At 38.3% G+C, this 135,163-nt stretch overlaps 1 protein-coding gene across 1 annotated transcript; it reads left to right on the top strand.

The window, feature by feature from the left end:
- Positions 1–45,142: 45,142 nt before the first annotated feature.
- LOC122428206 (transmembrane protease serine 11F-like) lies at positions 45,143–134,568 on the top strand. Its single transcript, XM_043448044.1, has 11 exons — positions 45,143–45,273; positions 56,007–56,087; positions 94,344–94,495; positions 98,061–98,179; positions 111,726–111,790; positions 113,649–113,812; positions 116,326–116,364; positions 119,144–119,345; positions 122,745–123,004; positions 124,138–124,280; positions 131,211–134,568. Exons 2-11 carry the CDS (start codon positions 56,077–56,079, stop codon positions 131,367–131,369), a joined length of 1,314 nt encoding a protein of 437 aa, XP_043303979.1. The 5' UTR covers positions 45,143–45,273; positions 56,007–56,076; the 3' UTR covers positions 131,370–134,568.
- The last annotated feature ends 595 nt before the right edge of the window (positions 134,569–135,163 follow it).

The raw sequence follows: 135,163 nt of genomic DNA, 5'->3' as shown, positions 1-135,163 counted from the left end.
GCTTCGACATCAGTCCTTACAATGAACATTCAGGACTGATTTCCTTTAGGATGGACTGGTTGGATCTCCTTGCAATCCAAGGGACTCTCAAGAGTCTACTCCAATGCCATAGTTCAAAAGTATCAACTCTTTGGTGCTCAAGTTTTTTTATATTCCAACTCTCACATCCATACATGACTGCTGGAAAAATCATACCTTTGTCTAGACAGACCTTTGCTGGCAAAGCAATGTCTCTGCTTTTTAATATGCTATCTAGGTTGGTCATAACTTTCCTTCCAAGGAGTAAGCATCTTTTAATTTCATGGCTGCAGTCACCTTCTGCAGTGATTTTGGAGCCCCCCAAAATAAAGTCTGTCATTGTTTCCATTGTTTCCTCATCTATTTGACATGAAGTGATGGGACCAGATGCCATGATCTTAGTTTTCTGACTGTTGAGTTTTAAGCCAACTTTTTCACTCTCCTCTTTCACTTTCATCAAGAGGTTCTTTAGTTCTTCTTCACTTTCTGCCATATGGGTGGTGTCATCTGCATATCTGAGGTTATTGATATTTCTCCTGGCAATCTTAATTCCAGCTTGTGCTACATCCAGTCCAGCATTTCTCATGATGTACTCTGGAAATAAGTTAAATAAGAAGGGTGACAATATACAGCCTTAATGCATCCTTCCCCAATTTGGAACCAGTCTTTTGTTCCATGTCCGGATCTAACTATTGCTTCCTGACCTGCATATAGTTTTCTCAAGCGGTAGGTCAGGTGGTATGGTATTCCCATTTTTTGAAGAATTTTCCACAGTTTGTTGTTCCACAATCAAATGTTTTGGCGTAGTCAGTAAAGCAGAAGTAGATGTTTTTCTAGTACTCTTTCACTTTTTTGATGATCCAGCAGATGCTGGCAATTTGATCTGTGGTTCCTCTGCCTTTTCTAAATCCAGCTAAATTCCTGGTTCACATACTATTGTAGCCTGGCTTGGAGAATTTTGAGTGTTACTTTACTAGCATGTGAGATGAGTGCCATTGTGTAGTAGTTTGAACATTTTTTGGCATTGCCTTTCTTTAGGATTGGAATAAAAACTGACCTTTTCCAGTCCTATGGCCACTGTTGAATTTTCCAAATTTGCTGGCATATCAAGAGCAGTACTTTCACAGCATCATCTTCTAGGATTTGAAATAGCTCAACTGGAATTCCATCACCTCCACTAGCTTTGTTCGCAGTGATGCTTCCTAAGGTCCACTTGACTTCACATTCCAGGATGTCTGGCTCTAGGTGAGTGATCACACCATCGTGGTTATCTGGGTCCTGAATATCTTTTTCGTATAGTTCTTCTGTCTATTCGTGCCAGCTCTTCTTCATATCTTCTTCGTTAGTTCCATACAATTTCTGTCCTTTATTGTGCCCATCTTTGCATGAAATGTTCCCTTGATATCTCTTATTTTCTTGAGAGATCTCTAGTCTTTCCCATTCTATTGTTTTCCTCTATTTCTTTGCATTGATCACTGAGGAAGGTTTTCTTATCTCTCCTTGCTATTCTTTGGAACTCTGCATTCAAATGGATATATCTTTCCTTTTCTCCTTTACCTTTGGCATCTTTTCTTTTGTCAGCTATTTGTAAGGCTTCCTAGGGCAAACATTTTGCCTTTTTGCATTTCTTTCTCTTGGGGATGGTCCTGATCACTGTCTTCTGTACAATGTCACTAACCTCTGACCATAGTTCTTCAGGCACTCTACCAGATCTAATCCCTTGAATCTATTTGTCACTGCCACTGTGTAATCATAAATGATTTGATTTAGGTCATACCTGAATGGTCTAGTGCTTTCCCTAGTTTCTTCCATTTAAATCTGAATGTGGCAATAAGGAGTCCATGATCTGAGCCCGAGTCAGCTCCTGGTCTTATTTTTACTGACTGTATAGAGCTTCTCCATATTTCACTGCAAATAATATAATCAATCTGATTTCAGTATTGACCATCTGGTGACGTCCATACGTAGAGTCATCTCTTGTGTTGTTGGAAGAGGGTGTTTGCTGTGACCAATTGTGTTCTCTTGGCAAAACACTGTTAACCTTTTACCTGCCTCGTTTGGTACTCCAAGGCCAAACTTACCTGTTATTCTAGGTATCTCTTGACTTCCTACTTTTGCATTCCAGTCCCCTATAATGAAAAGGACACCTTTTTTTGGGTGTTAGTTCTAGAAGGTCTTGTAGGTCTTCTTAGAACCATTTCATTCATCTTCAGCTTCTTCAGCATTACTGGTCGGGGCATAGACTTGGATTACTGTAATATTGAATGGTTTGCCTTGGAAATGAACAGAGATCATTCTGTCATTTTTTGAGATTGCATCCACGTACTTCATTTTTGGATTCTTTTGTTGACTATGATGGCTACTCCATTTCTTCTAAGGGATTCTTGCCCACAGTAGTAGATATAATAGTTATCTGAGTTAAAATCACCTATTCCAATCGATTTTAGTTCACTGATTCCTAAAATGTCAATGTTCACTCTCGCCATCTCCTATTTGACCACTTCCAATTTGCCTTGATTCATGGACCGAATATTTCAGGTTCCTATGCAATATTGTTCTTTACAGCATTGGACTTTATTCCCATCACAAGTCACATCCACAACAGGATGTTGTTTTTGCTTTGGCTCGGTCTCCATCTTCTCTTGTGAGAACTCCAAAATTATAATTCACTGCTGAACTACCGCCAACAGGAGAATGTTGGATTCAACCAAAAAAATATACCCCATGTCCAAGGGCAAAGGAGAAGCCCCAGAGCATGATAGAAGGGGCAAAATCACATTTAGAATCAAACCCCATACATACCAGAGACGTTCCGAGGGCTCAAACAAATCTTATGTGCACCAGGACCCAGAGACTCCACAGAGACTGAGCCAGAACTGTGTCTGAGTGTCTCCTGCAGATGGACGGGTCAGCAGTGGACTGCTGCAGGGACAGGGCCTCTGGGTGCAGTAGACCTGGGTATGGCATAAGCCCTCTTGGAGGAGGTCCCCACTAACTCCACTGTAGAGCTACCAGAACTAACACAGGACTCTTGGAGGGCACAAACAAAACCTTATGTGCACCAGAACCCGGGACAAAGGAGCGGTGACCCCACCAGAGACTGACCCAGACTTGGCCATGAATGTCCAGGAGTCTCTGGTGGAGGCGTGGGTCAGCGGAGGCCTGCTGCAGGGTTGGGGGCATTGAGTGCAGCAGTGTGTGCATGGGAACTTTTGAAGGAGGTCACCATTATCTTTGTTACCTCCACCATAGTTTGGCCCCAGGTCAAACAACAGGGAGGGAACACAGCCCTGCCCATCAACAGAAAATTGGATTAAAGAGTTACTGAGCATGGCCCCACCCATCAGAACAAGACTCAGTTTCCCCCTCAGTCGGTCTCTCCCATCAGGAAGCTTCCATAAGTCTCTTATCCTCCTCCATCAGAGGACAGAGAGAATGAAAACCACGATCACAGAAAACTAACCAATCTGATGACATGGACCACAGTCTTGTCTAACTCAGTGAAACTATGAGCCATGCCACTTAAGGCCACCCAAGATAGATGAGTCATGGTGGAGAGTTCTGACAAAACGTGGTCCACTGGAGAAGGGAATGGGAAACCACTTCAGTATTCTTGCCTTAGAACCCCATGAATAGTATGAAAAGGCAAAAAGATAGGACACTGAAAGATGAACTCCTCAGGTCGGTAGGTGCCCAATATGCTACTGGAGATCAGTGTAGAAATAACTCCAGAAAGAATGAAGAGACGGATCTAAAGCAAAAACAACACCAGTTGAGGATATGACTGGTGATGGAAATAAAGCCGAACGCTGTAAAGAAGGGGCTCATAGCATGTAGTTAAAATATGGCTCATTGTGGTGACCTGACAAACAAGGGATGAAATCACAGTGGCCACATTGCCCTGTATCACCTTAAGGTGACATCCTGTTTTTCCCTGATGGGGCCACTTTCTTAAGACTACGTGACCACCCAACCATGAAACCCATTCATCTACATGACCATAAGACCCCAGCTGCTGGCTAAAGATAAACTGAGGCTCCCTCCCTCCAGAGCACAATTTCCCACCGATAGGGTATAAGAAGGACTGGCTGTGAAAAGAGAGCACTGGTTTCTCTCTAAAGCCAGTCACTTTCTTTCTTTCTTCTTTTCCTATAATAAATCTTTCTCTGTCTGAATTCCTGGCTCACTCTCTTTTACTCCGTGCTCGCCTTACGAAAGGGTTTTAGAGATCCTCGGGGGTCAACAGTCACACTTTCAAAACCACTAATTGTTCTCAAGGGTAGATTATATAACCAATATCCAAAATAATCTTAGCAATCCAGGTGGCTCAGTGGTAATGTAAGGTATAGTTCAGGGGAGGCAGAAAAGGAAAGACGACCTCAACAGAAGTAGGTTACCTTTATTCAGGCAAGGAGGGGCGACAGTCGGCCTGACGACCAGGCTGAGCGCCGAGAGGGATCAGGGAGGCTTCATACTTATAGGGAGGTTTGTGGAAGCGGTAAGGGAAACATTAATCAGGTGGGATATTTTGAGTATTCTTCTGTTGAGATGACATTTGTAGTTGGGCAGGGGGCAATAAGTCTTCTGGGCAGGTGTAGGGGGTGGAAGGTTTCTGGACAGGGGGTGATAAGTCCCAGATAGATGCAACCAGCCTGGAGCATCAGGGTGGAACTAAAGTTTTATTTTGTTTGCTCCGAAGTTAGATGATTCAGCAAGGGGCCTTTGAGACTGTTGTTTTCTTTTCTAGGCCCAAAAGACTCCTTCAGGTAAAGAATCCACCTGCCAATGTAGGAGACACAAGAGACTGGGGTTCAGTCTCTGGCTCAGTAAGATCCCCTGGAGTAGGAAATGGCAACCTACTCCAGTATTCTCGCCTGGAGAATTCCATGCACAGAAAGCCTGCTTGTTTAAAGTCCATGGGGTCGCAGAGTCTGACATGACTGAGCAACTGAGCACATACATGATGATTCCTAGTATGGTTTGATTCCACTACCTTGATTTGCTAAGGTACTAACAGTTTTAGCCACCACTGCTTCTGCACATTGGTGTGATTTCACAGACCTCTTGAAAGGATCTTAAGGATCGTCCAGGATCAACAGCCACGCTTTTAAAACCACTGTTTGTTCTCAAGGGCAATGTGCATAACCAATATCCAAAATAATCCTATCAACTATATATAACCAAAAATCACTAATCTATATACTCATAAATGACAGAAGCATGTGGAAGAGGCAAGAAACCAGAAAGAGTGATGAGGTCAATCAAAGATTTATCAGAGGAAGTGACTGTGAAATAAAGCCTTATAACATGCACTAGAAGAATCCAGGAAAAGACTTCCTGGTAAAGGGGTGGAGGTACTTGGGAATGGCATCCAAAATAGAGAAAACACATTGTCAAACACCATGACTGAACATAGCATCATGCATTAGTCAGGGTAGGTTAGAGTATACTGTGCTAATTCAGCTCAGTTCAGTCACTCAGTCGTGACCGACTCTTTCCGACCTTGTGAATCGCAGCACGCCAGGCCTCCCTGTCCATCACAAATACTGTGCTAACACACACCTAAATCTTCATAGTTTACCACATCCAAATTTATTTCTCCCTCAAAGACTATTATTGATACTGGCCAGGGTTCTTGGCCTTCCCCAATCAATAGACCTTAACTAGAGGCCAGACAAGAGATTCAGGCAAGGCTTTATTGGGGTCCCTGCTGTAGCAGAGGGGAGCGAGAACAAGTAACAGTTGCTCCTTGAGGAGGGGTGAAGGGTAGGTGAGGTTAGGGGTGTGTTCTGCAGGTCAGGACTGAGCGGTGACTTATGTGTTCTGCCCATCTCTCTGGTCCTGTTGAGTTCAGAGCTTGTTTGCAGTACTCTGTTTTTGCTCCAGGCTTTTCAAATGGACAGAGGAGCCATTTGAAGGACACTAAAGGTGTCAACTAAAAAGTAGAGTCACAAACCTGAAAGTAGTTATTTCATTTGGTGGGAATGTTTAGGACTCTGAGCCTGGGAGAGAGCATCTCAGTAGCTCTGAGAAAACAGCTCTAAGGAGACAGGAGGGAAAATCAGGCTATATACAAGCTATATACAAAAGGGAGCAGACAGTCTGAACATCAAATATCACGTATCAAGTTAAGGAATTTAGCCTTCTCTGTAAAGGAAGATGCAAGCCTCTGGGCTCACTGAATTCATTCCTTTCATATGCACCTCAGCTATCTGGGCCAGGCTGCTTCCTTGTTCACTTTGCTTCTTGCATTCCCCCAGCTCCTCAGCCATCACCGTGGGGAGTGACTCTCGGTGTGGGGAGGCTTCATTCACATTTGGAGGCCAGAAATTGCTGATGCTTGAGTCATTTCTTGTTTATTAATATGTCAGGAGATATTTTCATCTCACAAAGCCTACAGTCCATGGGGGTCACAAAAGAGTTGGACACAACTAATCACTCACTTCACAACACTTCAGAAGTGGCTGTTGGTTTTTTGTGGTTTTTTTTTTTTTTTTGTCTTTTTGTATCCTTTGGTCCAGAATTTGCCCCAGCTGCATATGCATGCAGTTATTTTTAGTCCCATATAGCTTCTTTGTACTTTGTTGCTCAAGGAGAGGCTTGTCCAGATGCAAGCCCTGCAGCACCGCTTCAAAGGGTCCCAGGTCCTAGTCTGTCTCACTGCCAGTAGGACAGCTCTCCAAGGCAGCTGGATCAGCAACTAAGGCTTCTTTTGTCTTGTGGGATTGTCACATGGACATGTGGGTTCCACAATCCATGACAGAGGAGGAGAACGCTGCTGATAACTCTGTTAGGGGAAGCACACTGATTGAAACCGCCCACCCTGGCCAGGCACCATAGTAACCATTTGTATGAGTTATTTTACGACAGGAGGTTCTGGTAAGGAACAGGGAACTAGTAAGCCTCTACCAACCAGAAGAGTTCGGGAAAGGTCAAAAGGAGACACCACCTGTCCGACCACCTCCCAGAATCCTCCTCTCTGGCATCCATCTTGGCTGAACAAGGCGTGCACCACCAGGAAAGACTCTTGAGTCAGAATGATTGGCTAAGGACAACCCGGAAACTAATCCCATCAACATAAAACCCAAGCTGTGATCCACGTGGCAGAGCAGTTCTCCTGGGTTCGCTTACCCTCCTGCTCTCCACCCGGGTGCCCTTTCCCAATAAAATCTCTTGCTTTGTCAGCACATGTGTCTCCTCCGACAATTCATTTCTGAGTGTTAGACAAGAGCCCAGTCTCAGGCCCTGGAAGGGGTCCCCTTTCCTGCAACAGGTCTACTAACAGAACCAAACATGAATCCACTAATGCTCCTAGACCACTAGCCATAACTCCTCAAACGGCCCCTTCTAACTTTAAGGGGGCTGAGAAATGTGAGAGAGAGCTTGGATATTTGGAGAGCCTTACACTTCTCTGGCTGAAACTAGTTCTTTAAAACAGACCCCTGGCACAGAGATAATTTCTAAGAGTAAAGAGTTAAGGGCTCTGTTAATCAACCAGAATAATGACTAGTAGGAAGATTCACACTGCACTTTCAGACCAAAAGTGAATAGAAGTCAAGGAGGAAAGATCAGAAAATAAGCAAGAGATTCTTTATGGTATAAAGAGCAAAATCTCAGTCTAGTATTGGAGAGCTAACTTTTTTCCTTTAAGTGGGTAAAAGAGGGAAAGGGAAACTGTTGGGGCCAGTGTGAGGAAAGCAGGAGAGACTCCATCTTGAGGCCTGTCATCCTTCTTAAAGACAGGATGTGAAGTGGGCCTGAACCCTGCCCAAGAGTGAGGAAACCATTGCTAGTGAAAACCAGGTCTCCTGGAGACTTCCCTCCCTACAGATGGCAAACAGAGACTGTAGTTGAGGTCAGGCTGCCCCAGTTAGATTAACCATGGAGACACCCTCCCTTGATATATAATCATTGTTGTTCCCCTCCTTTAACCTCAGATGTTTGTTCTCTTAGCACCTACTTGTTGTAAAGCTCAATCATATACAACAAAAAGGTTGCTAACATGTAACCAGCCTCGTAGTAGGGATATAAAACCGGGCCTCTCAGAAACATCAGGGTCCTTCTTGGGAACGGATTCCCCTTGGACCCGCTGGTGTAATAAACGGTACTCCACTGTCTTGAGTGCCCTCCAAGGTGTGGTTTGCGACTCCAGATTCCACAACAAAACAGGTACTATGTGGGGAGAAGTCTAGAATTACACAAATTTCTATCATAATGGGGGCTTTCCTGGGGACTCAGATAGTAAAGAATCTGTCTCCATTGCAGGAGACCCAGGTTCAATCCTTGGGTCTGGAAGATCCCCTGGAGGAGGAAATTGCAAACCCATGACAGTATTCTCACCTGGAGAATTCCATGGACAGAGGAGACTCTCAGGCTACAGTCCATGGAGTCACTAAGAGTTGGACACAACCGAGCAATTTTTTTTTTCTTTTTTTATATATAATAATGCTTAGGGGAAAAAAAAAGTTATACTAAACTACTATGTCTCTACTGTGTAAAACTTGCATAAAAAGTCTAAAAGGAAATATAGGATGATTTTAACAACTAATCCTGGTAATATTTATATTTTCCATAATGAGCATGGTTACTTTGTAACCAAAGGAAAAACTTAAGCTTCATTTAAAAATGCCAATCTAAATGATACATTATCTACAAATAATAAGTCTGATATTGAAATGTGACATTCGTTAATGTGGTGAACATGCTTTCCTCCACCTTAAACTGGGATGTGTGGCTTGATATAAAATTTGACTGAAAATTTTGCATCAAGTAGTCCCAGCAAATCATATGGCTGCATAACCACAAAGAACTGAAAAGTTCTAATTATGTTTCTTTAAACTCAAATGTGACATGTTTATATATGATATACATATTTATTACAACATACATTCTTGCTTTCCACAAGCATGCTACTGAAATTTACATTAATCCAATTTCTATAAACTGAATTACATTTTAAATTACCAAAATAGCTTGTACTTAAATAATGCATTACTTTGAATTATTTTTCTCTGTGTGTGTGTGTGTGTGTGTGTGTGTGTGTGTGTGTGTGTGTGTTTACCTCTGAAATCTTGGCTTTTTGTTTTTTGCAAGCAGGAGAGAACACCTATGTTTTATCATTTCTCCCAGCAGAGGGCAGTGCAATCCAAGCATCATGCTTCACAATTTTAAATGAAAGTCAGACTTGGCGTAGTTATCACTTGGCAATTCTTATGCATGGGCAAAGTATAGTCCCACTAGGAGATAAGAGAATAGACAAAGGAAAAAATTCCCTTTCAATCCTTATTTCAGGAATATAAATAAGGAATACAAGGAATATAAACTGAGATGATTTGTGCATATTCTTATCAACCTGTGCCAAGCATCAAGTGTATGGAGATGGTAACAGCTCAGAGGGCAAATAGCTTTTAATGTGGGTGTCTTCACAACTAGGGAAGGTTAAAAATGGTTCTGGGAAGAAGCACAGACTAAGTTCTATTTTTAAAATCTACTCCTGCAGAGGACAGTATAAAGTTTCAGGATAATTAAAAATATATTTATTAAGTAATGGATTCTGCTTTAAAAAAAAAAACAAAACATATTATCTAGTGAGGAGAAAGTATAAATACACAGCAAACTCAGATGCAAGATGGCATTTGTTATAATAGCTGCCTGTTTTATAACATCCAAACTCCATTTCTTATTTCTGGGCACCCCAGGGGCCCCTGAGAGAGAAGTCAGGGCACAGAGGTATGGGTTTACTCTTGAGCTTCATGCCCAGTGGACAGCAACCTTTGAGGAGGTCGCTCCAGACCTCTGCCTTGAGGGATTTGCAGATGTGACTGTAGCGACAGTGATGATTACTACAAATCTCCCGAGGCAGGGGCTTTGCTCTCCTCTGTTGCACCTGCCCAAGAGAATGTAGAAAGTGCAACATTCCTTCAGCCATTTCTCCCTGGCACCAGACAATGCCCAGCTGTGCTGGTTGGCCTGGCCGGCCAGGGAGCAGCCGATGGTAGGGTCCAACCCCACACCTGTGCACAGGAGGGGTCTGCTGGCCCCACTGCAGGTGGACCGCCAAGTATTTTCTGAATTTACGTATGCTCAGAACCATAAACATAGTTATTAAATCTGGTCAAGAAATACAAAATATGTTTGTTGCCTACAAACCTGGAGAGTATAAACTAAATATGTGAAATACTAGTGGACAAAGCGAGGCAGGACCAAGTTTGGAAAAGTACATTTTTTTTTTTTCTAGCAACACGACCTATTGCTAGAGAAGCTTTAGGGTAGTTTAGGCCTTGATGGAAAGGAAGGATTTAGACAGGAAGAAACTGTGGGGGAAAGGCTGGCGTTTTGAGTGAGGAGAATAATGAACTTGAACAAAATAATGAAGATGACACATTTGAGCACACTAGAAAAGAAATGCACATTATGGAGTACGAGGATGGGACCTGGCACAAGGGGTTAATCTAGAGACGTGCTTCTCACTTTGGAGCCCTAAAGGAAGGACTGGGGTGTGCAGTTATCATAAGAATCCTCAAATCTATTAGTGCTCCAAACAATACCTTGTGAATATATATTACTTCCCACTTCCAAATATGTATAGATGCTATTGAAATTTATAAAATGTAAATTTATTTAAAGGAGCTGTTGAATTAAAGCTGTTTTAACATTTCTCAAAGAATGCCATTCTTCAGGTCTCAACTTAAATCTCATATCCTCAAAGTTTTTTCCTCATTCTCCCACAAAATAGTGCCCATGACCTCTCCATTCTCCAGCTCCATTCTGCTTTAATTTGTTTCTTAGCACCAAAAACCAATCTGGAAGTATATTATGTGTCTATTCACTTACTCCCTGTCTCCTCTCTTTGACTGTAAGCTATGCTAAAGAAAGGGTTTTATTGCATTCACTACCAAAACACCAACACCTATAATAGTGTCTCTACACAATAGGCCTCCAGTAAATGTTTGCTGAATAAATGAACAAGTCTGTAAAATACTAGATCCAAATGCATGCTACAAGGCAAGAGAATTGATGAGGTTATAGGCTGTCATCTTTGTCCTCACAGTTAGTAATTTAAATTAAAATAACAGCAGAAGACTCTTCACTTCCTCTTTACAGTCATCATCATCTCTTTGCATAAAATGAGAATTTCTTATTAATATAAGAGATACCACAGAAGAGCTAGCCCAATTATGATGCACATAAGAGGGAAATGAGTCTTTGTTTTAAAAGGCTGCAGCTTAATCATGTGAAAGAACATTGCTTTTGAGATATAAGTAAATGACATAACCATTCATTTCAGTACTCAAATGATAGAGACATTAATCAGAGCTTCCCCTAAACTCAGACAGATTAAATCTCTACCATATTATTTAAAATTAGGTAATATATGTTGTCACTTGGATGCCTAGTCATTCATTCCTGAAACATTTTGAACTCCTGCAACCCCAGTTACTGTAGGAAAATGATCACGTCATGATATTGCTTAAAGGTGTGTTAAAAACAAGATCTGTGATTATACATTAAGCAAGCAAGTCATCAAAGGAAAAACTAAACATTTGACAAGAAATTTGGTGTGATGCAAAGTTCTCAGTAAATAATATTATGTCAGGACACATCTGAATTTTTAATATCAATGTTACATTATTGCTACCTAGACATGTTTATTCGTTTCCCTGACCTTTATTCTGACATATCAATTAGATTACCACTAATTATAGGACAAAAGTTGGTAACTCTATCATTTTATGTTATTGAGCTTCCTCTCCCAAGAATTTGACCAGGATGTTGTCTTCACTTCATTGTCTTCCTGTGAGAGGAGTGTGAAAATAGTGGTTATCCTGTGTTCTTCTCTACAGTCTGGTTGTTATTATTTAAACACATTACAGTAGCAAATTTACTCTGGCTGTTTGGCCATGAGTGAATAGAATGCATTAATATAAATCACAACGTGTTGCACTGTACTCAGTCACTCAGCCATGTCCAACTCTTTGTGACCCCATGCAGTGTAGCCCATCAGACTCCTGTCCATGGGATTCTCTAGGCAAGAATACTGGAGTTGGTTGCCATTTCCTCCTTCAAGGGCTCTTCCCAAGCCAGGGATCAAATCTGTGTCTCCTGCATCTCCTGCATTGCAGGTGAATTCTTAACTGATGATGCACTGGAGAAGCCCTATAAATCAAAATGATAAGCAAATAAACAACTACACACGGAATAACCTGTTTATCTATACACTCACCTATTACTCCCTCAGAGTTATTTCTGATATGTCCAACCCCAAAAAAGCCTAAACTCCACCTCTTGCAAATCAAGAATAAGAATTTTTACAGTGCTAATGACTTGAATAGTTGTATGAATAACTCTTTCCCCCACCAAATCATCTGTTAACCTATGAATTTATCATGGTTTTCCTAGTAGGACAGCCTCCTCTACATACTTGGAGCCCAATAGATACGATTTTTCCATTTCTCTTTTCTATCTCAATCAATTAGTTTTAGGCAAGAACACACAGATTCTGTATCTACAATGTAAAGCTATTGTTGATTGTTTTCTTTAAATAAGGTGAATAGAACTTGACCTCTAGGCAGAAAACCTAATCATAGGGGATCTTAGAATCACCAATGATCTTAGTCTCGATTTCCTTGAAAACAGAACCTGAAGCAAAAAAAATCCCCTTACTTTTACTTTTGGGCATGCAATTCTAGGAAAGAAACAATGAAGGAAAGGTGCCAATGAACAGGAAGCCATGGAAAGAAAGTGTAATTAGGTAGATTACCAGTCTGGCTAGAACTTTATATCAAGTAAATGTAGTATCTTCAGAAAGTCTACATGAGCTACTGTGTTGCTCCATAGTCTGACCAGGGAGCAAGAGGAAGAAGAGTTGATCTACCTTCTCCTGTCTGCCTTTGAACAAAGTTCATCATATAGTGAATCAATAGTGGCACACTTTCAGGTTGTACCACTCGATCCTTCCAGGACTCATGGGGAATCTTAAATAGCAAGACCGGAGTGATGGCATTCATAGCACCCGCCACAATACATGAGGGGAGCAAGTGAGTAGAAGCAAGTCAGTGATACTGCCTACCTGTCCATATTCAGTCTCACAGACTAAGCTGGGCAAGCCACTGCACCTTCTGTGTGTCTCACAGGTAAAAGAAGGGCCTGCGTGGAAAACACAAGGTGTAAAGAATGAGACAACATGTCAGTCTTGCTTGAGAATCCCATGAGGGGCTGGGAGCAGTTACTTCCACCGTACTGCCTGACCAAACATTGGATAAAAATTGAGTCTAGCCATAACCCAACAGAGGTGGAAAGGAGTGAATTCAGGATAGAGTATTATAGCCACTATAAGGAAAAAGCTATTTAAGGAAATTATGAGTCAAAACTATTTATGGAAATTAAGCTTGTAAAAGAAGTAGGGGAATAAGCCACTCTTAATTCTTACCTATTATTCTTACCTGTTCAAACTAAGTCCATTAAAGATATCCATTTTCATTCACTAAAGTCATAAAATGTTAATCAGAGCCAGTAGCACTCCAAAGACATACAGATGGCCAACAGGCATATGAAAAGATGCTCATCATCACTAATCAATAGAGAAATGCAAATCAAACCCACAATGAGATATCACCTCACACCTGTTGGAATAGTTATCATCAAAAAGAGAAGACAAATAATGAATGTTGGTAAGGATGTGAAGAAAGGAGAACCCTGTACACTGTTAGGAATGGAAATTGACGCAGCCACTGTGGTAAACAGTATGGAACTTCCTCAGAAAACTAAAAATAGAACTACCATATGATCCAGCAATTCCACTCCTAGGTATATATTCAGGAAAAAAAAAAAAAACATTAATTCAGAAGAATGCATGCATCCCAGTGCTTATAACAATGTTATTTATGATAGCCAAGATATGGAAGCAACTTAAGTGTCTGTCAACAGCTGAATGGACAAAGTAGATGTGGTATATATGTGTTCTCACTCACACACAAAGGAATACTACTCAGCTGTCAGGGAGCATTTTACAGGAGGCTTCCTGTGTGCTGTTTTGGATCTGTCAGGAATCCTTTGGTCCTTATTAATTCCTGAATATTCAGGAATTAAGAGGAGAGGCACGCTTTTCCCGGGGCTGAGGAATCCAGCCATGTCCTTTGTTAGTTTCTCATTATGGTGATAAGTACCCTCTTCTCTCTTTAATAGGGATCGCCTTGTGTTTTGTAAGTCTGGAATTTTAATCTTTATCTTTGCTGAGAATAACTACCTTGTAAGACAGTATATATGCCCGCACCATGTTGATTAAAGCACCTTTGCTCCATCAGAGCTTTGGTCCCCGTGTCTTCCTTTCTTTCTTTCTCTCTCTTACTTTCTTACCATCGACTCCAGACCACCAGGTTCCGGTCCATTAAAGGACCAACAAGTGGCGCCCAGAAACAGGGACTCTGGTACACGTTGCAAGATTCAGATGGAGTGACCCCAGAGGGCCTATTGAGGCTGGTAAGTACTAAGACCCGGGTCATTCAGCTAGAAAGCCCCCTCACTTTTCCACTTTACTTCGGTTCTTATTTAAAGTTCAGGGATTTCCTGTTTCAGGCCAGCGAATAGAGGCTTGCCTTCAGACAGTGGTTGAATGTAACCCTTGGTTCCCTAATGAAGGTAGTTCCGATAGATTTCTGGCCTCTATGGGCTCTCATTGAAGCTATGATTCTGCCGATTCTGCCACTTCAAGGTAATTCTAGCCCTCCTGATATTCGGCAACAGGCAGAACACTTATTACATGGATATGAATTAGACGATGATACCTTACAAAAGGCCTAATTAGAACAGCATAAGATATTTCAGAATTTTCCTACTAACCCTGCTCTGGTTGCTCCAAGCACTCCTCCCCTGCCAGCAGGCACAAATCCCAAAGTTTCTCCCTTGATAGAACCTAATGATTTTGGCAACAACTCCCCTTAAGACACATTTTAACATTAAAACCGACAACACCTTTCTGAATAACAATAATCTACCCCCTTTGCGACAGAGGCTCTCTGAATTGCTGGCTTTGCAATCACAAGTCTCTGAAGCCGATGGTTTTTCTGCCTTTCCAGTTTTAAGAAATGCTGACACTTAAGAGCAGATAATACCTCAATATGAAGGTATTAACTTTTTTCACATGCAACAAATGAAAAAGGCTGTAACTATGTATGGCCCACATTCGCCTTTTACTAGAGAGATTCTAAATGCTATGGCATCTTCTATTGGAACCTTTATTCCCTATGATTAGTGAATTTTAATAAAAGCTCTCCTTAAACCAGGAGAGTATCTTCAATGGACAAAGTGGTTTCAAGATATAGCCAGAGGTCAGGCTAACAGAAATGCTCGAGCTGGCGCTCCCCGAAATCAAAGTACTTTTGAGATGCTAACTGGCACTGGACAATTTGACGCTATAGAAGCTCAAATACGTGCCCTCCTTTGTTGCATGATCAATTAAAAACAGTGGCCCTTGAAGCTTGGGATCGAATTACTCCTCTAGGGAAGCCTACAGGTAGCTACATTAAAATATTGCAGGGACCTAATGAAACGTATGCTGATTTCTTAGCTAGATTAGAAACTGCTATTTCCTGTACAGTAATTGGAGAAGCTAAAAGGCAACTAGAAAATTTACTTGCTTATGAAAATGCAAATCAGGAATGTCAAAGGGCTATAGCCCCAACTCGTGAGACAGGGACTGTTTTTGATTATTTGAAGACTTGTCGGAATATAAGATCAGAAACTCAAAAGATGCAAATGCTAGCTAAAACAAGAAAGGGAAATGCCTTAAGAAAGGGAAATGAAAGATGCTTTACATTTTGAGATAAGAACCATTTAAAAAGAGACTGCCCTGAGAAAACTTAAAAAAAAACACCTCCAAAAATCTGCCCTCGCTGCTGTAGAGAAATGCATTGGGCCAAAGAGTGTAAATCTAAATTTGATATTGAATGGAAACCTATTCCAAGAAACTCCAAGCAGGAACCCGCCCCGTCTGCACCCCCCCCCCCCCACCACCAGGTCCCCTTCAACAAAAACCGGAGGCAAATTCCATCTTTTCCCTCAAGCCCTCAACATCTGGCTGTGCTGCCATTGATATACCAGCCCTAAATGACTTTCTCCTTTACCCTCAAGCAGTCCCCTCTAGAATACCTACCGGACTTTTTGGGCCCCTGCCACCACAAAACTTTGGTCTTTTACTTGGCCTATCTAGTTTGACTTAACAGGCAGGAAGGCCAGGGGTCTCCAAAAGAAAATAGGCTGCAAGTGTCAGACATTTTTAATCTCTCTTAAGCAGCATGAGGAAGCAAACTAGTGATATTTCTTTTTTTCCTTCTCTATACAAATTTAAAAGGAGGTTTCTTTTAAAATACTGTGTTGCCATAATGACACCTGGTTTCACTTAAAGTTAACTATTCTCTAACCCTGAGTTAACCAATGCATTTTTCTTATGGAAATGTTCGTCTTAAGCTATGTTAATGTGCTATACATTTACCCCAGACTCTTGTCTTAAAGTTGGTTCCACCTAATGGCTCAGAACCTACTTGACAAACCAGTATGTTATACTCAGATATTGTTCCCCAATCTATGTAAACAAACCTATTTGTATGGTAATCTGCCTTTCTTCAAGATTCATGTCAATCATTTTGTGGCCCGGGACAACTCACCTGGTGCCAAAGTTATCTCAAAATGCATGTTGTGGGTGAAGGGCCTGGTGCTATTCTCTGAGTTTTGAGACATTTCCTTTCTCTAGTTAGCAGACTGCTAGTTATATGACACCCAGCTAAAGACTAGCTGGGGGGCACTCTTTCTGCCCCCTTCTGACACCTATGTCAGAAGCTTTCTCTATCTCCTTTATACTTTAATAAAACTTTATTACATATAAATCTCAATTTGAGAACATATTACAAACTTCTACCGATTTCCAATTAGCTTTTCTAAAATATTTTGGAAATTTTTTCATTTCATTATCTCTCTGGTAACCTGTGGAATTTCTTCAAAAGCACTGAATTTATTATTTCTCGTATTTCTTTTCTATAGATGAGACTAAAAACGCCAAAACTTCATTCTGGTCTCTTAAAAAATATAAAGTATTTTATACTAAATTTCATTCTGCTCAAGAAAATAAATTATATGCTCTTATTCAAGTTATTTGCCTATATCCTTACCCCATTAATATAGTCTCTGATTCTATATATTGTTTTTGTATTAAAAAATATAGAAACCTCCATTGTAAACTCCTAGTTCTATTAAAAGACAATGGCCCTGCCTATATTTCTAGACACTTTAAACAATTTTTACAATCTTTTTCTATTAAACATATTACAGATATTCCTTATAATCCACAGACACAAGGCATAGTCAGACAAACACATCACACACTAAAGTTACAAATAAAAAAAATTAAAGAAGGGGGAATACACAGGTACACTACTGTAGGGTATAGTTCCAGCGAGGCAGAAAAGGAAAGACAACCTCAACAGGAGTAGGTTACCTTTTTTCAGGCAAGGAGGGGCGACAGTCAGCCTGACGACCAGGCTGAGTGCCGAGAGGGATCAGGGAGGCTTCATACTTATAGGGAGGTTTGTGGAAGCGATAAGGGAAACGTTAATCAGGCGGGATATTTTGAGTATTCTTTTGTTGAGATGACATTTGTAGTTGGGCAGGGGGTGATAAGTCTCCTGGGCAGGTGTAGCGGGTGGAAGGTTTCTGGACAGGGGTTGATAAGTCCCAGATAGATGCGACCGGCCTGGAGCATCAGGGTGGAACTAAAATTCTGTTTTGTTTTCTCTGAAGTTAGATGATTCAGCAAGGGGCCTTTGAGACTGTTGTTCTCTTTTCTAGGCCCAAAAGACTCCTTCATTCCAGACCCTGAAATCATTAAAAAAAAAAAAAAAATGGGAAAAAGGGCGCTATATCTCTCTGGCTACTTCCTGCTGGATAGGGGCGACGGTTTGGGGTCTGGAATGGAGGATAGTTCTAGGGCCCAGGGTCTCTTTTTTCTGAACTTGGGGTGAGGCTCTCGAGAAGAAGAATGGTCTTGACCTGATCTCGAGAGATGGCCCGAATCCGTTCTTGGAGAAACCTTTGAAAGAGATTAAAGAGACAAGGTCCAAATAAGAGGAATAGAATGATACGTACCAATGGTCCCGGGAAAGGGAGCAACCAAGAGAGGATCTGTTGGAACAGGTTTTGGGGAGTGTAAAGGTTTTGTAACTCTTTTCTGCGGTGTTCAATTCTGTCTCTAAGTTTTTTGACTCTGTCCTAGACTATGCCCGTCTCATTAACAAAATAGCAGCAGTCTTCTCCTAGGAAAAGGCAGGTCCCTCCCTTTTCTGCAATGAGAAGGTCCAGGGCTCGCCTAGTTTGTAGGGCCACAGAAGCTAATGAGTTAATTTGTCTTTGGATTGAAACGAAGGACTCCACTACCTGCTCCATGTCCTCATTAAGTTCTTGGGACAGCTTGGAGTAGAAATGGGCAGAGGTTGAGATGCCTCCAATCCCACTGCCTAGGGCTGCTGCTATACCAGTCCCAATCAGGAGGGGGGCTATGACCGCTCATCTTTTTCTATGAGAAAGCTTCCCTTGGGGGTAGACTATTTGTTCTACCTCTTTCTCTTTGAGGAATGTTAGGCCTGGGGTCAGGAAGACCAAGATGCAGGGTCCGGGGGGTCTAAGGGGAGGCATGAATATGCATAGGTCCCACAGAGAACGAAGATTCCTGGATTGGTGCAATTATTTGTGCTGTTCCAGAGAACCCAAGTGGAACAGAAGGAGGGAGCCGAGTTTGTAAGACCAGTGTAGTTGGGACTAAAGTAATTAATATAGGTTAGGTTTGAAGAGGCTGAGATAGGACATTGTCAGAGACTGGCCCAATGAGTTGTGTAGTTTTCTGTTGGGAATGGGAGATATCGTTGCCCTGTGACAGCCAGGTTGAGGGTAAGGGAATTGCTATGTGTGGTGAGGGAGACAGTCCTCACCACATAGACATGCATATCCAACACTGGGATGTCTGTTGTGTGTACTGGAAGAATTGGAAGGAAGAGTTGAGAAGGCTGGTAAGGTGTTGGTTGCCAGAGGGAGGTTTTAGGAGAGGCCGTAATTGGGAAAGGAGGTCTAGGTGTTTATAAGGCTCAGGGGTCACCTGTAACCAGGAAATTATATTCTTTATGACTTGTTCTTGTTTCTTTTCCCGATTTTGATTTAGTACTCCACCCCCATCTGAGTACCCCCAGTGGGTAAAGGGATAGAAACATATGTTTCTTCCATTTGGCTTATGGCAGGCACTCACAAAACTCCCTCTCTTTTGTACTTTGACAGTGAGTAGGGATTTGGGCTTCCCGCCCCCGAGGTACATGGTGCATGGTTTTGGAGCTGTATTATAACATGAGGAATGTACATAGGAATAAATGTCTGACCAGGGGCAGGGAGTGGCCAGAAGGCTGGGGAGTGCAGCAAGGATAAGGAGCAGAGGAGTCATGGGGCTGTTATTTAGGCAGTGCAGCGGAAATAACACCCTAGGAGCAGAACACAGCTAGCAACGTAGGCGATACCCACGGAAAGACGAAGGATAGGTGGCCAGTCCTGAGGGGAGACAGTTACTAGGCCTATAGCAAGGATCAAAATTAGGAGTGCAGTTATAGTTAGAGAAACAGGGAGAGGTCAGTCAGGGCGAGGGGCAGAAGGCCCCAAGTTGGTGGTTGTTTGAATCTGAGGAGGAACAGTGCTCATTAGGATGTAGAATGATGTAGAGAATGAGAGTAAAGAAATCAATTTCATCTGGAGTCAGGTTGTAGAAGCTTCCCTGGGGCCACAGTTGAGACACCAGTGTAGTCAGGTCTTTGAAGGAAGTTCCTGTTGGGGCGCTGATCCAGAGGTCTTGTAGTAGTTGGGTCAGGAACAGTTGTAGGTTGAAGAGAGTCCAGGTCATTCAGTGTCCTCTCGGATGGTTGACAGGGGTTGTCGCTGGGTGAATTTTAAGGAGGTGGGTCCTGTGAGGGAGACCTGATAGGTGTCATTTAAGGAGGGCAGCGCATTGGAGGTGACCCGTTTTAGGTGAGAGAGGTGTACCCAGGAAGTGACCTTCTCGAGTTTAGCTGCAGTTGGGGAAAGGAGGATGACTTTGAATGGTCCCTGCCACTTTGGGGTTAGGTCACCCTGGGGATTATCAGACAGATAGACCATGTCCCCAATTTGTAAAAGGGGCAGGGAGGCTTGGGGGTCAGGGGCAGGCAAATTGTGGTTGACGTATTTCCAGAGGGCATTGAGGAGTTGCGCCAGCAGAGGGGAGTGTAGGAAGCTTGGTATGGGAGGAGGTTCAGGGGGGAGTCCAGGAGGGAGCATGGGCCGTCCATACATCACCTCAAAGGGGCTCAGCCCCAGGGGCTTTCTGGGCAAAGCCCATATTCTGAGGAGAACAATTGGCAAAAGTTTAGTCCAGTCCAGATGTACCTCAAGGGTTAGTTTGGTAAGGGTTTCTTTGATTATTCTATTCATCCTTTCTACCTTTGCTGAGGACTGGGGACTGTATGGAATGTGAAATTTCCAGGGTATCTGTAAGAATTGGACAAGTTGTTGGGTGACCTTGGATGTAAATTCTGGGCCATTATCAGACTGTAGGGATGAAGGCAGGCCAAACCTGGGGATAATTTCTGTGAGGACGATTTGGGCCATGGTATGGGCTCTTTTGTTTGTAGTGGGAAATGCTTCTACCCATCCCGAAAAGGTGTCCACAAGGACTAGTAGGTATCTGACTCTCCGGACCCGGGGCATATGAGTAAAGTCTAACTGACAATCCTGTGCTGGGAGGCTGCCTCGCATTTGATGGGTTGGAAAGGATGTCGGTTTAAGGTTGGAATCGGGGTTAGTACGTTGACATGTTTGACAGGAGCGGGTAAGGTTATCTAAATATTGTTGGTCAGCATTGGATATGGGGAAGTGGTTATGGAGGAACTGCTGGAGTGTCTTGGATGAGGGATGAAAAAGTGAGTGTAGATAAGAGAGGATTTCTCTGGTGGTGGGAGGGTTGGGTGGAGTCAGGGCTAAGATGACAGGGGACTGGAGGGAAGGATGGGACAGTGCTATCTCCTTTGCCTTCTGGTCTGCAGCATTGTTGTAGGCTGATATTAGACTTCCCTTTCGATGTCCCCTACAGTGGAGGACGACGGCTTTGTTTGGTAAGAGTGCTGCCTCTACAAGTTTGTGGCTCAGGTCTGAATTAATAATGGGAGATCACTTTTGGGTTAGGAACCCTCTTTCTCTCCACATTAGGATGGTTGAGTGAAGTATGTTATAGGCATATTTGGAGTCTGTGTGGATGTTAACCCTTAGATTTTTAGCCAGAGTTAAAGCTCTGGTGAGAACTATCAGTTCTGTCTGTTGGGAGGTGGTGTGAGGTGGCAGCGGTGAAGCTTCAATTGTCTGGATTTTATGATTGTGATGAAGGTCCCCCTGGATGATGGCATATCCTGCTGCAAAGGGTGGGGATTTTTGAGAGCTGCCATCAACGAACCAGTGTGGGGTGTCTGGGTCTAGGATGGGCTGATCTGTTACATGTTGGAAGGGGTTTTGGGTAAGATCTACTGTTAGGCTGCAGCTATGTAAGAGGGAGTCTGTTGTAGAGGACATGGGTAATAAGCTGGCGGGGTTAAGGGGAGAGCAGGGGGAGAATGAGAGCTGAGGGTCGAGGAGAAAGGCATGTAGGACCTGTACCCTGGAAGGGGGAAGGGAGAGGAAAGCCAGATGTGATAGCAAGTGTCGGAAGGTGTGTGGAGAACAGACTGTTAAAGGGGCATGTCTAGAGAGTTTATTTGCTTCGGGTACGAGGGCTGCGATAGCATCCATGGCCTGTATGCAGGAAGGCCACCCCTTGGTCACCATGTCCAGCTGTTTTGATAGATAGGCTATGGGAGCCCAGGTGTCTCCAGCCTGCTGACATTGAAGCCCCAGGGCCTGTCCTTGGTTAGAATGTGCAAAGAGAAAGAATGGTCTGATGTGATCTGGCAGGTGGAGTGTTGGCACTCGGAGGAGGCTCTGGGTGAGCTGGCAAAGAGGATTGGCCAGCTAGGAGGGATTAAAGAGGGGCTCATCCAGACATCCTTTAGTTGCCTCATAGAGCAGCTTTGCAATGAGGGAGAAGTTGGGGATCCAGATACGGAAAAAATTTCGGAGGCCGAGGATAGATAGGAGTTCCCTTTCTGTTTTTGGAAGTGGACAGTTAATTAAGGCCTGGATTCTATCTGGGGGAATAGTCCTTTGTTGATGGGCTATAGAAAGTCCCAGGTAGGTGACTTTTGTCTGGACTATTTGGGTCTTAAATTGGGATACCCGATAACCCCAAGATCCCAGGGCCCCAAGGAGTTTGGCAGTATGTTGGAGGCAGAGTTTTCAGGTTGAGCTACAAAGGAGAAGGTCATCTACGTGATGAGGAGATGACTTTGAAGAGAGGACTCGGAGCTAGGTCGATGACTCGGGGGTAGGTCCTTTTGTAAAGCCTGTCCAAAAAAGTGGGGACTGTCTCTGAACCCCTGGGGGAGAACTATCCATGTTAGCTGTTGGGAAACGTGAGTCTCGGAGTCTTGCCAGGTGAAGGGGAAAAGGGGTTGGGAGAGGGGGTGGAGGGGGAAGGTGAAAAAAGCGTCTTTGAGATCTAATACTGTGAAGTGGGTTGCAGTTGGGGGTATGGTAGACAGAAGGGTGTAAGGGTTACAGACTACTGGGAATGTCAGCATAATAGCCTCATTGATTTTTTTCAGGTCCTGGACCAGTCTCCAAGAGTTTGGTCCCTTTCTTACTGCCAGAATAGGGATGTTGTGTGGTGAATGGGTAGGAATTAGGATAGAGGCTTGAAGAAGACGTTCTATGATAGGCTTAAGTCCCTTGTGGGCCTCCGGGGTGAGGGAGTACTGTTGTTGGGTGATTATAGTCGAGGAGTCTTTTAGGATAATGTGGACTGGGGCATGATGTTTGGCTATGGATGGGTGATCAGTGTCCCAGACTTGGGGGTCTAAGGCAGGTAGATCCAAGGGAAGGTCAGGGGTGAGGGATAGGGACTGTCCAGGTGCCATCTGCATGCAGAATATAGAGACTGTATCAAGGCGGGTATGGTAATAAAGACCCCCAATTTGGATAACAAATCTCTCCCTAGGAGTGCCATGGGGCACTGAGGCATTATGAGGAATGAGTGTATAAGGGTTGATTTTCCAAATTGACAGAGTGATGGAGGGCTGATTTTTGGCCTTAGGGGAACTCCAGAGACCCCCTTGATTGTGATTTCTGAGTCTTGAGTTAGGCCAGAGTAGGAAGTTAAGAAAGAGAAAGTGGCTCCAGTGTCTACTATAAAAGAGGTCTTTTTTCCGGCCACTACCCGGTCTACCCTAAGTTCCAAGCTTGTGTTCAGGACACGGGCCGGGGGGCTGGAACCCAGGCCCCGTCATTGGAACAACTCTCATAGAGTTGGGTTGGGGTTCTGGGGAAAAGTGGGGATCTCCTCAGATGCGCCAGGGCATCCCTGTGGACATTCCACTCTCCAGGTCCGGGAGGTGGGGACCTCCCCAGGGGTGCCAGGGCGTCCCTAGGGACAGTCCCTCTTCCAGTGTCCCCATTGGCCACAGGTTGGGCATGCTTTGGTGGGGGGCCGCAGGTTTGGGCATGCCTTTGCCCAGTGTCCTGACTGGTTGCATTGGAAGCAGGGTCCGGGGGGAGTCTTAAGCCCCGTTCTAGGATGACGTGGGCCAGGATGATCTCTTTCCTTAATTGCTGCTGCCAAAAGGTCATATTTAGCTTTTCTCTCACGTTCTTTTTCTCTCTTAGCCTCCTCCTCTCTATTATTGAACACCTTGAAGGCTACTTCTAGAAGGTCTCTTTAGGTGGTCTCAGGGCCCTTTTCTAGTTGTCGAAGCTTGCGTCTGATGTCGGGGCAGATTGGCTGATGAACTGAACGTGAAGGTAGAGTAATCCAGCAGGGGTAGTGATATCTAGGTTGGTATACTTTTGGACTGCCTCTGTGAGGCGTGCCAAGAATAAGGCTGGATTTTCGTCTGCCCCTTGGGTGATTTCCCTGACTTTATCATAACTGACATGGATATGAGTATTCTTCTGCATTCCTTCCAGAATGCAGGTGATCATATGATTGAGTCTCCTGATACCTGGGTCACCGAGCTGGTAAGTCCAGTGGGGATCTAACTGAGGCGCTGCCTCATCAGCAACTGGGCTGTCCTGGTCTTGGTTATGTAAATGATCAGCATGGGCTATTGCTGCTTGCCAGATATGGTCTTTTTCATCTGGGGTGAGAGTGGCATTTAGGATATAATATACGTCACTCCATGTGAGGTTATAGGCCTGGGAGAGTCTCAGGAATTCTTTTCTGTATCTCGTAGGATTTTCAGAAAATGATCTTAACTTTTCTTCTATCTGGCTCATATCTGACAATGAAAATGGCACATGGACTCAGGTGGGGCCCTCTGGTCCTGCCACCTCTCTTAGGGGAAACATGTGCTGGGTATGTGACCGTGTGGCAGGGGGGGAAGGAAGGGGTGAGGGGGAGTTGGGGAGATGGGGTAGCAGGGCTGAGGGGGAGTCAGGAGAGGTTTCGGTGCCAGTAGGTGAGTTGGATGAAGGGGAAGGAGGGGGTGGCAGGGTGGCGGGTAGGGAGGGGCCTCGTCCACGGGGTAAAACTCTGGGGGTGCGGAAGGTTGAGGAAGAAGAGCCCTTTTGCTTGGGAAGCAAGGTGCATAGAAGGACCTCATGGGTGGAGCAGGCCTGGCATAGGGAGGGCCTGCTCCGAAGGGCTCCAAAGGCTTGGGCATAGGGGATCTCCGACCACGTGCCATTCCATTTAAGGAAGTCAGTGAGATTTTGGAGAATGTTAAAGTCAAATGTGCCAGCAGTCTTGATTGTCTAATTGGTATTGAGGCCAAATCTGTGTACAGAGTTGCTTTAAGCGGTTAGCTTTGAGTTCAGTGAGTGAGAGTGGTTTGAGATTTTTGAGAACACAGGTCAGAGGGGAATCTTTTGGAACAGATTGGCCAGACCCCATAATTGAAAGGCAAGCAGAGGCTCCTATTGGGAACTCGAGTCGTCACCCGCAGTCACAACAGGAGTTACGAGAAGAGAGCTCTGTGTCGAGGTGAAGTGTCCCCCACCGTCGCCTACAGAGTGGCCCTGGGCCGGGAGTCCCTGGGACCCTGAGAGGACTGAATTCTAGGGCGCCTCTAGAACTCCATCCGGATCGGATCTTACCTTAATCTAGGGGCTGGCTTGAGTGTAGTGTTGCATATAGAGTGGTCGAATGGCAAGAGGTCCCTATTCTGGAGGTCGTCAGAGAGAGAGAGAAAAGGGGGTAAAGCCGAGGCCTGGGGATACGCAAATCATCAATAAAGCCTTAGCACAAGGCTTGCTCCGCTCATGAAGGCACTAGGCATCCCTGAGGGGAACTTAAGAGCCCTGGCAGAAAAGTGAGCTCGGAGGATGTTCGCGCTCCCTGACTCCAGGGAAAAGGGGAAAACAATGAGAGGGAGGGAGAGTGAGAGAGAGTGAGACGAGTGCCTCGCCCCCTCCCGGGTTTCAGCACCAAGAATGTAAGGCATAGTTCCAGCGAGGCAGAAAAGGAAAGACGACCTCAACAGAAGTAGGTTACCTTTATTCAGGCAAGGAGGGGCGACAGTCGGCCTGACGACCAGGCTGAGCACCGAGAGGGATCAGGGAGGCTTCACACTTATAGGGAGGTTTGTGGAAGCGATAAGGGAAATGTTAATCAGGCGGGACATTTTGAGTATTCTTTTGTTGAGATGACATTTGTAGTTGGGCAAGGGGTGATAAGTCTTCTGGGCAGGTGTAGGGGGTGCAAAGTTCCCAGACAGGGGGCGATAAGTATTCTGGGCAGGTGTAGGGGGTGGAAGGTTTCTGGACAGGGGTTGATAAGTCCCAGATAGATGCGACCAGCCTGGAGCATCAGGGTGGAACTAAAATTCTGTTTTGTTTTCTCTGAAGTTAGATGATTCAGCAAGGGGCTCTAAAAGAGAACAACAGTCTCAAAGGCTTGACCCCGCTCAAGCCAGATTAACAACTACTGTCTTCCTTATCTAAAGCAGACTTTACTAGATTCCAACATAAGATATTTTCTAAACCTATAACTATTGTTAGTACAGTTTTATTTGTTTTTAAAATTTTTAAACCTACCACAGGGAAATATTTAACAAGAGCAGAAAGACATTTCAAGGAATTGAAGGCCACTTCTCTTCCTCTGCCCATTTGGTACCAAGACGGGATCAGTAATCAATAGAAATCTGGGAAATTAATCTTATGGGAAAAGGGATATGCTTGTATTTCCCCAGATGGATCCAACAAAATTTTTCCTCATAAAATTCGACCCAAGGGGGCCCCTGACATTCAAAACAGAGATGAAACAACAAGAACCCCAGGAGGAAGAAATTCCAATATGGGCCATGGTGACTCTAAAGATCTCCAGAAAGCACCGCCCTTGGCGGCATCAACCCTATGACCTCCCCTCTTGGGGACAGATAAAAACCGTCACTAATAAAGTTAACAATCTGATTTCTCAACAGGAAATGCCTCAGAGTCCTGAAAACCTTCCTACCACTATGCTGACCTGCATGACCCCACTCAAGCCAGATTAACAAATCAGACTTAACTGGGCTTACTTACCCAACCCCTCTTTGTTACAGGTCATAAAGTGGACGGAGAAAAGACCGATCATATCAACCAATGACTCCACCCATATACCCCCTCCCTGGAACCCTCACGCCCTGGGGAAGAGGAAAAACTAATTAACATTTCTTTAGGCCTTCTACTGTGCCTGGGCCCAGGAAAATTACGCATAAACGTCGGCCGACAAACGGGCTTTCATCCTGCCTCCAAAAGAAGACTTTTAGACATTGCTGCCCTTTCTCTGTCTGTGAACCGTGTTTATTACTGAAACTTTAGGGAAAGAGTTAGGGAAAGAACAAAAAACATTGTGTAAGAGGTTACTAACACTATGTTGAAACATTACCATGACAAAGGACTTCTTAGCTGTCTTGACAGTGGAATGACACCCTCCTCCTCCTCCTCCTCGAATTGTCCTCGATAAACAAATTAGGCGTGAACTATGAGACATATAAAACATAAAAACTTGCTGCCAACACCAGAGAACTTGGGACTCAGACCAGACATTTCACAGGGACCAGTCGTGGTCATAGTAACTATTTCTTTTTGCTATAATCAGTCATATTTTATACAGGCCTGTGTCCCACTTCCTTTTGTTATGGCCATAGGAAATTTACAATTTAATAAGACTTTACATTCTGTAACTTGTATTAACTGCCAATTTTGTGTCACTCCTGTTCATTTCAATCATAGAACCTACAACTGGGAACAAATCAAATTTCATTTACATGATAATGACTCTCTGAATGTACAATTACTGCAAAAGAAAATCTTTGAAACTTTTTCTAAACATGTGCCCTCTCCACTAATTTGGAAACTTTAGCTGAACAAATTATCCAGGCTAGACCCATGAGGATGGTTTCAAAGTATTACCCACAGCATCGGGTCTGGAACAGTAACTTTGGTGATTTTCTTGATAATTGTATTTGTTGTTTATTGTCACCTGTCTATAAGGTTGGTTAATACTGACCAAACTCATTTGGTCAGGACCTTTTTTTTACAAATATAATAAAATAGGGGGAATTGCCAGGAAACATTTTACAGGAGGCTTCCTGTGTGCTGTTTTGGATCTGTCAGGAATCCTTTGGTCCTTATTAATTCCTGAATATTCAGGAATTAAGAGGAGAGGCACACCTTTCCAGGGGCTGAGGAATCCAGGCATGTCCTTTGTTAGTTTCTCATTATGGTGATAAGTACCCTCTTTTCTCTTTAATAGGGATCACCTTGTGTTTTGTAAGTCTGGAATTTTAATCTTTATCTTTGCTGAGAATAACTACCTTGTAAGACAGTATATATGCCCACACCATGTTGATTAAAGCACCTTTGCTCCATCAGAGCTTTGGTCCCCTTGTCTTTCTTTCTTTCCTTTCTTTCTTTCTCTCTCTTACTTCTTACCGTCGATTCCGGACCACCAGGTTCCGGTCCATTAAAGGACCAACACTCAGCCATAAAAATTGATGAAATTTTGCCATTGTAACAACATGGATGGACCTGAAGGGTATTATGCTTAATGAAATAAGTCAGAGAAAGACAAATACTACAGTATATCACTTCTATGCTAAACCTTAAAAAATAAAACAAACTAAGGAATATATCAGGAAAGAAACAGACTCACAGATATAGAGAACAAACTAGTGGTTACCAGTGAGGAGAAGGGAGAAGCGAGGGGCAGGATAGGAGTTTGAGAGGTACATGTCACTACATAGAAAATAAATGAACTACAAAGACATATTGTAAACCACAGGGAATATAGCTAACATTTTATAGTAACTATAAATCGAGCATAACCTTTAAAAGTTGTAAAAAAATAAATAAATAAATAAATAAAAGTTGTGAATCACTATGTTGTACACCTGAAACTTAAAGAACATTGTAAATCAACTGTATCTCAAGAAAAATAGAAGGGAGAAAATAGCAACTACACCATGGGAAATGTGAGGCCTTGTGAGGTAATAAAAAGAAAAGTACATGGAAATAAGAAAAGCCTGATTCCAGTCCCAATTCTATTATTCGTATTGTGAATTGAGCAGGTTACTCAGCTTCCGAGATCTCAGTTTGGTTTCCTGCTTTGTTCTTACACTTCACAGCAATGTGACGATTAAAGAAAACACAAGTATTTAAACGCTCATTACAGCAACAGGAAATCCACAAATCTTGTTTAAATTGGAAACTCTTCCTGAACTTTATTTCATCACATTTTTTCTTCTCCAATATTTCATTTTACATGCAAATATACTTGCCAGTATCTCTCATCATCTGTGTAACACCAACTTGTTGGATCTAAAAGTGATTTTGCATTGAATTAGTTAAAATCCAACTGGGGTGTTGCAAACATTCTCTGAAGAATGATTGTTCTCATGTATTAATATCTGGGCACTGACAATAACTCCTCAATAACTATACTTAACTGTTTATCGAGCACTTCTTATGCAGCAGGTGGTACCTAAGTGCTTAACATAGATAATCTCATTTAACTTCCTAGTAGTCCTGTGATATAAAAATTATGTAAATCAGCTATATAATGTGTAGGGCCTAGTGAAATGCCATGGAGAAAGAACTGGCAACCCACTCCAGTGTTCTTGCCTGGAGAATCCCAGGGACGGCGGAGCCTGGTGGGCTGCCGTCTGTAAGGTCGCACAGACTCGGACACGAATGAAGCGACTTAGCAGCAGCAGCAGCAGCAGTGAAATGCGAAAATTTGAGGCGCTTTAAGCTTTTCCCTCTGAAAAGATTTTATTATTTATTGATGGTGCATGAGTAACATTAAAAACTAATAAATTATAAACATATAATTATTGCTGTCACAATAAATAACAACACTATATATCATATCTTAGTTTAACATAAAACTTTGGGGTTTTTATGGAAATTTATTTGTTAGCTTAAGAAAATTTATACTTTTATCAACCTTGCTTTTCAATTGGTATTTTTAAAATTTATATCAATAACTCTTGGCAAGACCACATTATTTTTTCTTTTTTGAAATGTAAACATTTTAGTTAAAACTTTATTTTAAATAAACATAATTTTAGACAGTTTTAGGTTTACAGAAAAGTGCAGTGTTCATATGTCCCCAGAAAGTTCTCTTTATTGTTAGTATCTAACATTAATATGGTACCTTTGTTATCATTCAACCAATATTATTAAAATAAAACCCATTCTTTACTCATATTTCTTCAGTTTTTTTCCTAATGTCCTTTTCTGTTCTTGGAGCCCTTCCCAGCTAACATATTATATCAATATTTAGCTGTTATGTCTCCTTACGATCATTTTGTCTGTGACAGTTTCTCAAACTTATTTTGATGACCTTGATAATTTTGAAGAGGACTGGTCAGGTATTTTGTAGACTGTCCCTTAAATAGGGATATTTCTCTTGAGAAATATGATAAAACCATGGTATTTCTCATGCTTCTCATGATTAGACTGGGGTCACAGGTTTGAGGGAGGAAGACCACAGAGGTAAAATGTCCCTGTCATTGCATCATTATGATCTATTAACATGATTTATTGCTGTTGATGTTGACCTCATTCATCTGACTGAGGCAGTGTTTCTGTGGTTTCTCCACTGTAAAGTTACTCCTCCTCCTCCCCTTCCTGCACGGTGCTCCCTGGAAGGAAGCCACTATTTGCAGACCACCCTTAAGGAGTGGAGAGTTGTATTCCACTTCCTTGAGAATGGAGTAACTGCATAAATTATTTGGAATTCTTCAACCTAAGAGATTGGTCTCTTCTCCCTCACTTATTTTTTTCAAGCATTTACTTATATCAATATATACTCAAGGACATATATTTTGCAGTTGAGTTACAATCAAACACTTCGTTGCTCAAATTGGTCCAAAGTTAACCTTCAGAGCTCTTTTACTTGCCTCCTATGTCCAACCAGTTGCTATATCACTGTCATTTTGTTTGTTTGTTTGTTTTTTACCACTTTCTTTCTGGAGGTAAAAGGTACTATGGGCTCATCTTATGTATTTCCTGTCCCAGACCTAAAATCAGCCACTTCTTCATGGAGTCATGATGTCTTTTATTGAAGAATAATATTAGAACTCAAGATCTGGGAGCTAAGTTTGTTTGTAGCTACTGGGTTTCCTTGCTTCTAAATCCTCTCAGCTGAAAGAGGGAGGAAATATGTCTACGTATGTACACACATAGTTAATATATGTATGTATTGATAGATTTGTTATACACTATATGTACATATGTACAAGAATAGTAAATACACAGTCAATATATGTACATACATATATATATGTATGTATGTCCAGTGTATATATACATATCTATAAATATTTCCCTGTGTAACAATTTGTATCTATTTTAAACTAAATATCTCTAAATTTAATTCATTACCTCATGGATCATTTGGGTCTTAAAAATTTTGAGAATTTTTAATTTTGAGAAACTTCCTTTCACTGATGTAACTGCAACTAGACCTCTTAAAAGTATTTTATTTTGTTTTATTTATTGTTTTTGGCTGCACCGTGTGGCTTGTGGGATCCTAGTTTCCTGACCAGGGATTGAAACCAGACTCTCTACAGTAGAAGCATAGAGTCCTAACCACTGAACTACCAGGGAATTTCCTTAAGAGTATTCTATAGGAACTGACATTTGGGTAAATTTTTAATAAATTATTTAAAAATATAAGTTTCAGGACTTCTAGAGCTGATGATTCTTCCATAACTCTTTTTCTAAAAATATTCAACTATTCATAGAAATCAGTTCTGAATAAGTCTGAAATCCATTTTAAATTCAAATTTACATAATGGAATTTTAATGTTTCATCAGACATTTTGAATGCTTGCACTCCTTCTAACAAAGCTCAGGAGAGAAAGCTAATATTTGTGCAGACTTTGCAGGGAAAGCTCTAGAATAGAAGAATGAGCTAGAAGGGTCTTCTACCATCTGTCTCATCCCTGTGTCCATGTGGGGACCTTTCCTGGACCATGGTCACTGCCAACACTACAGCTACCTCTATTTCTGCTGCCACAATTTCCACTACCAATCTGAACCAAGGTCCTATTCTGGCAGCTTGCTCAGGTATGCACATATGTTCCAGGCAATATGACCCACTTGTCACCGACACTGCCCTTCGTGCCTTGGGACTTGAGTCTACAGTTGTGGCACTATGTTTGATCATGATCATAATCATAATCGTATTTGCTCACTGTTACCCAGTGTGCTGCCTCTCTCACGCATATGTCCACAGATAAAATTACTAAGAATTCTGAGATGGCTTAATAGAACATTAAACCAAGTGGGAGCCTTTCTGGTGGGAGATGTCCTTTAAGACTATAAAAATTGTGCTCTCATGAAGCAATTAGTAGAATAGGGATTCTTAGTAGCTTTACTAAAAAATTAGAAAACTAAGGTTTGAAAAGTCACCTGCCCAAGTTTATATAGCTAGAAAACTACAGAACTAGAGATTAAACCCAAATATATCTAATCCAAAAGTTAAATTCTTAGTTGTCATGTTGTGACATATAGAAAAACTCAATCCTTCTTCAATTAGTTGATCATAGAAAATGCTGATGGCTTATTCTGTTAAAGCAGTAGCACTCTTTCTATATGGTAATGTCTTATTACATGACAATACACCCCCAGAGAGGTATATTCACAGATCAGTCACCCTCTGTTCAATTTGAATTTCAGTAAACAACATTTAGTATAAATATATTTTCAAATATTGCTTATCCTTGCAAATAAATGGCTCAGCTGGATTTCAGACCTGGGCAGTGCAGTTGTGAAATGTGGGAAGATGTTAAATATTGCATAAAATATACTTAGACTAAAAAGTTATTTATTGTTTATGTGAATTTCAAATTTAACCAGGCACCCTGTATTTTATCTGGCAATTTAACTTCTTAGGCTCCATTGATAGATTAATGCTGATTCCCCTTCACCTTTTCCTAACCAGATCTAAATATAACCAATGGGGTGATTTTTTTTTTTTCAAATCTTTTGATCAGAGTTGGTAGCTCTTTATTACTCACAAAAACAAAACAAAATGCTTCAGGATTCAAACATATAATTTTTGCTCCTCTTCCAGCCCTGAGTTCTTGTTCTATCATACACACAAACACACACAAAGCCACACACTCAGGAACATTTCCCGTCTTCTCTACCACCTCACCATCTTCTCCTCTCTTCATCATAATGACCTACCATCTCCATTCTTGCAATCTATAGTATTTTTTTAAGGGAGTGAAGGAAACGGCATGAAAATGTCACATTAAGGAAGTAAAGGAGTTTGAATCAGAGTAACAGAGCCTGCTTTTCTTGTCCCCTTGTATCTGTGAGGTGTTTTTTCATTACCTTGTGAGTCATGGTCTTTCCCATGTTTTGTTGAATCACAGAGCCCTTGGGCATATATGCTCTGGTATCAGTTGTTTTACACGGACCAAAAACAAAAGGCAAAACAACAACTTTTCTTTCAGAGCTTAATAAGCTCTGAGCTGAATTCTCTATTCCTTTGCTGCTTTCTTCTTCACTTATCATTTTCACCTTTTTTTTTTTTTTTCAAGCCTTCAGCTGAAGGCTCAGACAATTGGTTAATTAAGATTGTGATTTGTGACTTACCCCAACTCTCCGAACTATTTGTCTTGATGGTATTTCCTTTTAAACTGGTCAACAGATCTTTGCCACTTGGATTTCTTCACTTTCTTCTCCTCAATCCCATCTTTCCGTGGTATTCCCTCTTCTTAGACAAAAGAGTCATTTGGATTTTCAAGAACTGTCCTTCAGAAAATATCTGGCAGGAGTCAACCATTTCCATTAGGAAGTCACCAGATAGAACTTGTAAGTCAGCCTAATTACTGTCTGGGATTTGACAGTTCTTACATCTGTGGAAGCAGAGGCACAGGTGGGAGAGATTAGCAGTGTGTGAAAACCACCTCTTCGCAGCCCTTGCTTAAATTTTGGAAAGGGAGCCTATAGAAAACTTTAGTACAGATGAGACCAACATCTATCAAGATGTCTCTTCAAAGTAATAGCTGACTTAGCACAATGGAAAAAGCAATCATTTATATGTTAAAATCTTGATTCTGCCACTTACTATCTGTGTGGCTTGGAGTTCATTAGCCTCTCTGAACATTGATTTCTTCACCTTTTACTAATAAGATAGTAATACACTTCAAAGTGCTCTTGTATAGATTAGAAATGATTTAACAAAGCCCATGACACATGATAGAAATTTAATAAATAGATTTTATCTTTATTGCTATAGTTTCCTAATTAGAAATTTAAGGTTAAAAGCCATTAAGATAATATATTTTTATGTAAGTGGAGCTACCATTGCATCTGTGAATTTTAACTGTTCTCGTGATTTGAATTTGTTCAATATAATTGGTCTATGAGGAAATGAGGGAAACAATGATGTGTCCTTTAACTATTCCAAAGGGCTATAGGCCATATATAGTTTCACTGCAAAAGAAGAATCTTCCAGTGTTACGTACAATACAATTAGGAAAAAAAACCCCAAAGGTATTATAAGTGTCAGTCTTGTTTTGTTTTCTCATTCAGATATTTGCTGTAGCCTAAGGTGCAAATTAAATAGATTCATTTTGTGACAGCTGTCTCATACCATAATTATTTAATGACAGTCTATGTGTACAATTTTTGAGTGTAGACTTATAATTTTATGAATCTAATAATGTACATTAGTGCTTTTAAGACATAAAAGCAAATGAAATTTTATGATTCAAGAAAAAATCCTGAGTGTTTCAGAAGCAAGCTCTTTATACAAGAACACTCTATTTCCAGTAAATTTCTTGATTGTAATTCCCTATGACTACAATGATGTGTCAAAGGGTAAATAATTACACTTACACATGGAAACCTAGACTCAAGGAGGTAAAAAAAAAAGTCCAGTTGAGGGTCTAGATGGAATGTGGCCAGCAAAAACAATGAAAACAAAACAAGTGGCTAGAAAATTTAGCGGTTTCCATACTTTATGAAAAGTAGAATCTCTAGAAGATTCAATTCAGCTACTATAAAAAGCACAGTATTGTGGGATGTGAAGGATAATAAAATACATATAATAAGTCAATATTTAATAAATTATGTTACAGTACTTTTTTCTTTGGCACATTTTTGTACATGAACAACTATCTTTGGAGTTGGTATTTTTACAATAAAAATTTTGTAAGAGAAAGATGCACTTTTTAAAATCCAAAGTGGGGTTTGCTTTTAGTTGAGAGAAAACAATAATTTTGAAAGCCAAGCTTTGTCAAGGAATAAAAACATTTTTCAAATGTTTTAGCTCCAATTACTTTTAGATCCAGTTCTGGATAAGATCATTAAATTCCCTCCACTGCATATAGAGAATATTTCTCTCTTCTTTAAACCAAACTTTGAGGATTATTTCCTCAGGAACGGAAGTTATGAAGCAAGGTGAGTCTACACTGGTGCAAAGGAGGAAGTGGTCACTCCATTCTTTCTACCTGGGTAAATTGTGTGTGGGGGTGAGGGTAGGGGATGTGTGCGGAGAAACAGCGCTGGGAAGAGTGGTTAGATACACATGTTCTCCTGTTTCCTCCTGAGGTAGAACTCCAAGATGAGTGGAGAAGCAAGTAAAAATAGAAATGGGTAAGTCCAGAAATGCTGGAACTGTGTGATAGCTAGGGAAAGCTATGAAGTTCTAGGAGAAGCCCTGTATGTGGTCTTACTGAGTTTGATAAAGGAGAGATGTTGCACATATGAGAGAGAAATGTTTAAGTATATAGATAAACCTGAGGCTTATTCTTCAAGGCCTACTCTACATACAAGGAAAAAGGCTATTTCCATGTACTTCAGTGATGACGTGTGGAGGTGCAGAGACCTGGACCCGAACTGGTCACAGAAGGAAAGGAGTTGGAGACTAGTTGGCCAGGATCAGACTACATTGCTGGGTGCGGTCATGCGATCCCGAAGATGAGCTGGGCAAGGAAGCCTCAGTATCAACTATGGACCAGATCAGAAAGGAGCAAGGATCAAGAGAACACCCCAGGAATCAGAGGTCTCCACTGCTCAGCTACCTTAGTCACAAGCACTATTTATTCATATATCAATATACTTGGAGAGGACCAGAGGAGGAGTAAGAAACCAAGAGAAAAATATAGTAAAAATGGACATTTACCTGAAGAACAACCTTTAAACCAACCTAATAGAAAGTGTAATTTTGAATTCAAGAAACCAATCTATTCCAGTTAGGGAGTAAAAAGTTGAAAGAATTTAAATGTAAAACATAGATATCTCAGTCCTGCTGCACACTGCCCAGGGTAAACAAGTGCCAGGGGAAAGATGGCATCTTTGGCAGAAAAAGAAAGGTGACCATATTTCTTTGCATATCTGAGTGTAGTGAGTAAATGTTGATCTCAATACATCTCCTAAAATAGAAAAATGAAGAATGGAGAAATTACCTAGAGCTGAGTCTCTCCTCCCACCTGCCATCTCTGTTCAATCATATTTATAACATATCCCCCAGTGATGGAGACCATGCAACATATTAAAAGAAATCAAGGGCAATGATAAACAGATCCACATAAACTTAACATTTCACAAGTATCATCTCTCCAGGAGAGGACTTCCTTGGTAGCTCAGCTGGTAAAGAATCCACTTGTAATTCAGGAGATCCCAGTCCGATTCCTGGGTCAGGAAGATCTGCTAGAGAAGGGATAGGCTACCCACTTGGCCTATCTTGGGCCAAGTATTCTTGGGCTTCCCTGGTGGTTCAGCTGGTGAAAAATCTAACTGCAATGCAGGAAATCTAAGTTTGATCCCTTGATTGGGAATATACCCTGGAGAAGAGAAAAGCTACCCACTCCAGTGTTCTGGCCTTGAGAATTCCTTGGACTGTATAGTCCATTGGGTTGCAAAGAGTCAAACAAGACTGAGAGACTTTCACTTTTTCTCAGTTAGAAATTCAATCAAATCATTTAATCATGAATGCAGAAATAGCAAACAGCAGAAAAGATCAGATCTAACAAAGCAAGCATTGAAAATATGAATTAATAAAGAGGAAACAGCAAACATTTGACCAATTCCTGACTTCTAATTTATTTTGATTTTACATGAATATAAAATAATGATAATAATAATATCACTTGATTGTCAATCATTTTCTTCATTAACTCAAAAGTCTTGAGACAGCCATTTTTACAAAAAAACTATTTCTTAAACAAGATATTTATATACTTAGAAAAGCCTAAATTAATCTGATTTAGACAAATTATCAAACATTTTAGAACCTATTTTATAGGCTATAAAATCGAAGTCACTAAAATATGGAAAATTCAAGATTTAAGAACGTAAGCAAAAATGAAACAAGATTTTCAAACTTGCAGGTACAAGTTCTAGAAATTTAATATAGTTATATCACTAAAATATGGAATAGATATTTATCTGTTGGTATGGGAATAACCAGAATTATCCAAGAATATTGAATTTAGTAGACACAAAATTGTACCAACTGCTGTTTAAAGTTAACTTAAAATGATACGATTTTAACAAACTCAGTCAAGTGAATTTCTTTCCCTGAACTTTAGATGATTATCTTTCCTTCTTTTCTGTTACAGAAAATAATGTGAAGGCTGTGGTTTTATTTCTGGTGTAATCTTCATTAGGATTTTCTTTTTCCTTTCTATTTAAAAAAAAATCATTTCAAAATTACAGAAACTTGCAAAAATATTACAAGAAATTTATGTTCTCTGTGCCATTTGTAACATGCAATCATCATGTCTAATCACTCCAACATAGGTACTACAGTGCATATTTCCTATAAACAAGGGCATTGTTCTAGTACAGTAAAATCTTCCCAGGCGGTCTTAGTGGTAAAGAACTCACCTAGCAATGCAGGAGATGTAGGAGATGTGGGTTCAATTCCTGGGTAGGGAAGATCCTTTGGAGTAGCCCGAAGGAGTAACCTACTGGAGTAACCCACTCCAGTATTCATGCCTGGAGAATCTGACAGAGGGGCCAGGCAGGCTGTGGTTCATACTGTCTCAAAGAGTTGGACATGACCAAAGTGACTTAGCAAAATCATCAAAATCAGGAAGCTAACATAAATACATTACTACATCTCAATCCAAATACTCTCTTCAAGTGTCATTAATTATCCCAACCATATTCATTATAGCCAAGGCACCCAGAATCACACACTACATTTTGTGGTTTAGATCCATTCAATCTAAAAGAGTTCTTAAGTCTTTCTTTGATTTTCGTTACTCTAATATTTTTGAAGACTATCAACTCAGTTCAGTTGCTGAGTTGTGTCTGTCTCTTTGTGACCCCATGAACTGCAGCACTCCAGGCCTCCCTGTCCATCACCAACTCTCGGAGCCTACCCAAACTCCTGTCCATCGAGTCAGTGATGCCATCCAATCATTTCATCCTGTCATCACCTTCTCCTTCTGCCTTCAATCTTTCCCAGCACCAGGGTCTTTTCTAATGAGTCAGTTCTTTGCATCAGGTGGCCAAAGTTTTGAAGCTTCAGCTTCAGCATCAGTCCTTCCAGTGAATATTCAGGACTGATTTCCTTAGGATTGACTGGTTTGATCTCCTTGCAGTTCAAGGGACTCTCAAGAGTCTTCTCCAATACCACAGTTCAAAAGCATCAATTCTTCAGTGCTCAGCTTTCTTTATAGTCCAACTCTCACATCCATACATGACTACTGGAAAAACCATATCTTTGACTAGATGGACCTTTGTCGGCAAAGTAATGTCTCTGCTTTTCAATTTGCTGTCTATGTTGGTCATAGCTTTCTTCTAAGAAACAAGTGTCTTTTAATTTCATGGCTGCAGTCACCATCTGCAGCGATTTTGGAGCCCAAGAAAATAAAATCTGTCACTGTTTCCATTGTTTCCCCATCTATTTGCCAGGAAGTGATGGGACCAGATGCTATGATCTTAGTGTTTTGAAAGTTGAGTTTTAAGCCAGCTTTTTCCACTCTTCTCTTTCACCATCATCGGTAGGCTCTTTAGTTCCTCTTTGCTTTCTGCCATAAGGGTGGTGTCATCTGCATTTCTGAGGTTATTCATGTTTCTCCCAGCAATCTTGATTCCAGCTTGTGCTTCATCCAGCCCAGAATTTTGCATGATGTACTCTGCATACAAGTTAAATAAGCAGGGTGACAATCTACAACCTTGCTGTACTCCTTTCCCAATTTGGAACCAGTTCATTGTTCTATGTCTGGTTCTAACTGTTGCTTCTTGACCTGCATGCAGATTTCTCAGCAGGCAGGTAAGGTGGTCTGGTATTCCCACCTCTTGAAGAATTTTCCATAGTTTGTTGTGATCCACTTAGTCAAAGGCTTTAACATAGTCAGTGAAGCAGAAGTAGATGTTTTTCTGGAACTCTCTTGCTTTTTCGATGATCCAAAGGATGTTGGCAATTTGATTTCTGGTTCCTCTTCCTTTTCCAAATCCAGCTTGAACATCTGGAAGTTCTTGGTTCATGTACTGTTGAAGCCTCACTTGGAGCAATCTGAGCATTACTTTGCTAGCATTGAGATGAGTGCAATTGTGCAGTAGTTTGAACATTCTTTGACAATGCCTTTCTTTGGGATTGGAATTAAAACTGACCTTTTCCAGTCCTGTGACCACTGCTGAGTTTTCCAAATTTGCTGGCATATTGAGTGCAGCACTTTAACAGCATCATCTTTTAGGATTTGAAATAGCTCAGCTGAAATTCCATCACTTTCTCTAACTTTGGTTTGTATCTTTTCTACAAACTCTCTTCAGGTGAGTTTTTACCTCTTTGGCAGAAATGTCATGGAAATGATGTTGTCGTGTATTTGTTATACCCTGTCAAATGGACCACAATTTTGATTTGCCCCATTTCTGGTCTCATTAATTTTCATCAATTAACTAAGAAGATGTCTTTCAGGCTTTTTCACTGTGATAATTTTTTAAAATCGTAGGTAATTTGTGGGTAATATGCCAAGTCTATGCAAATATTCTATTCTTCATCAACTTTCACTTACTGGATTTCTCATCCAATTTTTTTCTGCCTGAATCAGTCATTACTAACTTGATTGCCAAGAGATGATTTTTATATAATCCCATCATTCATTTCACATTCATTGTGGATATCCCACTGTAAGTCAAAACTATTTCTAATAAAGAAACATGAATGTAACATTCAGTTATTTATAAGTGTTGCTTTGTAGCTTCCTATTTTACTTAATGAATTATAATCTGTTACTATATCATTTATTTGGATGCAACAATTATCATAGATTGAACAGTGGGGTCCCCTTTACTCTGGCTTTAGTGTCTTTTTGGCAAGTTCTGATAATTGAGTACTTCCATAATTTCTATCAGGACAAAATGTTCCAAGCTCATCCTGTGCTTTTTGTGATCCAGTTGTTTCTCTAAAATCTCTGGTTACCATAATGGAGAATGATATTTAGAAACTAAGATCTGATTGCTAGATGTGACCATTGCTATTGGGTTATTGTTTCTACCAAGCTCTCCTAGTGGACAGAGCTAAAGAAGATATGTTTATCAGTAACTACTTAGGTAAGTGTATGTACATATTTACATCTATATTTCTTTATCATTGTAGTGAAAACTAAATTCATCACAATATCTCCAATTTCAACCCAAAGTTACAAGGTTCACTCAAGCTTTCTTTCTTTTAATATTGTAACTTCTTTCTCATTCTGTGAAAAACCTAGCTCCTCCTTTAGTCCTTGGTATATTTATTTGTTTCAGTTCAGTTCAGTCACTCAGTCGTGTCTGACTCTTTGCGACCCCACGAACCGCAGCACTTCAGGCCTCCCTGTCCATCACCAACTCCCGGAGTTCACCTAAACCCATGTCCATTGAGTCGGTGATGCCATCCAACCATCTCATCCTCTGTTGTCCCATTCTCCTCCTGCCCCCAATCCCTCCCAGCATCGGGGTCTTTTCAAATGAGTCAGCTCTTCGCATCAGGAGGCCAAAGCATTGGAGTTTCAACTTCAGCATCAGTCCTTCCAGTGAACACACAGGACTGATCTTTAGGATGGACCGGTTGGATCTCCTTGCAGTCCAAGGGACTCTCAAGAGTCTTCTCCAACACCACAGATCAAAAGCATCAATTCTTCAGCGCTCAGCTTTCTTTATAGTCCAACTCTCACATCCATACATGACCACTGGAAAAACCATAGCCTTGACTAGACGGACCTTTGTTGACAAAGTAATGTCTCTGCTTTTCAATATGCTGTCTAGTTTGGTTATAACTTTCTTTCCAAAGAGTAAGCATCTTTTAATTTCATGGCTGCAATCACCATCTGCAGTGATTTTGGAGCCCAGAAAAATAAAGTCAGTCAAGCTATTACTGAGTAATCAATTACCTGACTCCTGCCCATTCTGCTACTTCTATCTACCACTTCCCACTTCTGAGCTCCTATGTGAACATACTCTGCACAACTCCAGAGTTAAGCCAGCCTGCTGCCACTGGCACTTCCCTGTATGGATGCCCTCAGCCTAGGTGAGCTTTTTGTAACCTCCACATATAGACACCTACAGGCTTCCCTGGTGACTCAGCAGTAAATAATCCACCTGCAATTCGGGAGACTGCCTGCGATGCAGGAGAGGCAGATTTGACCCCTGGGTTGGAAACATCCCCTGGAGAAGGGAATTACTACCCACTCCATTATTCTTGCTTGGGAAATCCTATGGTTAGAGAAGGCTGGTGGGCTACTGTCCAAGGGGTCTCAAGAGTCCGATACCACTTAGCAACTAAACCACCACCACCATAGACACCTACCTCCCCCAGACCCATTTAAGTGATTTGGGACTGAATTATTAAAGGAAAAATGGAGAAAACAACCAAGGAAGGAAAGAGGAAAGCAAAGAAGTAAGGAAGGAAGGGAAAAGCACTTGCTTGATAGATTTTTAAATAAACATCGTGTTAACATTTAGAAAGACTTGAGGAAAGAATTTGTACTTCCCCCAGCAGCATATGAGAGGACCTTCTCTCCATATCTGTGCTGAGATATGATATTAAAGAGATTTTTAAATGCTCATTTAATGGATGCCCATGATACCTCTCTAAATCTAGAGTTCCCTGATCTCTACTGAGATTACAAATTTTCCCATGTTTATCGGTCACTTTTGTTCCTTTTTGGGGGTATTTTTAATTTACTAGAAAGTAACAATTCTTTATAGAAATTTTGCTCTAAAGCAAAGTAAAAAAAATGAGGCAGTGTCTTAACCGGGGTAGGGGGTCTTTCAAGGATTTTCTTTTTTTCTTAAAAATAGGCTTATCCAACATGGTTGTATGATAAAAACAACAATCCAGTACAAAGTAGAAAAATTGCTTGCAAGAGAGCAAGGTCATTAATTTGTATAGTGACATCTTTTGATATATTAGTGGAGATCAGTGTTAAGACCCAAGAACAAGAGCCTCAGATAAGAACAATTGATCCAAGATCAACAGAAAGGGGAAGAGGGCAGAATGGGTGGATTCAGATGGAGAGTCTGTTACTTGTAGATATTTATTAATAGCAATACCTGGAGATACCTCCAGGTATTCCCTTTTTGAGTACAAAAAAAATACTAAATGAGATAATGTTAAAATATTATTATTATAAAATATTTTTAAAGTGTATAGTAAATTATATTTGGCTTATTAAAAGTCACCTAGTTAGAGGTTCAAAATACAAATAGGCAATGTCCAGATCATATATAAAGATGCAACCCTTATCATTTGCCTTTGACAACCAGCCCACAAAGTCAAACTACTATCTGCAACAACCAGTCCAGAAGGCCAAACAACATGCAATCAGCCACAAATGACTTGATCTTGATTAATAACTGATAACTTTCCTAATATTTTCCCCCACTTCCAACTTAGGACCAACCAGAGAAAGTTAAATATGCATGCTTTATCCAATCAAATACAATGCTTCATTTCTAATTAACTTTCTTAGAGTTTTCCTATGCTAGCGGCCCCCAGTCAGGGTATATTTGAAACCTTCTTTTTTAATACTATAAAGCTTCACCCACTGTGCCTACCTTTGAGTCTTTGCCAAACACAAATGATGGTGGCTGACTCCCTGGCTGTATATAGCATGCTCTGAATAAATAGTCATTACTTGTTTTCACTTAGTTGGTTTTTGGTTCTATATTAGAGCTATATATATATGTGTAGTTTTTTCAATTGACAAAATATTATATAGTATATATAGTTCCAGCAGTAAGTTCCAGTGCTTTATTATCAAAGAATTGTTTAAGCATTGGCTACTAGGTAGAGCTAGAGCAAATGACTCAAAAATTATTTATTATAAATAGTGTTTATGTACAAGTCCATATGAATGAATAATTGATTAATCTATTACTCAAGAGACAACCCATATTTTCATTCTATTAACAAATTGATAAATTAATATATATATACATGAATATAATATATATATGTATAGTATATACAAAAAGAGAGTAGAAATAACAAGCTATAAATGCTAAGAAAAAGAAGTAAGCAGAGGTTGTGGATAGAAAGTGATGAGGTAACTAGTTTAGACAACATGGTCAGAGAAGTTTCTTTGATAAGGTAACATCAGAGCAGAGATGTAAAAGAAGTGTAAGAGCAAGACTTGGAAGTATTTGCAGCAAGAGTTTCAATGAGAGAGCAAATAGAAATTACAAAGACTAAAGGCAACATGTCTGGAACTGAGTGAAGATGACGCTGGAAATGCCGGAGAACAGGAAGAGCAAGACTATACATGATCTTGCCTGCTAAGATAAGACTTAATTTTGTTCTGACTGTGCCAAAAAGGAATTTGACGGTTTCATTCAAGACAGCAACATAACTTGATTGATATTTCAATAATGTTACTCTGATCATTGTATACAGAATAGACTGAGCAAGACTAATTATGGAAGCAGCGATGCCAGTTAGGAGGCAATGCAGTAATTCAGATGACTAGTCATTAGATCATGGATTATGGTGGTACTAGTAAAGATGATGACTAGTGGTCAGATTCGAATATACATTTTGAAGGTAGAAATGCTAGGATTTTCTAATGGATTGGATGTGGAGAAGAGTCTAGCATGAATTTAAGGTTTTTGTCATGACCAGCTGGGTGAAGAATGGTGCAGTTTGCTGCGATTTGAAAGTGCTGAAAGAAGCAGTTATAGGGCTAGGGAGAATTAATTGTTAAATTTGGTACATATTAAGCATAAGATGCTTATGTAAAATACAAGTGAGTATGTTGAGTGGAGATTTAGATATGCAAGTATGGAGTTCAGAGAGGAGATAACGACTGAAAATGGAAGTTTAGGACTCCTGGACATAAAGAGTGCATTTGAAACAAAGGAATTAGATGAGTCAGGCAAGTGTGATAGAGAAAATATCTGAAGGCTGAGCCCTGAAAACTTGCAAAATTTAGTAGCTGAGAAGAGGTAGAAGATTCAGCAAAAATTTTGAAGAATGAACATTTGTTAAGGAGTCCTTTTAGGCTTCCCTGGTGGCTCAGTAATGAAGAATCCACTTGCAGTGTAGGAGCCTGCCTGCAATGTAGGAGACACAGGTTCAATCCCTGGGTTGGGAGGATCCCCTGGAGAAGGAAGTGGCAACCCACTCCAGTATTCTTGCCTGGGAAATCCCTAGGACAGAGGAGCCTGGAGGGCTAGTGTCCATGGGGCTGAAAAAGTTGGACTCCATCACCACCCTCATATAACTCTTTGTTGACTTGTGTTTCAAGTATTAGATACAATCTACTGGCAAGGGTGCACTAACGTAGTATATAGTAATGTAGTATATTGTAGTTTAAACATATCTCCTTTGTTAATTAGCAATAATTTAAAGCCAAAATGTAGCTGCAAAACTATTTCCTTGGGGTATTAACTCAATAACCTTTTGAATTAGATGTTTTTATCAGACACTAAAAGTACTGTGAATAATTGATGTCATGATAATATCTGCTGAATCCTTCAATTGTTTAGTGACTAAAAGTGTATCTTGCAGTAGCAGGGACTGAATAAATATTAGTTTCATGCTGCAGTGTTTCATCAGCAGAAATTTAATGTACTAGCAAAGGATACTCTAAAATTATTACTGTAGATTATATTTTCCATTCAATTTCTTCAAGAGCACAAAGCAATATGAGTAAAAAAGTTATTTCTTGAAGTAAGGATTCTATACCCAAGTTCTTTCATCAACATTTTCACTTCTAAATTTACTATGAGACTTTGGGCAAGCTGCATCATCTTTGTAGAGAAGAGAGTAAGCATGATGTTTTCTTGCTACATGTTGGGAGCTGTAGGACCAGATGGGATCTGTGCTGTCCTCAGAGTTCCCTGGAAGAGAGCCAGGAATAATGACAGTGGTGATTATAGGTGTGTTAGAAAATGCCTCAGTTGACCTGTTGTTGTTTTTAACATCACCCTATGATTGGCTAAAGAAAGATGGCATGTGACTGACTTCAGATTATCATTTTGAAATCATGGTGCATGCCTGACTCAGGTTTAAAGACCCAAGTCCTGGTCAAGAAGAAGATGGTATTGTCTTTCATATATTTCAGATTTCAGAGGAAAGTTTCAAGAGTTTCATTCTAGGGCCATTTACAACAGCTGCCAGGCAAAGGAGAAGATGCAATCTAATGTCAGAACCACTTCGAGATCATAAATTACAAGGTATGGAAAACAATATTTATGAGATTAACACATATTTTAAAATCTATTTTCTTCCTTATACCGTGTTATAGTTTCCTATGGCATGATCTTCCCTAAATGTACGTCTATGTTTACATTTTCTATCTCCCTTGTTCAAATTTTATTTTCTCTACTTGAACCTTAAATGAATGATAAGGCATTTTCAATGTGCTGCTTAGAAGTAGATTTTTAGTCAATTAAAAGATACTTTTGGAAGGTTTAAAATGGTATTTGTTTGGCTTGAAAAGTCTAATTCAGTGTTTCTTAAAGTGGGTACCGTCGACTCTCAGATATCCTTGAGTCTTTCATGGGCTGGCGACATCAAAACTAAAGTATCATTTGTGGTTGCTCTGTGCTGACACTAGTACCGATAAAATCAAAGCAGTGATGTTTAAAATTGCTAGTACCTTAGTGTTAATCTTTTTCCTTTTATAGAGCTCTAAAAAAAAAAAATTTTTGTTTCATTTAAGAATGTTCTTGATGAAGCAATAAAAGTTAATTTTATTAAATCTTGCCCACTGAGTACATATTTTCTTTAATGTGCTAGGCAACAAAATGAAAACATGCATAAACACCTCTGCTGCATACTGAAGGATGGTGGTTGTCTTGAGGAAAGTTCTTGGACATTTGAGTCAAAAGCTGAAGTAGCTGCTGTTTATCACATAGTGCCATTTTTATTTTTACTTGAAACTGACAGACAATACCATGGTAATTTAGACTTAGTTCTTTTATAGACAGTTTATTGAAAACTAATAAAGTGAGTCGATCACTTCAGGAAAAATAACTAGTAATGTGTTGTTTGTGATAAAATTTAAACTCTGAAGTGAAGATGAGAATTTTGTAAAATGTACCTAATCCTTACAAATGGAGAGTTTTATAAAGAGGTTGGTGGTGATATTGCATAATGAAATATGTCAGCATTTGGGAGATCTGTATGACTGTGTGAACTAAGTAAACCTATACTTCATAAATAGCTAATGCATAATATTTTACAAAATCAGGCACATCAAAAGATTCCCTCACAAAGTGACATAGATTGAGAGATTTTAGCATAATTAAATGCAACAGTTTCATTGATATGGCTTCATATTGCAACAACTAGCCTCTAAGAATCTATTGCTTTTCAAGATTTTGTGTAGAATTAAAGAATACCCATAATAATTTGAAAAGGCCACCAAGATATTCTTTCTTTTCAACTACATCTCTGTGGGGACAGAATTTGCCTAAAATACTTTAACCAAAACAACCCATTGCAATGAAATGAGTTCAAAAGCAGATAGATATAAAATGAGAGTCACAATTTTTAAAATAGTTTGAAAAATAATGATGTTATTTTTAAATGGCTGACTATCTTCAATTTTAAATTAATAAATGTTTGGAATTTATTTGTTTTAATTCTAATACAGTAAATATTGATAGCCTATATAAACCATAGTTGTTTAGTGTTCTCAATAATTTTTAAGGATATGTAGGTTTCAGGAGAATAAAATATCTAAGTACCTTTCGTTTAATTCTTTGCAAGGGTGAAGTCAATCAGAACATAACTTTGTTATGATAGGGTGTTAATTTAATAGCCTTGAAGCTAGATTTTAAAAATATATAATCTCATAAAATGTCATCTGTTATTGTCTTATTTAGGGACTTAGTCCATCACATATTTAGCACAGTGATTATACATTTGATGATTGCATATCAGAAGCTTTAAAATGTTTAGCACTACTGTTCCAGGTGGTATTTTTTGTTTGTTTTAATGTCTATCTCCTGGTCCCAGCAAGTTAACACAATCACGTCCATAACCATACTGCTGCTGCCGTTGCTGCTGCTAAGTCGCTTCAGTCGTGTCCAACTCTGTGATACACCATAGACGGCAGCCCACCAGGCTCCCCCATCCCTGGGATTCTCCAGGCAAGAACACTGGAGTGGGTTGCATTTCCTTCTCCAATGCATGAAAGCGAAAAGTGAAAATGAAGCCGCTAGGTCGTGTCCTACTCTTTGCGACCCCATGGACTGCAGCCTACCAGGCTCCTCCGTCCATGGGATTTTCCAGGCGAGAGTACTGGAGTGGGGTGCCATAACCACACTGGGGATCTCTCTCTCTATATATATATATATTGATGATCAGAACTTTGTGAGACCCTACTACAAGTCATGTTAGGTTTGTCATAGATTACATGATTAAAATCATGGAAGTATAATTATTCTGGAACAGAAAAAGACATCAGAGATTATGTAGCACAAACTTTCTTTTGGCAGAGATGGAAGCAGAGGCATAGAGAGGGATAGGTAAAAAACAGGGTGGTGTGTGTGCTCAGCTGCTCAGTCATGTCCAACTCTTTGAGATCCCCTAGACTGTAGCCCACCAGGCTCCTGCGTCCATGGGATTCTCCAGGCAAGAATACTGGAGTGGGTTGCCAATGCCCTCCTCCAGGGGAACTTCCCAAACCAGGAATCAAACCCAGGTCTCCCTCATTGCAGGTGGATTTTTACCATCTGAGCCACTAAGGAAGCACAGGTTATTAAGTGACTAATTCTAAAACTGGAATCTGGTTTCCTAGTCAAATATTCTTTTAACTATATTGCTAATTATTTTCTCCAGTTCTCTACCTTCTGATGTGTGAGATCTTTGATCTTGAGTGAAAAATATTCAATTACAATGGCACAGCAGTTCCACAGACCTAAATGGCGCTCTTTGAAGTTTTAACCCATAACTTCAGTCCACTAGGAGGGCCTATATTTATTTATTTATTTTTTAATTGAAGGATAATTGCTTTATAGAATTTTGTTTTCTGTCAAACCTCAACGTGAATCAGCCTTAGGTATACATATATCCCCTCCCTTTTGAACCTCTCTCCCTCTCCATTCCACCCCTCCACCAACCTAGGTTGATACAGAGCCCCTGTCTGAGTTTCCTGAGCCATACAGCAAATATCCGTTGGCTATGTATTTTACATATGGAAATGTAAGTTTCCACGTTACTTTTTCCATACCTCTCACCCTCTCCTCTCCTCTCCCCATGTCCATAAGTCTGTTCTCTATGTCTGTTTCTCCACTGCTGCCCTGCAAATAAATTCTTCAGTGACATTTTTCTAGATTCTGTATATATGCATTAGAATATAATATTTATCTTTCTCTTTCTTACTCACTTCACTCTGTATAAGAGGTACTAGGTTCATCCACCTCATCAGAACTGACTCAAATGCATTCCTTTTTATGGCTAAGTAGTATTCCATTGTTTATATGACCCCAACTTCTTTATCCATTCATCTATCAATAGACATCTAGGTTGCTTCCATGTTCTAGCTCCTGCAAATAGTGTTGCAATGAACAATGGGATACATGTGTCTTTTTCAATTTTGGTTTCCTCAGGGTATATGCCTAGGAGTGGGATTGCTGTGTCATATGGTGGTTTTATTCCTAGTTTTTTAAGGAATTTCCATATTGTCTTCCATAGTGGCTCTATCAATTTTCTATGTTCCTTCTCTCATTTTCTTTCATCTTTTAATTGTTTCCTGCCCATTTTTAATCTTCTCTGCAGCTCCCCTTTCCATCCTCAAACCTCAAATGAATTAACAATTTTAAAGTGTTACACTTATTCAATAATTGTATGTTTCCAGTTTTCGTATATAAAAATCATCTTATCCTTATATAAATGTCTTTATCTTTTGTAACATTTTTGCACATATCTTTGCAGTATTTTTTATTCCTTTTAAAATGTGTATATAGCTTTCTCTACATGAGTCTTGTAATTTCTTAAGGATATTGCTAGCTATATTGTATAATTTTTTTGTTTTCTGAAAGAAATGACTTTATTATAATTTATAATTGGCTAAGATTATAAAGTTACTATGTTTGGTATATTTATGTCTTGAATCAAGCAACTTTGAAATCTTTTATTAGTTTAATAGTTTTTCATTTACTTAGTTTGCATTTTTTATGTAGGAATATTATTTTTACCTAACAGATTTTCAATAGTTACATGTCCTTTTACAATTTCATGCCACATCATATTATATCATGAACATACAGAAAACTGTTAATATTTATAGCCTTCATTTTAACAATGAGAAAAATCAACTCAGAGGAAATAATAACCTATGTGAATACTACTTTGTAAACAAAAAAAAAAGTATGCATGTTAATCTGTAATCAATCCCTACAGACTCTATTGAAATAGACTTAAGGTCATCTTCTCACTTGAAATAAAACAGCTGAAGGTTTACTCATGTAGAATTAGAATAAATCATCCTGTTTTAAACTTTTATCAATATATTTGACAAAATGTTAGCTATTTTTAATGAACTTCTGAAAATTGTAAAATAATGATTACAACCAGTCTCTATCTTAAACAAAACAGTGGACAAGGGAGAATAATTGGTAATATGTAAGATATGTCATTAAGCATGAATTTCTAATCTTGCAGTTAATGGGCCATCTAACTATAGCTTTCATGAGGACATCCTGACCAGTCAACATCACATAATGACTGCATTCCTGTATTGCAGGCATAAAGAAACTCTTACAGTAAGAAGTACTTGAATTATGCATAGATCAAGAGATAACTAAGAGATTAGTACACTCATTAGAGAGGAATGAACACATGCTTTAGAACGAGATGGATGTTAATGAACTTAAGTATTATGTGAATTTGGAATGGAATAAGAAACTGGCCAGAGTTGAATGAGAATAATTAGCACATTATTAGATGAGGAGTAAGTGGTGGCACAGATGGTAAAGAATTCTGTAATGCAGGAGACCAGGGTTTGATCCCTGGGTCAGAAAGATCCCCTGGAGAAGGGAATGGCTATCCACTCCAGTATTCTTGCCTGGAGAATTTCATGTACAAAGAAGCCTGGTGGGTTGTAGTCCATGGGGTCACAAAGAGTCTGACACAACTGAATGACTAGCTCACACTTTTTTTTTCAAAGTTGGGAGAGAAATTGCGAGATGATACTCAGATCAGACTTGAGACTTCAAAGAGGAAAGGCAAGGAGCCTTTGGGTGATAACCACCCCTCAGCCTGGATACTAGCTTAAACATACTATTATTTATGTTCAGTTCAGTTCAGTCACTCAGTCGTGCCTTTGCAACCCCATGGACTGCAGCACGCCAAGCCTCCCTGTCCATCACCAGCTCCCAGAGCTTGCTCAAATTCATGTCCATTGAGTCAGTGACACCATCCAGCCATCTCATCCTCTCTCGTCCCTTTCTCCTCCTGCCTTCAATCTTTCCCAGCATCAGGGTCTTTTTCAATGAGTCAGTTCTTTGCATCAGGTGACCAAAGTATTGGAGTTTCAGCTTCAGCATCAGTCCTTCCAATGAATATTCAGGACTGATCTCCTTTAGGGTGGACTGGTTGGATCTCCTTGCAGTCCAAGGGACTCTCAAGAGTCTTCGCCAACACCACAGTTCAAAAGCATCAGTTCTTTGGCACTCAGCTTTTTTTATAGTCCAACTCTCACATCCATATATAACTACTGGAAAAACCATATCTTTGACTAGATGGACCTTTGTCGGCAAAGTAATGTCTCTGCTTTTTAATATGCTGTCTATGTTGGTCATAGCTTTCCTTCCAAGGAGCAAATGTCTTTTAATTTCATGGCTGCAGTCACCATCTGCAGTAATTTTGGAGTCCAAGAAAAAAAAAAAATCTGTCACTGTTTCCATTGTTTCCCCATCTATTTGCCATGAAGTGATGGGACTAGATGCCATCATCTTAGCCTTTTGAAAGTTGAGTTTTAAGCCAGCTTTTTCCACTCTCCTCTTTCACTTTCATCAGGAGGCTCTTTAGTTTCTCTTTGCTTTCTGCCATAAGGGTGGTTTCATCTGCATATCTGAGGTTATTCTTATTTCTCCTGACAACCTTGATTCCAGCTTGTGCTTCATCAATCCTGGCATTTTACATGATGTACTCTGCATATAAGTTAAATAGACAAGGTGAAAATATACATCCTTGACATACTCTTTTCCCAATTTGGAACAATTTGTTGTTCCTTGTCCAGTTCTAACTGTTGCTTCTTGACCTGCATGCAGATTTCTCAGCAGGCAGATAAGGTGGTCTGGTATTTCCATCACTAAGAATTTTCCACGTTTTATTGTGATTCACACAGTCAAAAACTTTGGCATGGTCAATAAAGCAGAAGTAGATATTTTTCTGGAGTTCTCTTGTTTTTTCTATGGTCCAAAGGATGTTGGCAATTTGATCTCTGGTTCCTCTTCCTTTTCCAAGTCCAGCTTGAACATCTGGAAGTTCTTGGTTTATGTACTGTTGAAGGCTCAGTTGGAGTGTTTTGAGCCTTATTTTGCTAGATTGTGAGATGAGTGCAATTGTGTGGTAGTTTGAACATTCTTTAACACTGCCTTTCTTTGGGATTGAAATGAAAACTGTTCTTTTCCAGTCCTGTGGCCACTGCTGAGTTTTCCAAATTTGCTGGTGTAGCAAGGGCAGCACTTTAACAGTATCATCTTTTAGGATTTGAAATAGCTCAATTGGAATTCCATCACCTCCAATAGCTTTGTTCGTAATGATGTTTCCTAAGGCACACTTGACTTTGCATTCCAGGATGTCTGGCTCTATGTGAGTGATCATACCATCATGGTTATCTGAGTCATTAAGATCTTTTTTGTATAATTCTTCTGTGCATTCTTGCCACCTTTTCTCAATATCTTCTGTTTCTGTTAGCATTTCTGTCCTTTATTGTGCCCATCTTTTCATGAAATGTTCCCTTGATATCTCTAATTTTCTTAAAGAGATCTCTAGTCTTTCCCATTCTATTGTTTTCCTCTACTTCTTTGCATTGATCACTGAGGAAGGCTTTCTTATCTCTCCTTGCTCTTCTTTGGAACTCTGCATTCAGATAGGTATATATCTGCTTTTCTCTTTTGCCTTTGGCTTCTCTGCTTTTCTCAGCTATTTGTAAGGCTTCCTCAGACAACCATTTTGCCTCTTTATTTCTTTGATACTTGCTTTGATATACTATTTTTTCCGTAGTGTAACCCTGCTAGCCAAAGAAAATAAATCAGTTTCTTAAATTCTATTTTTACCCCTAAATAGCAGCAGTCTAGTTTATTTCCAATTTTGTGCTATATCTAGTTCACAGAACCTGTGGAGACTACTTAATTCATTCTAGAACAGTTTCTTGGAGGTTCTAATTTGGATGGCTGAGGATCAAATTAAAGAGATAGTTTTCAAAATCAGTGCCATTCTCTGTTAGTAGTAAAGATGTCCATTTAGTGAAACATATATGTGTATCTATGTGGGAACTTTGCTGTGATAGGAAATGTATTGTTGCTCTGAAACATAGTAAAATTATGCGTAAGAAGGTGCACTAAGATGTATCGGGATCCTCATTACTGACCAGGAGAAATTTAATGCTCAGAGGATAACTTTGGAACATGATGTAGAAGATAAGTTAGGCTAGGGGCATTAGTTGGCATTTTCAACCTTCAGCAGGGGGGAATATTTATTAATTATGTTTGGAAATTCTGGTGCATGGTGACAATAATAACAACACTGACTTTAATCTGTTTTCTTTTGTTTTATTAATAGAACTATTTACAGGAAACATATCCCCTTTATTTTCTATATGCAAAATAGACAGCTTCCACAAGCCTTGATTTCAACCTTGGTGTACCACTGTTTTAGAGCAGCAAAGAATTTTTCCAAGTTATTTTGTACCCGAGTCAGATTTTTATCAAGTTATCAATAAAGATTATAAGCCACTTACGAATAAGATATAAGCCACTGCAAAACCTAAATCCCAACTTTCCAGAAGCAATATTGTTGTTGTTTAGTCAATCAACCATGTCTGGCTCTTCTGTGACCCCGTGGACTGTAGCCCACCAGGCTCCTTTGTCCATGAGATTTCTCAGGTAAGAATACTGGAGTGGGTTGCCATCTCCTTCTCCAAGGAATCTTCCTGATCCAGAGCTGCAACCCACGTGTACTGATTCTCCTGCTTGGTAGGCAAATTGTTTACTACTGAGCCACCAGGGAAACCCAGAAACAATGTAGAAGGTAAAAATGAATTGTGATTTGGAAAGTGATATGACAAATCACCCAGTAAGTGTTAATTGGTCACCTACTATGGGTCTACCTAAGACACTAGAAGACATCACAGAAGCAAACGATCCAGTTGTTGGTCTTTAGAGGTTAATATCCAAAACATATAAACAGCTTATAAAACTCCATATAAAAAACAAGCAACCCAGTTCAAAAATGGGCAGAAGATCTCAATAGACCTTTTCTCAAAGAAGACATATGGATGGCCAACAGGCACATGAAAAAACGTTCAACATCACTGTCATAAGAGAAATGTAAATCAAAAGCACAGTGAGCTATCATCTCATACCTGTCACAATGGATATCATCAAAAAGAACACAAATAACAAATGTTGGTGAGGGAAAGAGGGAGGGACAAAATAGAGGTAGGGGATTGAGAGGTACAATCTACTATGTATAAAATAAATAAGCTACAAAGAGATACTGTATAGTACAGGAAATATAGTCACTGTTTTATAACTTTAAAAAGAATATGACCTATAAAAATATTGAATCACTCTATTGTATACCTGAAACTAATATAAATTTTATAACAACTATACTAGAATAAAAATAAAATAATATAAAAGTTATATGTTATTTTTATTTTATATGATGAGGAAATTGAGGCCCAGAGAGATTAAGTGACTTAACCAAGGTCACAAAACAAGAGTTTGAATCAAAGCATGGATGCCCAGAAGCTGCATGTTAAACTGTCTCAAACAGTTAGAGATTTGATTAAAGAGAGAGTAATTGCACTGGGCTTTTACTAAATGCTATCTTAAGTGAGTGAAAGAATAAGGAGAACACCCCAATGGGAAGGAGGCTGTGAAAATAGAAGAGAAATCACAAAGTCATGATATGATGTATTATGGGGGAAAAGGTTGGGTAAATTTGATTCTTAGAGGATTTTGAACTTAATGAACAAATTCTTGATGAGGTGAAAAATAGGGAGCTAGGGCTTCCCTCGTAGCTCAGCAGTAAAGAATCTGCCTGCAGTCAGGAGATGCATGTTCAATCTCTGGGTTGGGAAGATCCTCTGGAGAAGGTAATGGCAACACACTTCAGTATTCTTGCCTGGGAAACCCCATGGACAGAGGAACCTGGTGGGCTAGGTCCATGGGGTCGCAAAAGAGTCATACATGACTTAGCGACTAAACCATCACTATGACCACCAAAAGGTTTTTAGGCAAGATGTGATCCTTCACTAAACCTCCTTCACTTTCTTTCAATGGCAGAGGGATACACTGATTGCCTTAATAAGTGCAAGGTGACTTAAGGTCAGCACTCAAACCTTAGGCTGCTAGAAAGTATGAGGTTAACATTTCTTTTTGATGACACTACTTACTATGTTCATAAATTTAATTAATTTACCATAAAATCTGAAATTACAGGGAAAAGTACTTTTAGAATCTACTCTAAAAGGTGTATTTTTCTGTTCCTTTCTTTAATTTTGGGCACTGATGAAACATGATCAATTCGGGAGCATCTCAACTTTCCCCTTGATGTCCTATCAGAATGTAAGATGTAATGTCGTCTTATTGTAAACTTTTTCTCATTGAGGCTTTGCATCATACACTCATTATCTTTGACTGATAATAAATCAATCAGCAGCACAGCAATAGAACCAGCATGGTGCCTGCCCCCTGCTAACTTTTAGAATTAACTGATAGAGTTGTCAATTCTAAGGAACATTCATTAAAAAAACCTTCATATGATACATTAGGTAGATCCTAATATGTCAATGTCTTTATTTATTACAATTAAAGCAAAGAACCAGGGCCTACAGCAGAGAAAGTACTGAGTTTTAATCACAGGACTACCAGGGAATTCCCTAGATAACTTATTCTGTATGAACAATGAAGATGCACGTTTAAAGCTTATTTTCCTTTAATATCTCCTAGCTCTGAGCCTTTAAAAGCAGCACTTAATATTATAATATTCATCCTGCAACTTCACTGATCTTAAGAAGTTCGTGTAGTCAGACTAAAATTTCTGTGGATGAATGCAATCATCTAAAGTGACTCTAAATACTGAGAAACTTACACACACTAAAATGGACTAAAGTATTCTTAATAAGAAAGGAGAAAAATAGTTCAGTTTTTAAATTTTTTTTTTTTACCTTTGGGGATTAATAAATTATTTCAATAAATTTGTTATCTTTAGAGTTACAATGGACAGTATTATCAAAAGCTATTACAGTCCTAATATTTATTTATGAGAAAAACAAATCCCAACAAGATAGATACTATCATACCAGCAAGATAGATAGCAAAGCAAGCATCCTGGTCCATAACCCAGGTCTTCTCCACATCACAACACTTCATGGTTCTCTGAAAATGGAAAAGAAATAATGATTCTAATGAAAAAGTATGGAGCACCGTCAAAATTTTGTGTGTTAAATTTTTTTGAAAACAAATTAAGGCCACACCTCATGCTGATCATACTTCTCCAACCAGGAAAGCGTGGCTCTCTGACTCATCAGCGGCTGATGTTGTGCCCCCTGTACTGCATGGGGCTTCTCTAAGAAGGTATTGACAATTACTTTCCTGTGTGGAACCTGCTGGTGCAAATTGATCATGTTCTTATCAGGCTATTTTCAGGCTGCAGACCTCAGTCACTGAACCAGTCAGACTTGTTTCCTTTCTTGTTGTCAATGACTCTCATTGTTTTCCAGGCTCCCAACCCTGACCTGGCTGATCAAGATCTGATAGTGACTGAATAGAAGCTGTCCCAGCCCTGGTTCCATGATGTACCAGTAAGTACTCAGCTTTTCTCAGTCTGGGTTATCAATGGGTACAAAGGTTTATGATTTACTCCTGAGATGGTCAGGACAGATGTTGGCTGGTGGAGAGTGCTTTAAAAATAAGAGTTTTTCATGTGTGTTATTGTATTTTGTGTTAAAGTTTTCTTTTCTTTTTTTTTTTTAAATTTTATTGGAGTATAGTTGCTTTATGATGTTGTGTTAGTTTCTGCTGTATCCAAATCAGCTATATGTATACATTTATCCCCTCCTTATCTCTTTCCTTCCCATTCAAGTCACCACGGAGCATTGAGTAGAGAGTTCCCTGTGCTCAAAAGGAGACAATGTGGTCCTTTCTAAATGGTAGAAGTAGAAACGACCCACAGTAGTAAATTGTAAATACCTAAATATTTAGTAAATACCTAAACATTTAGAAAAATCTATGCTTTAAAGAATAAAGTATTTAATATGGTTCATTTAATTTCTTCAGTATGATCAATAGCTTGGTATAAATTTTTGTCTTATGTTGCTAATTGAAGTATATACTGGGAAAATTTGAAATATAAAAGTAAGAGCATAGTCTCTCTACATAATAGAAAGTATGTAGCAATAGGATTGTTCCTACTATATGAATGAAATGAATTAAAATATTCTTATCTAAAGACTTATTGCATTAACAAAATCTAGACTCTATGTGACGCTTGTTGTAATTGAATTCCAAACTGATTGATTAACTGATGAATTTAAGGTAAATAAGTTTGTACTTATATTTAGGTAACTTCAGGCTATTGTTTTACAGACTCGGAAATGAATAACTAATATTTGATGAGTAATTTTGTTCAAACACCTGCTTAGTCTAACCTTGCTTCTCAAGCATTCTTAACCTCTGTAGAGACACCAATTTCCCACATGTTTAGCACTGACTCTTTCAAACTTACAATCATGATTTTGTGATCATTGTAATTGTACAATCATTTGATTTTGTCTTCAATTAAATATAATGCTTTAAGCCATTAGGCTATGACACTTAAATAATGAGTGTTCCTGCCCTCCTTAATTTACTCTCAAACAACAGCACATCCTGAAGAAGACTGTCCATTTCATGCATGAAGCTTCCCCCATAGACCCTTTCATGATAGCATTGTATAGCAGTATTATCTGTACTTTTTATTAAAATGTATTTTAAGAAAATGTATTTCTTGTTTACCAAGATAAGGTTAGAAGAAGACAAAATGTGCACTAGAAGAAAACTTACTTTTATATTTAACAAACTTCATATAAACATATGTCAGCAATCTCAATTTTAAAAAGTTAGCAAAGGACTTGAAATACTCTCATTCCCCTTTTTTTTTTCTTTTCAGAATTTTGTGGTATGAATTCTCTATCAGCCTGGTTCTCCTCTTCCCAATTTATGGCATTATTTCTATTCATTCACTTTTCCACTCTGAAAGACTTGTTAGAGATATATGAAATTTCTGAACTTAAGCTTCATCAGCATTGATTCACAGCTTATAGTTGAGGATTTTAAAGTATCTTTCTAATTGGATTCCAGATTTAGTACTATTTTTAACACAGATATTTTGTCTAAAAATTCAGATTGTGCCATAGAAATAAGATAAGATGATTAGGCAGTGGTTCATTTAATTTGTTTGTAAAGGTATCTGGGTCAAAGGATCCAGTCCTTCAAAGTGAATGAGTTAGATATGTGGTGGCTTCTTAGCAGAAGTTCTTTCTCACTGATGTAGTAGAAAGAATACTAGCCTGAGCTTTAGATGTGTTCTAGATCCAGTCTTCAACAAGATGCTTGCCTCTCAAGACTTCACTTTTATTGGTATTATAGGGAGAGTTTGCAGTAAAATAAATGGGGGCTGGGAGGTGTTGTAAGCATTAAGGGGACTTGAAATATTTTTTTGTGGGTAGCTATTTTTAGTTTATTGGGTTATAATTTGGGTATTTTTGCATTATTCATTTTGTCTTTTCTTTACTGTATTGTACGTGGTAAGTGTATTATGTTGTGGAACTGTTGTTTTAAATATATGACTGTGTGTGTACACCACAGTGTGATGTAGAACATTTCTTATGGTGGGTCATGGTCAAAGATATTTTTAAAAACATTCCATTAGATAACCTTAAAGTCCTTTTAAATACTTAAATTCTATGATATCTAAGTGCTAACAGGTAGTTAATATGGAGAACATTATCTTGTTTAAGGCCTTAGAGAACCTCTTAAATTAAATAATAACCATACTATAGATTGCTTTTTCTTAGTCCCTATATCTGATGCTCTCTACCAGTGAGGCATATATAAGAGATATAGTTATCAGCAAATAGTGATCTTAGAAGCAAGAGGCAAGTCAAAAATCCACATGCTGATTGTGTGAAATGATCAATGTTTAAAGAAAGTGTAAACAAAGTGCTCTAGAGATGCCTACTCAATCTCATAAAAACTTCTCTGAATGTATAATGATTGAATTTAGTTTTTAAAGGCAGGTAGAGATTAGCTGGAAGAGAAAGATGGTATTCTTGAGCTGAAAGAACATAGCCCTTGCAAAAGTCAAGAGACTTGAGATTCACTCACCAATAGATGCTGGAAATTATCAAATGAAACTGAAATGATCAGTTAGGCTAAGAAGAACCTTTTGTACCCAGTTTAAATCTTTGAACTTTGAGAGTTGAGCAAAAAATTAAACAAGAGGAAGAAGTGACAAAATTTGCTATTTAGAAATGCTAGGGTAGACTACCGGAGCAGTATCATGGTTCTACTTATCTTTTGTGTACAGTTGCAGAACTAAATGAAGGGAGTAGCAAGGAGACCATCCTCTAACATGTTGTTTCTTCTGTCTACAATGAATTTCCTTCTCACCTTAGATGAGACCCTATAATCTTCCTACCCTCATATCTTTAATCTTAATTATTCCTAAGGCTTAGTCATCCTATTCAAACTTGCATAACAGATGGTATATGCTTCTGTTGGCACTTCTCTGCATGATTAATTATTTGCTTGCAATTATATCTCTCTAGTTAAACAGAGAACTGTCTGTATTTCCAGTGCTAAACACTGCTTGGCTCATTGTAAGTATTCAAGATTTGTATGCTGACTTAGGGTAACATATGCCAAAAGTCAAAGAACAGATAATAAGAAAAGACAACAGATCAAGAATAAATGTAAATTATAAATTTGTTTTTCATTACATAATTGTTTAAGAAGACCTATGGAATGTTTGAGATATAGTGATTCAGAAGGTGAAGAACTGAACAGCAGAAAGAATTCATTCCAAGTAAACTTGTGATACTAAGGATTTATTGTGGACGATGTGAAAGTATCAGATGCTTATACACTAGATTTTATACTTTTCTTTATTTGTTAATTAAACAAAAGTTTACTATTTTTTCTTGCAATGTAGTAGCACATTACACACATATGGTATGTGCATATCTATGTACATTACATATATAAACACATGATATATGTTGTGCATATATGTGTGTAGGAAGACAGCATAGAAACCAGTATTTTGACCAAGAAGATGACTCTATGTTGGTTTGAGCAGTTATTCGCAGTAGTCTTTGAAAAGATATTGTGTCTTTGGAATACTGTGGGGCTGGATGTGTTAGGATAATGAATATGTAGAACAAGAAAGCTTTCACACTCTTGAATCATATAACCATTATATAGTTTCATATAATGATTATGAGGCACTTGAAACCTTAGCATTTCAGGAAGGCTAATACTCAAAATCCAGGTTCAAAAGCCCATTCAAAGACACGCAGGGATGTTTGTATTTGTTGTTTTCAATTCTGTACAACATATTTTCTTTTAATAGTGTATATGGCTAAACTGTGAATCTTAACTGATTCCCTATAGTTGCCAGTATTTAAAATGTATAGACTTGCTTTTAAATTATTTTGCATAGTTCTTAAGATTTTATTATTAATTGCTTATTATGGCTCAGAATTTGAAATCAAGCTACTTTGAGGCATCAACAATTTATATAACATTATCATTGGGTTAAGAGAGCAGACCCTATTTTAAGTCTTTTATATAAAATAAAAATGAATTACTCTAAAATATAACTATAGAAAATATACAGTAGTATGATCTACAAATGGGAGCCATATGAAATTGACCTTTGTGTAGGGTAAAAACATATGAATACTAGAAATTCCACATGGTTCAAATTTATCAAGTCTCTTCCATGCCCTGTTTTATTTATTCTGGAATATTATATATGGAATGAGCAATGCAACTTAAAAACTTAAATGATTTTAAAACCTATCAAAGCATCCTTTGAAAAACCCTTTATACTACCTAAAAAATACAGGCTTAGATACTAGAATGTCAAAAAATCTTGAATACACATCTCAATTTAGTGAGATAAAATAGAGCAAATTGGCAAGAATTAAGTCCTAAAAACAGAAAAAATAGATTATAGTACAAAACAAAGTGTCGCTTAGTTGTGTCTCTTTGCAACCCCATGGACTGTAGCCCACCAGGCTCCTCCATCCATGGGATTCTCCAGGCAAGAATACTGGAGTGGATTGCCATTTCCTTCTCCAGAGGATCTTCCTGACCCAGGAATCAAACCCAGGTCACCCGCATTGCAGGCAGATGCTTTAACTGCTGAGCCACCAGGGAAGTGCAAAACAAAGTGTCAGGTATGTCTCAGGTCAGTTCAGTCGCTCAGTCGTGTCCGACTCTTTGCGACCCTATGAATCGAAGCACACCAGGCCTCCCTGTCCATCACCAACTCCTGGAGTTTACTCAAACTCATGTCCATCGAGTCAGTGATGCCATCCAGCCATCTCATCCTCTGTCGTCCCCTTCTCCTCCTGCCCCCAATCCCTCCCAGCATCTTTTCCAATGAGTCAATTCTTCACATCAAGTGGCCAATGTATTCGAGTTTCAGCTTCAGCATCAGTCCTTCCAATAAACACCCAGGACTGATCTCCTTCAGGATGGACTGGTTGGACCTCCTTGCAGTCCAAGGGACTCTCAAGAGTCTTCTCCAACACCACAGTTCAAAACCATCAATTCTTTGGCGCTCGGCTTTCTTTATAGTCCAACTCTCACATCTATACATGACCACTGGAAAAACCATAGCCTTGACTAGACGGATCTTTGTTAGCAAAGTAATGTCTCTGCTTTTTAATATGCAGTCTAGTTTGGTCATAACTTTCCTTCCAAGGAGTAAGCGTCTTCTAATTTCATGCTGCAATCACCATCTGCAGTGATTTTGGAGCCCAAAAAAAAAAATGTCTGACACTGCTTCCACTGTTTCCCCATCCATTTGCCATGAAGTGATGGGAACAGATGCTATGATCTTAGTTTTATGAATGGTGAGCTTTAAGCCAACTTTTTCACTCTCCTCTTTCACTTTCATCAAGAGGCTTTTTAGTTCCTCTTCACTTTCTGCCATAAGGGTGGTGTTATCTGCATATCTGAGGTTACTGATATTTCTCCTGGCAATCTTGATTCCAGCTTTTGCTTCTTCCAGCTCAGTATTTCTCATGATGTACTCTGCATATGTTAAATACGCAGGGTAACAATATACAGCCTTGACGTACTCCTTTTCCTGTTTGGAACCAGTCTGTTGTTCCATGTCCAGTTCTAACTGTTGCTTCCTAACCTGCATACAGGTTTCTCAAGAGGCAGGTCAGGTGGTAGGGTATTCTCATCTTTTTCAGAATTTTCCACAGTTTATTGTGATCCACACAGTCAAAGGCTTTGGCACAGTCAATAAAGCAGGAATAGATGTTTTTCTGGAACTCTCTTGCTTTTTTGATGATCCAGCGGATTTTGGCAATTTGATCTCTGGTTCCTCTGCCTTTTCTAAAACCAGCTTGAGCATCTGGAAGTGTTCACGGTTCATGTATTGCTGAAGCCTGGCTTGGAGAATTTTGAGGATTACTTTACTAGTGTGTGAGATGAGTGCAATTGTGCGGTAGTTTGAGCATTCTTTGGCATTGCCTTTCTTTGGGATTGGAATGAAAACTGACTTTTGCCAGTCCTGTGGCCACTACTCAGTCTTCCAAATTTGCTGACATATTGAGTTCAGCACTTTCACAGCATCATTTTTCAGGATTTGAAACAGCTCAACTGGAATTCCATCACCTCCACTAGCTTTGTTTGTAGTGATGCTTTCTACGGCCCACTTGACTGCACAATCCATGATGTCTGGCTCTAGGCGAGTGGTCACACCATTGTGATTATCTGGGTCATGAAGATCTTTTTTGTACAGTTTGTCTGTGGTATTCTTGCCACATCTTCTTAATATCTTCTGCTTCTGTTAGGTTCATACCATTTCTGTCCTTTATCGAACCCATCTTTGCCTGAAATATTCCCTTGGTATCTCTAATTTTCTTGAAGAGATCTCTAGTCTTTTCCTCTATTTCTTTGCACTTATCGCTGAGGAAGTCTTTCTTATCTCTCCTTGCTATTCATTGGAACTCTGCATTCAAATGGGTATATCTTTCCTTTTCTCTTCTGCTTTTCACTTCTCTTCTTTTCACAGCTATTTGTAAGGTCTCCTCAGACAACCATTTTGCCTTTTTGCATTTCTTTTCCATGGGGATGGTCTTGATCCCTGTCTCCTGTACAGTGTCATGAACCTCCGTCCATAGTTCATCAGGCACTCTGTCTATCAGATCTAGTCCCTTAAATTTATTTCTCACTTCCACTGTATAGTTATAAGGGATTTGATTTAGGTCATACTTGAATGGTCTAATGGTTTTCTCTACTTTCTTCAATTTAAGTCTGAATTTGGCAATAAGGAGTTCATGATCTGAGCCACAGTCAGCTCCCACTCTTGTTTTTGCTGACTGTATAGAGCTTCTCCATCTTTGGCTGCAAAGAATATAATCAATCTGATTTCGGTGTTTACCATCTGGTGATGTCCATGTGTAGAGTCTTCTCTTGTGTTGTTGGAAGAGGGTGTTTGCTATCACCAGTGTGTTCTCTTGGAAAAACTCTATCAGCCTTTGCCCTGCTTCATTCCGTACTCCAAGGCCAGATTTGCCTGTTGACTTCCTACTTTTGCATTCCAGTCCCCTACAATGAAAAGGACTTCTTTTTTTGGGTGTTCATTCTAAAAGGTCTTATAGGTCTTCATAGAACCGTTCAACTTCAGCTTCTTCAGTGTTACTGGTTGGGGCATAGGCTTGGATTACCGTAATATTGGTTTGCCTTGGAAATGAACAGAGACCATTCTGTCATTTTTGAGATTGCATCCAAGTACTGCATTTTGGACTCTTTTGTTGACCATGATGACTACTCCATTTCTTCTAAGGGATTCCTGCCCACAGTAGTAGATATAATGGTCATCTGAGTTAAATTCACCCATTTCAGTCCATTTTAGTTCGCTGATTCCTAGAATGTCGACATTCACTCTTGCCATCTCTTGTTTGACCACTTCCAATTTGCCTTGGTTCATGGACCTAACATTCCAGGTTCCTATGCAATATTGCTCTTTACAGAGTCGGACCTTGCTTCTATCACCAGTCCCATTCACAACTGGGTGTTGTTTTTGCTTTGGCTCCATCCCTTCATTCTTTCTGGAGTTATTTCTCCACTGATCTCCAGTAGCATATTGGGCACCTATCAACCTGGGGAGTTCTTCTTCCCGTATCCTATCTTTTTGCCTCTTCATACTGTTCATGGGGTTCTCAAGGCAAGAACATTGAAGTGGTTTGCTGTTCCCTTCTCCAGTGGACCACATTCTGTCAGACTTCTCCACCATGACCCGCCGTCCATCTTTGGTGGCCCCACACGGCATGTCTTAGTTTCATTGAGTTAGACAAGGCTGTGGTCCTGTGATCAGATTGGCTAGTTTTCTGCGATTATGGTTTTAGTGTTCCTGCCCTTTGATACCCTCCCGCAACACCTACCGTCTTACTTGGGTTTCTCTTACCTTGGACGTGGGGTATCTCTTCACGGCTGCTCCAGCAGAGCACAGCTGCTGCTCCTTACCTTGGATGAGGAATATCTCCTCACAGCTGCTCCTCCTGACCTTGAACTTGGGGTAGCTCCTCTCAGCCGCCCCCCCACCGACCTTGGACTTGGAGTAGCTCCTCTCGGCCGCTCCTGCGCCATCACAGTCTGGCGCTCTTGGTCGTTCACCCTAAATATTTTCGTTAGCTTAATTTTAAGATTCTGATTCTAGACCAGTGTCAGAAAATGACAGCCCGTGGGCACATCCAGCCTGCTGCCTGTTTATGGGTCCAGAGAACACTATGCAAGTCAAAAAGGAAAATAGTCTAGATAATCATTTGATTTACAAGTGCCAGACAGCTGCTGCAAGTTTTGTATTTCACTTCTCTCACCTAGTGACAGATTCTTGTGTATGCTCTGCACTGCTTCTTTTTCATAATCAGCCAAATAAACTTGAATAAGTAGAAAGACCCAATATGAGTAAAGCCTTTGGACCATATTTCAGTGTCAAATCATAAGTGAAGCTATACACAGTAAGAATTGATAGTTTCATCTTTTTAAAAGTTTTAAAAAACAGACTAAAAATCAGGTCACTTATGTCACTTTCCTACTGAAATCACTGATATTTTCATACATATTGGATTGGCTGAAAAGTTCATTCAGGGTTTTATATCATTGTCCAGAAAAACCAGGACAAACTTTTTGGCCATCTCATCTACATATGTGCTGAAATCAATCATGATTTTAGTTATATGCATAGACCTGAATAACTTGTAGAGACCTGTCTAGAACTGAGTTTGACATAGTAAGTAGCATAGACATCACCTCAAAGCTATGTAAATGGTATCATCTTAGCTCCCCTCTCTATTAAGTCAGTGAGGCATTTCCTGCCCCAGTATGACCCTACTACCTACCTTCCTCTTCTTATCATCCATCCTTGCACAATCATTTTTCTTCTTGGTGATTACTACTCTTTGATTATATCTCTAATTCCGATCTCAAACTTCAGTTGCTTTGCTTTAGGTGGTGTGTGCCTGCTTGCTATGTCATTTCAGTTGTGTTCGACCCTTTGCAAGCCTATGGACTATAGGCCATCATTTCTGTTACAGTTAAGGCAGAGGAAAGATCAATCCATTGTTTTCATTACTTATATATCATATCCCTTTTAAGAATATATTAACTCATGGGGTATTGTAAATCAACACATGGGCTATTATCAGATAAAATGCTTGAAACAAGTGCCTTAATCTTTTCTCCTTTCCACCAAAGTTAACTCAAGAAAGATGTCCTCTTCAGAGGAAAACAAAACTTAGATCCTTTGTCTTTCCTGATTCATCTTTTTGGGGGCAAATACTCCTTGCTTTTTTCCTTTGTAGCTCAGTCGGTAAAGAATCAGCCTGCAGTGCAGGAGACTCAGGTTTGATTCCTGGGTCAGGAAGATCCCCCGGAGAAGGAAATGGCAAACCTCTCCAGTATTATCACCTGGAGAATCCCATGAACAGAGGAGCCTGGCAGGCTACAGTCCGTAGAGTCGCAAGAGTCAGACATGACTTAACAACTAAAGCACAACCACCACTCCTTGTTTAGGATTGTTCCTTCTTGGTCTAACAAGAACAGCAAGAATTAAGTAGTATTTAAAATGTCTTTGAAATTGGTAAAAACCACTCATTTCTCCTTGTTTTTATTAGTTAGCTGGTCAACTGCCATTTACCTCTTCCTGACTGCATTTTTTCCTTTATTTGATTTTTACTTTTTACAGTAGGTTCTCATTGGATCTATTTTAAATATAGCAGAGTGTACATGTCAATCTCAAACTCCCAATCTATCCCTGCCCTCCACACTTCCCCTTGGTAACCATAAATTTATTCTCTAAGTCTGTGAGTCAGTTTCTATTTTGTAAATGAGTTCATTTGTATCCTTTTTTTCCCTTAGATTCCACATATGAGTGATATCATATGATATTTGTCTTCCTTTGTCTGACTTACTTCTCTTCTCTAAGTATGATAATCTCCACCCATCCTTGTTGCTACAAATGGCATTATTTCATTCTTTTTAATAGCTAAGTATTATATTGTATATCTGTACCACATCTTTTTTTTATCCATTCATCTGCTGATGGATATTTAGGTTGCTTCCTTGTCTTGGCTATTGTAAATAGTGTGTAATGAACTTTGGGTCCCTGTATCCTTTTGAATCAAGGTTTTCTCTGGATATATGCCCAGAAGTGAGATTGCTGGATCATACAGTAGCTCTATTTTTTTGTTTTTAAAGGAATCTCCATATTATTCTCCATAGTGGCTGTACCAATTTATATTCCCACCAACAGTGTAGGAAGGTTCCCTTTACTCCACACTCCCTCCAGCACTTATTGTTTGTAGATTTTTTTATGATGGTCATTCTGACCAATATGAGGTGATATTTCATTGTAGTTTTGATTTGCATTTCTCTAATAATTAATGGTGTTGAGCTTCTTTTTATGTGCATCTTGGCCATCTATATATCTTCTTTTTTTTTTTTAATATTTATTTTCTGAATTTTTATTTTTAGCTTCTTTGAGTCTTAGTTGCAGCACACAGGGCTCTTAATTGTGGCTCACAGGATTTACTGCCCTGAGGCATGTGGGATCTTAGTTCCCTGACCAGGGATTGAACCTGTGTCCCCGGCATTGGAAAGTGGATTCTTAACCACTGGACCACCAGGAAAATCCCTATATATCTTCTTTAGAGAAATTTCTCTTTAAGTCTTCTGCCCAATTTTTTTTTATTGTTTTGATAATATTAAGCTTCATGAGTTGTTTGTAAATTTTGGAAATTAATATCTTGTTGGTTGCTTAAATATTACTTACAAATGATCTGTAACAATGTGGAAGATATGGCTTATTAGCCAAGAACTTATTCATTTACAAATTTATAGTTTTTGAATAGATTTTTCAATGATGTTATATACACCTTATTTATATTATGGGGATCTATTTGGGTTGATTATCTCAGAAACCTCCACTGGTTGGACATGTGCATAATTGAAGCAAAGTTGCAGTTTATTATCAAAGAATATAGTAAAGCTAATTGTTGCTGTATACTTGCCTTACTAACCAACTCAAATAAGCTGAACTAGATACTATTGCCGATATTTGAAAGCCAGAGTTCATATTTAAGCCTCAATCTACATTTCTTCAAATTGAAAAAAATCTTTCTAATTCCTCCCAATTTTTTTAAGTGGATCAGGAATTCAAGGACACTAATGTGCATATCTTTAAACTAATAAGGATAAGAGATACTATTAATGATCACCTTTCTGAAAGTAGTTTAATAAATTTTAAATAAGATGTCTTTCTAGGCTGTGTGGTAAGATTTGTTCTAAATGCCTGGAATTGGATTATCTACTTTAATTATGCATTTTCCATTCATTAAAATAAATGAAATAAACATTATTTAGAATCAAATCAATTAGAATTGTATTTTCTATGATTTATGTTGCATTTGCTAATGCTAATGTTTCATTTATAATGCTTAACTTCATCAGGAAAACTATATAAAAACTAGATTCCAAATGCTGTTGTATATTTAATGAAATATGATTTATTATACATACAGCCATGAAATAAGCTTTTTTTCTGGATGTAATTCCTTTTCAGAATTTTATCTATAGGAAAATGTAATATTATAATAAATTGATTAATAGATTTTCTTGAAAATATAGAAGGAAATTTCTGTTGATCTATTTATAGAAATAAAAGTAAGATCTCTCAGAAAATGAAATTCATTAATAGAACCTTAGTCATTCTTATAAAGGGAGAATGGATAGTGGCTCAGATGGTAAAGAATCTGCCTGCACTGCAGGATCCCTGGGTCAGGAATATCCCCTGGAGAAGGGAATGACCCACTCCAGTATTTTTGCCTGGGAGATTCCATGAACAGAGGAGCCTGGAGGGCTACAGTCCATGGGATCTCAAAGAGTAGGACACAACTGAGCAAATAACACTTTCACAGTTTCATTCTTACAAAGACAAAATTTAGTAGTTACATTTTTTAAGCTCTACACAGTTTGTCAGTTTTCTTTAAAAGCTCAGGAAATACAGTTTAATTATTCAATGTAATTTCATAGCTATCAGGTATGTCTTTTTAAGTTCCTAGGAATTACATGATTTTACTATAGCAAATAGCTATCAAGTAACCACTTAATGTATATTTAGACCTTCAAAAAATAAAAAATGACTTTTTATAAAAACTATAAATCTAATGAAATAGCATTTAAGCTGTATGATATTGGGTTGGCCAAAATGCTTGTTCAAGTTTTTTCATAAGAGCTTATGGAAAACTCAAATGAAGCTTTTGGTCATCATAATAGTTTAGTTCATTGGTCAGTGGTATGGCAGCTCAACTTTTGAGGGGAAAATTCCACAAATGAGAAACTCTTGCATTTCTTCTTCATATACAGCACTCTAACATACTCATTACCTCTTTCACACCTGGCCCTTTAGAAATGTGACAGAAAGATTCTGGAGCATGTTAATTTTGTTTATTTAATATGCAGATTATAATAATTGTTGATCTCCCTTATCTAGGACATTTAAATCTTAATCATAGCTCCTCCTTCTGAGCTGGATTGCAAAATACCACTGAAATGCAAACCTTTATTCCAGTCAACCAAACAGGAAGCTAAGGAAAGAAAACTGGTTGCTTATTGAAAGCAACTGTGTTTTAAAAATACATATTTATGCATTTAATTATTTATTTTCCCAGAGACAAAATAGCAATACCACATTCTTTTTGGCAATATGTGTGTATGGGAAAGTGAAAGTCGCTCAGTCATGTCTGACTCTTTGCAACCCCATGGATTCTACAGTTCATGGAATTCTCCAAGCCAGAATACTGGAGTCGGTAAACTTTCCTTTCTACAGGAGATCTTTCTGACCCAGGGATCGAACCCAGGTCTCCTATATTGCAAGCAGATTCTTTACCAGCTTTGCCACAAGGGAAGCCCAAGAAAACTAGAGTGGTAGCCTATCCTTTCTCCAGGGGATCTTCCCCACCCAGGAATCGAACCAGGGTCTCCTGCATTGCAGGTGGATTCTTTACCAACTGAGCTATTGGGGAAGCCCACAATATGTATGTATACAAGTGTGTATATAAAGTATATATTTATTGCAAGTTCAATTTATTTTAAGATTGCACTTTATATAAACTATTTGGTTTCTGATTAAGACAGAATTCTGAAGATTTTTTTAAGGATGGATGCCAAAAATATTGAACATCAATAAACTTCTAAATATTTGTCAGAAGAGTGAGTGCTTAACAGTTTACAAATTCTTTTTTAGTCATTAAAACTGTTTTAACTCTGTTTTTGTCCCCTAAGATGCTCTAACAAACTCAGTTTCAAGTAACAGAATTTGATTTCTCAAGAAGCATTTTATGCTGTGTTGGGTAAGAATGGTTAAAATTACTTTAGTTCAAAGAAATGGGACTAGAGTTGTTTTTTTGTTTGTTTGTTTTTTTAAGAATTTATTGAGAGTCTATTGAACTATCTTATAATTTTTTTTTAAAAAGCTAACATGGGAGGTATGGATCCAGTCAGCTGAGAGTGTTACATATAAAGGAAGGTAAAATTTGTATGCAATTTCTTGTAATTTAGCATTTTTCTTTTCAATTTCTATTTGGCCAGTATTTGAAAAGAGAACTCCTGGGTTATTTTTGAGGACAAAACATGCCTTGCCTGTCACCTAATCTGAAGTTAAAAAACCTAATGGAAAAAAGTCTTGTTTCTCCCTTGTTAGGTGATGTATTTGTCCACAGTATCAGGGATCAAAGTAGAACCTCAGAGCAGGGATTCCCTTTTTTTTTTTTAACTGGAGGATAATTGCTTTATAACAGTGTGTTGGTTTCTGCTGTGCATCTGCATGAATCAGCCATAGGTATACATGTGTCCCCTCCCTCCTGGACCTCCCTTCCACCTCCCACCCCACCCCACCAGTGTCACAGGGCCCTGCACTCCTTGCATCACACAGCAAATTCTCACGGGCTCTCTATTTTACATATAGTGGTGTATATGTTTCCATGCTGCTCTCTCAAGTCGTTCCACCCTCTCCTTCCTCCACTGTGCCCACCAGTCTGTTTTTTATGTCTGCATCTCCTTTGCTGCCCTCAGACAAGGGATTCTTAATTTGACTCTGGGAAGTTACACTATGGTTGCTATTAATTGATCTTAATTAGGTGTCGGATGTTGATTTATGCCCTCCTTGTCTTCCTGAAATGCTGGTAAGTTGTGAATCTGAGGTTCATTGTGATTCATATTCGCAGTTGACATTTCCAAGTGAATAAGTTTCTGATTAATGCTAAGCAAGGGCCTTTTGGAAATACAAAAGAAGCAGAAAACCTCTACCTTTTAGGATTTTACAGTCTTGGAGAAGTAAATTTTAATCACACAAGGAATAATAAATTAGCATTCAATTAAGCAGTGAACACTGTAATAGTCTATTAAATACTGGTGGAAAAGACAGAAGAATATTAATAATATGCCAGGATGCTTATATATAATCATCGCAGGAAGCATTTCTAGAATTTGTATACCTTTTATCTATATAGTATTCCTATTATTGCTGTTTTTCCAACATTGTCACAATTAATACATTTAGAAAATATTCAGCATAATGTGATATAAATCTACATATACACTATTACTCCTTAATGAACTTCAGCGGAGTAGGAAATGACAACCCACTTCAGTATTCTTGCCTGGAGAATCCCATAGACAGAGGAGCATGGTGGGCTATAGTCCATAGAGTCGCAAAGAGTCGAACACGACTGAAGTGACTTAGCATGCACGCATAACCTTCATATACTATAAAATTGGCCAGATTTAAGAAGCCAATTTTGAACACTCATATACAAAAATTTGTGTGGAATATTTTGCATTTCTCTTTGCAATAACTATAGGCTGTTTTCTTTCGTGCTCACTAAGTTTCATACACACTTGTCATATCAGTAACATGAACTAACCGAGCTCCTGCTCTTCTAACAACACTGCTTCCTCTGCTTGGGCAGCTCTTCCTTGTAAGCTTCACCTAACCAGAGAATCCTTTAGGTTTTGGTTCAAATGTCCTCAGGGAACTCTTCCCTGATCCCTTGCTCTGTTTTTTTAACTTAATTTTTTTTTAATTGAAGTAAAGTTGATTAACAATATGGTATTAGTTTCTGGAGCACAGCATAGTGATTCAGTATTTTTACAAATAATATTCCATTAAAAGTTATTATAAGATAATATCTACAATTCCCTTGGCTTTTAATGCTATTGGAGGCAATACAGGCATACCTCATTTCATTTCACTTAATTTTACTACACTTCACAGATACTGTGTTTTTCCACAAATTGAAGGTTTGTGGCAACCTAATATCTAGCAAGTCTACTGACACCATTCTTCCGATAGCATTTGCTCACTTCGTGTCTCTGTGTCACATTATGGTAATTTTCACAATATTTCAGACTTTTTTATTATTATATTTGCTATGGTGGTCTGTGGTCAGTATCTTCGATGTTACTATTGTAAATGTTTTGGACACCACAAATTGTGCCCATGTAAGATGGCGAACTTAATTGATAAATGTGTGTGTTCTGATTGTTCCATCCACTGGCTGTTTCCCCTTTTGTCTTCCTCTCCTCAGGCCTCCCTATTCCCTAAAATAAAACAACATTGATATTAGGCCACTTTCTAACCTACAATAGTCTCGAAGTGTTCAAGTAAAAGGACCGGTCATATATCTCTCGCTTTAAGTCAAAGCTAGAAATGATTAAGTTTAGTGAGGAAGGCATGTTGAAAGCCTGTGTACAGGCCAAAAACTAGATCTCTTGCATCAGTTAGCCAAGCTGTGAATGCAAAGGAAAGGATCTTGGAGGAACTTTAAAGTGCTACTCCTGTGAATATATGAATGAAAAGAAACAGCCTTATTGCTCACATGGAGAAAGATCAAACCAGTTGCAACATTCCTTTAGGCCAAAGCCTAGGTCCTAACTCTTTTTAATTCTATGAAGTCTAAGAGAAGTAAAGAAGCTACAGAAGAAAAGTTTGAAGCGAGCAGAGGTGGGTTCACGAGGTTTAAGGAAATAAGCCATCTTCAGAACTTGAAGGTGCAAAGTTAAGCAACAAGTGCTGATGCATTATACAAGCTTCAGTAAATTATCTTGAAGATCTAGCTAAGATAATTTGTGAAGGTGGCTACACTGAACAACAGATTTTCAATGTAAATGAAACAGCCTTATATTAGAAGAAGATGGTACCCAGGACTTTCAGAGCTAGAGATAAGTCAATGCCTGGCTTCAAAGTTTCAAAAGACAGGTGAGTTCTCTTGTTAGGGGTTAATGGGCTGGTAACTCTAAATTAAGGCCAATGCTAATTTATCATTCCAAAAAATCCTAGTGTCCTTAAGATGATGCTATATATCTCTGCCTGTAATTTATAAATGGAACAACAAAGCCTGGATGATGGCACATCTATTTATAATATTGTTTACTGAATATTTTAAGCCCACTACTGAGATCTACTGTTCAGAAAAAAAGATTCCTTTCAAAATATTACTGCTAATGGATAAGGCACCTGGTCACTGAAGAGCACTGATAAATAAAATTTTTTATTATTATCAGGTTTTATTTTACTGTCATTATTATTATTATTTATTAACATAGCCATTCTTCAATCCATGGATCAAGGAGTAATTTTAACTTTCACCTTATTATTTAAGAAATACGTTTTGTAAAACTATATTTGTCATGGGCCTCCTCAGTGGCTCGGCAGTAAAGAATCAACCTGAAATGCAGGAGACGTGGATTCGATCCCTGGGTCAGGAAGATCCCCTGGAGGATGAAATGGTAGCCAACTCCAGTATTCTTGCCTGGGAAATCTCATGGACAGAGGAGCCCAGTGAGCTACAGTCCATAGGGCTGCAAAGAGTCAGACATGACTGAGCACACACACATACAGAGTTGCCACAGATAATGATTCCTCTAATGGATTTAGGCAAACTAAATTAAAAACCTTCTGGGAAGGATTCACCAATCTAGATATCACTAAGAATATTTGTGATTCATAAGAACACGTCAAGTTGTCAACATTAACAGGAGCTCTGAAGAAGTAGATTTCAACCCACCTGGATAACTTTGAGGGGTTCAAGACATCAGTGGAGGAAGGAACTGCAGATATGACAGAAATAGCAAGAGAACTAGAATTTGAAGTAGAACCTGAAGATGTGACTAATTTGCTACAATCTCACGATAAAACAGATGAGGAGTTGCTCCTTATGGATGAGCAAAGAAATTGGTTTCTGGAGATGGAATATACTCCCAGTGAAGATGCTATGAAGATTGTTGAAATAATAAGGATTTAGAATATTACATACATTTAGTTAATAAAGTAGTGGTAGGGTTCTAGAGAACTGACTCCAATTTTGAAACAAGTTCTACTACGGATGTATGCTATCAAATTACGTTGCATGCCACAGAGAAATCGTTTGTCATAGTAAGAGTCAATTAATGTGGCAAATTACACTGTCATTTTATTTTAAGAAATGTTCACATCCATCCCAACCATCAGCAACCACTACTGTCAGCAAGGCATCAACATCAAGGCAAGAGCCTCCATCAGATAAAAAATTACAACTCACTGAAGGCTAATATAATGATTAGCATTTTTTAGCAATAAAGTATTTTTAAATTAAGCTATGAACATTGCTTTTTTAGTCATAATGTCATTGCATACTTAATAGGCTACAGTATAGTATCAACATAACTTTTATACACACTGAGAAACAAAAAACTTGTGTGACTTGCTTTGTTGTGATATCTGATTTTGCTGCAGTTATCTGGAACTGAACCTGTATCTCTGAGGTATAACTGTACTGCTTTTATAATTTCAATATTCATTCATCCAGTGATAATATATGAAAAGACTGTTCGATGTTTATATGTAATTTGCTATCCTGTAGCCTTTGTAAGCTTACATACTAGTCCCTTTCTGATCAATACTTAGATATTTTCTATATAATACGCTAATAAAGGCAGTTTATTCTTTTTCATTCTGTAGGTTCTAGATTTCTTTTTCTTGCTTCTCTGAACTGGTTAGGGCCTCCAGTATCAATAGGAGTGATCCCTGCTGTGATCCCAGTCTTAGGGGAAAACATTCAGGTCAATATTCAAGTGCATGTGTATTTTGTTTAATGTTTCATTTTCAAGTACACAGACTTCTTTTAAATGTCAAACATCACTATCACATTGCTATGACTCTGTTTTTCATAATGAAATGGAAGTCTTCCTAAAAAAGACTAAAATGACATCATTTACTTGCTCAGTCGCGTCTGACTCTTTGCGATCCCATAGACTATCACCCGTCAGGGTCCTCTGGCCTTGGAATTTCCCAGGCAAGAGTAGTGAAATGGATTGCCATTTCCTTCTCCAGGGGATCTTCCCCACCCAGAGACTGAACCTGTGTCTCTTTCATCTCCTGTCCTGGCAGATGGATTCACTGGGCCACCTGGGAAGCCCTTTACACTAGATTTTTAAATTTAAGTGCAAATGAATGAAGACAAAAGCTAGAATGGAAAGGTTTCCCTGTGAAGAGGAGCTTTTCATGAGACATGACCATCACTCTTGAGATTGTTCTAGGACCAACTAAGGGTTGCAACATGGGTACTTCACAAACTACTTCCAGTAAATTTTTAGAGTTAAAAATATATGGGTAACTTAGAAGGGTAGTTACTTCCCTTGGATGCTGACTTACTGTGCTGAATAGGGGAAAAAAAAAAAAAGTGGAAAATCAACATGAGAAGAAACTTCTTCCCTTGAGAAGCTTATAGTATGCAGCTATGTGTCTCTTGTTTAGCTGTATAAACATTTGAAAAACGATTTAAAAAAACTGAGTATATTTTTGACACAAACTTGGAGTTCAACCTGATAAAGAGGTTTATGCTATAAAATACTAAGAGCAGTGAATACTTCTGATGAGTTCTGAAGGTGACTGATGAGTTAAATGTTAAGTTCATTTACTCATCAAGTAGCTACTTGATATCTGTCGTGTGTCTGCTATTAAGGTAATGTTTTTTAATTGAGGCAGAAAATAAGTAAATACATATATCATAATTCGGGTAATGATAAGTACAACAAAGAAAAATGAAAAAGAATAAAGGGATAGGGAGTGAGTTGGGCTATCAGTGGAAGATAGGTTATTAGGGTAACCAGAGTGTCGTTATAAAGTGAGACATGTAGATATCTGGGGAGGGAGTATTTCAAGCAAAAGGAGAACCCTAATGCAAAGATGCAGGCAACATTTTTTTAATGATTCAAAGTAAAATATTACCAGACTAACTAGGTGATAAGACATCTTGAATTATTAAATATTTGAAAATATAATGATACACATATGTTATGTGTAGAACTGGGCCACAAAAATAGTTACCACACTTAATAATTTAATTTAGTGGTAATATGGGACAAAATGTTATTTCTTAACTGTTTATGAAAACAAACTTCTTAAATTAAAGAAAAAAAACAACAGCAAACCATTTGTTTATTCAAAGCAAAACTTTGGCAAGATTAGAAGACTCTGACTGAGGCTTTCTATTGAGTTGGTTTTTATATGAATCAACATGCTTCTTCGGTCAACTTCAAACCTTTATTCCACTATGGTCAAAGTCTTGGGATTATTTATTACTCCTACTGGCACTGGTGAGTTAGTTCCAAAGAGTATTTGATAAAATATTAACTAGTGAAACCCCAGTTTATTATCTAGAAGCAGCCATTTAGGATATTTTTATTTGAAGTATAAGAATATAGCTGTATAATATTTAATTTAGTGCACAGAATTAGAAATGTAAATATTCTTAAATCTTATTTCTTATAGAACAAGTTTGTATAGGAAATGTTTATTAATATATTTAACCCACATTTGTGAACTCAGTGAGTAATATAAAGAAGATAGTCACAGATTCCACCCTTTAGGAAATTATAACCTAGGAGAAGATATAGGAGATTATTAGTATAACAGATTATTAAATGAAGTAGAAGGTACTATCTATGTACTCACTCAAAAGTGTTTATTGAGCAACTCCTGTATACCAGGCACTCTGCTAGACAATGAACAAGACTGGTACTATCTATGCTGTTTGCCACCTAGAAGTGGGGGTGGGAGGGAGACCTTAACATAAGTAAAAATAATATTTGATTATTTATTATAAATTTAAATTTGGAAAGGTAGAGGGCACTATGGGAGCATACATACAATAGTATGAGAACACAACATATAAGAATATTAACCCTGAAGACGTTTGTAATTATGAAGATAAAGATCATTTTTAGCCAGGGATTCAGAAATCCTTCACAGAAACATAGTAATTGAGTTGGATCTCAAAGGGTGGGTGGGATTTAGTCTGGGGTAGAGGTGGCAAAGAGCCATGCAGATGGAGGTGACGGCTTGGACGGAATTCAAGTGTGAGTAGGTCTGGGGGATCAAAGATCATGCAGTAGGCAGGCTACTGGGAACTTTACTGAAAATAGCAACCAACTTGCTGGAAAGATGGGTTTAGAGCTATGAGTGAATGTCTTGGCTTGATTCAGGAAACAGAAAGCAGCTGAAGGGACATTTAAGCAGAAGAAACACCACAGAAAATGAGATGTCCAAAATATCTCTGTTCACAAGGTGCTGAATAGACTGATGGGGAGAAAAAGTGAAAACAGAGTGGCTAAAATTCCATTATGATAGTTCAGTAAGGACATAATGAGGCAGGAATTGCCGAGATCTTTGGGTTTACTTATGGAAGGAAAATATGTAGAACATAGAAGTGCCTTGAGATTTAGAGTCATAGTCTTGATTTTAAATTCTTGTCCCAATTCTTGCCAATCTCACCTTGCCCAAATTAATCTTAGTTAATTTATCATTAACTGAGGCTACTAATGATTGCATACCAGAATTGGTGGATGAATTTGAGATAAAATGTATCAATGCTCAGCACCAGTGTCATAGAGGGGATATGTCCCAAAGGGGAAGTCACACAAATCTGCTTTCCCCACGGTGGCATTTGGATTTGTTGTTGTTCAATCACTAAGATATGTCCTATTCCTTGCAACTCCATGGACTACAGCCCATCAGGATTCCCTGTCCTTCACTATCTCCCAAAGTTTGCTCAAATTTATGTCCATTGAGTCAGTGATGCTATCTAACCATCTCATCCTCTATTGCCCCCTTTTCCTCCTTCCCTCAATATTTCCCAGCATCAAGGTCTTTTCCAAAGAGTTGGCTCTTCACATCAGGTGGCCAAAATACTGGAGCTTCAGCATCAGTCATTCCAATGAATATTCAAGGTTGATTTCCTTTAGGACTGACTGGTTTGATCTCTGCTGTCCAAAGGAGTCTCAAGGGTCTTCTCCAGCACCACAATTCAAAGACATCAGTTCAGCACTCAGCCTTATTTATAGTCCAAGTTTCACATCTATACATGATTATTGGAAAAACCATGGCTTTGACTATACAGACCTTTGTCAGCAAAGTGATGTCTCCGCTTTTTAATATGCTTTCTAGGTTTCTCATAGCTTTTCTTCCAAGGAGCTACTTTTAATTTCAGGGCTGCAGTCACCATCCACAGTGATTTTGGAGCCCAAGAAAATAAAATCTGTCACTGCTTCCACTTTTCCCCTTCTATTTGCCATGAAATGATGGGACTGGATGCCATGATCTTAGTTTCTTGAATGTTGAGTTTTAAGCCAGCTTTTTAGCTCTCCTCTTTCACCCTCATCAAGAGGCTCTTCAGTTCCTCACTTTCTGCTACTAGAGTGGTATCACCAGCATGTGTGAGGCTGTTGATATTTCTGCCAACATTTGGGGAGTACCATTGTAAGAATTATAGTTTCAAGCTGATGAACTGTAATTTTAACACTTTCCTTTCATTGGCTGCCTATTATTTGTCAGGCACTATGCTCAGAATTCCATTTCCATTATTTCTTAATATAGTACAGAAAATGTGAGCCATTGTCCCTACTTTTTAACAGAGAACTGAAATCTATCAAGAAGTTATAAAGTTATTAATAAGTAGTAGAACCTACTGTCATCCGCAAGTATTGGGCAATCTATTTCATGGTATCTTAATACAACAGGTAAGAATGAGTTGTCACAACAGTAGTCATAAAATTTTTGTAAAAAGAATGTGTTTATTAAGAGATTCAGTGTAAGAGAAGGAATAATTTCATAAATACTAAACTGATATGAGTGAAAATTGTATTAGTAGACATATAAGCTTCAAATATAGACTAAGGCAACAAGGTAAAGGCAGGGAAAACAACCTCATTCTGGGGTTTTAGTGCTGAGGTCAATACATTACAGCATCGTGCTTAATGCAATACAGAATTTATATAGAAACTACCCATTATTGGTGAGCTTCACCTAAAAAAGGCAATAAAAATGGGATTAAAATGCATGATGGCCTTGATAATTTTGAGGTTACTTAGTACCATGTCTGACAAATGATTGAAGAGGTGTTACTCTCCATTTCCACCCTTGGACTCCTAAAGAGCCATTTTTCAAGACAAGAAAGTCAGATAAGAATGCAGAAATATATTCCATTTGAATGAGAATCAAAATAAAATGACATATTGAAAAAGAAGAAAGTTATTTGGATTCAGTAACCATTGTTTTGCCTGGGAAAACAATGGACTTTTTTTTCATAAAGCTCAGCAAATTAGTGGCATTTTAATAACAGCAAAAATATTCATGCGCTTATGGCACTTTACATACAAAGTTTCATTTTATTTTCGTAAGAAATTTGTGAAGTAGATAGTATTATGGACTTCCTCAGTGACTCAGTGGTAAAGAATCCGCTTGCAACATAGGAGACCTGGGTTCAATCCCTGGGTCAGAAAGATTCCCTGGAGAAAGAAATGGAAACCCACTCCAGTATTCTTGCCTGGAAAATCCCATGGACAGAGGAGCCTGGAAGGCTGCAGTCCATGGGGTCACAAAGAATAGTGACTAAACAAGACAAAAACAAAGTATTATACACATTTTCTGATTAAAAATAAACAAACATACTGAAGCACAGAGGGATTAAACATCTTTTCTGAAGTCAGTTAGTTAGGCATTAAGTGAAAGTCGCTCAGTCTTGTCCGACTCTTTGTAACTCCGTGGACTATACAGTCCATGGAATTCTCCAGGCCAGAATACTGGAGTGATGAGCCTTTCCCTTCTCCAGCGGATCTTCCCAACCCAGGGATCAAACCCAGGTCTCCCGCATTGCAGGCAAATTAAAATGGGGATTTAAAGGAAACAACTGGACTCCTGATGGTGTTTTTAGTTACTATAATACACTGTATCTCAACTCAAAACAAACTTTATGCCTTTTAACTGACTATACAGTAGATCATAATAAAAGTCCACTGTTAGTGATTTACTTCCACTGTGTCACATCCAGGGCTAAACACTGGGGGAAAAGACTCTGAGTCTGCAGATATTGCGGAGCTTCCTTTGTGCATTCAAAATTGCATTTAAGATGCATATTGTGTTAGTTTCCTGTTGCTGCTTCTCTCCATTAACCTGTGTGTGTCACTATGTGTATGTGTCACTCGATGTGTCTGTGTGTGTTTTAAGGAAGGTTGTTAACCTCAGTTAACCCTTGTCATTACAGAAGTATTACTAACCATGGGCATTCCCAGAAATACATGCTGTTTCGCAAGAAGCAGAGAGGACTGTGCCCGAACAGAATATCTAATATGTATCTATGCTTCAGTTTGAATACAAATGTGTTAAGACATGTGTAAGATATAATAAGAATTCCCCTTAGGGCTGCTGTCAGGAGAACATCTTATTAGCACATAGATATTTATGCTGCCCATGGAGGAGTGTACCTTATTTAACTTAAGCTTGGATATTTACATGTCTTTAGTATCAAGAATAGTCAGATATTTAAATTCTCATGTGAATGTCAATAGTTATCTGATAGATTCACTTCAGCTACTTCAAAGTAATTAAACAGGGTTTCCTGGTAATATTTTAATAGTATCGCCCAAATATTTAATAATACCCAAATATTTAATAATATTGCCCAAAGAGAAAGTCATCTAAGAGTGATCTTAAAGGTTTGAAAAATAATGGTCACACTTTATATAAATAAATGGAGAAGGCAATGGCAACCCACTCCAGTGTTCTTGCCTGGAGAATCCCAGGGACGGGGGAGCCTGGTGGGCTGCCGTCTATGGGGTCACACAGAGGCGGACATGACTGAAGTGACTTAGCAGCATATAAATAAAGATGGTCATAGAGTCTTCACAAAATAACTTGTCTTTGGTATTTCTAAAGACCCTTAGCCAACTCATCCTCCTTTCAATTGTGTTACTGAGTCAAATTAATATATGACTTTATTCAAACGTAAACTCTTGGTTCTCTGTTTCTAACTTTGAGAAGCATCACTTTGTTCATTTTTAAAACAAAGACAAAAAGATACTGTATGAAAAAAGTGTACTTACAAAATTCTCAGGGAGCTCTGCTTTCATCATTTCTATTCACCTGCTATATAATTCCTAATAACATTTCTCAGGTACTGAGAGATGACGAGAAATACTTTCTTAACATGTCTCATTGTTTTCCCAAAGCAGTAAAGAGATTTGGCCCACTGGTAGAAAGAACTGGAAAAGTTCACCTGATTTCATGTCACAACAGGGACCTAGATTTATTCATCAGCAAATACCCCAGTGTCTGTAACTGTGCTAGGCACACAGTAGGTGCTCAATAAGAACTTGTTGAATGAGTCACAGGTGACAGAAGGATTAGATCCATTTTGTGTGATCCTAAGAAAATATAACCAGCGTAATGGATATAAAGTTTAGGAATGCATTTTAAAAATCACCATCAGTTTATTCAAAGGTGAAAGAAATTTCCTCAGAAAATTAGGGAGGAAGTGTTTCAAGAATATGCTGGTCAACTTTACAGTATAGTAGTGATATAATACAGGACATTGTAGCATTGTTGACTGAGTGGATTCATTATAAGTTATGCTTAACTATGAATTCCAAGCTTTCAAATGGATTCCTGGGGAAAATCAAGAAAGGCGTCTTCATATCCCTACTCCCAGACTGAAAAATATATTTGTATCTGCAACCAGTCTCAGGAAGCAGGTCCCTCTATTAAAGATGATTTCTCTAGATCCCAGCCTTTCCTTCCTCTTCCGAGGCCCTGGGACAGGGAGGGAATATACGGCTCATATTTATATCTACTGCTCACTTGGCTGGTTTCTTTCTTACAGGTCGAAGCCTGCCAAGGATTTTCATACATTGGAAAGATGATAGACAGGGACACTTTGAAAGTGATAAAGTGTTCTCTAGGTTTATGGTGGGTAAAGGCTGGAGACTTAGATGTTAGAGGTGAGAAGGGGATGTGTGACAGATCAGGCTGCCAAGGACTCCATCATGTGGGACCTTCAGGGTTACATTAAAAAACTTGTGTGTCATCATGAAAGTCAGCAGTTAATTCCTACACCTGTGCCTCAATGGGGAAATTATGTACTGGTAGAGTTCTGTATGCCCTCTGCACCCCGGAAACAGCTCTGTTTTAATCGGTGTTACACATCAGAGTTCTAAATAAGCATTACTTTGAGAAAGAGGTCTCATGGCCTGCAAAATGTTTTGTTCCCCAGGAAAAATGTGTTGCAATCTTCCTAACCTCTTTCTTTCACATTCTATGACCAGTCCATTAGCAGTCTTCATCAGCTCTTCTTTCAAAATACATTCTGAATCTAATTATAAATTCTGATCTCCTCACTGCTAATGTCTCAGTCCAAGCCACAACATCTCTCCCATGAACCACTGCGTGAGAGAACTAACCAGTTAGAGAAACTAACCAGTTTCCCTGCTTCTACCCTCCATGCTACCCCCAGCCCCAATCAGTGTATTCTTCACACAGTGATTCTTTGAAACAATCATGGCATTCCACTGATCAATATTCTATAATGACTTTCTTTCTTATTCAGAATAACGTAAAGAGTTCCTTATGGCCTGAGAGATTATAAACTGGCACGAGACCCTCTTCAACCTCATCTTCCCCCCGTTTCTCCTTTTTCTTTGCCCAGTGGCCTTATTGACACTGTGGCCCTTCTGCAAACACCCCAAGTCTCCCTCACTTCATGATACTTGTACTTACCATTTCCTTTGCTTGCAATACTTCCCCCCTGATATCTGAATGATTCCATCCTGCACTTTGTTCATATCTCCACTTAGATGTCACTTCTGCTGAGATGTCTCCCCTAACCTGTTCAATCCTGCTGCATCCCTGTTCATTCACTATCCTCTTATCTGGCACTTTCCGCTTATGAGCATATTTATTTATTGCTCACTGTCTGTCCTTCGCACCTGGAGACATGAAGGCAGAGAAGATATCCTCAGCCCTACTATATCCCTACCATCTAAAATAGTGTCTGAAATAAGTCCATGCTCAATGAAAATGTGGTGAATTAATGAATAAAATCAAAGATGTCTTATTAGCAGCGTGCTTGATAGTCATAGTAGCCATAAGTCTTCTTGAGGTGAAGAATGTGACCATTCTAAGGCAATTTTTGCAGTAACCATTTCCGACTCCTGGCAGAGGGCTTGAGAGCGCAGATGCGCTCCTGCAGTCACGTTCTCAGACTTCTAACAGCCGTCTCTGAGTTATCTCTGCCCCTCCAGACGGCTCAGCGCCTGGCCTCCCCATTTCTGCCCATTTCCAGGCAGGAAAAAGGCACTCTGGGCTCCCACCTTCATCCCTGGCAGGAGCAGAACTGAATTCCCCCCTCAGTCTATGTATTCTCTAGCATATCTTTGAAGGACACAGGGAAACCATGGAAATGTTACTCATATTTGTGGCATAAGCAATTAAATTAAATTAGTAAATATTGTTGTTTAGGTAGCTGCTTTCAGAGGTAGAACTGAACTTGCTGATATTATAGCATGAGAGGAGGTTGCTTCTGGGTGCTTATAAGATGGCAATCATGATTTTGAAGGTCAGGTATGAAGGGGAATAGATCTTAGGCTGGCTCTAGAACTTATAGGTCTTAAACATTTATTTTAAGGAATTTTTGTAAAACATATGACATTGTCGTGATATCCTGACATATCTCACATGCTTTTATATTGTATTGTACTATATAAATAGGATTTAATAAGACTAGCATCCTGCCCCCTCCTCCCTTCCCCCATATACAGAGCACATATTGCAGCAAAGGGTTACGATGCTATGCAATTTCTGCCCACACTCTGCAACTTTGCCTTCCTCCATTGCCTGCCAAGCCAGTCATATCTGGCTGGTAGGGAAGGTAATTTTGATGACTAACTCATACTTGAAATCCCCCCAGTTTCTCCCCACTCTGCCAGCTCCTTGTGCTTCTGCAGTCACTTATTACCGTGGCATTTACAGAATATGACATGTGTCTTTAGGACAAAACCAAGGACATTTCTTTCCCTCGCCCTTTGATTTGTGACTTTTGTCTTTGGAATTCTTATGAAGTTTGAGACAGATTTTGTCTTGTCATGAAAATACCAGTGTCATCACTACCTAGATAGCTGGGTCATTTAAGTGATGCAACAATCCAATCAGCTTCTGTTTTTAACTATACATCATTTTGCCAATGTTTCTGACATGTTTTCCAGTGTCATTAACAGTCCTCCCATAGAAAGAAATCTCCCGAAGAGAACTGCACTGCCATAGCTGAAGTAAATTAGACTGTTTAAACTATCAAAATGGTTCCCCAGATTTTCTTAAACTCTTTCCACTTCTCATCTTCTGTGGGTTGTTCTCTTTTGTCAGTTTCATCAATTTTTCTTTTCAGTGGTAGTGGAAAATGCTATTAATCACGTAGTTTTCTTTGACTTCCAAATAAATTATATGGTCATATAAAAGAATAATGAGAATATGATAATGAGAATTTGTTCTGCTTGTAAGCAAGGAATAAAAAGGGAAGGATGTGTTTAACCTGTATCACATACTGGAGAACTCCCTGTATCCCTCAAGGGTTGGCCCAACTGTCGTATTATCTGAGAAGTCTTACCTGTATCTATTTCTATTCTTTTCCCAAACAACTTTTATTAGTCAATTCTCTGTTTCCTTATTACAATACTTGGTAAATCTAGTATTTTCTTATGACACCCTGTTGATTTTATTATGTCTTTCTACTCTACCATAAGCCCCTTGTATACCAAGTCTGTCCTTGTCGCTTTGTTTTTAAATTTTTGTATCCAGTGTTTGGACCCAGTGTTTGGAATATATTAGGCACATAATAAAAGGTTCTTAAATAGAATTGAAATAAGTATAATGAAAGGGCATGTGACAACCCTACTGACCAGATCATGTGTCATGTGGCTCTGGGTATGTTCCAAGTTCAGTACTACCAGAGTTCTGCCTGGGAACACTTGACATATTTAACATGAATAGACCAATTATCTTATTATTAACAAATAGTTTTAGGACCTTTACCATGAACTCAATACTCGTATCAAGACTGTGAGAGAAAAAAGTACTGGGAAACCTTCTAATCTAATTGGAGTTTAGAGACAGTAGGTATTGATAATACCCAAGTTTACAAAGCTTCCGAGAAGCTTTGCATCTGAATCTATAAAGTACTGTAGTACATAGATATGAAGTATGCTTATTATAAAAAAATTAAACATGATTTATGTGATATATATATTATGTACAGTATGTCTCATATATATATCATTTTTAATATAAGTATATATATATGTGTGTGTGTATATATATATATATATATGTCTCACATATATATTGCCCTGGAAAGCAATATGTACAATGACCTCAGAGAAGCTGAGAAGTAGTCAATCAATGCTAAACCAACACACAATTATTCAACAATATATTAATGCCTCTGGTGAAATAATCTTAGAAAATCAAACATGCATGTGCACATGAGCACACAAATACCAACTATATTGTAAAGTCTAGAAATGAGAAAAGTAGTGTCAATACTTATATTTCAGTAACAAGCTGGTTCAAATAATGAATTTGCTCAAATTTCAGTTTTATAACTGAATAAACTAAAGCACTAAGGGATTAAGTTTAAAAAGGGGCAGAGAGTACTGTGCCAAACCACATGCTATGAAGTGTCTCAAATTAGTGACTAAAGTTGTATCAAGGAAAAAAGGCAGAAAATAAATCCTGAACATAAATTTTAAAGTAATCCTTTGTCATCTGATTCTTTAATTATGTCACCCAGAGAATATCTGATAGTGATGTTTGGTGGTTAAGGATATTTTACTCTTGCTTGGGGTAACCTCTCTTATCATGAGTGTTCTCTTGTGACTTGTAATCCACTAATAGGTTATTTTACACATCTTCGTTAGCATGACTTATTTGTAGCTCATTGCTCTTTAGTCTGCTCAAAAATACTATGACTTTTAAATGTAGTTCCATATTCCACTGACTTTTGAATAACTTATTCTATGGTAGCTCAGTGGTAAAGAATGAGCCTGCCAGTTTAGGAGATGTGGGTTGGTTGGATCCCTGGGTCCGGAAGATCCTCTGGAGAAGGAGATGACAACTCACTCCAATATTCTTGCCTGGAAAATTCCATGGACAGTGGAGCCTGGCAGGCTATAGTCAATGGGATCGCAGAGAGTCAGACACAACTTCGTGACTGAGCATAGTATAGCACCTCGAGGCTTGAGAAACTGGGGATATGTCTTACTCATACAATTAATTGCCCCTGGGTGCCTCACATAAAAAAAAAAAAAAAAAAAAAAAAAACCCTATCTGTTTATTTGTTTTGACATACAAGAAAAAAAAACTTATGCTACCAAAGGAGAGAAGGAAGGAGTGACAGGTTAGGAGTATATCATTATTAAAAGATATAAACTACTATATGTAAAATAGATAAGCAATGAGGATCAACTGCAAGGCATGAGATCCAGTTACTTAATGTAATATATAATGAAAGTGGCCTACTTCTGCACAGTGCTATTTAAACTAGTTAGAACCCCAATCAAATTTTTCTTAAAAGTCTCCATTTTAAGAAAAGTTTTGTAAAGGAAACTGTGGAAAAGCATTTGTTTCCATTGCTTAAACAGACTTAAAATTTCAAGACTGATATAGCTGTAGGCTTCTCAATAAGCATTTGTCATATATCCAATTATCAGCTATTTTTGATATACTAATTACAGAGCTCATTGCAAGTAGTGATTGGGAAGGGGCAAATTTTCTCACCTGTTTATTTAAGTATGATTATAGCACTTATCATCAAAGAACCTGTCTCTAAAAAAGGATATAACTCTCAGGCTTAATTTCTAATATACACAGGTGCATTTTGGAGGGGGCAGTCATAGGTTTTATATTTGCTCTCTTGATCGAAACATTTGTGAGACTGTTCAGAGAGAAAGGTGTAAGACTGACTTTTTTTTAAACATACCTCTCTTGGTCTGTAAGTCATAGGAATGAAACAGCAGCATATGCTTAGACAAAGGAGAAATACAAATAGGTCTGTAATAATATAGGAGAAATTTCTTATGCTAAAGAAACCAAAATGTAGCTACTAATATTAACAATATTTTAAGCCAAGCAATGTTCATTGGTTTATAACTTCTTATTCATAACAGTTTTTAATTACCAATTCCAAACACCCAAATTATTTTCTAATGCAAGCTCTTCACACACGTTCTATCTGCCTGAAAGACTTGCAACAATTCTACACATTCTCCTCACACTTCATCCCAGCATTAATATAACTTTCTCACAGAGGACTCCATTACTTTTTTCAAGTACTCCCTCTCTCCCAACCTAATCTATAAAATCTTATTTTCAACCACAGATATCTTATTCAACTTCTTCTAAGCTCTTATCCCAACTTTTCAGGATCTCTATGATTACTAGTTTTATCTTTCCTCTCTTCTAGACTACAAACACTATGACAACAAGGATAATGTGTTTTCATTTTATTTACTGTGTATCCAATAATGATTAGTGCCTAAAACATAGTGTTTGTGATATAATTGTTTGGTAAGTATTGATAATAACACATTTTAGAATTGTTTAGCTTTTATATGCAAGTGATTTTTCTGGATGTAGGACCTAGATTGCAGTTCTTTCATTCATCATTCATTCATTCATCCAAGAGCAGCAACATTTATTTCAGGAATTATGCTAGGTATTATTAGCATTAGATGCAGAGTATTAGAATAATCTATTATTTTTCTTAGAAAAGCTTCTGGTTTCTGACAATTTCTATTCATACAGAAGTTCTTCAGAATTAGGAAATGTCTCAAATATACCTTCTTAAAATACAACCACATTGAAATGGCGGGGGGGGGGGGGGGGGATACTATCACTCTAATTTGATAGACAAGGGATTCTTAGAGCTTCAAGACAAAAGGATCAATATACGACCAAAGACTTGAACCTTAGATTTCTCATGCGGAATGTCATACTTTTTCTAGTGCTGTTTCCATACATACTTCATTTGTGTAACCACTCGAGTTTTATTTCTATTTAAGTTACTAAAAGACTTTAGTTCCTGTATTTTGTTCATTTTAATGCATTCTTTTAAAAGGCTAATTTAGGCTTAATTCTCTTTTAAACAGATCAAATACTAGGCACTGTTAAAGACAGTAAAAATTTCTCTTTATTGTCTGAATCACATTTGATGAATAAATAATTGTAATCTACAAATCAGAATAAACATATGGGAATAATGTAAAGGGAATTTAAATGTAACTAAAATAAAGCATCTTTTTTCAAAGTTTGAACCAGTTATACATTTTGAAAAAATCCAATTTATCATAGCCAAGTTCTCAAAGTTCTTTGCACACTTAAAAGTGCCTTGAATGCATTTGTATATTATGCTCATACAAACATTTCACAACAGTCTAGCTAATAAACTTCTTTAAATTTCCTGAATGCTTTGTTTGGTTTTTACCACCTTATTTTTCTCTATTAGGGTAAAACCACTTCCTTTATAATTATCTGGTGTCTGCATAATGCTCTCTCCAGCACTACTTCAAAACATGGAAATGAGTATTTGGTAAAACTTATTTAGGCTCCCACATGAGACAGAAGGTCTATATTCCAGCTGTAACAGACTGAGAATGGCTGATTACCAAACAAAACTCATTTTAAAATTAAATATGGCCATGATAAAAATTCTCTTTCATAAGATAGAATTATCATGATGTAATATCATGATTAATAACATGATCCCCATAAATTTGATTTTTATCATTTCTTGCTTTCTGAAGGGCTGAGTACTAAAATCAAACTGACAAAACTTACAGGAAAAGGAAGTGATAATTTGTTTAAGTTGCAGCAAACAAAATGTCTATAACTAAACAATCAAGAATATTTAATGTCATAGATTTTGGAGCTGGAGATTTCAGTTATGAATGAGAAGGAATATATTACTTATGTGGAGACAGAAGTAACTTTTTTTTATTATTTCTGGGCTGTGTGATATCAGCTTTAATAGTTACTTTTATTAGAGTCATACAAACAGGTGTTAGTGACAAAATTAAAATAAAATGAGTCAAAGAGATGATGTAAAATGGATACTTCCCACTTGAGACCAAATATGAGGAACATACACTGCTCATTATTAACAACATTTATGTCTACATTGGAAACACTTTCTCTTCATTTAATTTTCCTCATCTTGCCTGGAGGCACAATCATGGAAACAAAGGAGCCATTAATTTTTTCCTTGTCTCACAACTAAGAAATCAACAAAGCTCAAGGACTAGAGCAAAATCTATTTTCTCCTCTTCACCCTACTTACTGCCTCAGCCTTAGTACAAGCCATCACCCTTTCTCTTGGACCTTCAAAATGACATCTAAACTGGTCTTTCCATCTGCACTCTAGCTGTAAATTTCATTCATACCTCTGTGATTATTCTAAATTTTCAGCCTAACTAAAACTTACTGGTTCCTCACCTCACCTTTGACAGAATCAATTTCAAGCTGTTTACTTTGGGTTATAAGACTCCTCATGAGCTGGTCCAACCCTCCAGCCTCACCATGTCCTCTTTTGAGTGCAATAATGCTGTGAAAGACTTGCCATCATGGATATACTTTGGAAGAAATAATTGTTTAAGGGCAAAATTCATACTTTATGTTTGTGTTTTCCCAGTATAACTATTATTGCAAAATATTATGTCACCTCCCTAGTGTATTTTGTTTTTATTTTTTGTACATACTATTTTTTCCTCTGTTCCTTTCTTCTCTTTTATTCCTGGACAACTTTGATCAAAGTTTTAATCATGTTTCTTTCTTGATAAAACTCCCTGACACAGCACCCTAAGAGGTTGTTTTCTCTTCTTGTACTAAATTTTCTTTTGACATAGTTCATAGTGTTCACTTGTTTCCATGTCTGTGTCCTCATTTATAATATGAGCATCCTAGATACATATTTTAAAATCTTTATACCTCTTGGGCTCTAGAATAATTTCAAGAATGTTTTCAAGATCATCTCATTTAAAGGATTTAAGTTCAAATAAATATTTGTAAGATAAAATTAAAAACATAAAAACTGCTCCAAAATATCTCACTTGTAAAATATTAAATATTGAATCTTATTTGGGGATTCAGAACATAAAGCAAATAAATACCAGTTCTCAAGTTGGAGAAAGATAATTTAAATTACTTAAGGTATTTTGGGTGGACAGGTAATACATTAGTTGGGGTAGGTAAGAGACAAAATGAGACAGGGCAAAAGCTAACAGAGTTTTGTCAAGAGAATACATTGGGTGTTGGTCCTTTATTGGACCAGAACCTGGTGGTCTGGAGTAGATGATGAGAAAGTGAAAGAAGGAAAGAGGCTAATATTCCCTGGGTTACACAGCAAGCTTTCACGCTCCAGGGAATCAACCAGAAATGAATATATATATCTAGATATATATATCTAGATATATATATCTAGATATATATATAGATATAGATATAGATATATATATAGACACACACACACATATATATATATATAGAGAGAGAGAGAGAAACACATGGGCACCCAAGCTCTGATGGAGCAAAGTGTTTTAATCAACATGGTGTGGGCATATATACTGTCTTACAAGGTAGTTACTCTCAGCAAAGATAAAGATTAAAATTCCAGACTTACAAAACATAAGGTGATCCCTATTAAAGGGAGAGAGTTGTAAACAATCACTTTTTACTGTATGGTTCATAAGAAGGAAGAGGGTACTTATCACCATATTGAAAAACTAATGAAGGAAATGCCTGGATTCCTCAGCCCCGGGAAAGGCTTGCCTCTCCTCTTAATTCCTGAATATTCAGGAATTAAACACACAGGAAGCTCCTGTTAAATGCTTCCTGACAATTGGGCATAGCAAACAGCCTTTTCTAACCACCCAAGAAACGACTCTACACATGGACATCTCCAGATGGTCAATACTGAAATCAGACTGATTATGTTCTTTGCAACCAAAGAGATTGAAGCTCCATATACTCAGCAAAATACAAGACCTGGAGCTAACTGTGGCTCAGATCATGAACTCCTTATTGCAAAATTCAGACTTAAATTGAAGAAAGTAGGGGAAATCACTAGGCCCTTAAGGTATGACCTAAATCAAATCCCTTATGATTATACAGTGGAGGTGAGGAATAGATTCAAAGGATTAGGTCTGGTAGACAGAGTGCCTGAAGAACTGTAAATGGAGGTTTTTAGCACTGTACAGGAAGTGGTGTCCAAAAACATCTCAAAGAAAAAGAAGTGTAAGAAGGCAAAGAGATTTTCTGAGAAGGCTTTACAAATACTCAGAGAAGAGGAAAAGTGAAAGGCAAGGGAAAAAGGAAAAGATACACCCAACTGAATGTAGAGTACCAGAGAACAGCAAAGAGAGATAAAAAAACCTTCTTAAGTGAACAATGCAAAGAATTATATGGAAAAAATAGAATGAAAGACTAGAAATCTATTCAAGAAAATTTGAGATAAAAAAGAGAACATTCCATGCAAGGATGGGCATGATGAAGGATAGAAACAGTAAGGACCTAAGAGAAGCAGGAGATATTAAGATGTGGCAAGAATACACAGAAGAACTATACAAAAAAGATCTTAATGTCTCATATAGCCGTGATGGTGTGATCACTCACCTAGAGTCAGACATCCTGGAGTGTGAAGCCAAGCAGATCTTAGGAAACATTACTATGAACAAAGCCAGTGGAGGTGATGGAATTCTAGCTGAGCTATTTCAAATCCTAAAAGATGATGCAGTTAAACTGCTGCACTCAATGTGTCAGCAAATTTGGAAAACAGCAGTGGCCATAGGACTGGAAAATGTCAGTTTTCATTCCAATCCCAAAGAAGGGAAATGCCAAAGAGTATTTAAGCTACCACGCAGTTGTGCTCACTTCAGATGTCAACAAGATGATGCTCAAAATCCTTCAATCTAAGCTCCAGAAGTACATCAACTAGGAACTTCCAAATGTGCAAGCTGGATTTAGAATAGGCAGAGGAATCAGAGATCAAAATGTCAACATTCATTGGATCATAGAGAAAGCAAGAGAATTCCAGAAAAACATCTACTTCTGCTTCATTGACTATGGGAAAGTCCTTGACTGTGTGGATCACAACAAACTGTGGAAAATTCTTAAAGAGATGGGAATACCAGACCACCTTGTCTGTTTCCTGAGAAACCTGTATGCAGGTCGAGTAGCAATAATTAAAACTTGATGAGGGTGAAAGAGGAGAGTGAAATCTGGCTTAAAACTCCACATTCAAAATACTAAGATCATGGCATCTGGCCCATCACTTCATAGCAAATAGAAGGGGGAAATGTGGAAGCAGTGACAGATTTTATTTTCTTGGCTCCAAAGCAGAGGTTGACAGCAGCCACAAAATTAAAAGACACTTGCTCCTTGGAAGGAAATCTATGACAAACTTAGACAGTGTATTAAAAAACAGAGACATCACTTTGCTGACAAAAGTCCATATAGTCAAAGCTATGGGTTTTCCAATAGTGATGTACAGATGTGAGAGTTGGACCATAAAGAAGGCTGAGGGCCAAAGAATTGATGCTTTTGAATTGTGGTGCTGAAGACTCACAAGAGTTCCTTGGACAGTAAGGAGATCAAACCTGTCAATTCTAAAGAAAATCAACCATGGATTTTCACTGGAGGACTGATATTGAAGCTGACACTCCAATACTTTGGCCACCTGATGTAAAGAGCTGACTCACTGGAAAAGACCCAGATGCTGGGAAAGATTGAGGGCAGAAGAAGGGAGCAACAGAAGATGAGATTGTTGGATGGCATCACCATCTCAAGAGTCATGAGTTTGCGCAAACTCTGGGAGATATTGAAGGAAAGCAAGGCCTGGCATGCTGTGGTCCATGGGGTTACAAAGAGTCAGACACAACTTAGCAACTGAGCAACAACAACAAGTATAAAATGGAAATGAAGAGTTTTCGTAGGGACTGAAATCTTATCAAGTATAACTTGCAATTTGTGGTTTCACCAAGAAAAATGGGAAGAACTGTAGTCAGGACTTCAAGAGCAATGTTGTTACTCTTTAAAAAAACACTTTATTTTAATTGGAGGATAATTGCTTTGCAAGGTTTTGTTGGTTTCTGCCATGTATCAACATGAGTCAACCATAGGGATACCTATGTCTTCCCCCCTTCAACCTGCCTCTCACCTCCCACCCCATCACATCCCTCTAGGTTGTCACAGAGCATGGGATTGAATTCCTGAACCATAGAGCAAATTCCCACTGGCTATTTTACATATGGTAATGTATATGTTTCAATGCTACTCTCTCAATTCATTCCACCCATTCCTTCCCCCACTGTGTCCACAAGTCTGTTTACGTCAGCGTCTCTGTTGCTGCCCTACAAATAAGTTCATCAGTATCATTTTTCTAGATTCCATATATGTGCATTAATATACGATATTTGTTTTTCTCTTTCTGACTTGCTTCACTCTGTATAACAGGCTCTCGGTTCACCCACCTTACTAAAACTGACTCAATTTCTTTCCTTTTAATATTCTATTGTATTTTCTCATCCATTCATCTGTTGATGAACATCTGGGGCTTCCTCCACGTCATGACTATTGTCAATAGTGCTGCAATGAACACTGGGGTACATGTATCTTTTTAAATTTTGGTTTCCGCAGGGTATATGCCCAGTAGTGGGATTGTTAGATCATATGGTAGTTTTATTCCTGGTTTTCTTTTAAGGGATCTTCATACTATTCTCAAGAGTGGCTATATAAATTTATATTCCCACCAACAGTGCAAGAGGGTTTCCTTTTATCTATACTCTCTCCAGCATTTATTGTTTGTAATACTTGGTGATGGCCATTCCTACCAGTGTGAGATGGTACCTCATTGTAGTTTTGATTTGCATTTCTCTAATAATGAGTGGTGTTATGCATCTTTTCATCTGTTTATTAGCTATCTGGACGAGTTCTTTGGAGAAATGTCTGTTTAAGTCTTCTTCCCATGTTTTGATTGGGCTGTCTTTTTTTTTTTTTTTCTGATATTGAGTTGTATGTACTGCTTGTATGTTTTGTCAATTGCTTCATTTACAATTATTTTCTCCCATTCTGAGGGCTGTATTTTCATCTTATTTATGCTTTCCTTTACTGTGCAAAAGGTTTTAAGTTTAATTTTCCCTGTTTGTTTATTTTTGTTTTTATTTTCATTACTCTAGGAGGTGAGTCATAGAAGATCTTGCCCTGATTTAAGTCAAAGGGTGTTCTGTCTATATTTTCCTCTAAGAGTTTTATAGTTTCTGGTCTTCTATTTATGTCTTTAATCCATTTCAAGTTTATCTTTGTGTATGGTGTTAGGAAGTGTTCTGATTTCATTCTTTTATACATGGTTGTCCAGTTTTCCCAGCACCACTTATTGAAGAGACTATCTTTTCTCCATTGTGTTGTTACTTTTAAAATAAGCAATTAACAAAAAGTTCAAGGTCATTGAAAAGTATACAAATTAAAACCTTATTTTTAATCAAGAGATACCAGTGAGATTATTACACAACTTTATTGCTAAAAGTTTCTTTTTAAAATATTAAAATGTTATCTATAAATTACCTTTTTTATTACATGAGCCTTTGTACTTCACCACCCAAATTTCAAATTGCCAATATGTTTGACAAAATGTAGAGGGGAGATGCCCTCCCTTCGATGTCAACATCAGTAGAGCTTTAATTAAAACATACTGGGGTTGACATGCTGGGGGAAGGTAAACAAAATCTTGTGTTCCTATCAAAATCTAAGTATCTCATTGTGAATTAGCACTAGAAACTATTTTCACAGTTATATTACACGTGGACTTGGAATAAAACTGTACTACAGTTTTTTTTTTACCTTATTGTTTTTCTTTCCATTATCACAGACCACTTGAATGTTCACAAGCTGATTACCCACAAGTTGAACAACAAAGAAGACAGCAATGCAGGGGCCCTATAAGCCTATCTCTCTTCACACTGGCAATCATTGCCATCATAGGAATTGCCATTGGTATTGTTACTCATTTTGTTGTTGAGGGTAAGTATACAGGTCACATTTCTATTGCCTCAGTGCTCCATGGCTTAATATCTTGAAATTCTCAGTTATATAAAAATTCCATTTGCATGCTATTAGCATTTTAATTACTATTCTTTTGCTGATGTTAAATTATAGTTTGCCCCAATATTGAGTCGTCTGTTTCATATTTCCAGCCAGTGATGCTTGCAATATATTCACATTATTACACAGACAAAAACAAACACATATTTTTTTAAAGAGTGAAAACATTATCTTTAGAATAAAGACAAATCACATCATGTGTTGAGTTTAATATACATATTTTTCAAAATCAATATGTTAATGAGGTGCTCTAAGAAAAACTAATAATATGAGAAAATTACATGAAAAATATCTTTAAAGGGCTAAAGATTAAACATTATCTTTGAAAGAAAAAAGACATTGTTTAATGACTAAAGGAAGAAGAAAAACTCAGGATTATTCTACCTTAGGTGAAAAAATAGAGTCAGTACCACGTTTAGAAATGACAATCAACCAAAGTCATTTACCTTTGTCTTTTTTTTTTTTTAACCTTTGTCTTTATAATCATATATGATTGAGAATTTGCCAAAAATTTTACAGAATTGTATGACCCATAACAATAAAACCATATTTGAAAGAATTCCCAAGTAGGGATGAAGTATTGTCCAATGTGCTCAGCTCACCTGCTTACCTACTTTATTGGGGGATTGATATATTCATTTCTTAAACTTATATAATAAAAAAATAAACTACATTAACCTCTATGTCTTTCTTGTTAATATCTCTTGTGTTTAAAATGCAGTTCATCTTCAATATTTCATGTGTTCAAGAAATAAAAAAGTAAAAGAATAATACAAATAATGGGGAAAAAGTATTTTAAAAATATCATAGAAGTTGTTTTAGGCTGAATAATATCCCCACACCCCAATACATCTGCTTCTTAAACTTTGTGACTGATGTTTGTTACCTCATGTGGCAAAAGGGACTTTCCAGATGTGATTGCTTCAAGGATTTTGAAGAGTCATTATTCTGGATTTTCTGGATGGTCCCTAAATGTAATCCTAGTATCTTTATAAAGGACAGGCAAAAAGCCCAAAGAAGGAAGGCTATGTGACAATAGAAGCAGGGAGAGAGGAAAACAATGTGATGTATAACCACAGGCCAAGGAATGAGGATCCCTCTAGGAGCCAAAGAAGGCAAGGAAAAAGATTCACCCCTTAGTTCCCCCCGAAAAACAAACAGACATACAAACAGGTCTTAATTTGAGCCCTGTAAAACTCATTTCAGACTTTTGACCTAAATTGGTGGTCACTGGTCACAACAGCAGTAGGAAATTAATACAACAGTAAGTCCGTGGACTGCAAGGACATCCAACCAGTCAATCCTAGAGGAAATCAACCCTGACAATTCACTGGAAAAATTGATGCTGAAGCTGAAGCTCCTGCACTTCAGTGGAGTGGTCAATAAAAAGGTGAAAAGGATAGTGTAAGAAAAATTTTAAGAAGACTGTGTGATGAATGCAGACAAATATAAGCAGTCTGTTATATTTTCAATAGAAATTATTAAGGGAATGTGGCAAAAAAATATGCTCAAGAGGTAGGCAGGACCTACATCAAGGAAAACCTTTGTAGATCATAGTAAAGTGCTGTGACTCCTTCCCAATTGGCAATGGAGAAAAATAAAGGTGTTTTAATTGGAGAAGTGATATTGTCAAATTTGCAATTTAAAACGATTTTTCTGCTGCTGTGCGGGGAATAGAACTGAGGAAAACAGAACATGAGGCAAGGTACTAGTTAGAAAGCTGTTACATTTTCCAGAAAATAAATGATGAGGGAATGGACTAGAGCATTAATGACAATAGAATTTGTGAAAACATGATGAAGTTTTAAAATTTAGGAGATAAAATTTTCAGAATCAGTTGATTAATAGGAAGAGATCAAAATTTACTTTAAAATTTCCAGTCTGGGTCTTGAAGTAGATTGTAATGACAGAATTTAAGATAGAGAATCTAGACAGAGTACTTTTTTAATAAAAAGGTCATTTTGTTTTGGATAGACATTAGCTAGGTGGTTGATGAGGAAGTGAATTAAGGATATAACTCTTCTGGGTGGGATAAGGGATTCAGAAGATATTAATAAGTTGCATTCATAGATCTTAAGACTGAAAAATGGTATATTGCAAATGAGAATTAAACCATGCTTTGTGTGAATGTATGGACGAGTAAGCTGTTCAGAAGAAAGAAAACAGAGGATACGAAGCAAGGTCTGAATCTAAAAAGATGTAAATGATCCTGGTTAAGGATAGAAGCGGGCTTCCCTGGTGGCTCAGTGGTAAAGAATCTGCCTGCCAATGCAAGAGACATGGGTTCAATCCCTGGATCAGGAAGATTCCTTGAAGAAGGAAATGGTAACAATCCCTGAACCAGGATGATCCCTTGAAGAAGGAAATGGTACCAACTCTAGTATTCTTGCCTGGATAACCCCATGGACAGAGGAGCCTGGAGGGCTACAGTCTGCTGGGTTGCCCAAGAGTCGAACATGACTTGGCCACTACACAAAGGACAGAACTAGAGAGTTCTCCAAAGTAACTGGTGAGAGGCCAAGAGCAGTGGCTTCATAAAGCCAAAGACAAGCTTTCAAGGAATATGATTAAGTCTGCTAAGAAATCAAGATGATTTTTGAAAAAGACCAAAAGAATATGGCGTTAGCTATAACAACGGTTTTGCCCTTGACAACGGAGAATTGATGCCTGCATGGGCAAGAAGAAAGTGCAAATTTAAAATATTGGTTTGTATTTTTTTTTCATTTATTTTTATTAGTTGGAGGCTAATTACTTTACAATATTGTAGTGGTTTTTGCCATACATTGACATGAATCAACCATGGATTTACATGTGTTCCCCATCCTGTACCCCTCTCCCACCTCCCTCCCCATCCCATCCCTCTGGGTCTTCCCAGTGCACCAGCCCCAAGCACTTGTCTCATGCATCCAACCTGGACTGGCGATCTGTTTCACACTTGATAATATACATGTTTTGATGCTGTTCTCTCAGATCATCCCACCCTCGCCTTCTCCCATAGAGTCCAAGAGTCTGCTCTATACATCTGTGTCTCTTTTTCTGTCTTGCATATAGTGTTATCATTAAAAATAGTGGTTTGTCAGTAGTGTAGAAAAATATTTAAGTAAGCTTGTCAGTAGTGTAGAAAAATGTGATCACTCATTCAATATAGCTTCATAATACAGCTTAGTTATAATATACCTATATTACAATTCTTTAAGGAAAATGGTAATTTTTATTATATAACTGTCAGCAATTGTATGTTGCATATCTAATTGTGTGAAAAATTTTATACACATAGACACTATAAATGTGTGTTCTGAAAGTACACTCTATTTTAGCTGGATGCAGTGATAAAAATTACACAATATTTTTTAAAATGACTACGACTAATTGTATAATGCTGAAAAGAAATAAGCTGTGTTATTATAAATCTATTTCCTGGGGGAAGGGGACTAGCAATTGATCGTGTCTAAGCGTAGATCTTCTGTTTATTTTTACCTTTCAGGTGATAAGTCGTTCTACTATCTTGCCTCTTTTAAAGCTACAAATATAAAATACAGAGAATGTTATGGAATGAGAACCTCAAAACAGTTTACAGAAAAGAGTCATCAGATTGAGAGAATGGTAAGCCCAATAGAAATTTTAAAGGTTTATGAATGTTTCTCTGCCTGACATTGAATGTGATTATTACAGGAACATGATTGCTCCATGGCTCAATTTTTTCTTCTATAAAATGAGGATAATATAGTAGGTCATACAGTTGTGAGGATTAAATAACTTAATGTATGTAAAATGTTTAGAATAATGTCATATGCCGTTAAACACATGTAGATTAGAATAGGCAACTAACATCTGAGGAGATTGTTGGTTGAAGCAGGTATTCTCAGTTTAAGCTATGTTTAAATTTAAATTTCTCTGTTAAAAACAGATCAATTTTTAAACTCTTTTGATTTTATTTCTTGGTTCATTTTCCTTAAACTTTTCTTTCAACATAAGAATATCGGATTGTGATGCTTTGCCTCATCATTTTGTGATTTTGCTTTTGAAACACATAAAGGGTCACATACAAGACTGTGTGCCTATGATTCTTATGAATCTCAAATTTAGTTATGTCCCTCAATTATTTTGGTTTTCCTTGAAAACCTAGGCAATTATCAAGGCATTTCTAATTTTTTAAGGTATGTTAGGCAAGCAAAATCCTTGCCTGTGATAGCAGAAAGTCAAATAAAAGAGTCTATTTTTGTTTAATAAAAAACATGTCTTTGGAGACTATAGATTTCTTTAGCAAAACCCACAGCATTAGACTAGAGTATAATTTAAGGTCATGAGAGTTATTCTAACAAGGAAGTAAAGGGTCTGTAGAAAGGGGACTTAATTAGTATGGTTTTTATGATTAGCTATAGACACTATCTCTCTTTTTTATTTCCTTATTTATTTAAATTAGAAGATAATTACATTACAATATTGTGATGGCTTCTGCCACACATCAACTTGAATCAACCATTGGCATACATGTGACCCTCCATCCTGAATCCCCCTCGAAACTCCCCACCTACCCCATCCCTCTGGCAGATTAACGGATAAGGAAGTTGTAGTACATATACACAATGGAATATTACTCAGCTATAAAAAAGAACACATTTGAGTCAGTTCTAATGTAGTGGATGAAACTAGAGCCTATTATACCTAGTGAAGTAAGTCAGAAATAGAAAGACAAATATCATATATTAGCTCATATATATGGAATCTAGAAAGATAGTACCAACGATCTTATGTGCAGGGCAGCAAAGGAGACACAGACATAAAGAACAGACTTTTGGACACAGTGGGAGAAGGACAGGTTGGGATGATTTGAGAGAATAGCATTGAAACACATACATTACCATATGTAAGATAGACATTATCTCTTAATTAAAGGAGGAGGACTTTAGCACTCCCACTCTTAATTGCACTCTCCTTTCTCTTCATTGTTAACAACATAGGAAAGTATTTCATTCTATTTGGCTATTTAAGAATAAATATGTAGATTATATGTAGATTATATGTAGATCCATTCTAAATGTTGAAAACCAACACTGGTTTATTTTTCGTACCTATTTAAATAGGGTTTTGCATTTAAATAGGACAGTGTTTTGACAATTTTGTTGCCACAGTTCTTTTTAAATTTTATTGGTAGGTGGCTTTATTTATATTTTTTATTTTTAATTGAAATATAATTGATGTATAACATTGTTAGTTTCAGATGTGCAACATAATGGTTGATATTTGTATAAGTTGAGAAGGACCACCACCATAAGTGTATTTAACATGCAACACCACAGGTAGTAATAATTTTTCTTCTTATGATGAGGACTTTTAAGATTTATTCTCTTAGCAACTTTCAAATATACAATGAAGTCTTAGTAGATATAGTCACCATGTTATACATTATATCCCAAAGAACTTATTTATTTTATAACTGGAAGTTTGCACATTTTGACCACCTCAGACCATTTTGTCTAACTTTCATCTCTCACTTCTGATAACCACCAATCTGTTCTCTAGATATGAATTTGTATTTTTTGCTTGTTTGTTTAGATTCTATATCAGTGAGATCATATGGTATTTATCTTCCTCTGTCTGACCTACTTCATTTAGCTTAAAGCCTTCAAGGTCCATCAGTAAATTGTCAAAAATGGCAAGATTTCATTCTTGTTTATGGCTGAATAATATACCATTGCATGTATACGCCACATCTTCTTTATCCATTTATTCATCAACAAACACCTAGTTTCCTTCCCTGTCTTGGCTATTGCATGACTAGTAGCAGTCGTAGTATGGTTGATTTAGGGATTTAATTTTTTATTTTTTATTTATTTTTTTTTTTTTTTTAGGGATTTAATTTTGTTCTTTCCCCCATGTGAGTAAACAGTTGTTTTAGCACCACTGATTGAATAGTAAGTCCTTTCCTGGTTGATCTGCTGTGTCATTTCCACCACAATTCAGGCTTCCACATATGATGCGGAATGTTGCTGGGATCTCTAATCTGTTCCATCCATCAGCTTGTTTTTCATTTGGTCAATACCATGATACTTTAACCTCTACAGTCTGACAATGTGTTGATACATGTTGTATTAATTTCCTAGGACTGCTGTAGCAAATTACAAAAAAACTAGTGACTTGAAACAACAGAAATTTATTCCCTCACAGTTATGGAGACCAGAAATCTTAAAATCAAGATGTCAGCAGCCTTGAAAGTCTCTAGAGAAGAGTTCCTCTTTGCCTCTTCCAACTTCTGGTAGCCTCAGGCATTCCTTGTCACGTGACTACATGAACTTGATCTCTGTCTCCATCTTCACCTGGCCTTCTCCGAGTTTCTTTGTCTACTCTGATAAGGATATTTATCATTGGATTCAAGTGTTCCTGGATGATGTCTACACAATGGTCTCATCTTGATATCCTTAATTACATCTGCAAAGACTCTTTGCCAAGTAAGGGCACATTTACATGTTCCCAGAGTCAAATGTATTTTTAGGGGGCCAATATTCAACCCATATACTTGGATTTATCATCATCTCCTTCAGGTATACTGTAGTTTTTCTTGTCCTTTTTTATTTCCCATACCAAGTAAACACACACACACACTCTCACATCCCCTCATATTGGGGTTTTGATTTAGGATGCTTCAAATCTAGAAATCTAGAGAAATAAATGACACCATTTATTTATACTTATTTGCTATATTTCAATAGAGCTTTAAAATAATTTTCTTAAATGTCTGGTATATCTTTGTTAAATTTAATCCTAGATAATTGTTTTGTTGTTGTTTGGTTTTATGTGTATATGGGGTTTGTTTGTTTTGGGTCATTGTTAATGGATATCTTTTCAAAATGAATTCTTTGAAACTGGTTTTTACCAGTGTATAGAAATGTGATGAGCTTTTATAACCTCTTTTCACTCTGTCTCCTTTTTCGCATGTGGTATTTCCAAGTGCTGAGTCTCTCCTGGAGCTTTTAGGGCAGAGAGACTCCTTTTGTGGTTGAGTTGTCTTGATCCACAGTCTGGTCCAGTGATTTCCAATTATGGGCACTTTTGTTTCCCTAAAGATATTTTGCAATTCCTGGAGACATTATTTTGTTGTCACACTGGGAGGAGGAAAGTTGCTGGCATCTAGTTCCCAGAGGCTCTGACTATTCTTCCAACTTTTATGTTCTCCTCCTTGCTCACTACTCTCTGACCATAATGGTCTTCTTTGAGATTCAGTTCAGTTCAGTCACTCAGTCATGTCCGACTCTTTGTGACCCCATGGACTGCAGTATGCCAGGCTTCCGTGTTCATCATCAACTCCCGGAGCTTACTCAAACTCATGTCCATTGAGTCAGTGATGCCATCCAACCATCTCATTCTCTGTCATGCCCTTTTCCTCCTGCCTTCGCTCATTCCCAGCATCAAGGTCTCTTCAAATGAGTCAGTTCTTTGTATCACGTGGCCCAAGTATTGGAGTTTCAGCTTCAACATCAGTCCTTCCAATGAATATTCAGGACTGATTTCCTCTAGGATAGACTGATTGGATCTCCTTGCTGTCCAAGGGACTCTCAAAAGTCTTCTCCAACAGGACAGTTCAAAAGCATCAATTCTTTGAGATTACCTACACATTTTTTTCCTTCTATCTGGAACTGCCCCCTCAGCCTACTCTTTCTGTTGCTTACTTCTTCTGATCCTTCTGATCCTTCATGTATCCTCCATGTATCACGTTGCCTTTCAGGAGGTAATTATAGACCCTCAGCCATTATGCTGTATTACCTTACTGTTTCAGTTACCTTTTTGGGGGGCCTCTCCACAGCTTGTGGCATTTTAATTCTCTGATGAGGATTGAACATAGGCCCTCAGCAGTGAGAGTGTGGAGTTCTAACCTCTGGACCACCAGCACATTCCTGCCTTTGTACTTAACTATTTATTTATTACTGGCTATCTCTCTATTCTATGAGCCCAGGGACCACAGCTCTTTGTCCCTACTCTTTATCCAGTATTGTCACAGTACCTGAAATATAGGATACTCTAGCCAATTGTTCTGAATGAACAAATAAATGAGAAAAAAAAAAAGGAAACAATGGGGATATAATGAAAGAGTCTTGAAGCACTGCAAAAGCCAGCATTTTTTTTTTCTTCATACCATTGATTAAGATTAACCATAGCTGGAGAATCAATGAATTTATGAAAATGTTATTGTGTACCTCCTTTGTGCAAGACTATGAAAAATGCCAAGGTCTACATAGTACAGTTCTTTCCTTATTTGGAGTGTATAATATTGTTTATATGTGGAAGTTTAGACATGGACAATAATAGAAAATTTACATAGCAAAGATATGACATATAAGAGCTTACAAGATTGAAATGACAATACTAGAGCTGCCACATTGCACAATATAATAGTCAAATATATGACTCAAACAATCAGTATTTTAGGGGTTCCGAGGAAGTAAAAATCTCTTTGAGTTAGCAGAAAGCTTCCTTGCAGAGGAAAGCAGTCTGGTGTGGATTGGGAGGGGAGTGCTTTTTTGTTTGGTTGTTTTGTGTGTGTGTGTTTGTCCTCTGCAGGTAGCTTTTCCCCTGAAAGAAGCAGGGTATCTGCAGAACTTGTCTGATTACTTTCGTGGGTGGACCCAGAAAGGGATTTCCTAGTTCCCACCAATAACTACTAATCTTCCATAAGGACCTAATCTGCATGCAGTTCCCAGCCAGAGGGAAGGCACAAGCTCAAGCTTGCCAAAGACAGCAACTTTTAGTTACTGGGTGTACTTTTAGTCAGAGCCACACATATTTTTTCAATTATGCTATTTTGACTTTGATCCTGGACTTCACATTAAGGACTACAGTTTGTGTCTGATTTTAAGGAAAATGTTTTTTTGGAAACATTTTGGAAATGATTTTTAAGGAAAATCATTTTACCAGATTAAGGACAGGAGGAGAAGGGGACAACAGAAAATGAGATGGTTGGATAACATCGTCAACTCAAAGGACATGAATTTGAGCAATCTGCTGGAGACAGTAAAGGACAGGGAAGCCTAGCCTACTGTACTCCATAGGGTAGCAAAGAGTCAGATATGGCTTAGCGACTGAACCACAACAAATGGGCTTAGTCATTATCTTGTTTAAAACCGAGTTCAGTTCAGTTCAGTTCAGTTCAGTCGCTCAGTTGTGTTTGACTCTTTGCAACCCCATGAATCGCAGCATGCCAGGCCTCCCTGTCCATCACCAACTCCCGGAGTTTACTCAAACTCATGCCCATCGAGTCGGTGATGCCATCCAGCCATCTCATCCTCTGTTGTCCCCTCCTCCTCCTGCCCCCAATCCCTCCCAGCATCAGGGTCTTTTCCAATGAGTCAACACTTCGCATGGGGTGGCCAAAGTATTGGAGTTTCAGCTTCAGCATCAGTCCTTCCAATGAACACCCAGGACTGATATCCTTTAGAATGGACTGGTTGGATCTCCTTGCAGTCCAAGGGACTCTCAAGAGTCTTCTCCAACACCACAGTTCAAAAGCATCAATTTTTCAGTGCTCAGCTTTCTTTACAGTCCAACTCACATTCATACCTGACCACTGGAAAAACCAGAGCCTTGACCAGATGGAACTTTGTTGGCAAAGTAATGTCTCTGCTTTTTAATATGCTGTCTAGGTTGGTCATAACTTTCCTTCCAAGGAGTAAGCATCTTTTAATTTCATGGCTGCAGTCACCATCCACAGTGATTTTGGAGCCCCCAAAAATAAAGTCTGACACTGTTTCCACTGTCTCCCCATCTATTTCCCATGAGGTGATGGGACCGGATGCCATGATCTTAGTTTTCTGAATGTTGAGCTTTAAGCCAACTTTTTCACTCTCCTTTTCCACATTCATCAAGAGGTTTTTTAGTTCCTCTTCACTCTCTGCCATAAGGGTGGTGTCATCTGCATATCTGTAGCCTCTAGTAATCTATTCTTAGGTTTCAGTTCAGTTCAGTCGCTCAGTAGTGTCCAACTCTTTGCAACCCCATAGACTGCAGCTCAATAGGCCTCCATGTCCATCACCAACTCCCAGAGTTTACCCAAACTCATGCCCACTGAGTCAGTGATGCCATCCAACCATCTCATCCTCAGTCACACCCTTCTCTTCCTGCCCTCAATCTTTCCCAGCACCAGCGTCTTTTCCAGTGAGTCAGCTCTTCAAATCAGGTGGACAAAGTATTGGAGTTTCAGCTTCAACATCAGTCCTTCCAATGAACACTCAGGACTGATCTCTTTTAGGATGGACTGGTTGGATCTCCTTGCAGTCCAGAGGGCTCTCAAGAGTCTTCTCCAACACCACAGTTCAAAAGAATCAACTCCTCAGTGCTCAGTTTTCTTTATAGTCCAACTCTCACATCCATACATGACCACTGGAAAAACCGTAGCCTTGACTAGGTGGACCTTCATTGGCAAAGTAATATCTCTGCTTTTTAATATGCAGTCTAGGTTGGTCATAACTTTCTTTCCAAGGAGAAAGTGTCTTTTAATTTCATAGCTGCAGTCACCATCTGCAGTGATTTTGGAGCCCCAAAAAATAAAGTCTGCCACTGTTTCCACTGTTTCCCTGTCTATTTGCCATGAAGTGATGGGACCGGATGCCATGATCTTAGTTTTCTAAATGTTGAACATTAAGCCAACTTTTTCACTCTCCTCTTTCACTTTCATCAAGCAGCTCTTTAGTTCTTCTTGACTTTCTGCCATAAGGGTGGTGTCATCTGCATATCTGAGGTTATTGATATATCTCCCGGCAATCTTGAATCCAGCTTTTGCTTCTTCCAGCCCAGCATTTCTCATGATGTACTCTGCATATAAGTTAAATAAGCAGGGTGACAATAAACAGCCTTGAGGTACTCCTTTTCCTATTTGTAACCAGTCTATTGTTGCATGTCCCGTTCTAACTATTTCTTCCTGACTTGCATACAGATTTCTGAAGAGGCAGGTCAGGTGGTAGGGTATTCCCGTCTCTTTCAGAATTTTCCACAATTTGTGGTAATCCATACAGTCAAAGGCTTTGGTATAGTCAATAAAGCAGAAGTAGAGATTTTTCTGGAACTCCCTTGCTTTTTGATGATCCAGCAGATGCTGGCAATTTGATCTCTGGTTCCTCTACCTTTTCTAAAACCAGCTTGAACATCTGAAGTTCACGGTCACATATTGTTGAAGTCTGGCTTGGAGAATTTTGAGCATTACTTTACTAGCGTGTAAGATGAGTACAATTGTGCAGTAGTTTGAGCATTCTTTGGCATTGCCTTTCTTTGGGATTGGAATGAAAACTGACCTTTTCCAGTCCTGTGGCCACTGCTGAGTTTTCCAAATTTGCTGGTATATTGAGTGCAGCACTTTCACTGCATCATCTTTTAGGATTTGAAATAGCTCAACAGGAAGCCCATCGCCTCCGCTAGCTTTGTTCATAGTGATGCTTCCTTTGATGTTGACTTCACATCCCAGGATATCTGGCTCTCAGTGAGTGATCACACCATCGTGATTATCTGGGTCATGAAGATCTTTTTTGTACAGTTCTTCTGTGTATTCTTGCCGCATCTTCTTAATATCTTTTGGTTCTGTTAGGTCCATACCTTTTCTGTCCTTTATTTGGCCCATCTTTGCATAAAATGTTCCCTTGGTATCTCTGATTTTCTTGACAAGATCTCTAGTCTCTCCCATTCTGTTGTTTTCCTCTATTTCTTTGCACTGACCACTAAGGAAGGCTTTCTGATCTCTCCTTGCTATTCTTTGGAACTCTGCATTCAAATGGGAATATCTTTCCTTTTCTCCTTTGTTTTTTGCTTCTCTTCTTTTCACAGTTTTTTGTGAAAAAACTGTGCCTCCTCAGACAACCATTTTGCTTTTTTGAATTTCTTTTTCTTGGGGATGTTCTTGATCCCTGTCTCCTGTACAATGTCATGAACCTCCGTCCATAGTTCATCAGGCACTCTATCTATCAGATCTAGTCCCTTAAATCTATTTCTCACTTCCACTGTATAGTCATAAGGGATTTGACTTAGGTCATCCCTCAATGGTCTAGTGGTTTTCCGAACTTTCTTCAATTTAAGTCTGAATTTGGAAATAAGAAGTTCATGATCTGAGCAACAGTCAGCTCCAGGTCTTGTTTTGTTGACTGTATAGAGCGTCTACATCTTTGACTGCAAAGAATATAATCAATTTGATTTTGGTGTCGACAATCTGGTGATGTCCATGTGTAGAAGAGTCTTCTCTTGTGTTGTTGGAAGAGGGTGTTTGCTATGACCAGTGTGTTCTCTTGGCAAAACTCTGTTAGCCTTTGATCTGTTTCATTTTGTACTCCAAGGCCAAATTTGTCTGTTACTCCAGGTGTTTCTTGACTTCCTACTTTGCATTCCAGTCCCCTATAATGAAAAGGATATCTTCTTTGGGGTATTAGTTCTAAAAGGTCTTGTAGGTCTTCATAGAACCATTCAGCTTCAGCTTCTGCAACATTACTGGTCTGGGCATAGACTTGTATTACCCTGATATTGAATGGTTTGCCCTGAAAACAAACAGAGATCATTTACTTGTGGACGTGACTGGTAATGGACACAAGGTCCGATGCTATAAAGAGCAATCTTGCACAGGAACCTGGAATGTTAGGTCCATGAATTAAAGCAAATTGTAAGTGGTCAAACAGGAGATGGCCAGAGTGAACGTTGACATTTTAGGAATCAGGAAACTCAAATGGACTGGACTGGGTGAATTTAACTCAGATGACCATTATATATACTACTGTGGGCAAGAATCCCTTAGAAGAAATGGAGTAGTAATCATAGTCAATAAAAGAGGTCAAAATGCAGTGCTTGGATGCAATCTCAAAAACGACAGAATGATCTCTGTTAGTTTCCAAGCCAAACCATTCTTAGGTTTAGACCATTAAAAAAAGGATACAATTAATTTTTGTAATTTGGACTAAATATATAATTTACTTATATATGCTGAGCTCCCAGTAGATAAATATAAACATAGATTTAACTTCTCCAGAAATTGGTTACAACAATGATTAAGTGTCCAAAAAGAAGTGGTTCCCTTAGCCCTGTTAAACTAGAAGCAGAAAAGAAGCTAATTCCTAGGAGATTATCTTTTATTAGGTTTAGATTCAGAAAATAAAAGATGCTTTGAGGACTTCTTTAAGGGCTTCCTGCCCCCAAACCTTTCCCCCCACCAACCTGAAAGTCTGTCATCAGGCATATAAGTAACTTGGGGTTGTCAATGTCACCTAATGCTTAAGAATACAAGATCTTGAGCTAGATATCCTGGGTTCACATGGCAGAACAACCACTTCCAATGCCACCTTAGACAATTAAGTGTCTTGAGCTTCAGTTTTTTGTCCTGTAAAATGAGACTGATGAGAATAGAGAAAATAGTCTCCTCATAAGGCTGTATGAAGTTGACTGAGTTGGTCCAACACCTACCATGTAGTATGGACTTAATACATGTAAGTTATTATTAGTGGTTACACCAATAGTGTACTATACCAGAATCTACTCATTTTTTAAATAGAGATTGACTCCTCAAGGGACCATGATCTTATTAACATCACACTTTAGTTCAAATAGATTCTTAGTAATTTCTTACACTCTGATATGACAGAATCCTGATCCATTCCTACAGTGCCATTATGTACACAGTTCAGAATTTCAGAGTCCATTTATATTAAAGTGCTAAAGATCTTAAGGGCTTCCCAGGTAACCCAGTGGTAAAGAATCTGCCTGCCAAAGCAGGATGCAGGAGATGTGGGTTTGATCCCTGGGTCGGGAAGATCCCCTGAAGAAGGGAATGGCTACTCACTCCAGGATTCTTGCCTGGGGAAGTCCATGGACAGATGAGCATAGGCTATGATCCATAAGGTCACAAAAGAGTTAGCATGACTGAGCATGCACACACGCATGCAGAGATCATAACACCACATTTCTCCTTGTTCCTCAAGAAATGAAAATGAAATGTATTCTGAAAAGCTTAGTGAATCATAAGTGACATAAGTCAGAGCTGTTCCAAACCCCTGGAATGACCACTTATGAAGGGGGTGGGGGTCACTACTGGGGTCTCCTGGTTCCTTGCTTTAGATTCCCATAGAGTTCTACTTACCCTTGGCAACATGATTTGCAGATAAAGAAAAACAACCATGTTATTATCTTCTCTCCTTTATGGTATTCTTGATCTTTCATTCATTTTCTCATTTATTCATTCATTTATTTAATCCATCAAACATACATTGAGCATTTACTGTGGACCAGGCATTGTGTCAAATACTGAACATACAGTCCAGAGTGGGAAAGACAATTGTAAACCAGTGTGATAGTTGCTACAATAGACTCATGTGCAAGATGTTGGGGTGGCTTCAGTTCAGTTCAGTTCAGTCACTCAGTCGTGTCCAACTCTTTGCAAGCCCATGGACTGCAGCACACCAGGCCTCCCTGTCCATAACCAACTCCTGGAGTTCACCCAAACCCATGTCCATCGAGTCGGTGATGCCATCCAACCATCTCATCCTCTGTCATCCCCTTCTCCTTCTCAATCTTTACCAGCATCAGCGTCTTTTCAAATGAGTCAGCTCTTCGCATCAGGTGGCCAAAGCATTGGTGTTTCAGCTTCAGCATCAGTCCTTCCAATGAACACTCAGGACTGATCTCCTTTAGGATGGACTGGTTGGATCTCCTTGCAGTCCAAGGGACTCTCAAGAGTCTTCTCCAATACCACAGGTCAAAAGCATCAATTCTTTGACACTCAGCTTTCTTTATAGTCCATCTCTCACATCCATACATGACTACTGGAAAAACCATAGCCTGGACTAGATGGACCTTTGTTGGCAAAGTAATGTCTCTGCTTTTTAATATGCTGTTTAGGTTGGTCATAAATTTCCTTCCAAGGAGTAAGCATCTTTTAATTTCATGGCTGCAATCACCCTCTGCAGTGATTTTGGAGCCCAAAAAAATAAAGTCTGCCACTGTTTCCACTGTTTCCCCATCTATTTGCCATGAAAAGGAGAATTTAATTTTGTTTGAGGAAGACAAGTGAAAGACAAGTTAGTTGTCACTGGAGAATACCATAATTGTCATTGAAGAAACTTACTTGAAAAAAAAATGTGTACTGAAGGAAGAGGGAAATGAATGTGCAAAATTGTAAAGGTGTGAACCAGGCCAGCGAGATTAGGGAAGAACAGGTAATAGATAAGATGATAGGGGTAGGATCAAAAAGGCCCATGATATGCAGATGATACCACTCTAATGGCAGAATGGAAAGAAGAACTAAAGAATTTCTTGATGAGGATAAAAGAGGGTAATGAGAAAGCTGGCTTAAAATTCAACATTCAAAAAAAGTAAGATCATGGCATGCAGTCCCATAACTTTCTGGCAATCAGATGGAGAAAAAATGGAAACAGTAACAGTCTTTATTTTCTTGGACCCCAAAAATCACTGTGGATGGTGACTGCATCCATAAAACTAGAATTTGCTTGCTCCTTGGAAGAAAAGCTATGACAAACCTAGACACTGTATTAAAAAGCAGAGACATCACTTTGCTCACAAAAGTCCGTATAATCAAAGCTATGGTTCTTCCAGTAGTTACATACAGATGTAAGAGTTGGGCCATAAAGATGGCTGAGGGCCAAAGAATTGATGCTTTTGAACTGTAGTGCTAGAGAAGACTCTTGAGAGTCCCTTGGACTGCAAGGAGATCAAATCAGTCAACCCCAAAGAAAATTAACCCTGAATATTCATTGGAAGGATTGATGCTGAAGCTGAAGCTCCAATAATTTGGCCAACTGATGCGAAGAACTGACTCATTAGAGAAGATCCTGATGCTGGGAAAGATTGAAGGCAGAGGGCGAAGGGGACAACAGAGGATGAGATGGTTGGATGGTATCACCAACTCAAGGGACATGAGTCTGAGTAAACTCTGGGAGATAGTGAAGAACAGAGAAGCCTGGCATGCTGCAGTCCATGGGGTCTCAAAGAATCAGATACAATTGAGTGACTAAATAGCAACAACAACAAGGCCCATGAAGGTTTAAGATTGTGGAGCTCATGCTAAGAGACACTGGGTTTCAAGCAGTAGTATAATATACTCAGACTTGTGCTTTAGAGACTTCATCCTGGCTGCTGGTGTGTTGGGCAACAAGTAGGGGAGGAAAGACAGAGCTGAACCACATAAAGGTGTCAGTGAGGGGACCACTGCAAAAGCTTGGACACAAGTTTTGAAGGAGCTGATTTTAGACCACAGCAGTGGGATGGAAGGAAGAGAGGGAGATTCACTATTTAACAAGGTAAAATCTACTGAGCACTGTTATTAATTTAGAGGAATCAAGGAGAAGGAAGAATCTACTGGGCGAGGGAACCAATATTCCCTCTTCCCAAACAGGGCAAGATTTACCATGGAACTGGGCCTTACATAAGCTTACATTGTCCTGCAATTTGTGAATTTTGACTTTCACTCTGGTGGTTTTCTTTTAATCTTTTCAGGCAGTGCCTCAATACTCTTTTGGGAATCAGGTACCTTTAGGAGATAATTTCACGGAAAATCCAAAATCCTTCAATGGTTCCGACTCAAAAAGCCAAGTAATAAAATGCTGACAGTATGAAGTGTGATGAAATCTAGACCTGCCAAAGAGATGATTAACAAGTGAGAGTGTCAGAGTCACATGACAGATGTTGATACATATTATGTCAAATGCTGTCATAAGGGACATTCATGTGAGAAATGAGCAAATTGATATCAATAGTAGACTAGAATGCCATATTGGAGAATGAGGCAAATATATGGTAGGTTTTCTTAAAAGTGACGAACGCTGCCTTGAAAAATAGCACCAGTAGTTTAAATTATTTGACCATCAAAATGAACATTATGAATAGTGTTTAGTATATCAGACAATGTGTGATATGTGGTATACATTGTTTCCTTTAATCCTCAAAACGACTCTACAATGTACATAATTCTGTTACATCATTTTACTGCAGAATCAAGCTATTATGATAAGATTGTTCAGTTTTACAAGGACTGGAACTTGGTTGAAGTCTTACCACTGCAGATAGCCAGTTCACAAGTCTGGGAAAACTGGCATCCTTAACTTTTCCATAAGTCTCTAGATAAGATGAGGAATACCACTTTTCTTAGGATTAACACTTTAAATTTTTTTCTATTCAGATGTCTAGGATATTTCAACATTCTGGAGAGGGTCGGTTTATCAAATCTCATGTTATCAAATTAAGGTATGTAAACTTGGCTTGGGGCTTCCCAGGTGGCAGCACTGGTAAAGAATCTGCCTGTCAATGAAGGAGATGCAGGAGACATGGTTTCAATCCCTGGGTTGGAAAGATTCCCCTGAAGGAGGGCATGGCAACTCACTCTGGTATTCTTGCCTGGAGAATCCCATGGACAGAGGAGCCTGGTGGGCTATAGTCCTAGGCTCTCAAAGAGTTGGACCCCACTGAAGAGACTTAGCACATAAAGGCCAGCCCTTTTTGATTATCCTCACTTTAAGCCTACCCAAAAATCAGACTATGATTTTCTCTTCAATAAGGTTTCTCCTTGAATGCTCCTGCATTATTTTATTTCTAATGCCTTTTCACTCTTTGTTCTGATAAAAGGCAATATATATAAATTGAAGATATATATTATCAGAGACTAAAATAAGTTACTGGAATTTATCCTGAATATATTTTAATAGAATGTCCAAAAAGCTTGGCATTTACTAGAATAATATATCCTGTTTTCTATCAATTTTGATAAAAATTGATGAAATTTTAAAAATTTTATTGTGGATATCAATCAGTATACACACATACATATTTATACACATGAGCTTCAGAGGTGGTGCAGTGATAAAGAATCCACCTGCAAGGCAGGACACTCAGATTTGATCCCTGAGTTGGGAAGATCCCCTGAAGAAGGAAATGGCAACCTACTCCAGTATTCTGGCCTGGAAAATTCCATGAACAGAGGAGCCTGGCAGGCTATAGACCACGGGATTGCAAAGACTCAGACACAACTTAGTAGCTAAACAACATATAAATCTACATATTAATATATATACACACATATAATAACATGCATATACATATATGTATGTATGTACACATATATATTTGTAATACTTATTTACTTCACTTCTTGATGGTAATTATACATATGGTCAGGAGCCCATGTGTTTTCTATCCCTTTTCCCCTTTCTACTCTCCCTTCTTCCTTTATTTTTTATATATTTCAAATTAAATTTCTTCTCAAAATGTAACTAGAGGGTTTCTAGACCTCTACACATTATTGTAAATTTTTATATTTGAACTTATCAAATGATCTCCTTTTATAATTGCTTTCTTTAACCATCCATCTTTCAAACTCACATTAACTGACTACTAAGCCCCAAAATACCAATGGCTTAACACAGTAAAGATCTATTTAATTTCCATGGTACATACAGTCCAAACAGAAGTGGCAGAAGTGGATGTAGGAATGATTGGGACTGTGGAATGGACTTGCCCACTGACTCTCTGGTTGGCAAATAAGCGGAGTGAAAGCATGGAGGATGGCACAGGAGGTCTTCCAGGGCCAGGTCTGGGAGCAGGGCACATCATTTCTCCCCACATTTCACTGTCTAGGATTCACTAAAGAGTTTCAATAAACTGCAAGGAAGGCTAGGAAATGAAATCTAGCTCTTGCTTAGAAGACAAAGCTTAGAAGAAGGGTTTGGTGAATACAAAGCATTGTCTTTGCCACACCGCAACTGAGGAATAATGACCTTGGTTACAACTTGGTTCAGAATCCCTTCAAAAGCAAATCATTTAAGTGCATGTGTAAAGCATGATTTCATGAACCTCTCCTCCTCCCACAACCTCCTCTTTTTGAAGTTCAAAAAGGTTATAAAACTAAAATTATCTCACAGCTAGATGAGTCTTTTTTCCAGCTATTTATCTTAGCCGGTATTCCTAGAGATAATTTAAAAATCTGATATGCACACATGCCACTCACTATGTTTCTTTAAATCTAGTGTGAATCGTAATGTGTAAAAATAGTTCCTGGTTACAGAACTGACTTTATTATGATTACCTTTATCTGCTTTTTCCTCTTTAGTCCAGATCAAAATGGTATGAACATTCTTATGGTGCTTGTGTTTCGATTCCCATCTACTGATAGTGCTGAGCAAGTCAGGAAAAAAATTGAAAGGATTCTATATCAAAGTCTGAAGAGAGAACCAATGCCTTTTACTATACATAAACCATCATTTGCACTCACATGTAAGTCCTTTTACCATCTTTCTGGTTCCCTCCCTTCACAATCCTCTTTTTATTTTTCATAAGAATTCAGGTCAATGTATTCTCTCATTTCAAGAATTCACCCTTGATGAATGTATGTCAGAGTGGATTAAAACTAAAATAAAAATTTGCTATGAGGTTAAGTCCAGTTTTATGATTTTTTTTTCATATTTAACTTGGGCATCCCTATGGGTTTTTAATTCACCCCGTATATGAATTTTCATGTTGGATCTTTTCAAAAGCATGAAAGGGTAGACATTAATTGCATCGTTTTAAGAAAATTAGACTCATGGAAGGTGTCAGACATGGGACCTGCAAGCGTTAGCGGGGGATGCAGGGGGTAATAAAGCATAGGTATCGTGACTGCCAGAGGCCAGTTCTGGGGATTAGCTTCCATAGTATCAAAGAAACAGAATCTTTACGAAGGTTGAAGCCTGTTGGAAAAAACATTAACATGAACCATAAAGAGGTTCTCCCTAGCTTATTTCCAATTTAAAACAATTTCTTAGTCATCTCCTCACAGATTCCTCACAATATAAACTCAGGAAAGTTGCCATTTCATTTTCCCCCAAAAGTAGAAAAAAATGGAGCTCAAAAAGGTTATGGAAGTAAAACCAAAACTGCCTTACAGCCAGCTGGAATCCAAACTGAGAGACATTTCTGTTTTTCTGTACCAGCACAAAATTAGAGAAAGTAAAATAATGTATTTCAAATTAGACTACAAGTGCCGAGATCAGGGACTGTGTCTTTTTATTTTCTTATTCCTCCCCCTGAACTCTAGCATATGTCTCACAGGCATTAGGTATTCCAACTCTGTTCATTGTTTCTAATTATTTCCAAGTGCGGTTGCTTCTGATTTAATACTAAAAATAAGGCTTGTCCTTTAGATCTTGAATCTTTTCCCCTCCCAACAACTATGAATTTAAAAAACAGATTGTCTAAAGTTAATTTCTCTGTTGTTAAAAAAGTCAGGAAAATCCTTTAAATACATTTTGATAGAATCTCCATGCACACTAGTGATACCTTCTTCATCGAGTAATTAGAAATGATGAAGAATATGGTATCCACCTTTATTTTTAAATCAATTATATTCCAAAAAAAAAAAAGACATTTTCCAGCACTCTGTAAATGGCAATCTCAAACTAAATCTCAACTCCTGGTAATATAATTGTGCCTAACACATGATTATACAAGCTAAAGTAAAATATCCACCATAAATTAGAATTGTAGAGTTTCTTATTTTACTACTTTAAAAATCATTTTTCAGCCTTCCTGGTCATGTATACTGACTTTTTATTATAAAGATTGTTTTAATATTAAATGATATTCTATGACCATCCTTGATAACCAAAATTCTACCACATACATTTTCTTCTGCTACATATAAAGCTCACATTAAATAAAGAGAAGTAAAATGTCCAGGAGACTTCCAATAGGATTTGGGGCTCACATTCCTCTTATGGGAAAGTCAGTATTCCTGAGGAAAATATGATATATTTTCCTCCTTTCTAACAAATAAACAAAACAAATACCAAATCACCCCAATCAAATGAAACTGACTATAAAGGCACACTAAGATAAGTTTGTATGGAGAAGGCAATGGCACCCCATTCCAGTACTCTTGCCTGGAAAATCCCATGGACGGAGGAGCCTGGTAGGCTGCGGTCCATGGGGTCATTAAGAGTCAGACATGACTGAGCGACTTCACTCTCACTTTTCACCTTCATGCATTGGAAAAGGAAATGGCAACCCACTCCAGTGTTCTTGCCTGGAGAATCCCAGGGACAGGGGAGCCTTGTGGGCTGCCATCTATGGGGTCGCACAGAGTCAGACACGACTGATGTGACTTAGCAGCAGCAGCAAGATAAGTTTGAAGGGGAAAAGGTGTCACAGAAGGGAGACATAAAGTGGAGGGAGAGATAGGGGGCTGGCTGTATACAAGAGACCTTCCTGCCTTAGGACCTGCTGACTTCCATCGTATTCTATGCGAGAGTCGTCCTCAGTGAGAGAAGCCACAACCTGCAGTGACCGAGTTCCCACCCTTTGTAGGCAAAGGCCTGGGAATTGGTCTGTGAGGGACCTGGGATGCCTATCAACCTGGCTTCCAGGCATATGCCTAACACACAGAAGCTAGTCCAAATGCTACAGTGAACACCAGATGTGATGGGAATAGAGGTTGTTTCCCTTAGTTTTACTGGAGCTCCCAAAGAAAGCACTCATAGGCATTTATCCTAATCATTCTTTCCTAATTTCCTAATTTCTGTTTTTTGGTTTCTTAGCAAAAATCAGAAAACAAAATGCTACCTTTTTAGAGTAAAATTATACATTTTGAACCAAATCAGAGTAGAGGGTTATTTATATATTTCTTGGTTACAAAGAAATATCTTACATGGTTTCTTTGGGCAATAAGCATTTTATAGTAACCATTTGAACAAAATCACATGAAAATAGGAATATACACTTCCACCAACTAATTCATGTTTTGTTTATTCCAGCTATCGACAACAAAAAGATGAGGAATCTTCTCAACAGTCGTAAGTACCAAAACCCGTGATTAACTATTTCATAGCAAAGATAATTAATAAAAGCCGAGAAAGTTACAAGTAGACTTTACCACATTCTTTTATGAGGTATAACTGATATAGCATTGTATTAGTTTTGAACGTACAATGTATAATTATTTGATATCTGTATGTATTTCAAAATGATCATAACAGTAATACCAAGCTCTTTTTTCTGTTTGTAAACCACTTAATTTTTTTATTATGTTTTATTATTGTCGACATTTTAAGACATTTGAATTTATACATTTATGCCAAATACAATTTTTAGTATTTTGACTTACATAATGTGGTAAAAAATTACATAGTATTCTTGATATTATATACATAACATATGGAGCTATATTTCTAACATCTTGCATGCATGTGTGCTAAGTTCCATTAGTCATGTCCAACTCTTTGTGACCCTATGGCCCATAGCCCGCCAGGTTCCTCTGTCCATGTGATTCTCCATACAAGAATACTGAAGTGAGTTACCATGCCCTTCCCCAGGAGATCTTCCTGACCCAGGGATGAAACCTGCATCTCTTATGTCTCTTGCATTGGCAGGTGGATTCTTTACCACTAGCGCCACCTGGGAAGACCAACTTCACATTTTACTTATCACTAATCTTTACATGGACTTCCCAGGTGACTCAGAGGTAAAGAATCCACCTGCTAATGCAGGAGATACAGGAGATACAGGGTCGATACCTGGTTCGGGAAGATCCCCTTGAGGAGGAAATGGCAAACCATTCCAGTATTCTTGCCTGGATAATCCCTTGGACAGAGGAGCTGGCGAGCTGCAGTCCATGAGGTTGCAAAGAGTCAGACATGACTGAGCACCGGTACAAACTTTATATACTCTATTAATAATCTCTTTCAAAACAATATGTTCCATTTTATCCCAACAGTCACAGTCATTTACCCATCACTAAAGTCTCTTGCTTGGTTGTTGTTCAGTCACTAAACCATGTCTGATTCTTTGTGACCCAAAGGACTGAAGCATGCCAGGCTTCTTTGTCCTTCACTATCGCCTGGACTTTGCTCAGATTTGTGTCTATTGAGTCAGTGATGCTATCTAACCATCTAATCCTCTGATTCTTCTTTTGCCTTCAATCTTTCCCAGCATCAGGGTCTTTTCCAGTGAGTCAGCTCTTCATGCCAGATGCCCAAAGTATCAGAACTTCAGCTTCAGGATCAAAGTCTCTTATACTTTTACTATTTCCTTTTCTTGAGTCTTGATTTAGATTCACCTTTTTGCTTGCTAAACTGTATCTTTAAGTTATTTTTCAATAAGACAACTACATAGATGGTGTATTTTTGAGAGGTTGCATATATCGGAATCTCTTTCCATTGCCTTTATCTTAATGTTTTATAGGATTCTTGGATCATAAATTTTCTCAAATAACTGTACACATATCATTCCACTTTCTTCTAGTGTTTTGCTATAGAGCAGAAAGGTAGGAAATCACAATATCAGTGGCTTTGTCAGAATTTTTGGTTTCTCCACACAGTTCTGATTCAAAGAAATAGGTTGGGCAGTCCAAGAAGTTGTTTTTTAAATCAACCCACTGAATACTGAAGTTACTGAAAATTACCTCCAGAATGTATATATTTTTTCTTATCTTTCCTTAATTTTTGGTGATTTTGTTCCTTTTGCCTTTGAGTAATACCATAGAATCAAATTTTTCATCTTCATTCTGAGGATAATAACATCTAATAACATAGAGAGATAACAGAGTTGTTAAAATTAGGGCAAGTGTATGTAACACTATGTACAGGATCTGGATCATAACTAGTAGATATTATTTTTATTATTATTACCTTCACATTTACTTTTAGGGGAAACTGGGAGAGGAAGCATTAGCCTCTACTGATGTGGCACCATATTAATGGAGAAACTCTACGTGTTCAATTTTATGGTCACCTTAAGCTTAAGCTATTTAACCTTGAGGGAATTATGATAAATTTATAAACATGATTTCAGGCACTATTTTTTTAATCTGTTTCTGGATAAAACTTCTTTTTTAAAAAGTGCATTGTTAATAAAAATATAAACAATAATTAACAGGCACATTAATAAAGTATACTAATACACTTTCAGGTATTATTTAGGGTTGAAGTCTAACCAACTGAGAATTTGTTATCAGGGAATCAGAATGTGTTAAAAAAAAAAAAAACTAGTCTTTTTAAATTTTGGAAAAACAAGATAGTCCTTAATATTTAAGATGGTTAAAATTCAGGGCTTTTCAAAGACAATGTACAGATTTATGTCAAGTCAGAATCATGGCTGACATTCAGTGTTGCACTCTCTCAGTAGTAAGAATATAAATTTCGACATAGATCCTTCTAATCATTCCAATATCCAACTCTGTCTCTTGCCAACTGTGTTACCTCCAGTAATTTATGTTCTATTTCCCCCAGCTGAGTTTTCTCATTTGAAAAGTATTTTGCTACACATGTATTGAAAACTCTCAGCAGAGGATCCACAGATTTTTATGCTCTTAAATTATCTATTGACTTATCTATTTATATGCTCCGTATAGAGGCAGAAGTTAATTCTGGTTTGGATGCCTTGAAATGTTGGTAAATATTTCTTTTGAACCTCTCTGAGAATGGTAGCACCCCTATAGAATAACCCCAGAGACCGAGTGCTAGAAATAGGTTAAAAAGCAGCAGGTTTAATGGACCGTCTAAGCATCGGCACCCAATGCAAATCAGGATATGCTTTTTCCCCCTCGTTTTAAGGTAACACTTCTTTCTGTGACAGGCTGTGGAATAAGGATGACACCTTCATTCATGCCATTACCAGCATTTGCGTCTACTGAAAGAATTATCCAAGGAAGTGAAGCAGCTCTGGAAGGGGAGTGGCCATGGCAGGCCAGCCTCCAGCTCATAGGGGCTGGCCATCAGTGTGGGGCCAGCCTCATCAGTAACACGTGGCTACTCACGGCCGCTCACTGCTTCCGCAGGTAAGTTTATTAGCGCTCTTGTGAGTCTTGCTTACTCAGTTATTAATTACCATCAATTTAGTGCCTGGGAAGAGTCCAAGCTCACCAAATTATCCTCTATTCCACTCTGCATGGACGCTATCCCCTAAATGCATTATGGCTGCTCCAGGCCCCAGTCGAACTCATCCCCTCACCCTTCTCTCAATACATATCATGTTTGGTTTGGTAACCAAACCAAAGAGCCATTCTTGTAGCTCATACCATCTGTTTCCTTGTATGTAGCATCGTGAAAGTATGCGATCTTTTTCTACTACATCATAAATTATTTTAAAGACTGTTATACTTGTACAAATTTAAACTCTTCTGCATATTTAAGGAGAATTCAGCCACTTTCACTTTTAAAACATTATTTCATTTATCCTCCAACTATCAACATCCACCACCACTTATAGGGAAAAAAAATCAAAGGTATCATTTTTGAAGCTCTTCTTTCCAATTATCCAAGAACCATGTGGGCTGGTAAAGAATCCACCTGCAATGCAGGAGACCTGGGTTGGATCCCTGAGTTGGGAAGATCCCCTGGAGAACGGAAAGGCTACCCACTCCAGTATTCTGGCCTGGAAAATTCCAAAGACTGTATAATCCGTGGGGTCACAAAGAGTCAGACATGACTTAGCAACTTTCACTTCATTTTATGTGGGCTTTTCTGGACTAGAGAGTTGTGTGGGATGGTGGGAGAGATCTACCAACCTATATCACTGCCCTCACAGTGTGGAAGATGGGTCATATAAAACCTGAAAAGAGCTCTCTGCTTGGGCTTTCAGTTGTAACTCTTAACACTCAGCTATGTCACTTCACATACACAGACATGCACAGTCACGCTATTGCCCAAGATCAGGGACACACTGTCTTTTTTCCCTGAGGTTTTAACATCAGGGTACAGAGAATTTTTCCTTTTAAACCCTCAAAAAACAAAAGCTCTGAATAAAGTCCTGGCCAACGACACTGTTCACACCCCTTTTCAGAAGAAACTACTCTTGGTGAGTCTAGGTGGTGCTTGGTCAAACTTCTAAGGGTAACACCCAAATTGTTCTAAGATGCCTACACCTTTATTTATGGAGCAGATGTGTAATGAGAATGACCTAATGGATTTAAGGTGATTGTCACTGTCTCATGAAAAAAGAGAAAAGGGACTCACATGTACATATTTACAACCTCAGTAATATCATCATGCTTAGGTAAACTTGAGTCTCACTAACTTTTCAAGGCTTTCTGATTTTTTCATGCTCATATAGTCCTCCATTTTTCCATACATTTTTTAAAAATTTATAACTGATATTTGCTTACATAAATTAAAAAGAAATAAGCTCAGAATGTAAAGTCTTTAACTATGTAGTGAAGAATACAAGCTATATAGATTGAGATACGGGTTCTAGCAGGTCCAGTTTCATTTCTCTGTATGGGCAGACATATAGAGGGACTGGCCATTGAGTTTGATAAAACAGAAATAACTGGTGGATTTTGATAAAAGAAAGTATGATGATGTGATAGAGGTGAGAATGAATTCAAGAGAGAAAATAAAGATAAGGATTGGATGTAGTGAGTTTAGACCCCACTTTCAAGGAATTTTTTAATGAATGCAAGCAGAGAAATTTGATAAGGTGGCTGTGGATTCTAAAGAGGAATTTTTTTTTCAATATGAGAAATGTGATAGCATATTTTTTGCCAATAATAATAAAGAGCTTGAAATGGTGATGATCTTGGAGAGGAAGGGATCAATTTTGCATGTGATATAATTTCATATAATTGCATAATGAAGTGTACTATTGTGAAGGAAAAAGACGGGCACTTTGAAGACAATATCATAATTATCCAAATACTTTTAAAATTTTTATGTTTTTTTTTTTTTCCTACAGAAATACATTATTTTTAAAATCATATTCAAGACAAATGTTAGTACCTTTATGCCCATGAAAAATGATCCCAGTCTTTGTGAAACAAGTGTATATAGGGAAAAGTTCTTGACAGGATATCATGAGACCTGGTCTCTGACACTAACCAGCTGAATACATCATGTACCTGGCCAAGTCATTTAATTTCTGAATCTCAGTGTTCTTATCTGCAAAGCATGCTGAACTGTGCCTATTACTTGAGTCTCCCTTTCTGGTTTTTTATGCATGAGGAGATAGGTATTTCTGTTTTGTCTACTCAATTAGTTTACAAGATCCTTAAGGACTGAAGTAACATAAGTCTTTGTAGCTTCCAGAATTCATTTTCAAATGAATGCTTCATCCTTAAGATTTCTGCTTTGAATTAAACCTTCCTTTAAAGTGCAAATAAGTAGAGCAGCTGAGAGAGGAGCCCTCCCCAGACCCCAATGCCTTGGCCCCTAGGCTCCACCTGCTCATCCCTGGGGCAGTGCAAAGTACTTTGAAAACCACTGATCTTTCAGTTTTCATTACACTTAAAACTTTATGATTCACCAACACAGTAATCCTGCAAGAACAGGGAAAGTCCCTTTTTGAATTCTCTTATGTGTAATTTCCTTTTACATAATTTTCCTTTACATAGAGAATTCAAGTTTCTATATATTTCAGTCATTCTTGAAAGGGCTGACTAGACAAAGAGGCAACTGAGCTTTAGGGTAGAACAGGGAGCAAAGAGATGATAGAAGGATGCAGAATTTGCTTGTAGTGTAATCTCATGGTAGAGAGAAGCATCTGTGTTAAGGGAGAGCCTCAAAAATAGTAAGAGGGACTGACCAGGGCAGATGAAAGGGTAGTGGGAGCTCTAACAACACAACAATGAGTTAAGGCTGCTTTTAGCCCTTGAGTATTGGGGCAGGGTATGGGCACTGGGTGGAGAAATAATCCTGTATACACATGACAGTTTGTGAAGAAGACAAATTACACTTTGTCTCAAAGATCAAGATAAGACCCAGTAAACAAGAGTCAAAAGGTTAAATCATAAAATAAGAATGAAGAGAATGTCTCATACAGAAGGAAATGCCTCTTAGGGTGATAATGTCCAAAACAGATCAAAATTAATTTCTATACACTTCACTGAAATTATAGAAAAAATCAAATTTGAAGAGTTTCTAATGAACAGGGAATTAAAATGTGAGAAACTAATTGTATAGTACCCATTATAATTATTCCAACTGCAGCATGCAATTCCACTTAGCTATTGTATTCTTTTAAATTTTAGAGCTTATGAAATACTTTAAGAGCTTTCCTACTCTACTCTCACTTGTATCATCAGTATTTTAACCATTTTTTTACATAAGGCCATCAATTGCAAATTCTCTCACTATAGGAATTTTTCAGGGACATAATTCCAATAGTTGGGGACAATACTGTCTTAACTGTTTTTAAAGGATACAGTTAAGTATCACTAATCTTATTCTTTATTTTTTTGCAGAAATAAAGACCCAAATAGATGGATTGTCACTTTTGGTATAACTGTAACACCACCCACAGTGCAACGAAATTTGAAGAAAATTATCATTCATGAAAATTACCGTAGAGAAACAAATGAAAATGACATTGCTTTGGTTCAGCTTGCAACCCGAGTTGACTTTTCAAATGTAGTTCAGAGAGTTTGCCTCCCAGATTCATCCATAAAGTTGCCACCTAAAACAGGTGTATTTGTCACAGGATTTGGATCCATTGTAGATGATGGTGAGTTGTTCAATGTAATTTACTTAGTACAAATTTATCTTGGGATCTAATGTGCCATCTAGGAGATACCTCTTTAGACTTTTCATTAAAATGTTCACGCTTCTAATGTGTATGGGCTTCCCTGGTGGCTCAGATGGTAAAGAATCTGCCTGCAGTTCAGGAGACCCGGATTCGACCCCTGGGTCAGGAAGATCCCCTGGAGAAGGAAAGTATGGCTCTGAGAAGAACAAGGTGCTATGTGTTAAAGTAAAAAAAGTAAAAGGAATCATATACCTATCCTTGAGGAGTTCACAATTATTTGGAGCAGTCATGGGCAAGAGGAGAGTTCAATAACATGGATAAGATGAACAAACTGTTTTGGGTACTCTAAGGAACAAGATGCTATAGGAGTACAGGGAAGTAAATTACTACAAATTGTATATTTGCCAGATGTAAACACTCCTGGCTAGCGTATACTTCATATGCTTCTTTTTGGTTTAAATTCTTCCTAATTTTAATGAGGATATACAATGGTCATAAACATGGAAGTGGTTTGTGAATGTTTTGAGACTAACTTATGCAGTATTTTTTCCTCCTAATCACCGGCCTTCTTCTCTGCTGGTATCATATTGTTGGTATATCTTCAACAATTGTTTTGTTTCTCATGCTTTGAGACATTCTGAAATAACACTGTATAGCACAGAGCAGGGCAAACAGACCTGTGCAGTTTGTATCCTGGTTTATACTTTAGAGTAGATTTTGGAAAATCAGTGAACTTCTCTGAGCCTCAGCTTCCTTATGTGGAAAAATGTGAAGTTGGACAAATTCAGTGTGATAAACTCTCTCCTCATGAAAAAAAGTCATATACACACAATATCGTGTGTAGTTTTGAGGATTCCAAGAACTTTTGAAGGTCTACAAATACGTGAGAGTCAGACACGATTTAGCAACTAAACCACCACGACCACATATATGTGTATTGTTTCCTTGCATGTAGACATTTATGCCACAGACAATAAAATTAGGCAATCATTAATAAAAAAAAATCTAATGCTTTTACTCCTAAGAATATACAATTCATGTGTCTTCTGAGTCTTAGATATAGCTGTGTTCAAAGAACATGTTTTTTGTTTTTTCACTTGTTTGTGTAATAGGACCAACACAAAATAAACTACGGCAAGCCAGGGTAGAAATCATAAGCTCCGAGGTGTGTAACAGAAAGGATGTGTATGACGGCATGGTAACTTCAGGAATGTTATGTGCCGGATTCATGGAAGGAAAAGTAGATGCCTGTAAGGTAAGTCCAAAGTCAAGGTCAACACTTTAAAAGGAAAGTGTCCACTAATGATTTCTAATTTGGGCCTATGTGTTTACCTGAGAGAAAAAAAATGACATATATTTTATCAAAGAATCAGTTACCTAAATAACCAAAGATAATAAAAATTATTATATTGAGTGTTTATTATCCAAAAACAATGCTAAACACTTTCTATACATCATTTCATTTAATATAATAAGATTGACATAATTCAGTTCAGTTCACTTACTCAGTCATGTCCAACTCTTTACAACCCCATGGACTGCAGCACGCCAGGTCTCCCTGTCCATCACCAACTCCCAGAGCTTGCTCAAAGTCATGTCCATTGAGTCAGTGATGTCATCCAACCATCTCATCCTCTCTCGTCCCCTTCTCCTCCTGCCTTCAATCTTTCCCAGTATCTCTTTTCCAATAGGTCAGTTCTTCGTGTCAGGTGTCCAAAGTATTGGAGGTTCAGCTTCAGTCAGTCCTTCCAATGAATATTCAGGACTGATTTCTTTTAGGATGGACTGGTTGGATCTCCTTGCAGTCCAAGGGACTCTCAAGAGTCTTCTCCAACACCACAGTTCAAAAGTATCAATTCTTCGGTGCTCAGCTTTCTTTATAGTCCAACTATCACATCCATACATGACTACCGGAAAAACTGTAGCTTTGACTAGACAGACTTTGATGGCAAAGTAATGTCTCTGCTTTTTAATATGCTGTCTAGGTTGGTCATGACTTTTCTTCCAAGGAGCAAGTGTCTTTTAATTTCATGGCTGCAGTCACCATCTGCAGTGATTCTGGAGCCCCCTAAAATAAGTCTGTCAATGTTTCCACTGTTTCCCCACCTATTTGCCATGAAGTGATGGGACCAGATGCCATGATGTTAGTTTTCTGACTGTTGAGTTTTAAGTCAACTTTTTCACTCTCCTCTTTCACTTTCATCAAGAGGCTCTTTAGTTCTTCACTTTCTGCCATAAGGGTGGTGTCATCTGCATATCTGAGGTTATTGATATATCTCCCGGCAATCTTGATTCCAGCTTGTGCTTCATTCAGTCCAGTGTTTCTCATGATGTACTCTGCATATAAGTTAAATAAGCAAGGTGACAATATACAGCCTTGACATACTCCTGTCCCTATTTGGGGAACCAGTCTGTTATTCCATGTCCAGTTCTAACTGTTGCTTCCTGACCTGCATACAGATTTCTCAAGAGGCAGATCAGGTGGTCTGGTATTCCCATCTCTTCAAGAATTTTCCACAGTTTCTTGTGATCCCCACAGTCAAAGGTTTTTGCATAGTCTATAAAACAGAAGTAGATGTTTTTCTGGAACTCTCTTGCTTTTTCTATGATCCAACTGATGTTGGCAATTTGATCTCTGGTTCCTCTGCCTTTTCTAAAATCAGCTTGAACATCTGGAAGTTCACAGTTCACGTACTGTTGAAGCCTGGCTTGGAGAATTTTGAGCATTATGTTACCAGCTTGTGAGATGAATGCAATTGTATGGTAGTTTGAGCATTATTTGGCATTGCGTTTCTTAAGAATTGGAATGAAAACTGACCTTTTCCAGTCCTGTGGCCACTGCTGAGTTTTCCAAATTTGCTGACATATTGAGTGCAGCACTTTTACAGCATCATCTTCTAGGATTTGAAATAACTCAACTGGAATTCCATCACCTCTACTAGCTTTGTTCTTAGTCATGCTTCCTAAGGCCCACTTGACTTCACATTCCAAGATGTCTGGCTCTACGTTTGAGTGATCACACCATCGTGAGTATCTGGGTCGTGAAGATCTTTTTCGTACAGTTCTTCTGTGTATTCTTGCCACCTCTTCTTAATATCTTCTGCTTTGTTAGGTCCATACCATTTCTGTCCTTTATTGTGTCCATCTTGCATGGTAGTATTGACGTAGTACCATGACGTAGTACTATTTACAAATTAGAAAATTAGTCTCTCGCTCCAGTTTCTGGTTCAGACAACCTTTTACGCTCTATTGTTAGTTTCTTAAGCAAATTTTTAATCAAAAGACAGAGGAACCTCTCCTCTGAAGAGCTCTTTATTCAGTTGTATCATCATCTCTCATGTATCTTGTTTTTATCCCCCTACTTCCTAACCTCTCTACTTTGTTCCACTCATTCTTTCATGACATTGATGCCTAAAATAAATTTCACCTTCATCCTAACTTCTGCAATATTGTCATCAACTCATTTAAAAGCTGGATCCTTTGTTCTTAGATCTCAACCTCCAGGGACCTTCACTCCTCCTCAGTCGCCTATTCCTAGGGCCACATCTTGAACCTTGTCATCAAAAACTGTTCCATCTCCAGTGACACCAATTCCCAAATCTTCCTATTTAACAACTATCCTCAGTCCTTTCTGCCTGATTTTCAACTACTTCTGTTTCTTTGGTCACACTGTTATAATCCAACCTACCAATCCCTACTGCCCAACATACACAACTTACACACATATTCTTTGTGTCCCTTCTCTGTTTTATTTTCATCTGTAGCTCCTACACCATTCAATGCACAATATATTTTATTTAACTGTTTTACTAACCTAGAAAGTGAACTCTGTGAAGGCACTCATTTTAGAGCATCTATTTTATTTACCTCTGTTTTATGAATACCTCAACCAGTCTTGGCACAAGTATTTGTTGGCTGAATACCACACTTCTTCAATTTCAGAGTCTTGTAGAGCACAATTTCTCTGCTGTTTCACAGTCCATTAATTCTTTCCTTTCTTCCATTGTTCACTTGTCCAATTTAGATTTCACTGTGATCATTTTTAGACATTTTTGCTTATACCCCAAACCCACTTGATGTTCTGTCTTCCCAGTGCTTATGTCTGACAAGTTCCAAACCTGGAAGAGCTCAGTTATTCAGACCCTCTGTCTGCCTGCATCTGGGAAGTCACCTGCTCCTGAAAAAAAGACAACAGAACTCATGGCTCCAGTGCGTGTTCCACATAACAAAGCTGATGACCTCACTATGTTTGTTTCTTTTTCCTAAATCTACCTTTCTCTGAATTCTCCCACCATTCTCCACTTTGCTTAACTTCCAGTTTTTTCTGCCCATTTAATCTTGACTGACGATTCTGTTCTGAATTTTCAAAAGAAAATTAAATAAAAGTCATAGTAGGGAATTTCCCCATCTTCCTAACATCAAACATTGCAGATCTGCCTTCATCTGGACCCTTTTCATCCACTTTCAGCTTAGGTCACTACAGAGAAGTTGCCCCTTCACTAAGGGTAGCCCCTTCCCCACTGTTCAGATTCCTCTTCTTGTTGACCTTTTGGGGAAGTTTACACTAGCAATTGGGCTTCCCAGGTGGCGCTAGTGCTAAAGAACCCTCCTGCCAATGCAGGAGCCGTAAGAGATGAGGGTTCGATCCCTGGGAAGATCCCCTGGAGAAGGAAATGGCAACCCAGTCCAGTATTCTTAACTGGAGAATTCCATGGACAGAGGAGCCTAGCAGGCTGTAGTCCATAGGGTCACAAACAGTTGGACGCAACTGAAGTGACTTAGCATGCATACATTAGCAATTACAGTCTCTCTCCTTCCAGAGTCAACATTTCTCTTGTAACTAAATTCTCTATTCAGATCTCTCAAGTCATGGAAAAAAAAGAAAAGAAAATTCTTTTTTGACCCATAATGCCTCCAGCTAGCCTCTCATTGTATCTCTCTACTATCAGATATTTGAGAAAATGTTTATTGTCACAATTTTCTCATCTCTCACTAACTCCTCAAACTGTTTCAATATGGTTCCTGCCCTATCGCTTCATCAAAATCTCTCTTCCAAATGTTTTCAATGAATCATTAATGACCATCAACAATTTGAGGGGGTCTTTTTTCCCTCTTAGCAGTATTTAATAGTGCTTACCACGCCCTCTTTATTGAAATACTGTCTTCTCTTGGCTTGCAATAATTTCCATTTTGCATCTCTGTCTGCTCCGTCTCTATCTCCTTTTCAGTGCCCTTCTCTTAACCCCACCCATTACATGTTAATTTATGCCTGTTTATCTTTTCACTCGATACTTTCTCCCCAGAGAATCTAATTCTCTTTCATAGCTTCAATTATCATCTTTTTTGCAGACGCTATATAAAATTTTACTTTTAGCCCCATCCTCTCTTTTGATCTCCAGATTTATCTATTCTGTTCCTACTTGGCAGCTCCAGTTAGATATTTCAAAGGCACTTCAAATTCAAATGTTGTATCTGATTCTGCTGATTCTTCTCCCCAACTAATCTTTCTCTGTTTCGTATTTCTGTAAATGACATTCCCTTTGATTCTGTTAGATATGCCAAAGGCTAGAAACCCTTCTAATTTCTCTTTTTCCCATATTCAAATAACCACCTAATCCCATGGATTTTACTTCCTTAAATGTCTCTCCACCACCTTTTTCCTTTCTATCCTCTCTCAACCTCTCCTCCCCTTCCTGTCCCTTGACCCCCTCCCACATACATTAACTGTCTACTTTATCTCTTTGTATTCATTCTTATGATCCTATAGTGCATTAGTCGAATGAATTCCAGGATGGTTTCTAACAGGATGCAATCTGATCATGTTAACCCCCTCCTTAAAACACTTAAATCTTCAGTGCTTTATCTTTATTTTTATCTTATGATAAAAACTTCTTAAAAAGACCCATAGGACTTTATATAGAATAGTCTCTCCTCCCTGCTGTGGCCTCATTATGTACCACTTGCCCCCTTGCTGTCCTCTCTCCAGTCTCCTGTTTCCACAGGCTTTTGCATATGCTATGCTGCTTCATGCCACAGAGCATTTGTCATGCTTCCCTCTGTCTAAAATGCATTTCATTAACACCTTGCTTTTCATGATTTATTCCTCTTCCTTCAGCTATTAGATTGATTACATTTCATCAAGGGAAATATCCCTAACCCCCGTGGCTAGTCAAATCCCCCTATTGTATGTCTCCATAGCACTCATAACAGTTGTCATTTGCATTTTTGTAGGCTTATTTCATATTGCTTTTTCTTATCCTAAGTGTCAAGCTCTATGAGCATAGGGACAGTTAATTTTTGGTCATTGTAAGTGAAGGAGGAGAGTGGAAAAGTTGGCGTAAAGCTCAACACTCAGAAAACTAAGATCATGGCATCCAGTCCCATCACTTTATGGAAAATAGATGGGGAAACAGTGGAAACAGTGTCAGACTTTATTTTTTTGGGCTCCAAAATCACTGCAGATAGTGAGTGCAACCATGAAATTAAAAGACGCCTGCTCCTTAGAAGGAAAGTTATGACCAACCTGGATAGCAAATTTAAAAGCAGAGACGTTACTCTGCCAACAAAGGTCCACCTGGTCAAGGCTATGGTTTTTCCAGTGGTCATGTATGAATGTGAGAGTTGGACGGTGAAGAAAGCTGAGCACCGAAGAATTGATGCTTTTGAACTGTGGTGTTGGAGAAGACTCTTGCGAGTCAGCTGGACTGCAAGAAGATCCAAGCAGTCCATCCTAAAGGATATCAGTCCTGGGTGTTCATTGGAAGGACTGATTTTGAAGCTGAAACTCCAATTTGGCTACCTCATGCCAAGAGTTGACTCATTGGAAAAGACCCTAATGCTGGGAAGGATTTGGGGGCAGGAGGAGAAGGGGATGACAGAGGATGAGATGGCAGGATGGCATCACCGACTCGATGGACATGGGTTTGGGTAGACTCCGGGAGTTGGTGATGGACAGGGAGGCCTGGCTTGCTGCAATTCATGGGGTCGCAAAGAGTCAGACACAACTGAGCGACTGAACTGAACTGAATCCTCAATGCCCATCAAAATGCCTGAGACATGTAGCGAAGTGTTAGGTCGCTCAATTGTGGGCAACTCTTTCCAACCCCATGGACTGTAGCCCCCAGGCTCCTCTGTCCATGGAGTTCTCCTGGCAAGAACACTGGAGTGGGGAGCCACTCCCTTCTCCAGAGGATACTCCCGACCCAGGGAGCCTCACAACCCAGGGGTCTTCTGCATTGCAGGCAGATTCTTTACCATCTGAGCCACCAGGGAAGCCCTGTGACACATAGTAGGAATTCAGAGGCACAGAGAATTTACCCTGTGTATCTTACCTGAGATCACACAACAAGTAATTAATAGAGCTGGATCTGAAACTTGGGCAGTTCAACTACTGAGACCACAATTTTAACCTCGATACTTGCATCTATTTATTTGCATAATCTTCTTTCATCCAAAAGAGATTTAAGAAGGCTTGTATAAAATTCAGAAAGCAAATATAAGGTAGAAATAGGTAAGTGAAAGAAAAGAAAGCCAGAGTAGGTTCATAAAATACAGTCAAGAGCTAACATACTCAGAAGAGATCACAGAAAATTGCTGCTGCTGCTGCTGCTAAGTCACTTCAGTCATGTCCAATTCTGTGCGACCCCATAGACGGCAGACCATCAGGCTCCCCTGAACCTGGGATTCTCCAGGCAAGAATACTGGAGTGGGTTGCCATTTCCTTCTCCAATGCATGCATGCTTGCTAAGTCACTTCAGTTGTGTCCGACCCTGTGCGATGCTATGGACAGCAGTCCACCAGGCTCCTCCATCCACAGGATTCTCTAGGCAAGAATACTGAAGTGGGTTGCCATTTTTTTCAATGTACAAATATCAACCTCATATTAAATATTTTAGATAAATGCTTACTAAATCATGCTTAAAGTGTCTAATAAAACTAGCAAAAAATATATGTATGCTGAAGCATAAATAATGTAGCCATTCCATATAAATTAGTATTGGTCTTTCTGGAAAATAATTTACTTAATAATTTAGCACAAAATTTTAACTAAGTCGAGAGAACCATCATATAATCTGTTTAATCTGGTTGCATGTTCTATGTAACTGTTTCTGGAAGAGAGATGATTGTAGTGATTGTCCTACTGAATTAAATTAGTGTTAACAATTTCAATTGTTTTTTTCTCTAGGGAGATTCTGGTGGACCTCTGGTTTATGATAATCATGAAATCTGGTACCTAGTTGGTATAGTAAGTTGGGGACAATCATGTGCTCTTCCCAAAAAACCTGGGGTCTACACAAGAGTGTCTCAGTATCGAGACTGGATTGCCTCCAAGACTGGTATCTAGTGTGAACTGACCCTGAATTTTATCCATCACACATAGAGCTAAAACTCCTGCATATTATGTGTCATTTGTATTCTTGTGATTTGGATCAGTTCTTTTGTTGAATGTCAAGAAGTCCTTCAGAGGCAGAGCAATCTACTATCATGAGGTGGACTTTGTATACATGTGACAGAAATCTTTCTCTACCCTAGAGAAAAAGACACAGCAAATGACAGTAGCACCAACTCCTCACTCACATGGGAAATTGTGATCCTATTAATCAGATGAATATTTATATATAGTTTCCTTCCATTGAAGATGGGAACATTATTTTCGACAGGATATGAAGAGCTGCCAGGGCTCTCAAAATCTTACCTCATGTAGTACCTAGAGCACTTGGGATTCATCTAGCAAAAATCAAACAGCAACCATCCTTGAGGATTCAGGGCTCCAGCATTCTAAGACTGATTACTGGACCTTCAACGGCTTGAATGGAGCAGTGTGAGATTTTCAACATAACTTGAATTCTAACCTGGGTTTACAAAATACAGAGCACTATCATTAACCATGAGAATTGCTATTTAAAAGGTCTTTAGATATATCTGAACTTGCTATTAAAATTGGGTTATATACATCAGTACTAGCTTCAGGATGCATGTTGTATTGTTAATAAGCATTTCTGGCTTATTCTTTAACAGTATCTTGCCATTCACACATCATTTGAAGCTAGATTGAAAAGGAGACAACTTTTGGGAGCACTTTTTCATGGGTATAAGGAGGATAAAAAGAACCAGTGGAACCTAGGCTATCAGAGATGTTTCAAATGATTACTAACAAAACAAACACTCTTTAGATTTTTGGTGAAATGAGACATCCAATTATCGTTTAGATATACTTCTATCATATACAGTGCTTTAAGTCTTCAGTTCTCTGACAAGTCAGATGTCTACTAGAATGTCAGGTTAGGAAATCTGATTTGTGCAAAGTACTTGGCACATTGTTTGGCATATATTATACACTGTATAAAAGTTTGTTATAATGGGAAGGAATGCCTTTATGAGTTTTAAAGTAAATGAACTTAATTTGTTTAATGAGTGAATGGCCTAAGGCTTAAACCAGCCCCAGGTCTAGTGGGAGAGAGCACAGGCTTAGAACCAGACTGCTTGAGCTTGAATGTTGACTCTGCCATGTACAAACTATGGGTCCTTAACATCTCTGCATTAGCACTTCCATCTCTACAGTGAGAATAAAAATGGTACCCACCTCATATCATTATGAGGATTAAATGCATTCATATAGGTAAATTACTTGGAACAGTGTCTGTACCCAGCAGGCTCTCAATACAGACTATGTGTGTGCATGCTCAGTTGTGTCTATCTCTAACCCCATGGACCCGCCAGGCATCTGTCCATGGAATTTTCCAGGCAAGAATACTGGAATGGGTTGCTGTTTCTTATTCCAGGGGGATCTTCCTGACCCAGGGATCGAACCTACATCTCCTGCACTGACAGGTTTATTCTTTACCACTGAGCCACCTGGGAAGCCCATATATGGATTAGCTGCTATGAATTATTATTAATGTGCTTTGGGCTCAATGAAACAATATACTATTTAAAAATTGTACTTTGCTTCTTTAAAATCATGTAATTGATTTCAGAATAGTTTAAATTACATTGTAAAAAATTAGGTGAATTGCTAGGTTTTCAAAATCAGTTTTGTATGCCTCAGTAATGTATGTATAACCAAGTCTGCTTATACCCAAGTAGTCATAGGATGCTTGGTCATCTGTCATCAGGGTTGTGGCCACAGAGATGCAGCTGGATTCACACTCAGGTACCAAACATGAGGCCTCAAATTCTAGACTTGTTGCTCTGACTTATCTAAGAAAAATCTAGTCTCTTAGTTTCTTTAATGACTGAAACTTTAAATTTGCATGTATGTGTGTTATATGTAATATATATGTAAATAAGATAAATGTAACTAAAAAACTCCTAGTCATTTAATATAAATGTTAAGATATAATAAACACAAAATGGTTATCCATACATACTTCCCTTTTGAAAACAAAAGATCACCAAATTTCTGAGCTGATGACTCCTAGCAACTAAATATCAACAGTAAAAGCAGAATAAAAATTTAAATCCTTATGCTTCATTTTATATGTAGAGATACAGCCAAAGCTTTTTGGAAAATACTTAGCATATTCAAAATGTGTTTGATTGATGATGTACCTTCTTTATATTAAAGCCTAACACAACCTTTGGTAGACACAAGAATACAAATCTGTCTAGATTGAATGGATATGTGCTTTTGTGTACCTATATTTTTATTTCAGAAGACTGTGACAACTCTTTGCATATAAATATCTGTGAAACTACATATATGTATTTAAATTATAATACAGTTAATTTACTTCAGCCCAATGGCATTTTGACACATATGAGAGAAATAAATGTAATAGACTGCATAAATCTAAGAAATGGAAAAGCAGATTTTAAAAATAGATTTATATATACTATTTTTAGTTGGATTCTGATCTGTTGTGTGGTGATATGGGGATCATGCAATAGCTTTTCCTCATGTTTTCCATCTACCATATGGGACATTGGGTGATCTAACTCGTGGCATTGTTGTAAAGCTTTCTTGTAAAATAATAAAGTTGAAAAATCAAAGAATGTTTAAAACTTGGTCAAAAAATGTAAAGTATATTACTGCAAAATGATATTAGTACAGATGATGCTGCAAATGCATTAAAATTACAAAGAAGTGGGTTTTTTACAGTGTTATTTTTATTTATCAATAGTATTGCTTTGTGAATTTTGCAGATATTTTGTGGTTAAAAAAAAGCCTGGGCTTTGTCTTGCATGCTGTGAATACTATAATAACACACACATCTTTTCATAGAAAAAAAAATAACAACTCAACAATTCTCTGACTCATTGTTTTTAAAAAGACAGGTCAAAGCCATTTCAGTTGACAGTAAATGATGCAGCACATAATTCCTGTGGAATCTTGATAGAATTTGGGGTGCCATGTGGATGAAAGGGTTAATTTTTAATGCTAGAACAAGATTGAAACAAAACATTTTGCAATGTCTAACCACCTCTCAGGAAAATCTTCTTGATTCAATAACACTAACAGCAAAAATACATTAATAGCAATCATCCAGTGAACTTGATACTTTGCTCATCTATTTATTTGACAGAGATGGGATGTATGCAAGGCATTCATTCATGTCATCATGGAAGTGAAAAATGAACTTGTTACAAGTTATTGAAATTAATGCTAGAGTTATAGCTGTTAGAACTGGATGGGACCTAAGAGATTATCTATGTGAAACTTCTTTTTCAAGAATTCAAAGCCAAGAGAAATTCCCCAGGAAATACTTTAGATGATAATCAGTAGAGAAAGAGAATGCAAGAACTCTTTCATCCAGTTCAGTCATGTGTTATGCATGTTCACTAGACGGGATATTGTGGTTCCAGAAGTCACTGGAATGAAATGATTATTGCTAGACCAGTGTTTCTCCTAGGAAAAAAGTTCAACTCACATCGTGTTTGGCAAAGTATGTCATTTAACCAAACCAGCTTTATGGTTGATATAAATAATATCACTTAAAACTATATCCAACTGTATCTAAGGAAATGAAGGATACTTTTAATAATGTAGGTGAAGGTGTAGAGCTAGTTAAATTGGCAGGTCAGAATAATCCATGGAAAGTTTCCCCTGCAAATCTACACAATATCCATTGTCTTTCTCATCCCCCCACACTAAACTTTCTAATTGAAGCCTTTATGTGATGTAAATTAAGAATCTAT

This window comes from Cervus canadensis, chromosome 26 (genome assembly GCF_019320065.1).
Source record: "Cervus canadensis isolate Bull #8, Minnesota chromosome 26, ASM1932006v1, whole genome shotgun sequence".
Taxonomy (NCBI): Eukaryota; Metazoa; Chordata; class Mammalia; order Artiodactyla; family Cervidae; genus Cervus; species Cervus canadensis.
This window is presented reverse-complemented; position numbering and strand designations above follow the sequence as displayed.

Bases quoted from the DNA above. Each gene is read 5' to 3' on its own strand.
- LOC122428206 (XM_043448044.1), top strand. The intron at 123,005-124,137 runs GTGAGTTGTTCA...TTTGTGTAATAG, and splicing joins TGGATCCATTGTAGATGATG to GACCAACACAAAATAAACTA. The intron at 124,281-131,210 runs GTAAGTCCAAAG...TTTTTTCTCTAG, and splicing joins GAAAAGTAGATGCCTGTAAG to GGAGATTCTGGTGGACCTCT.